Below are 144,179 nucleotides of genomic sequence, written 5' to 3' on the forward strand. Positions count from 1 at the left end.
CTGTTTTTAATATGCACATTTTGTAATTTAATATTTTTTTAGATCTAAGAAGCTTCATAATCAACATCTTGCACATAAATAAAATAATGCCTAAGAGTATTTTCATAAAAACAATAAGTATTAAGAATTTTAAAATACTCCCTCCCCATCTAGAAAGTATATTAGTCAACCATGCCCATTGAGAGCTGTGAGCTTCATTAGTATGAGACAACACTCCAGCTTTTTGTATAATTTCTAAGTGACTATGAGTGACATACCCATTATCAGATATGAAAGAGCTGCACTCTATTTTGAATGAGTTGGCATGTACCCTCCCCTTAGAAGCAAGGGTAAAGTTGAGTGCCATGTTGCTCTGCAGCACTACACTACACTACACATGACAGTCATTTCAATAGTAATCTGATTTACTGACTCAAAACTTGCATTGCTCAGTACTTATAATTTAAGCACTTGTCTCAATTCCCATATTGACTACAGCCCCATAAGCTTGAATAATACCCACTTCTGAGATAATGTCATCACCCTTATCTGACAATCCTTTGAATGCAGTACTTTCTATGTTATGAGGATAAACCTCAGAAGAATATATCATCCTAACTGGATTTTTAATAACCTTTGTCTCTCTCTCTCTCTTTTGTACACATTTCAAATTTTCCATCTTGGTAAAATCTGTGTATGTGGAACGAATGGAATAACATGACCAATGTAACAGCATCTCAGCCAGTCTCCTGGTAATCGGGGTTAAGCTTGGTCTCCACATGTCTAATAAATCTCACACAGCATGGCCATGCTGTGTCCTTTAGCCAAATTATATATGCACCATGTAATATTACAGATATTCTACCCAACAGAAAGTGTCTCAATTTAACATAACAAGTGTGTCCCTTCACAGTCACTGATAATTGAAGGGGAACCCGTCTAAAGGAGGTAACATTATGTGAAGAATTATGTCTCCTGTTGTTATTTTTAGTTACTAAAATTATTCCAAATGTTGCTCCTACTTCTATCTCTTCTGCTGGTGCTGAAAACAATGGAATCTTTCCATTGTGTGCCACTGGAGTATGTGCACACCCCAACAGTTACTGACATTCATTGTCTAGCATAAGTACACAATGCATCAGAAAAAGTATTAAAAAGTATTACATTTAGGATGTCAGTCTGGTGATCTCTGCTCAGTTTTAACCAAATGCAAATTTCTGGTAAAAAATGTTTGTACTTACAGTTCCATGGCTTCTTATGAAGGGAAAAATGCAATAGAAGAATGATGAATTCTAACATAGATGTTCCAATGATAAGTCCATATAAATATCAAGCAGGCTGTGGCTGGAGAGGATTCTCAGAAATTTGTAAATAAGAGAGGTACACTCTCTTTTCATAGATCATGTGGTATCAATTTCCAGACAAACTCCATGCTGGGTCCTGAGTTGGTGGAAGTAAACAGTACCATGAAGGGTACTTTCCATCCTGGCTTGAGGGTGTGTCATCTGGAAGAGGATCTAACAAGTATGAAATCTCACCTTATACCATTGTGGCAGGAGGTGGGATCAGGCTGCTGTTGAGCTGAAATAACTTGTGCATGAATACACTATAAAACAGAAACAAGAGACTTGCAAAAAAAAATAGATTTATTGACATAACTCCAAATGATTGGACAATAGTGTGCTGGAATTCTCATGCATCTTCCCATAAGAATTTCCTGGGGAGAGTATTTTCTAGAGGTACAGAAGTTTCCTGACACAATTTTGCTGTTCTAGTTTTTAAAGTCTGGCTCATTGTCCCATCCGTTCCTCAAGCTTGCAGTCTGTGTTGGCATTGGTATTGCATGTTCACCTTCATTATTTTATACACGTATTGTGCTACCTGACCTTTAAAATGAGTGCCAGTGAACAATAAATCTGATTATGATTTCTTGCAACAATTTCTTGTTGACCATAGTTAAATCATTTCTAGCACAGGGTAGGCTTCAATCTATCCAAAACAACATCTACAATTAAAACATACATTGGTGTAAGTCAATAAAAATCCCTTTGTACACTACAAAAAGGTCTCTATGGCTTTTTTCAAAGACTGTATATGAGCATCTTTTGACACGTTATACTCCACACATATTGTACATGTATTTACAAAGTGCTGAATGACTTCAGAAAAAAGGTGCATACCAGTCAGTCAAAATTTGTATTACTAATGCACTTTTTTCCCATGAGTGGGCAAATAATAACCCTAAACCAACTGAGCTAGAAAAAATCTGGGGCTACTAGCCGTCTGCCCGTATGGCACCATACTGAGTTGAAGATTGACAAGAGCCTTCATGTAGCCACATTACCTTTTCAGAGTTATTGGCTTGATTTTGAGGAGACATCAGTTCCTGTAAAGAACCAGGTGCATTAGTTTCTTGTAGGTGCTGCAAACATGAAGCCTGCACTGGATAAGACAATACAGCTTGTCTAGCCACCATGTCAGCAAAAGTGTTTCCTTTTGAAATGTAAGAATCATCAGTCTTATGAACAACACAGTTGACCCCAGCTATTTCCCTAGGTAACAGAAGTGCATTTAATAGTTCATTAACAAAGACAGGACTTTTACTAAAGAGTTCCTGCTGATGTCATATACTCTCATTCTCTTCAAAGTGTCCCAAAATTATGAACTACTCCATAAGATTAAAGCGAATCTGTGAAAATTGTTACTGTCTTGTCTTTTCTTAATTTACATACTTCAGTAATGGCTGCAAGTTCAGCTTTCTGCACAGCTACATTTCTGTTTACATGCCCAGTCAACAGTACTTGATTTACTGTACATTCGGAAAATACTGCTACAAATGAGCAATCTTCTATTCAAACACAGGATCCACTGACAAATAAAGCAACTCAGAATTTGGTAATGGGACATCTTTTAAGTCTCGTTTAGCAGAAAGCATGTGGCTAACTACAAAACACAATCAAGGGGTTCAACTTCATCCACCGTAAGAATTAAAGAAGTAGGGTTAAGAGGTCAGCACCTAATAACTTGCAAAGAAGGATTGTTAAGCAAAGACATTTCATATTTAGACAATATTGAAGAGACAAATATCGTGCTTTACTTCTTGGTAACAATGCTTCTACGGAATGGGGAACTGTCACATCATTGTTATGCCTGAGAGAGAAGGCAGCCACCATTTCTACTATACGTGCTGTTGCAGCCACCAGCCTAAGACAGTGGAGGAGGGCAGCAGTTGCACAATGGAGATTTTTGCTGAAGTAAGCAACAGATCTAAAGCCTTGTTTACATACTCTGCTAATAATCCTAAGGCTACTTTATTCCTTTTACATCAGAATAGAAAAAAATCTCTTTGAATAATCAGGTAACCCATGTGCCGTTTAGCTGATTATGGAAATGATCAATAATGATATAGTAAACATTCAGACACTGGACCCAACTCAGTTTGGTTTCATCAAGGGCAGGTCATGCCTACTCAACCTGGTGGACTTCTTTGAGAAAATCACCAAAAACAATGGATGAGGGCAAGATGGTTCACAGTGACTACCTTGGCATGGTCAAGACATTTGACACAATACCCCACTCGGGCATTGTTGACAAACTCAAAAGGTTAGGTACAAACCCATATGTCACCCATTGGATAGCCAACTAACTCACAGATACGGCCCAGGAAGTTAAAATTGGGGAGTCTACTTCTAGAAAGAGGCCAGTCACAAGTGGAACACCTCAGGGATCAGTCTTTGGGCTGCTCCTTTTTGGCATTTATTTCTCTAAAGTCAAGTTTAATGTCAGTGATCTCTGGCTGAGTAAATTTGCAGATGATTGCAAATTAGGAGTTGCCACTGAATCTTGCACCGACACAAAGGACTGACACAAACAACTGGTGTCAGATCCATGGACTAAAACTAAATGCCAAGAAATGCATAAAAGTATCCTTTGGGAAGCCATCCACCCCTGGTAACTATCATATTGATAACACACCCCTTAGAGCTAACCCAGAAGTCAGGGACTAAGGGACAGACATAGACAGTAATCTAGCATTTGACCATCACATGTCTATAGTAGTGAGGAAATCATTTCATGTTGTGCAAATTAAGGTATATTATCTAGGACCAAATAAGTCATTGTTCTACTGTATTTAGCATTCATCAGACCTATCATACACTACAATGCCCCATTTGGTATGTATCAGGTGTATCCAACAAATGGAATTTCCACAGTGATTTCTCACTAAAAGAATACTGAGCATAACCAAATGTCCTTTGTAGACTACATCAAGGCCCTATCCCTGTATTCTCTCTCCTACAGGCTGGTGAAGGGGGATCTATACCTAGCATACAGAGCATTGTCAGACTCCACTCTAATGGACCTCCTGCATATCCACAAAACAAACAGCACCTGAATCACCCATTCTAAAGACAAACCTTGCCTGTGATCTAAATTAGAACTGATAGAGAGACAGGTATATATCCCACAGACCACCCCATCTCTGGAACAGGCTCCTCATTCATGCGAAGCAGAGTTCCTCCCTAACCAAATTCAAGTAAAACTTTGACAATTGGATGGTTGCAGAGATATGAATATTTATTTGAAATGTGAGGACATACTTTGATTCCGCGAAAAGGCTTAGGATCCGCCCATTGGAAGATACAGTGCAAATGTCCTGAGTTCCATTGGAGTGAATAAGTTAAGTAAAGGCAGTTAGGTTTTGAAAGGTTCTTCTGAAAGTGAAATTGCCTCCTTGCAGAATTGTATGATATTCAAACTATAAAATCCCCTCATAACACATGCTTTCCTTTGTGTACGTGAAGTAATGATCCAGTACATGCCTGTTTAGTTATTTATTTATTTATTGCCATTTGATTACTGGGATAGTCCACTGACTGGGCCAAAAGAGCCCATTTTCTATGGAGGCCTGGGGAGAAAAGCTCCAAGCACATGTTACAAGCTTGATTGACAGAATATCAAAATATACATTTTATATAGTTAAAAGAAAAAAAACATAAATATGCTTGAACAATTAAGTTAAATTGCACAGATTATCACAGTATACCTACTTATCGGTTCATAGGTGTGTACTAGGCTAATGGCCCTGGAGCCTTTACAAGCCTAGCCCAAAGAAGTGCCCTGGCATCGTGCTGTCCGACATTAGTTCCCAGTGCCTCTATCAAGTAGAGCCACTGCAGAGATCCCCAAGGTGAACTTTCTATTTCCCATCCACTCATCAAGATTTCTCTTGAAGAGGGCCAGTGAGGTGTTCTGCTTGACATGTATGGGAAGTCTATATTAGAGCATGAGCAGTCTTTGTGTTATGAACCTGTCCTTCCAGTATGTTCTGTTGATTGTGGTAATGAAGTTGAGGTCTCTGGAGCATGTTGTGTGGAGGGATTGGGATTTGTTTAGATGTAGCATTTCTAACAGAGCTGGGTCAGACATGGCTTTGTAAGTCAAACAGAGATTGCCTCTTAGTAGATGATATGAGACAGAGAATAGTTGGAGTTTTTTGAGTCTGTCCATGTATGACCTGTTTAAGGCCTAGGATCTGGTTTACTATCGAAATGTTGAAATTCACACGGTCGGCGTTCATAATGTTGAAAGTCATTACACCGAATGTTCAAAATACTGAAAAAAAAAGTCTAAATTTAAATGGTTGAAAAACACCTGCAAACTAACACTAGTGTTTTAGCAGCTGTGCTCCCCACACCCCCTGCTACTTATATATTACAACTCTGAGATTGCACAACAGTGCAGACAGGGGAAAATCCTTGCCTTGTTTGCAATATAATGTTGACTGTAATTTCCATGTGCTTCCTGTCAACCAAATGAACTACTTAATATTCATGTGTCAACCATATGGGTCGATCATATGAACGTTAGACCAAATGAATTTCAACATTTTGATAGTAAGCCCTAGGATCCTTTTCATGAGGTACTTTTGTGGCCTTTGCAGCTGTTGCATGTGTCTAATGAGGTACATGCCAAATGGGGCATTATACTCGATGATTATATAGTTAAAAAGACATAAATGTACATATAAAATCAATTTCAAAAGTATTACATAGATCACTTCATATAAGGTATAATTTGTAGTTATCAAGAACAATTTTGTCAATGTTTCTAAATTACAGGCTGGAGGAATGAGTAGAGTTGGTAAGAGGAGTAGGGGGAGGTCAGGTCTTGAAGGAGGCAGATGTTGAGCAGTTATAGCTCTAGATGCAAGATAGGTAGCTGAATAAAGAAATTAAAAAAATTGCAATATTTGGACTAGATCTGAGAGTTACAGGAAGGGAGTTTCACTTTTTGGCTATAGTATAGGAGTATAAAAGTTGGCCAGGTGGAAGTTTTGGTTTATGAATTTGTAGCAGATGTAAATTTTCAGACCTAAGTGATCTGTTGGGTTGGTAGTTGGTGAAAAGGGAGGAGAGGGCAGGACATTATAATGGTTTGTGTATAATTTTATGTGTTGTATATAGTATTGATAGTGTGGTAACTCTAGACAGTTTAGCAAGTGTAATGCTATATAGTGGTGGGCAGAATAGGCAGAGTTTGTTGCAAATCAAGTAATTTTATTGTAGCAGGTTTCTTTCGGTTAGAAGTTAAGTTTGTGAGTAGTGGGGCACCATAGGTTAGAGAAGGTAGAAGATAGGTGATGCCTATGATCTTTTTTGTAGTACAGGTAAGGAAGTATTTGTGTCTGTATAAAAGGCCCAGCTTTGGTGAGATTTTTTGATGTTCTGGTGAACATTAAGATCAAATTTGAGGTGTTCAACAATTATAACACCTAGTTGTTTAGTATGGTAGATCAGTTCAATTGGTGGTTTGTTGTAGAAGAGTATACTGAGTTGGTCTTTATCTAATGGGGTGTGTGACTTAAGGGTAAAAAACAGTAGCTTGGTTTTATTGGGATTGAGTGACACATGATTTTGGTAAGCCAGTTTTCAATGGATGAGAATGCTAGTTGAGTAATGTGTTGCAGCTTGGGAATAGACTCAGCAGTGCAAAGGATTGTAGAATTATTGGCATATTGAATAAGAGAGCCGTGAGTAAGAGATAAGTGAAGCTTATTAATAAAGATGGTGAAAAGTAGGGGTCCCAGTATAGAACCTTGGGTATCCTTGTAGGATTAGGGAGCTAGGAAGAGAAGAGGAGTTTCATTTAGGAAAATGTTGCCTATTTGATAAATAGCATGAGAACCAATTAAGTGGCAGGGAGGACAGACCTGTTAGTGAGATTTGGCTGAGAAGAAAGGGATGAGAAATGATACTGAAGGCTTTACAGAGGTCTAAGAAGGTGGATGAGACATATTTACCAGAGTCCCTAGCTTTATTGACTGTGTCCATGAAGGAGATTATGGCAGTCATTGTAGTATGACCTGGCCTGAAACAATGCTGAGTAGGAGACAGACTTTGATTGTCAGTGAGGAAATGAAGAAGTTGAGTCTGAATACATTTTTTCAAGAATCTTAGAAAGGGGTAAGAGAATTGTGAGTGGGCTGTAATTGGAGAGATCTGTGGGCTTGCTGTCTTTATGGAGGGGTAGTATAAGTACCAGTTTTCAGATTTTTGGGAAGTAGGATTCAAGGATGGATTTGTTTATGAGAATGCTTATTAGGTAGGCAATAGCATCTGCGGCAAATCTTAGGTAGTCTGTGGGTAAATTATCTGCTGCATTAGACCCAGGTTTAAGTTTGAAGAGTAGGCATTTTACGGTTTTAGAGGGAATGCGTTTTAAGGTGAAGGTGGGTGCGCTGGAATTGGATAAATCAGTAAAGTCATGGTAGGATGGAGGAGGAGGGGTGTGGGAGGGGAGGGGGAATCTGAAGGAGTAGTGGCAGAAGAGCATGCGTCAGTATGGTTTGGGGTAAATTTGGATGTAATATTAGATATATTTTTGACGAAGTGGCTGTTGAAGACAGTGGCTATATTTGAGTTATTTATGTTAGGAAATGGAGTGGATTTGGTGTTAATGCCAAGGTTTAGGAGTGAAGAGATGCCTGTCCAGAATTTTTGGAAATTATTTTTATTATTGTATATGAGTTTTAGGTAGTAGTCTTTTTTCTCTTTGATTATTTGTGTTTTAATGTGGTTGCAGAGTTGCCTATAATTTTGTAGTGTGTTTGGATTTCAATTTTTTATCCAGTGTTTCCATACTTTATCTATGTTTTGCAATAGTTGTTTTGTTGATCTTGTTAGGCACAAGGCTGAATTAAATTGTACCCTATTCAAGCAGGGATGTGTATGTATTTCTAGGGTTTCAAGGAATAGGCTGTTAAAGCTACAGGAATTTTTTTTTAAAGCATTCCAGTTTATGTGTTTTAGTAGGTCAATGAATGTCTGGGGGTCAAAGTTGGCCAAATGCCTGGGGTGTTTGTAGTGGTGTTCTTTTTGAATGGAAGGGGAAGTTCTGAGGATGAAAGCAGGGAGATGATCACTTAGTGTATTTGGGATGCTGCCTGCTGAGGAGATTTTGTTAGGATCACTGACCAGAATCCAATTAGGGATGGAGCCTTCTGAGTGTGAATTGTTAAATCTAGTAGGTGATGTAATTAATTGGGTAAAAATGAACACATTTATATTAGAGGAGGGATGTTTTGAACAGATGTGGGACCAGTTTATGTTTACATCTCCTAAGATGATGGTTTTGTTTTTAACTGTACCGGAGATTCAGGCAAGGATGTTCTCAAGGTTCTCCTACCCTACCCCTAAGTCCCACACACTCCCATTACCCCTAAACTTATATTCCATAGCCACTCCTTCACTTAACAAATCACCAATCACTTACTCATCCATCTTCTCTTCTCACATCCTATCTGATCCTACCTTCTGCCTCCTTCCCCACCCTCCCAAAACCCTCCACTCACTACCACTTCACTAACTATACCATAACACATACCTCTCTCCCTACACCCCTAAAATACATTTGCTATCATTTTAGTTTGATCTCATCACATCCACCCTTTATTATTTCACTATTCCTACACAGATTTTATTAAATCCCCATGAATATCTGTCCATAAAGTGGGCTACTTCACCCATGTACATTTATTACCTGGATTAGGAGAAACAGAGAGCATTATCTTACTGATATTAGCCTGAAAACAGCCTTGGACCATACTATGAGTTGAGCAATACAGTTTGCATGCCATTAGTTTTGCATTCAACAGCTATTAGAGTGTTATACTTGACTGCAGCAACCTTACCATAGACAAGCAATGCATATAACTCTATTGCAATGGTTATGACAACACAATCCTGCTGTACACCATTTTGCCTACTGTTATTTGTATTGTTTATTGTTTATTGTAATACAGCTGATATTGTTAATTTATTACATTACAGCTCAAATTGCTCATTTATTGCACTGCATTTCTACTTGTCTATTTATTGCACTATAGTTTTTAGTGTGAATACTTTATTGCAGTAAATGCTTTCTCTTTCTTACTTATTGCACTACAGTTAGCATAATAAATCCATACTTACTACACTCACAGTGCAACCTGGCCAGGCACCTGACATAAAACTCAACATTGCACGTCCTCTCAGCTGCAGCTGTTGGGAGAGAAGCACACCATTATGAATATCAGTTTTTCAGACATTCAGCTTGCATTTTGGTAAAACTGTGGAAAACATACTTACATATTTGTGCGGCATGCTCAGCTCTTGCCTCTTGGACCCAGGTGTTCAAGGTTCCCCTCTTTCTTCTCTTCAGGTCATCATAATGGTGATGCCATTGCTCACCAGTGTAGGGGGTACCAGTAGCACTGGTAAGTTCCCTGGCCAACCTGTCCCAGGCCTCAGCCTTATATTCTGAGCCCTGGAAACCACACTGCATCAGCCTGGGTTCATAGTTTTTTATCAGGAGCCCAGCAAAGACCCTGGACTCCTGCACACCCCATTTCTGCACCAGGAAGTGTGCACCCTCTCCAACACTGCCTGGCATATCAGCTGATAAGTAGACTTCAAAGAATGGTGGAAAATGTTTGCATATTGTGCCTAATATAGACTGTTTTCCCACCCTTACACATCATTGAGCAACATTCAAAAAAGTAACTAGACACTTAGCAGAATACAAACCAGCTAAGCAGCACAAAAACTTGCATGACTGAGGTTTTGGCAAAGCTTAGCTCCACAGAAACAGTAGTAGTCACTAGCATGTTTAAGCAGTGCACAGCACAGTGCAGCAGTGCCATATTTAACAAATTTGTTTTTAAAATTAAAACATAAATACTAAATTAAATTACAGATATCTTATGAGTGTTACAGACTCGAACCCAGTACCTACTTAGCATTAGGGTATAACTCTACCCATTTAGCTACATGGATATTATGAAAAGTAGTATACCTTTAGATATACTACTGGACTAGCTGTTAGCAGTGATGAGCACTGTACCACACCATGCAAACATGCTTAAACAAACCAAGAAATAAATAATTAATCACATCTGGTTTCTATTTTAGATGTCTGGCAGGTGTCGACTATGTATGTATAAGTGCCACTCGGCTCTGCGGTGCTCCATGCAGCAACATGCAAACGGCAATTAAAAAAATGAATTATGATAATTAATTACATCCGGTTTCTATTTTTAGATGCGTAGCAGGTGTCAGCTGTCTATATGTGAGCACAGCTTGACATTACTGCTCTCCTTGCCATGCAAACATACAGAGAGGGAAAAAAAATCATAAAAATAAAATAGTACACATTTAAAACAATTCACAGCATTTCAACAGTAGCCAGAAGCATTATGGGGAGCCTTACCCTGTACATAACATCTGACCAGGCATCCAGAACTATTGGTACCTTCTACACTTCTCCCTACATGGATTCAATATCACTGTTTCTATGCTCTCCCTTGGCTTCATGCCATCGATAAAATGCATGCTGCACTGCTGAGGGGGAACTGTGGCCATGTACAGAGATACATTCCATGTAGGCTCTACATGGCGCCTACATGGATTTTATTAAATCCTGGGGGTATGAATATTTTTCAGTTTCAGTCTCTCTTTCAAACAATTTGTCATAAATGTGTCCAAAATTTCTTAGCACACTTTTCTTACTATCTTTTTTCATCATGATTTTCTTAACTTGTGGTCAGGGGCACATTTTCATTTCTTACAGATTCATAGATGTGTACTCGGCTAACAGCCCTGGAGCCTATATAAGCCTAGCCCAAGAAGATTCCCTGTTTTTAATATGTACATTTTGTAATTTAATATTTTTTTAGATTCAAGAAGCTTCATAATCAACATCTTGCACATAAATAAAATAATGCCTAAAAGTATTTTCATGAAAACAATAAGTATTAAGAATTTTAAAATACTTCCTCCCCATCTAGAAAGTATATTAGTCAACCATGCCCATTGAGAGCTGTGAGCTTCATTAGTATGAGACAACACTCCAGCTTTTTGTATAATTTCTAAGTGACTATGAGTGGCATACCCATTATCAGATATGAAAGAGCTGCACTCTGTTTGAATGAGTTGGCATGTACCCTCCCCTTAGAAGCAAGGGTAAAGTTGAGTGCCATGTTGCTCTGCAGCACTACACTACACTACACATGACAGTCATTTCAATTGTAATCTGAATTACTGACTCAAAACTTGCATTGCTCAGTACTTATAATTTAAGCACTTGTCTCAATTCCCATATTGACTACGGCACCATAAGCTTGAATAACACCCTTATCTGACAATCCTTTGAATGCAGTCTTTTCTATGTTATGAGGATAAACCCCAGAAGAATCTATCATCCTAACTGGATTTTTAATAACCTTTGTCTCTCTCTTTTTTGTAAACATTTCAAATTTTCCATCTTGGTAAAATCTGTGTATGTTGAATGAATGGAATAACATGACCAATGTAACAGCATCTCAGCCAGTCTCCTGGTAATCGGGGTTAAGCTTGGTCTCCACATGTCTAATAAATCTCACACAGCATGGCCGTGCTGTGTCCTTTAGCCAAATTATATATGCACCATGTAATATTACAGATATTCTACCCAACAGAAAGTGTCCCAATTTAACATAACAAGTGTATCCCTTCACAGTCACTGATAATTGAAGGGGAACCAGTCTAAAGGGGGTAACATTATGTGAAGAATTATGTCTCCTGTTCTTATTTTTAGTTACTAAATTATTCCAAATGTTGCTCCTACTTCTATCTCTTCTGCTGGTGCTGAAAACAATGGAATATTTCCATTGTGTGCCACTGGAGTATGTGCACACCCCAACAGTTACTGACATTCATTGTCTAGGCATAAGTACACAATGCATCAGAAAAAGTATTACATTTAGGATGTCAGTCTGGTGATCTCTGCTCAGTTTTAACCAAATGCAAATTTCTGGTAAAAAATGTTTGTACTTACAGTTCCATGGCTTCTTATGAAGGGAAAAATGCAATAGAAGAATGATAAATTCTAACATAGATGTTCCAATGATAAGTCCATATAAATATCAAGCAGGCTGTGGCTGGAGAGGATTCTCAGAAATTTGTAAATAAGAGAGGTACACTCTCTTTTCATAGATCATGTGGTATCAATTTCCAGACAAACTCCATGCTGGGTCCTGAGCTGGTGGAAGTCCTATGAACAGTGCTTGGATGCCTGACGTATTTCTTCAGTCTGGGTCATTTCCCATTCATTGTCAGTTGTAGATGATATTGCCACATCACTGGGTCTCCTGCATGTTATGGGATGCAATTGGCTCATCACTGATAGTGGGTGGAAAGACATTGTTGGCATCTCATCTCTCACTGAGGAGAACCTTCTTGATGTGCAAAAATGAATCCAAGTAGTTGATCCTTCAATATGAATAGCTGTAGCTGTCTTAAAGAGTACCATGAAGGGTACTTTCCATCCTGGCTTGAGGGTGTGTCATCTGGAAGAGGATCTAACAAGTATGAAATCTCACCTTATACCATTGTGGCAGGAGGTGGGATCAGGCTGCTGTTGAGCTGAAATAACTTGTGCATGAATACACTGTAAAACAGAAACAAGAGACTTGCAAAAAAAAAAAATAGATTTATTGACATAACTCCAAATTACTGGACAATAGTGTGCTGGAATTCTCATGCATCTTCCCATAAGAATTTCCTGGGGAGAGTATTTTCTAGAGGTACTAAGACCAGTTTCCTGACACAATTTTGCTGTTCTAGTTTTTAAAGTCTGGCTCATTGTCCCATCCGTTCCTCAAGCTTGCAGTCTGTGTTGTTAATGATATTGCATGTTCACCTTCATTATTTTATACACGTATTGTGCTACCTGACCTTTAAAATAAGTGCCAGTGAACAATAAATCTGAGTATGATTTCTTGCAACAATTTCTTGGTGACCATAGTTAAATCATTTCTAGCACAGGGTAGGCTTCAACTCATCCAAAACAGCATCTACAATTAAAACATACATTGGTGTAAGTCAATAAAAATCCCTTTGTACACTACAAAAAGGTCTCTATGGCTTTTTCAAAGACTGTATATGAGCATCTTTTGACACATTATACTCTACACATATTGTACATGTATTTACAAAGTGCTGAATGACTTCAGAAAAAAAGGGGCATACCAGTCAGTCAAAATTTGTATTACTAATGCACTTTTTTCCCACGAGTGGGCAAATAATAACCCTAAACCGACTGAGCTAGAAAAAATCTGGGGCTACTAGCCTTCTGCCCATATGGCACCATACTGAGTTGAAGATTGACAAGAGCCTTCATGTAGCCACATTACCTTTTGGAGTTATTGGCTTGATTTTGAGGAGACATCAGTTCCTGTAAAGAAACAGGTGCATTAGTTTATTGTAGGTGCTGCAAACATGAAGCCTGCACTGGATAAGACAATACAGCTTGTCTGGCCACCATGTCAGCAAAAGTGTTTCCTTTTGAAATGTAAGAATCTTCAGTCTTATGAACAACACAATTGACCCCAACTATTTCCCTAGGTAACACAAGTGCATTTAATAGTTCATTAACAAAGACAGGACTTTTACTAAAGAGTTCCTGCTGATGTCATATACTCTCATTCTCTTCAAAGTGTCCCAAAATTATGAACTACTCCATAAGCATAAAGCGAATCTGTGAAAATTGTTACTGTCTTGTCTTTTCTTAATTTACATACTTCAGTAATGGCTGCAAGTTCAGCTTTCTGCACAGCTACATTTCTGTTTACATGTCCAGTCAACAGTACTTGATTTACTGTACACTCAGAAAATACTGCTACAAATGAGCAATCTTCTATTCAAACACAGGATCCATTGACAAATAAAAGCAACTCAGAATTTGGTAATGGGACATCTTTTAAGTCTCGTTTAGCAGAAAGCACGTGGTTAACTACAAAACACAATCATGGGGTTCAACTTCATCCACCGTAAGAATTAAAATCAATCAAGTGGTCTTTTTTGTAGTACAGGTAAGGAAGTATTTGTGTCTGTATAGAAGGCACAGCTTTGGTGAGATTTTTTGATGTTCTAATGAACATTAAGATCAAATTTGAGGTGTTCATCAATTATAACACCTCGTAGTTTAGTATGGTAGATCAATTCAATTGGTGTTTTTTTTTGTAGAAGAGCATACTGAGTTGGTCTTTATCTAATGGGGTGTGTGACTTAAGGGTAAAAAACAGTAGCTTGGTTTTATTGGGATTGAGTGACACATGATTATGGTAAGCCAGTTTTCAATGGATGAGAATGCTAGTTGAGTAATGTGTTGGAGCTTGGGAATAGACTCAGCAGTGCAAAAGATTGTAGAATCATTGGCATATTGAATAAGAGAGCCGTGAGTAAGAGATAAGTGAAGCTTATTAATGAAGATGGTGAAAAGTAGGGGTCCCAGTATAGAACCTTGGGTATCCCTGTAGGATTAGGGAGATAGGAAGAGAGGAGGAGTTTAATTTAGGAAAATGTTGCCTATTTGATAAATAGCTTGAGAACCAATTAAGTGGCAGGGAGGACAGACCTGTTAGTGAGATTTGGCTGAGAAGAAAGGGATGAGAAATGGCACTGAAGGCTTTACAGAGGTCTAAGAAGGTGGATGAGACATACTTACCAGAGTCCCTAGCTTTATCGACTGTGTCCATGAAGGAGATTATGGCAGTCATTGTAGCATGACCTGGCCTGAAACCATGCTGAGTAGGAGACAGACTTTGTCAGTGAGGAAATGAAGAAGTTGAGTCTGAATACATTTTTTCAAGAATCTTAGAAAGGGGAAGAGAATGGTGATTGGGCTGTAGATGGACAGATCTGTGGGCTTGCTGTCTTTATGGAGGGGTAGTATATGTACCAGTTTTCAGATTTTTGGTAAGTAGGATTCGAGGATGGATTTGTTTATGAGAATGCTTATTAGGTAGGCAATAGCATCTGCGGCAAGTCTTAGGTAGTCTGTGGGTAAATTATCTGCTGCATTAGAGCCAGGTTTAAGTTTGAAGAGTAGGCGTTTTACGGTTGCAGTGGGAATGGGTTTTAAGGTGAAGGTGGGTGCGCTGGAATTGGATAAATCAGTAAAGTCATGGGAGGATGGAAGAGGAGGGGTGTGGGAGGGGAGGGTGAATCTGAAGGAGTAGTGGCAGAAGAGCATGAGTCAGTATGGTTTGGGGTAAATTTGGATGTAATGTTAGATATATTTTTGATGAAGTGGCTGTTGAAGACAGTGGCTATATTTGAGTTATTTATGGTAGGAAATGGAGTGGATATGGTGTTAATGCCAGGGTTTAGGAGTGAAGAGATGCCTGTCCAGAATTTTTGGGAATTATCTTTATTATTGTATATGAGTTTTAGGTAGTAGTCTTTTTTCTCTTTGATTATTTGTGTTTTTTATGTGGTTGCAGAGTTGCCTATACTTTTGTAGTATGTTTGGATTTCAATTTTTTTATCCAGTGTTTCCATACTTTATCCATGTTTTGCAATAGTTGTTTTGTTGATCTTGTTAGGCACAGGGCTGAATTAAATTTTACCTTATTCAAGCAGGGATGTGTATTTTTTAGGGTTTCAAGGAATAGGCTGTTAAAGCAGTTGACAGCTTTGTCTACGGGAATTTTTTTAAAGCATTCCAGTTTTTGTGTTTTAGTAGGTCAATGAATGCCTGGGGGTCAAAGTTGGCCAAATGCCTGGGGTGTTTGTAGTGGTGTTCTTTTTGGATGGAAGGGTAAGTTCTGAGGATGAAAGCAGGGAGATGATCACTTAGTGTATTTGGGATGGTGCCTGTTGAGGAGATTTTGTTAGGGTCACTGACCAGAATCTAATTAGGGATGGAGCCTTCTGAGTGAGAATTGTTAAATCTAGTAGGTGATGTAATTAATTGGGTAAAAATGAACACATTTATATTAGAGATGGGATGTTTTGAACAGATGTGGGACCAGTTTATGTTTACATCTCTTAAGATGATGGTTTTGTTTTTAACTGTACCGGAGATTCAGGCAAGGATGTTCTCAAGGATTGGTATATTGTTGCCTGGAGCAATGTAAATAACTGCAATACATATTTTCTTGGAGTTATTTATTTTAGATAGGCAATTAGAATTTCAGCAGTGGTGAATTTTGGGTTGGAATTCATCAAGGAGTTTATGTGGTATGAACTAGGGTAGAACAGGGTGACACCTCCTCCTTTTGTGTGTCTATCTCGCCTGAGAGTATTGAATCCTGGGTGAGGAATTCTGAGTCTTTTATAGCTGGTTTAAGCCAGGTTTTGGGGTTGGCAATGATGTCAGGATGGTAGAGGGAAGTCCAGGCATGGAAGTCTGCAATTGTGTTATGAATGCTTTGAAAATATAGTGTGACTAACTTTAAGGATTTGAAATAGGAGGGTTGAGTGGAGAGTGTGCGTCTGGTGAGTCAAGGATTGGGTTGGATTTCTCCACTGAGAGGAATTGATTAGAAGCTGTATGTATGGACTGGGTACTGAAGTTGTTTTATATGTCTTAATATGTGAGTGTAGGGGGGGAAGTGGATATTTTTATGGGCAGAATAATTAATTTGGGGAAGAGCAGTGGGTGTATAGGAATAAGATTAGAGGATATATTAGAGTAGTTTTTATGTGGAGTGGTAGGAAGAATGTGATCATTGTGGGTTTACAGGCTAGAGGGATAGGGTTAGGATTAGTGGCTGGGTGACTAAGAAAATGAGTAGGAACATGTGAATGCAGACTAATATGCGTGTAAATATTCTGGACGTTTTTGTACAGGGACTGAATTTGATAATAGAGGGTGATATTTGAGAAAAAATAAAGTGTGGATGTGATGAGATCAAACAAAAATGATAGCAAATGTATTTTAGGAGTGTAGGGAGAGAGGTATGTGTTATGGTATAGTTAGTGAAGTAGTAGTGAGTGGAGGGTTTTGGGAGGGTGGGGAAGAAGGCAGAAGGTAGGATCAGATAGGATGGGAGAAGAGAAGATGGATGAGTAAGTGATTGGTGATTTGTTAAGTGAAGGAGTGGCTATGGAATATAAGTTTAGGGGTAATGGGAGTGGGTGGGTTGGACTTAGGGGTAGGGTAGGAGAGTGGAGTGAGCCTAAGCAGAGTGACGGGGAACAGAGTGGGTAGAACCACAAAGAGGAACAGCTAGCAGAATCAGTAAAACCTATCAGCATCCTCACAAAGCATCAGGTCAGTGCCAGCAATTGTATAGAGAAGTAATGTACAAATCTTGCTTGCCACTGCTAGATTGAATATGTAAGCTTAGCAACTGGCCCATAAAATTTCCATTTTTACTTATTGTTTTAATTTTTATAATAGGTTTTTATTATAGGTAACAGAGGAAAAAAATAACTGTTAGGCAATAACCTATCAGTTACATAAAAGAGATTTTGTAGTTGTACATGTCCTTCCAAACCTTTAGCATATTTAGCTGAATGTGTTCAAATAGGAGGGAGAGAATCTACAATAGTTTGAAAACCTACTGCAATCCAAAGCTGAACTACTCTTATAACTGGCTCAGCATCACTGTCCCAGGCACTGCTGCAGGGATAGGTACCACCCTCTAAAGGTGAATTTGAGTGTTAGATGGTATGGTGGTGGCAACAATATCATTATCAGAGGATGGATCAGAAGTTGTTGAGTTTTGCTTGGCAGGTGGCTTCCACCTGTATTTTTGTCTATCAATAATTATTTGAAATTATGCTATTAGCTTTTTAAATGTCTTTGCAGTATTTATCTATTTTGTTATAAGAGTTGTCTTCATAAACAAATTGTTTTAATTTGACTACATGTGTGTGTTTTGGTTAAAATTGTCTACTTTTGTTTGCTATTCTCATTAGCAATTGATCAGACTTTGAAACTGTGCTGCTGTTGCTGGAACCTAGATTTTTTAAACAGAACCTTTAGGGTGGGCTGAAGGAGTGGAAGTGACCTGAGGAGGCACTCAGTTCAAGGTAGGTAGTAGAGTTAAAAGACTATCTTAAAGCTATTCTCCTGCCACTTGCTGTCCTGGAGAGAGGGTGGGAGGGCTCTCTGCTTCATAACAAGCAGAATGGTCACAAGGGGGAGGGGCAGTTTAAGGAAACATAGGGACATTCGTTACCAGAAGAACTGGGTTGAGTGATCTTTAATTCCTCTAATTATTTTAAAGGGTAATGTCCCCTGGTACCATACAGATTATCTCATCCACATTTGTGTAATGTATTGACTATTTTATTAGCTCCCTATAGCTGCAATTTTAATCTAGCAGAATTATATTTTAAAATTCTAACTATGGATTCCTTTTCTATAGTCTTAGATTCTTCTTGACTGTCATTAAAATCTAACCAAAAAGAGGCAGTTACTTTGTTTCCCTTTTTCTCTGAGTTCATTTTTAAGAGTTTCTAAAATAGCCTTATCAAGAGTTCCACCTTCAGGGAACTGCAGTGCACTATAATTTTTAGTATGCTCAGAGCATTTCTCTAAGCAATTAGAGCTGGAATGTCCATATTTATTAAGCATATGTCTAGCTGAAATTCCAGCTCTGGCTCTTTTAATACCCCCACATTCACACCAATTGTAATGTTAATACAATGGAAAAAGTAAAAAGCCACTACTTGCTCTCATACAATATGGTGAATCCCACACTTATATAAGTATGTAATAAAACTCGCTCTCATACACACACACACACACACACACACACACAGACATATATATATATATATATATATATATATATATATATATATATATATGTATATATAAAAACCCACTCTCATGCAATGTGATGAAACCCACTCTTATTCAAGTACGTAATAAAACCTGCTCTCATACATATACACTGAAACCCATTGTCATAGAAATATGTGATAAAACTCACTCTCATATAAATGTATAAGATAACCCACTTTCATACAAATATACAATATAACTCACTCTCATTCAAGTATGTGATGTAACCTACTATCATACAATATGGTGAAACCCAGTTTTATAAACGTACATAAAAAACTTGCGGTCATCTATACATATATATATATATATATATATATATATATATATATATATATATATATATATATTTTTTTTTTATTTATATATATATTGTATCTTTCGACTTTTCCCGGTTAGGGGTCGCCACAGCGGAACTCCGGTCCGCTAATGATTGGCAGTAGAGTTTTATGTGCTGGCTTGCCAGGCCTAATGCACAACCTTCAATGAAGGAACGCCCGTTCACGCATGTCGCCACACAGAAGACGCTCTAACTGAGAATCGAACGAGCAACGTCTAACTGTGAGGCGACAACACTACCGCAGCACCACCACCACAGTTTACACACACACACACACACACACACACACACACACACACACACACACATATATACTGAAACCTGCTCTTAATCAAATGTATAATATAATGCCTTCTCATACAATTATATAATGTAACCTATTCTCATGCAAGCCCCTCTCACGTACATCAAGTACTAAATCACAAAAGAATCATATAAAAAACTTACTTACAGAGATTTCAGAATCTGCTGAAGGTGGGCAAGTACAGCTGTGAGATGAAACACCAGAAATACACCTGACAGAAAACCTGTCAAATATAGGCCCAAAAGATGATTTCTGCTACAGCAACTCAGACGGCTTGAAATTTGAGACTTCATGGCAACAAACTGTTATGGTCATAAAATAACTTCATCAACACAGTTCAGAAGAGTAGAATGTTCTCCTTTATTTTAAGAGAACACACACATATGTGGGAAACTAAATAAACAAGGTCTTGTCTCCTCAAACAAGATGACTGTAATGATTTTTGTACTGTGAAAGCTTCTGAGCAAATGTTTTGCAGACTATAGCCACTGACCAATTAAAACTAAGCACCTCTGTTATTTTGCTGACTAAAGAATTTGCAAATCCTTTATCTGTGCTTTTCCTTATTAGGTACAAGTTCTTATCTTCTACATTGTCAGTATTCATGTTGGCACTATCCATGTTGTCATTTGGAAGTAGAAAAACTCTAGTACAGGCCTAAGCTGTCAGGATCCATACTGAAACAATATGAATTCCACTTTTACAGAAATAGTTTTAAATAAACACTAAACATTTTAAACATTAGGTTTAAGTAGAGAGAGTGAAGTTTTATGTTTATGAAGCAATTGAGGAACTGGGAATAAGCAGTGGTGGATTTAGGCATGGGGTAGGGGTATATGTTGCCCCCTTTTTAAAGTTGTACATCCATGGAAAAGGAAAAGAATATGCACTGCACTGCTTTTTGTTGAAATCAGAAAATGTACCACCAAAATTTTGTTGAAATCAGAAAATGTACCACCAAAATGGTGCATTTTCCATTTCAACTTACAGTTTTTTACCGCTTGAGTAAAAGACGGATCAGAGATGTGATTGGAGGTTGCAGTCAGGTCACCTATATGACGGTCCTCAATTGCTTCTCCAACTGCATCTTCATTATAGCTGAGTTAAGGTGCATTTTGGTGACAGATCATAATGAGGCACAGGTCTCAACCTCTTAAGAGGCCAATGTGGAACACAGACCCTAGCAATGTGTGACAAACCATCAAAATGTGGAACACCCTATTTGCGCACTGCGTAAAATGCAGCATTTCAATGGAGCCTTGACAAATCTGAGCAGAATCATGGACAGATCCAGAATTAATAAGAAACACTTAAAATACGTCTGCTATTACCTTGAGTCATTGACAGAATAAGAGAATATGAATTAATATACATTTTCTGAAATAATCTGGCAGGAACAAAAAATCCAAAGTTATAGCTCCAGCAACAGTCAGCAGCCTAGCAATAGCACTGTCAGTATGGAATGTTCCTTCCACATGTACTGCAGGCAAATAGACACTCCCCAAGTAATATTTTTTTTCTTTATTGCCCTACTGCCTATAAGGTATCAACCTCTCTCTCTCTTGGGCAACTGTTCAACTTGTTGCCCGTCACTGGGGCAGTGCTAACCAAGGGATGCATTCAGTCAGGCAGACACAAGGGATGGTTCTGCTTAGTCCTAACACCTGCACATGCTTGCTCGTGTCCAATTGATTGTCATGCAATGAACCTTTGTGAAGCATGTTGCATTTCTGTGTGACATAATCAGTTGACCATGTTCCCCTGCTTGCAGACAGGTACCTGCAAATGATCCCCAGTCTCCATAAGGGATTCTACAATGGAGAGTGTACCAAGGAGCACACATCTTCCCTATCCCTTACCCAGCATAGATGTAAGCAGGCACAAGCATTATTATTCCTCTCCTGCCCATATCAGCTTTAGCAGGAACCTGAAGTTCTATGTGAACTGGAGTTAACTGGCTGTAATTAGGGTTTTATTCCTCTATGCCAGTACATGTAATACTTACAGTTATACAACCAATATACAGGGGATACATGATCAATGTCACTGCATTTCAAGTTTACATTGGCATGACATACTGTATATACTTACCTGAAATGTGCAATGGCATGGGAAAATTTACAGATTACTGCATATAGCTAATTCAGCATGATTTTGTATTAGCTCTAATGTTACAAGAAACATCATCTTGTAAAAATATATCAAAGCTCTCAACCTCTTAGCACAACAAATCTGCACAAAGCTAAAAATAATTAGGGACAATGCCCCAAAAATATGGACAAATTTTAAATATTGCTCTTATAATCTTAGAAAATTGCTAGAATAAAAGGTCTTATGTTAATCATGAATTTTCCAAAGGATATAAATTCTGAAACTCAATTGTCTGTCATTATTTAGTGACTTTAGTCTTCACTGATTTGCCACAAAAATCCAGAAAATCACAAATTTTGTGCAGAATAAACCAAAAATATGAGGCAAAAATCTGAACATTCTGCAAAAATCTGGACAGTCAAGTGGAATGCTATTTGGGGATTTCTTGTTAATGATTTAATAAACCATAACGCTATCCCACTTGCCTGCACATATGGTTGTGAAGGCCGGTATAATTAAATACATGCTTTATTAAAATCACTTTAGTTTCTTGTTTTCTGATTGTTGTAAGTTATTATTACAATCCTGTAAAATATGTAAGCACACTTTCTGCACTTTAAGAAAATGGGCTGCAGAAGTAATTTATAATTGTTCTGCAAATTTAAATCTGTCCAAAATGCATGCTCCTTCAAAGTGTTAGTACACTGCTGTGACATCCCCACAGGTACATTAAGAAAGACAACTGCTGAATGACACAGATTTGCTAACCTGTAACAGCTCCTCGGTCTCCGCTTCTGCAAAGCATGTGTGCATCTTGTAATATTCCATCTTCACAATGATAATCGCTCTCACTCTGTGTCCTGCAGCACCCATTTTGAAGGTATTGCAATGGCATGCAAACTAGTAGCAGAACGCAATTTTCTTCAGAATTACTTTAACCCATGCCTACTTTGTGATGTCAGATTAACTTCTTTGCTCTGGAGTGAATTCAAAACAATACCATTTCTCAGATTACCACCCACTTTGTACATGTCATAATCAGTCAAACCCTATATGCAAACTTGCAATGCTGTACACTCTGTCCAGTTTTCATTTTTATTCCCCTGGGGATACACAAGGATGTTTTTCATTCCTAGTAATATTCTTTACTACGCTACAGTTTACCTAAAACATATAAATGCACTTTTAACTCTACATATGTAAAGGTGCCATAATCTAGCAACACTACACAAACAGCAGCAAACAAGAAAGGCATTTCATTAATTTTATTTTTGACAACATTAACAGCCATAAATGTAACATTTTGCAAATCAAAGAGCAGTTAGGCCATTTCATTCATATTATTTGTAAACAGGAAATGTTACAGGTGTTAGGAAAGTTAAAGAACAAAATGAATGAAAAGCTGCTAGTAAAGTTTAAAAATTAATAAAGGCTGCTAGTAAAGTTAAAGAACAAAATGAATGGTACAGCTTTTCTAGGTCACTGACAGCTGTCATGTTTTAACAGAAAATGTTACCGCTATTAATGAACTTAAAGAACGAAAAAGCAGTTTTATTCATTTTAATTCTTAAACATCACTGGTAGCTCTGTGTTAAACAGGAAAGGTTAGCGCTATCCATAAGGTTAAAGAATAAAAATAATTAAACTACTTTTTTTGTGTTCAGATTGGAAAGTGACACCTGTAAAAGCATAATAAATCCAAAAGGAAGGCAAGTACTACCATGCTGTATATGAAGCAACTTCACTTTATTAAAACAATAAAAGCAGTGTCATAAGCGCTTTCAGGTAAATCCCTTAATCAGATGATAAAACAGTAGTAGAAACATTTTAGGTGTTACAGTCAGCATACATATTCAAAAGGTAATTCTTGTTGGTCCTGGGGTGTATAAAACAGTCCCCATGTAGAATGTGCTTCCAGGCTTTACAATGTAGGCATGGATAATGCTGTCTATATTGCGAACTGTCAACAGTGCACTGCATATTATGTAGGAAAAACAAATTGCAGACAATGATAGAATTTTTAACCATCTATCAGATATAAGGTTAAGAAAAGCACAGAATGCACTGTACAAGCATATAGAATAGCATAGTGATCATGTATTTGCCTTTATGGTTATATGTGTTGTAAACAGAAGTCAAAGAATGGCTGACTTGTATAATGAAACTGAATATAAAGAGATGCAATGGATTCTTAGACTGGGAGCTGACAAAGCCCCAGGATTAAATGATGTTGTCCCTTTAAAACCAGCTCTAGCAAAAAGGAGGGTAAACTATTGATTTTCATTGGCTGTTTTGTACTATATAACATACTATGTTTTCACTAGTGTTTTATCATCTGATGAAGGGATTTACCTGAAAGCGCTTATGACACTGCTTTTAATGTTTTAATAAAGTGAAGTTGCTTCATACACAGCATGGTAGTACTTGCCTTCCTTTTGGAGTTACTATTAGGATTTTTTGGCAGTACTTTCACTGTAGGGGTCCATTACTTTTTGTTCTTTTTGTACTTCTTGTTCTTTACCTGCAAAAGCCTGGGAACATTTGCAGACACCAAAAGTAGCATGGAGAAGTAATGGGTACATGGGGGAGTCCCAGTCATGAGTTGAGGCACATTGAATACTAACTTCTGAGACAGTAAGCATTAGAACAAGGCAGTGGATGGAAAACATACTTACTCTTTGCACAAATCATAGGTTCATAGATTAACACTATGCTAACTCCCCTTGAAGACCATTTTAAACCTAGCCAATTATGCCATGTGGGAACCAAACCCCACACCTTGTGTCTATAAGATAGACACACTAACCATTATGGCAACCTCCCAACCTCAAAATTGCACACACTTCAGTTTTTCACTGAGGAAAAGCCAGTTAGGGAATCGGAGGAAGCAAAATTACACAGGAAATCTTTACAAATAAATGATGATGTAATATGGGTTGGATGAAAGAATAGTGCAAGAGAAATAAAGAATATGTGGGTACTGGGTGAAAGAATTAAGCCTAAAATGAGTATGAATACCAAAAACAGAATCTTTTAGGTATAAGAAGGAAAGCAGAAAGCCATGTGAAAGAATAATGAAATAAATGTCTGATTTCTTTTCCATGGGACAAAAACTTAACTGAATTATAATGTAAGGGTTCTGAGTTAAAAATTATTAATGAACAGGAGGGTAGAAATGGAATTCATTTCTAAAGCCGGAAAACATCCCGGCTTCAGAAATGAATGCTGATACTACATTTGTGGTTACCGCTGAAGCACCAGTGCATCTTTTTCTGTTTCGTCAACTTTGAGAAGACTTTTTCTTCCGTTTTTCCCATCTTCAAATCAAACATGAATGGAGGTACCAGTTTAGGGATCTGCACAGGGAACCAGATGAGTCATCTACAGTCTTCATCACCATAAATCATTATTACAAGTGCGGCATGCATTTCAAGTCTGAGTTGCTGTATCAGACTTAGTGTCTTATTTCTTCATTTTTAGTTTTTCGTAGTTTTTTGAGCATATAAAGTCTGAATGAGGATAACCACATTTTCAGTGAAGACCTGGGAAGAAAAACTCTCTCTCTCTCTCTCTCTCTCTATATATATATATATATATATATATATATATATATATATTAAAAGAATTATTGCTAGTAGTCAGTTACATCATAGGACAAGTTGTTTAGAAAAAGATCCTTGATTTCTTCTTAGAGTGTCTCACCACTGGTCAATTTCACCCTGTAAACCTAAAGTACATGATAACTGATGGAGCAAGACAGTCCTATATACAAAGGTGGAATATAGATTTAGGGCTATTCCTCTTTCTCCATGATCGTAGCAGGGCATGTGGTAAATTTGTCCTCCACCATGTGAGTAAACTGGGGCTTGTGCCTGGCAAAATAATATATTTCCTGAAAATGTGTTATAGTTAATTTAAAGAAAGGGTAAATTGTAGATCAGCACCCTGATTGGAGAACAAACATTCTCCAGCAGGTTATTAATGTACAAGTAATGCCTGCTGAATGGAACTTGGACTGAGAAAACTCAATGGCCACCATTATTTTATGCTCGCTAAGCAGGGCTTTGGCTGTTTGGCAAGTGAAAAAAAATAAATAAATAAATAAATAAATAAATTTAAAATAAAGCATGTGTGTGTGAAGTGTATGGGTATGAAAGTAAATGAAAGATTAATCGAGTGAAACAGAAAAAAGTGTGTGTGTATGTTTGTTTCTGTTTCTGTCTGCTTGTGTGAGTGAATGTGTGCATGAAAGCAGAAGAGACTGTGTGTGTGTGTGTGTGTGTGTGTGTGTGTGTGTGTGTGTGTGTGTGTGTGTGTGTGTGTGTGTGTGTGTGTATGTCTGTGGGTGTGTCTGTGGGTGTGTGTGTGCATGAAAGACACAGAGAGTAAAGTGTGAAAGTGATCAGGTGATCCCCTGGCAGCAGCAGCAGTTTTGCATACTCCTCGACCTCAGACATAGTTCTCAACCCTTTAGTGCAAGAAATATGGACAAAGCTTGATATAATGGGGGGAACAAATGATAAGAAATATGGACACATTTTAAATATTGCTCTTTCAAACTATGAAAGTTGCTAGAATAACAGGATTTGTGCTAGCATGTATTTTCTGAATCATATGAAATCTGAAACTCAAATACATGTCATTATTTAGCGATTGTAATCTTTAGATCATCCCAGTAGTTTGCCAAAGGCACATTTTTTTATGAAGAACAGACCAAAAATAGGATGCAAAAATCTGGGCATTCTGTAAAAATATGTACAGTTGAGAGGTATGCCTTAGATCAAGGTATATGTATTAGCCTAAAATAAACTGGACAAAGGCTCAAAATAGGAACACATTTTAAATGATTTCTGTTACCATGCATTTTCTGAAGCAGAGGTGTGTGTGTGTGAGTGTGTGTGTGTGTGTGTGTGTGTGTGTGTGTGTGTGTGTGTGTGTGTGCGTGCATGTGTGTGTGTGTGTGTGTGTGTGTGTGTGTGTGTGTGTGTGTGTATTTGTGTGAGAGAGAGTGAGTTAGTGAGCTCTACCACTAGCAGCAGCAGGGATGTTTGTATACCTCTAGACCCTTCAGTTGAAGAAACTAGATAAAGCCTAAAATAAAAAGGGAGGAAAGGCTCACAAATAAGAACAGATTTTAATAGGATCACAGAATCATAAGAACATACTAGGATATTGGCCGTGAGGCCCTTATAAGCCTAGCCAAGAATTTATCCCATGTTTTGACAAGTCATCACCCGATGCCCCTGTCCAGCAGGGATGCAGGTGGAATCTCAGTGGTGTATTTTCTGTTTCCCATCTAGTCATCCAGGTTGCATGTAAAAGGGTTTATGAGATAGTCTGCTTGACGTGGAGACAGAGTCTGTTCTATAGAAGGGGGAGTCTCTGAGACACAAATATGTCCCACCAACAAGTCTTATGGATGTCACAGACCAGGTTGAAGTCGAGTGGGTGGGTTACTCAAGTGGAGCTTGATTTGTGGATATGCAGCTGTCTCATCAAAGTGAGATATGAGATTGCTTTGTATGCCAGACAAAGGTCATCTCTGAAGAGTCTGTATGAGACTAAGTAAAGGGACAGGGCTTTTAGCCTATCTGTGTAGGGCAGATGTTTGAGGCCCTAGATTCACCTGGTGAGGAACCTCTTTGGTCTGTCTAGGTGCTGCATGTGCTTTGTGAGGTACTTGCCAAAATGGGATTTGTACTCAGTAATGGGTCTTATACGGGAAGAATACAGGAATGTTATGACCTCGTTGTCTCTGGATGAGATATTCTTATAAATGAGGTGGGCCATGTTGAAAGCTTTCAGAAAAACGGAGGCAATATGGTGGTCAAAAGTTAGCTTGCTATCAACCTGGGTGCCCAAGTCCCTCACAACTGATTGCATGCTTAGGACCTTGTTATTAATGTGATAATTTGTGAGGACGTCACTTTTCCCAAAGGGGATGACGATGATGCATTTTTTTGACATTCAGTTTGAGGCCAAGTTTCTGGCAGCAGTCATTTGTTTGGGTGTGACCTTCTTGGAGACTGTCCACATCACTTGGAGAAATGATGACAGTGCCAAGCTTGCAGTCATCTGTGAACCTGGTCAGCCATAGCCCACTGGTTTTGGCCTGCACCTCAGAAAAGTATATCCCAAACAACAGAAACCCCAAGACTGATCCTTTGATTACTTATGTTGGTTAATACCAAGTCCAAGATATTATCACCTCTTGTAGGGGTGTTGACCAGCTGGTCCAAGGCATTTGCACTGACAAAATCAATGAATCTCTGGGCATTTGTGTTTTGGCATGAGTATTTCTTCCAGTCTATGGTTGGATAGTTAAAGTCACCCAGGATCAGGGTAAAGGGTTGAATCTTGATAGATTCAAAGAAGTCCAGACAGCTGGAGTGGGTATCTTTAGTCAAAGTTGGGGCCTGTAGCAAGCTATGCTTTGAATAGGGGTCTTGTCAATGGTTAACTGCACCTGGAGTGTCTCCTGTGCATTATACTGTTTTACCAGGCTGGATGTGTGTATGTCTCCAATATATATTGCAACTCCACCTCCTTTTCCTTTGCTGCCCACAGTTTGGGGTCTGAATGTATGACAGGATGAGTAACCTGTTATAGCTGGGGTACTCTCCACAGCTTTGAACCAGGCTTCTGTTACTGCACAAATGTCAGCATCTTCCAGGGTTAAGAATGCTTGCAATGAGTGCAGTTTCATGTTTAGACTCCTAGCACTTAGCAGCATGACCTTTAATTTGCATTTTGATGAAATTTTCATGTTGGTAGTTTTGATCTCATGGCATTGCCTAAAAAAAGGCACTATGGGGAGGCAAGAGCCTTTACCAAAAGCCTGAAGCTCAAGAGAGATAGATGCAAGCTATCTCTGGCAAAGCATCATGGTCTGTCAGTCATGTCTTCCTAGGCTTTCAGGTACTGGTTCCCCTTGGAATGACACCAGAAACTAAGCCAAGTCAATAATTTTCTGTTTGTAATTATTGCTCTTATAAAACTACAGATTTGCTTAAATAAAAGGATTTCTGTTAGCATGAGTTTTCTGAAGGAAATAAAACTCTGAAACTCAAATGTATGCCATTATGTAGTAATTTCTGTCTCCAATGACTGGCAATAAACCAAACATTTTAGGAGTAAGTGACCAAAAAAATAAAGTAAATATCTAAATTTTTTAAAGTGTTATATTTTTGATGTAAAATACTTCATCCAACACCATTAACATATGCTACAGCAAGTATAAAACATTAGGAGGATTTTACCTCAAAAATATATATAAAAAATAATATCATACTTAAAAAAATAAGTAGAACACAACAATTTTACAGAGACCCCATTCTCTAAGCACAATAATGCCATCCAGGCTATGGGCAAATTTATAATTAATGCCCTTCCAGGGGTGTAGAGGCCCTCTGCTTGTGATGTCGGGCCTCATTATATCCTTGAGTGGGTGTTACTTGCACATTAACACACACCCTGTCTGGCATTACTGCTTGCATAAAAACGCAGCAGCTGAGGAGTTGGTTGCTTCATAAACTGCCTTTCGGTTACTTCAGTTACAATTAATTTATGTACTTTAGAATGTTGAAACTTGAGCTACATATCTGCAAATTTGCTACCAAAATAATGGATGAGATCCAGATTATTCAAGAAATATACTGTTATGCAGTGAAACATAAGTAAAAATATCTGTTTATATCTAATATTTTTATAAGATTACACGTATTCAATGTAATAATTAAATTCAAGTCATCAGAATCTATCTTGTTGGAAACTTATGACGACTAATCACACCCCACATTTACACTATATTGTCAATACATATTCCCTACATGGAGTGAACGGTGTCCATGTCTGCAGCTCCCCCTCTGCAGCGCACATTGCATATTAATGAAGGCGAGCTACTGACAGAGACCCGTGTACATGATTAATGAATCAGTGTGAGGGGGGTGTTTTACAGTGCTTGCTCTGAGATGTGTAAGACACCCCCTGCACTATCAAAGTGCTGTACAGCACTAAAAGATTTAAGTGAAGTGTCCATGGACACTTATTTATAATTAGAAGCATGCATTTCACACAGGGGGTGTGTTACATTGTCCACTGTCAAAGTGTAGTACGGCAATTAAAAGATTAATGTAAAGTGTCCGTGGACACTTATTTATAATTATTTAAATTTATTTCACACAGGGGGTGTGTTACAGTGTCTGTAACACGCCCCCTGGACTGTCAAAGTATCATACGACACTAAAATATTAAATTGTAACTGTGTCCCGGAAAGTGTGCAACATAAATATGTAGGGGGTGTTTTACAGTGCCCATAACACACCCCCTGTAATGTCTGAGTGCTGTATGGCAGTGCAATTAAATGTAGAATTGCCATTTTTGTCCCTGTGTATTTTATTTTATATATTTTTTTGTGTTTGCATGATGCGGTGTGGTGCTTAGCAATAAACACATGCCAGATATCTAAAAATAGAAACCGGATAGGTTCATAGGTTCATAGGTAGGTACTAGGCTATTGGCCCTAGGGCCTATACAAGCCTAGCCAAAAAGGTATCCTGGCTTTTGCCACCCAAGAAAATTATTTTTCTGTGCCCCTGTCGAGCAGAGCCACAGAGGTGATCCCCATGGTGAATTTCCTATTTCCCATCCAATCATCAAGATTTTTCTTGAAGAGTGCTAATGAGGAGCTTTGTTTGATATAGATAGGTAGTTTGTTCCAGAGTATGGGAAGTCTCTGAGACAGGAATCTATCCCTCCAGCATGTTCTGTTTATTGTGGTGACAAGGTTTAGGTCCCTAGAGCGTGTAGCTTGGAGGGATTGGGATTTCTTTAAGTGGAGCATGTCCAGCAGCTCTGGGTTTGACATAGCTTTGTATGTTAGGCAGAGATTGCCACTGAGTAGACGATATGCGATGGAGTAAGGCTAACATTTTTTGAGACGGTCTGAGTAGGGCATCTGTTTCAGGCTGGTAATCCTCTTTGTGAGGTATTTCTGTGGCCTTTCCAGTTGTTGTAGATGTCTTGTGAGGTGCATACAAAAAGGGGCGTTGTACTCTATAATGGGTTTAATGAGTGACGAGTAGTGGGGAACAATGACCTCTTTTTTCCTGGATGAGAAACCTTTTATGATGAGGTGTGCCACATAGAAGGATTTCCTGACTACTGTGGCCATGTGATTATCGAAGGAGAGACTACTGTCCACCTGGATCCCAAGGTCTCTCACTACACTTTCAGTGTTAAGTAGACTACCACCTATGTGGTAACTCATGGGTACAGAGTTTTTACCAAAGGGGATGACAATGCACTTTTTGGCATTGAGCTTGAGGCAATGGCTTTGACACCAGGCATCTGTCTCAGTGAGGCCCTTTTGTAGGATGTCCACATTGCTAGGAGTTTCAATTATGACAACTAGTTTTCAGTCATCTGTGAACTTCATTAGATAAAGACCTTCTGTGTTAGCCTGTACCTCAGAAAAGTAGATACCAAACAGGAGAGGACCCAGGACTGAACCCTGCAGTACTCCACTTGTCACTTGTCTGAAGTCGGATTTGGAGTCTGCTACTTTCACATTGTGGGTTCTGTCAGTGAACCAGTTGGTAACTTATCTTGTGACATAGGGATTTATACCTAGTTTAGTGAATTTATCTATAATTTCAGAGTAGGGGATGGTGTCAAAAGCTTTGGCGAGATCTAGATAGGCTGTGTGAATCACCTTACCCTCATCTACGGCTTTGGTGACTGCTTCAAAGAAGTCAATCAGGTTTAGGAGACATGATCTGCCTTTTACAAACCTGAACTTGGTGGGGTCCAGAGTGTGGAGATTACTAATGTCTTAGTTTATAAGTTCCATGATGATACATTCCACTGCCTTGCAGACCAGGCTCACTAGGCTAATGGGGTGATAGTTCCCAGGGTCCATGGTGGCTCCCCCCTTTGTGGAGTGGGATCACCGTTGCTGTGCACCATTCACTGGGCACAAAGCCTGAGGTGAGGCTATGACTGAACATGGTGCTTAGGTGGAGTGCCAGTTCATTTTGTGGTTCATGTACAATGCAGCCTGGGATGTTGTGAGGTCCCATGGATGCTGTGTTCTTGGCTTTGGAGAGTGTGTTTTTTACCTGTACAGCCGTGATTACAGGAACTTTGCATACTTCTGGTATAAAGAGGGGCCCTTTAGGGGATGGGGTAAAGTTAGCACTAAACCTCTCTGCAAGGATGTTGGCAATATCAGTTGGTTCTGTATATTTAGTGCCATTGTGCTGTAACTCAGAGCAGATCTGAGTTTTGCCATTGAGATTCTTGACATAGCTATAGAATGCTTTGTGGTTGCCTCTAGAATCAGTGGTGATTTTGTTTTCATAACTAGCTTTGGAGGATTTTATTAGGGACCTCAGCTTCTTATTGAGGCTGACCAGAGAGTTCTTCCAGTCATGGGATTTTACTCTTTTTTGCAACAGATTCTTTCTTCTGTTGTAGAGTTTGTTTATGACAGGGGACCATCAGATTGGCTTCCTTTTTTTGGAGGATAGCATATTGGTTCTGTTAGGGATAGCATGATCCATGCATTCGTGTAAGTGCTTATAAAGTGCATTTGTGTAGGATTCAGCAGTCGTACCTCTATTGTCTGTCTGCATGGGTGCCATGAAGTTTGCCACTTTTGTCTTAGGAAGCGTGAAGTTGGCTTTGGAGAACTTTTTTATGGTGGTTTCCCTAATGGGGGGGGGGGTGAGGGCAGGATGTGGATGTCTAGGCTGATTAGCTTGTGGTCGGATCTGACCAATTATGCCCAAAAGGTCAAGTTTAAGCATAGATTAGCAGGTTTGTGTGGCACAGCACATTGCTCAGCAATACTTAAATGTAACGGAAAGCTATATAGAAATGTATAGCTGAAATCTTCACATCTGTGTTAGCTGAATGGTTAGAGTCTCAGTCTTGTACGCAGTAGGTGGATGGTTCAAAGGTTTATATATGATAGCAATATTTTATACATTATTTTTTTATTGCTGCATTTAGTGACATTTGTTAACTGGGTTATTCCAGCTGATCCACAAGTCCATTTACAGTGGAGTCCTGTGGAGCAAAGCTCCAGTTATACACAGGTGTCCAATACATTCCCATCACATTCCAAGATAAAGTAATTAAAATACATAAGGTTAGGGGATATAAAGTAAAAGACATACATAATAATAAAAGTATTCTTAATGAAGAACGACTTTCAATATTTTTTTTAATTTGTAAAATATCTAGTTTGCCCATAGCTAAGCTCCGCTAAGCACTACTAAGCCAAGCCAAGCAATGCTTAAACAGGTCTTGTTTTAGCAGTACTTAGCATCATGCAGCCTTGCTTAACTGGTTTGAGCACTGCTAAGTAGTCCCAGTTTAAGCAGTCCTCAGCACAGCTAAGCAGGTTTGCGCACTGCTAAGCAGTCCCTGTCAGCTGAGCTCAGCAGGTTTGCGCGGTGCTATGCATTGTTTAGCATTTTCAAAAATGGACCAATGGCTGCAAAGTGTGGGAAAACAGCCTTATTTAAGCTGAACAGGCAGGAATACAACCAGAACCTGTTGGAGTTTGATCACTGCAAGAGCTATGGCTGGAGTTGATGTGCAGGTGTTCCACAGCAAATATGGCTATGACACCAAGAAGTGACTGAATTCTGGCTGATAAAGAACTGTTATGTTAAAGTGTAGATGTGGAGCTGTACAACTAGATAGCATGCAATTTGATATATGTTCTTCACTAGGATCTGAAACTTGAATAGTAATGTGCAATGTATTATAGTGTGTTCCCTTAGGATTGTCTTGTGTTAACCTTTGCATTTCAGCTATACATATTCCTGAATTTAAGTACACTGATGCAAGTAAGTATGTGACTATAATTGCATGGAGACTGCAAATATACCATGTTCATATGTATATGGGTCAGGTATGCAACCCAACACCCTGATATGGTCTGTACAGATCACACATATTCCCATCCACTAGGGGTTAAATGTGTATACCTGCATTCCAACTATTAATACACACTTCCTTTACTATCTCTGTCATGCATGAATCTCATGCATGTATGTTCAACTGTCACTGCAGTCTTCTGTGACACTCTACCTATATTACCAGGTCAGACTTTGTAACCAAGTAAGCTTTAGGCACAGATCAGTTAACCAGCACACAGCAGTGTCCTAGTGGCTCAGTATGATAAGAAATAGATATGTTGTTCATTTTTGCACACACAGACCATGGTTTGAATCCAGGGACTGGTACTAAGAGGTATTTATAGTAACAAGCAAGTAGTCTTGACTATTTGTAAAAACAGTTGTGTAAACAGATATATTCTCTACAGGGCTTACAGATAAAGAAATGTTTGTAGTAGCTGTATGAAGGGTATACTAATAAACTGTGTCCAGATGTACTAGTGTATGCCTGGTGCATCTGTGAATGTGTGCCAATAGTCCAACCCCATGCCTACAAATGACAGCAGGATAGGTATATACACCTTGCACTCTGCCCGATACATGTCTCTCAAGTGTCACGCTGTCACAGCTAGTGATCACTGTTGCCAATAACCTTGGACACAGATATACATCCACTTGAAGTATGCCAGTAGTACACTCACACATAAGTGCAGGGTACACTCTGTTAGTCATATATGTAACCCTGACATGTATTAGTCCCCTGTAGGTAAGTATCTATAGTTTTTACAACTTGGCCCATACCATTCCAGGTAGACAGCTTAACAGGTAAGTATGTGCTACAGAAGCTATAGGGCACAGGTAAATGTAAAGTAAGGGCAAGCCTGTACAGTATTGAGCAGTACTGTTGTGAAAAATATAGCCTATACAGTTGTTAATGGAATGCTTTTCTCTCCCCCTGCCCCTTATCTGCATCACAAATTATTATTCTTATACTACGGGTATGTTGTTCTCAAAACCTAATGTTGGGCCTTGCTTTGTATTGTTGTTCACATATTTCAATGGTTGCATACTAACATACCTTGTTGAAATTCCACTGTTGTTGGCCTGTTGCTGTAACTGTTACTGGCATGGTGTTACAATAATAACTGTTATTCCATTTATACCTGTGTTCCATATGCTATGCAATTATATTGTTCAGGGTTAATTGGAGCACCCATGCATGCTGTTATAACTAACGTTGAAATTTTTGTGTATGACTAACCAATACACTTTGACAAACCTCAATGCAATAGCATGTTTAGGTAGGCCGATCCCAGCGGATCCACCTGTCCCGCCTCATCTGGCCACCCCAACAGGTCCCAGCATGTCTGGGATCCAACCTGGAGCTACCTCCTCCACTGGTCCTGCACCGCCCTTGGGTGGAACTGCTTCAGGGGATGGGCCCGTCCTCCCAAGGCACAGGTGCAGAGAGGGCCCTGTCACCCAAAACCAATTTCCAGGGTTCGTGTGCAAGGCCATTCAGTGGGATTTGGATGACCAACTGTGCCAGATAGAAGGCAGACTGGTGCACCTCGAGGGGCAGGCTGGTCCTGGCAACCAGCCCCCAGCACAGCCACCTTCAGGGCCGTGAAGGGGCAGTGGTGACTGCCAATGGGTGGGGACCTCAGTCCCATTGCTTTCATCTGGGGGCACTTGGTCTTCTGATTCCCAACCACCATCCCCATCCAAGGTGTTTATCCCTCTCATGTGTCATACACTGCCCCTATCTGCTGTCTTGTCTGTCTCTTCTGCCTAGCTCTCCCACCCAACTTACCTCCCCACATGTACCTATATCCCTTCCCCAACATTCCACTCTCACCTTAAAAAAAGAAAGTTTGGCATCTGTCCCAAAAAACAAAATATATATTTCCCCATACAATGCTATCTATTTCGCACACTTGCCCCCTGGACGAAACTAATTTGGCCCAATTGGCTTCACAACACATTTCTGTTGTCCTCACCCCTCTCGCTGGGGTTTGAGGGTCCAAATACATGTACAAAAGCTGTAAAATTGTACAGCTGTTGCTGCAGAAGAAATGGGGACCTATGGTCCCATCCTACAGCCATCCTGCACATCCCTACCTGCATTTCAGCATGTTTTACCCCCTCATACCCCCATTTCACCACTTTCCTATCACCTCTTTTTATTTATTTTTTTTAAATTAGCGCAGGTTTGAGCAGGAGTAAGTGCCACTTGGCATTGCTTTGCATCGCGCAAACCATGCAAAACCACTTAAAACTGTTTTAATCAGCCTATCTGATTCAGACATTGTTCTGTACACCAATAAAATAATCAGGCCTACCAAGTCTCATACCCAGGATCCTCTGAACTATAGTCAGATCAACAAATTACTAGGCCAACTCAGCTCTGGGGAATTACTGATGCATTTGTAAATATATCATGCACTACAATGATGTAACATTAAGGAAAAAGACACCCCTGCCAAGTACTGAACCTAAGACCTTGTCAACTACAACATAGTGCATTAGACCACTAGGCCAACTCAGCTCTGTAGAATAACTGGTGTTTTTACAAACATATCCTGATTGCCAGTGACACACTACTTCTATATATACTGGGACAAATCACAGCGTACATGGGCCTCTGACACAGACACCAAACCAGTACACAGACAAATAAATGCTGCTGGATGTAAGGGAGGCCTACAATATCGGGTAGAGCTGACAACTGCACAGACTGTTGCTGAATGTCCACAGTTGTGTCCCCTACTTATGGCAGGGTTGCAAACCTATTCTGTGTGCTGATATACTGGCAAGACAGTGCAGATTCGGATTATAAAATTATGACAGACAGCTCAGTGTCACACATCTTACCCATCTGAACACACATATCCATGCCAATCCTGTGTAACACACTGTATGCATGCACATATGTCTTACAAATACACCTACCATAATAATGACATGGTAACTCTGTTACATTGCTAGCATGTGTCACACCTGGACACCCACAGTCCTGGCCCACAGTCCAGTCTGTGGCACAACAACTACACGCATGTCAATACAACATAGGAATAACTGAGCCCTGCAATGTCCAGCAAAACTGGTTGCTCCTACTGCAGTCACTGCCACCTACAGTAGCATGTTAAAGGCCTGCAGGGTGGGACATATGTCATAAATATGAATATGTGTCCTAAATGTTGCCTACCACTGTCTGAATGGCACTAATATGTAACATATGTACCAGAGGCACATACTTCACCTGGACTGTTATGGGTACCCTCAACCAGGCCATGCTGTGACACAACAGTTGACACTGCTCCCTCACTAAGAGTAACAGCTTACTGTTCCCCGATGTTTTCACAATCCCTAGTCTGACACCTGGCCAAAATGCAGCAGCTGTGGGCTGCTACACATGCAGCAGTATGTCCAGTCACCTGCTACAGACCTAACATACCTCCCAAACACCTAGAACAAGGCATCCACACAACAGCCATACATAAAGCGTTGGGGCAATGAATGTTCATGTGAAAGGGACATGTGTCACAGTCTCCTCCTAAAAACATACACTGCTGATAGGCCAGCATCAACTGTACCAGCATGCACATTCAGATAAAAAGGATGTATGACACTCACATCTGCATGTCTCCTTACTGACCCCAACACACATTGTTAAACAGTACATTGCTACAGAATCTGAAAGTCTGTTAACAATGGCAGACATAACATGCAAAACAGTGGACATAACACATCAACCCAAACAGTGGACAGTATTTCTACCTACCCTCTGTGATACTGTAGCTCCCACACCTCAATAATGTCCACCTCACAGGCCAGAAAAAGGGTCAATGCCTACATGAAGGCCTTAATTATAGCACTGTGTTGCCATACTATTGGCTAATGGAAAGACAACCCAGCTGTTCTGGATGCCATTAGCAAGTGGGAGTCACAGATTGGTGCACAGGCAATCACCTGTTCATGAGCATTACCTACAAAAGACAAGCTGCTGCCTATGGTAAACAGGTCTGACACTTTCTTCATGAAGACAGACTGCAATTCTCTAGGATACTACATCTAGATTTCTTCTCACAAAGGAGTACAGCACTATACCAGGTATGTCATAGAATTAAGCATGTAATGGAATGCAGATGGGGGGATGCAGTCATGGGAAATAGGTATTTAAACAGTAGGTCTCAACAACATTTCCTGCACTGACATATTGCTGTTAGTCTGCTATCCAGCACCTACAGCCATCCCTTATGACATTGTCTGCAGTAACATAGATCACAGCTCTGGCCCCTGAGTCATCCCAGCAATGGTCAGCTCACATATAACTGCTAGTGGATTGTCTGTTGTACAATACTGATAGTAAGTACTGGTGGATACAGTTAGCATGTCACATCATGTACTGTCAGTGAGCCCTTCTCAGTCTGTGAATGTCATACTGACTTAGTTCAAAGATTGTCCAGGTGTCTCTGGCCATTCCTAAAGTACTCTGGTTAGATCACTGTGTACTCCATACCTGTATGTCATTGACTGTCACCTATGGCTAGCATACCTGGTGACCCCTGCAGCAGGACAGCAGGTTATAGGTACTAGTAGTGGGAGGACACTGGTTCTGGCTCAGCAGCAGTGCATACATATTGAGAATACAATGTAAGGGAATGGATGCAGTACCAGATATTCATATACCATTACTATGTTCCCAGATGATTCCCCAAACTCTGTGGACAACTATCACATATTGTCCAACTAGTGTCTAGAAATACACATTTGTCTGGCAGGGGGTCTATATCTATCAGGCACATGTACACATTCCATAAACATCTCGGTACTGCAGATGTCAGAAACCTACAAGGAGGATACCCTACACCACATATGCACTGCTCTCAGTTATTGTGTAGCACAGATGTTGCTGGGCTGTCCACACGCACTTGTAGTACCACTCATCTATTTGTTGGATGTAGGCTGGATGACATGGCACTGTAACATTGCTCATAGGGGACACCCAACAGTCAATGGCAGTGATGGGTGTGGACACAACACAGTCTATCACAGCACTCAGGCCATATCTGGTATTCCTGGTACTATATGAGGTTACTAGGCTATGGGCTCGGATCAGCCATATGCCTAGACCAGATGTTATCCCATGTGTATGTAAGGCAGCACCTGATGCCCCCATCCAACAGGGACACAGGTGGTACCCAAGGGTGTATGTACAGTTAATCATCCAGTTATCCAGGTTATGCATGCAAAGGTGGAAACAACTACCCTGCCTGATGTGGACCAGGTGCCCATTCCTCCACAAGAGTGATTGTGTAGGACACACATCTGAGCTGCCAACAAGCCCAGTTCATGTCACACACCAGGTATGAGGGCATATGTGTGTGAGTGCGTGTGTGTGTGTGTGTGTGTGTGTGTGTGTGTGTGTGTGTGTGTGTGTGTGTGTTAACAGAGTGGAGCATGACTTGCACTCATGCAGCAGTCCCAGCAATGTGGAGTCTGTGATTGCCTTGCATGCCACACTGAGTTTACCCCTGAGGAGTATGTATGAAACCGTGTAGAGGGTTGGCCTTATAGCCTATCGGTGTATGGTAGATGTTTGATGCCCTGGTATTCCCTAATAGAGAACCTCTGTGATGTCCCCAGTTGCTGTATGTGCACATGAATGGTCCTCATTGTGGGGAAGACAGGGATTTTATACCCCATGTCCTGTGATGGCATACCCTTATGTATGACATGGGCCATGTAGAAGGTTTACCTTGCAATGGAAGCAGCATTGTGCTGAAATGTCATATTGCCAAAGACCTGTGTCCACAGCACCCTCACAGCTGATTGCATGCCTAGGATGTTGCTTGTACTGGTATAATATGTCAGGACATCACTCTCCATATAGGGATTTACACTGCATGCTCTGGTATGCGTCCTGAGGCCATGTGTCTGGCAACAGTCATGTATCTAAGTGAGATCCTCCTAGGCAGATGTCCACATCACTAGGGAATCCGGTGACAGCACACAGCATGCAGTCATCTGCAGACATGGTCTGACATTGGCTAATGGCTGTTACAGGCACCTCAGATGTGTAAATCACACATAACAGATGCCCAAACATGAAACAAAAGGTTATACACCTAGTTATGGGTCAACCACTTGTGGTGGATTTCCCTATGTAAAATAGATGTGTCGTGTTAGTGCATCGGTGTGCTACCCCTATGGTAACATATGGTGTGATGCATACTTGGGAGTGTTATATCTAAAATGGCCACATGGGTTATACTGTCCCAGAGTTTATTCAGGTCAAGGTACGCAGTGTCCACTGTCACCCCTCGTCCATGGCTTTGGTCACTGTGTCATAGAGGTCAACCGAGTGTAACAGACATGAACCCTTCCCTGACAAAGCCTAAGTGTGCGTAATGGATTGTGGTCAGGTTGCCAATGTCCTTGTTAATGGGGTTCACTATAAACTGTACTATGGGGCCTTGCAGAACAGCCGAGTTAGGCTGCTGGGTCTATTATGTGACTGAATGGGGGATGTCCCACCTTAGTCTAGAGGGGTGACAGTGGTCGTCCATCACACAGATGAGACAAAGGTGGTAGTCAGTCCTCCAATGAATATATTTCCTTATGGTGGTGCAAGGTTATGCTTGTGGTCATGTAGAATGCATCCTGTGATGTGATAGGCTCCCATGGCAGATGTATACCATGACTATCATGTGACAATGGTGACCTGTTCCCTACATATAGGAGACGGGGCAGGTACTGCGGATATCCTGATGTACTGATGGGGAACACAGGGGGTGAAGCCTACACAGACTCTGTCAGGCATCCAGTATGCTATACCAACAGCACTGGTATAGCTGGTGTCCTTGAGAACCACAAGTGAGCAGCTGCAGGTGGTTTCTGTGCTGTTGCAGACATATGTGCAGTACGGGAGATGACTGTCTGTAATTGATGTAGACAATGTAAGCTCTGTGTTTGTTGTGCAGGTTTGCAGAGCTGATCACATTCTCACATACACACTAAGGAGACATTGCTCCAAAATGGACACCTGCCCCTACTTTGTCTCAGACAGCGGTATGTCATCCCTGTTATTTGATAATATGTATTGTACATGTCCACCAGACAGGTGTACATATCCTAGCAGAGGATGATGTAGGCCTGTCGGGTATACCTGACTACATTCATCTACACAAATGCACATATAGCACTTGTGTGTATTTGTGGATATTGGTGCCAGTTGTTAATGATGTGTTGGGGGTTGTGAGGCTGTGTATACCCCCAGGAGGATGTATTCCACATTAGAGTTGTACGTATGGCTGACCCTAGCTAGATGGGTATTGTGGGAGATGGTGACTGCAAACGTAACCGCATGGTTGCTTTGCCATGGAGGATAACACTGTAGGGGTGTTGCAGTGGTAACACGTGTTGTGTAATGTTAACTGCAGTACACCTTCACCTCATGTGGGGGTAGCCCCCGGCCCCACCAAGGTGTTTGTACATTCACTGCTGATGGCTTCCTGGCCATTTGTATGCTAGCATGGGTATGTCTTACAATATATGTTAGGGTCATTCAACTGATCCAGGATCAGGGTACAGACCCGACTCCTAATACATTTGATGAGGTCCATATAGGCAGAATGGGCTTCTTGGTCTCATGTGGTGGCTGGTAGCTAGTTATGATTTGAGTTGGTTTGTGCTGGCAATGGTGAACTGCCTCTGCAGTGTCCCCGGTGCATCTTATTACTTGTACAGCGTGGAGGTATGTATGTGTCTCATATATACAAAAAACCCATGTCCCATGGCATTACTGGCTACACTTTGGCTTCTTTATGTATGATAGGATAGTTGACCATGTAAGGCTGGGATGCTCTCTGCAGCTTTGAATCATGGTCTGTGTGACTGCACAGATGTCTGCAGTTCCCAGGTTTAAGACTGCTTGCAATGAGGGTAAAGTCATATGTACACCTCTAGCATTTAGCAACATGGCCTTCAATGTGTGCTGCACTGACACTTGTATGTTGGTAGTGATAACTTCACCAGTTTTAATAATGGAGTCACTATGGGGCAGCAAGAACCATTGCCAGATGCATGAAGACCAGTGAAGACAGATGGAGGCCATTTCTCGCAGAGCATTGTTGTCTGTTTACCATATCATCCCAGACTCACAGGTACTGGAACCCCTGGAATATCACAGGATAAATCTGCACATATTAAGGGCACTCATTCCCTGATTGTATTGCAGATCTGTCTGAGTGACAGCATAATGCTGCATAAGGATGGGGACATACTTGCCTGGGACACATAATCAGTGTGCTTACTCATGTCTCACTGCATATAGTCTAGGGACGTACATGTCAGGTCAGATCAGGCACACCAACATGTACTGTGACAGACCCATGACACTACCTGTTGGAGAGAGTTATATATGCGGCAATTTTTTTTTTTTTTTTTTTATGGGACACATGCCCCTTTTTTTTTTAAGGAGAGAGTGGAATGTTGGGGAAGGGATATAGTTACATGTGGGGAGGTAAGCTGGGCAGGGGAGGTAGCATTTGCAAACAGACAAGACAGACAAGGCAGCAGACAGGGGTGGTGTATGACATATGAGAGGAATAAACACCTTGGACAGGGATGGTGTTGTGGAATCAGAGAACCATGTTCCCCCAGAGGGTAGCAGTGGGACTGGGCTCCCCACCCATGGGCAGTCACCACAGCTCCTTCACGGCCCCAAAGTTGGGTGTGCTGGGACTGGGCGCCAAGGTCAGCTGCCCCTCCAGGTGGGTCAGTCTGAACTCAATCTGTCTCAGCTGATCATCCAAATCATGCTGGAAAATCCTGAACACCATGCCTTGAAGCTTTTGCCGGGTGACCACTCCCTCTCAGCACCTGTGTCCAAAGGGGGAATGGCCCCATCCCCTGAGGCAGTTCCACCTGTGGGTGGTGCAGGACTAGCAGAGTGGGGCAGCTCTGGGACCCAGCGCCATGGCCAGCTGAGGTGGGGTAGGGGGATCAGCAGGAACCAGCCTACCCAGTCATGCTATGGTGATGAGGTTTTTCAAAGTGCATAAGTTAGTCATGAACAGAACATTTAAACATTAGTTATAACAGCATGCATGGGTGTTCCAATTAACCAAGAACAGTAACATTACATAGCATACAGAACACAACAATAAATGGGATAACAGTCAGTATTGTAACAGCATGCCAGTAACAGTTGGCAAAAGGCCAACAACATTGGTATTTCAAGAAGGTATGTAAGTATGCAGCCATTGTAATATATAACAATAATAAAACACAAAGCCCAACATAAGATTTTAAGAACAACATATGTGATAAGGAAACCATACCTATAGTATAACAATAATAATATTTGTGATGCAGATAAGGGGTGGGGGGAGACATTCCACTAACAACACTATAGGCTATATTGTTTGCAACAGTGCTGCTCTGTAATCTATAGGTCTGCCCTTATTTGTATGTCTACAAGTGCTTTATAACTTCTGCAGCACATACATACCTCTCAAGCTATCCACATGGGACAGTATGGGCCAAGATGTAACACCTACAAGTGCAAAACTACAGAGGACTATTACATGTCAGGGGAACATATATGACTACCAAGGTGTACTGTGCACTGATGTTGTATGAGTGTGCTACTGACATACTTCGACTGGATGTTAAATCTGTGTCCAAAGGTTTTGGCAACAGTGATCACTATCTGTGACAGCATGACACTTGAGAGACATGTATTGTGCATAGTACAGAGAGTTTACACATATCCTGCTGGCATGGGATTAGATTATCAGCAGACATTCACAGATGCACCAGGCATACAGCTGTAACAGCAATAAACAATTTTATTTGTCTTATTAACTTGGAAAAGTAGTGTACTTCTGGATGTTTTATTTAATGAGGTCCTATCACCTTGCTGAGCACTGCTGATTACACACTAGTACATCTGGACACACAAATTAGTATACCATTGAAAATGCTACTACAGATAATTTATTTACCTGTAATTCCTGTGGGGAAAACATCTGTTAACAATATATAACTGTTTCTATACATATTCAATAGTACTTGTCTGTTTCTTCAAATATATAGTAGTACTTGTCCCTGGATTCGAACCCCGATTTTTGTGTGGAAAAATGAACAACATACATATCATTTATCAAACTGAGCTATAGAGCCACTGCTGTGTGTTGATTGACTGATATGAGAGTGTCACAGAAGACTGCAGTGACACTTGAACATACATGCATGAAATTCATGCATGACAGAGATAGTAGGTGAACTGTGTATTACTACTTGGAATGCAGGTGTACACATTTAACCCCTAGTGGATGGGATATGTGTGATGTGTACAAACCATATTGGAGTGTTGGGTTGGCTACCTGACCAATATACAATTGCAGATGGTATATCTGCAGTCTACAGCTATTACAGTTTCATACTTGCCTGCATCAGCATAACTACATTCAGGATTGCATATAGCTGAAATGCAAAGGTTAGCACAAGACAGTCCTGAGGGAAACACACTATAATACCTTAGACATTACTATTCAAGGTTCAGATCTCAGTGCAGCACAAATATCATAATGCAGTATATCTTGTAGTACAGCTCTACATCTACATTTTACCAAAACAGTTCTTTATTAGCCAACATTCAGTCACTTCATGATTTTATACCCACATTTACTTCACACCACTTGTAATACTCAATTTCTTGACCAACAGCCCAAAATACACACATTTGGCACAACCAACCTTTATTGAGGGTGACATAAAATAGTTAACAGTCTTTTTTATTGTTAAACACTTTAAATAATGCAGGCATTGAAACACATATGTTATTCCACACTGTATGCATTACTAATTTTTTTTCCTTAACAATTCTGACTGCAGGTGTACTTTATTTCTGAAAATTATGAATGTAGATGATTTATTCCCTTCACATTAAGAATCCATTTGTACTTTATTACCAGAACATTATTATTAGTACAGTATATACTTGTTATTCATTAACATTATTAATGCAGTAGGAACCTGCTTTCCTGAACATTATCAGGTGTGATGCTTTCATCTATATTGAAGTGTACCTGGCATTACTCACTTATATCAGTCAAGGTCTATTAACACATTCATTGCAGTACACTCAAAACAGAATATATCTACCTGGCATTTACTACTGTACTCTTTCTTAATTATATTACTACATATTACAGGACATATCTGTACTCACCACACTCTCAGCGTAACCTGGCCAGGTGCCCTCTATGGGCCTCCAGGTTGTGAGCTCTGCCCTCTGCATCTGTGGGGAGAGAAAATACACCATTATGCATAGCTGTCTATCAGATATCCATAGTAGAATTTAGTAAAATAATGCTGACACTAGTTACAAACTTGTGGGGCATTGCTGTCCTGAGCATCTTGGATCCACTGGGCCAAGAGATCCCCCTTCCTATGCTTCAGATCATCATAATGGTGATGGACCTGCTCACCTGTGTGGGCAATACCAGTTGCACTGGTGAGGTCACGTGCCAGCATGTCCGAGGCCTCTGATTTATATTCTGACCCGTGGTACTGGCCCTTCAGCAGTCAGATGCCATGGTCTTTCACTAGGAGCCCAACCATGACTCTGAACTCCAAAATGCCCTATTGCTGCACCCAGAAGCGCACACCCTCTCCAACTCCTGCCATAGCTCCTGCATGGGTCAAACTCCAAAGTTTCTGGCTGTATTCCCACCTGTTCAGCTTAAATAAGGCTGTTTTCCCACCCTTTGCTGCTATTGGCCCATTTATAAAAATGCTAAGTGAAGCTTAGCACCTCGCAAACCCACTGAGCTCAGCTGAGCACTACTTAAACTGACAATGCTTAGCAGTGCTTAGCATTGTTCAAACCAGCTTAGCTGAGCTAAGGACTGCTTAAATGTGGATTGCTTAGCCGTGCCCAAATCAGCTAAGTGGAGCTGCCCATTGCTAAGTACTGCTAAAACGGGTCCCGTTTAAGTATAGCTTGGCTTAGCAGTGCCTAGCACAGCTTAGCTACAGGCAAACCAAATATTTAAAAAAAATATTAAAATTAATTGTTCATTAATGATAATTTTATTATTAAGTATGTATTTTACATTGTATCTCCTAACCTTCTGTGTTTTAATTATGTTATCTTGGAGTGTGACTGTAATGTATTGGACACTTGTGTGTTATTTAAGCTTTTCTCCTCGAGTCTCCACTGAAAATGGGCTTCTGGACCAGCTGGGCTAACCGGTTAACAAATGTCAATACATACATCAATAAAAAAAAAATGTATAAAATGTTGCTATCACATATAAAAGCTAAATGGCCTATCTGTGTATTCAAGCCATGCACACAAGGCCGTGATGTTAACTATTCAACTACCATGGATATGATGACTAACTATACATTTCTATATAGCTCTCAGTTACGTTTAAGCACAACTGAGCACTGTGCCATGTCAACATGCTCAGCTAAGCATAAATGTGACCTTTGCCATTAAAAATTAAAAGTATCTGGTTTCTATTTTAGATGTCTGGCACATGTCCATTGCTAAGCACCACACCGTGCAAACACACACAAAAAAAAAAAAAATTAACTTTTATATTTCAGTGTCATCTGGCACTTTGACAATGTAGAGGGTGTGTTACTCATCTCCAGACACACCCCCTACACTGATTCACTAACCATGTTACATGGCTCTCCCTCAGAAGGGTGCCTTTATTAATATGCAAGGAGCTCTGCCAAGGGGTAGCCGCAGATATGGCCACCGTACACTCCATGTAGGCCTTACACTATTCCTACATGGAGTTTATTAAATCTGGAGGAATGTCTTATTTCTATATGTAGTAGATGGAAATGACAGTGGCCACAGTGGTGCAGTGGTTAGCATTGTTGCCTCACAGCAAAAGGTTCTCTGGTTCTATTCTTGACTGCAATGCCTTCTGTGTGGAGTCTGCATGTCCTCCCTGTAGTCGAGTGTGTTTTAAAGACATGCAGGTAGGTGGGTGCATGTGTACCTTCTGTCAAGGTTGAGCACTGGGTTGGCAACTCGACACTATAAAAACTTCGCTGCCAAATGATCTGTGGACTGGTGATCCGCTGTGGTGATCCCTAACTGGGAAAATGCAAAATACATTGTTTTTGCTATAAGATGAAAATAACACATGCTGTGCACCTTTAGCAAGAGCCTCATCAAGATAATCAATAACTTGTGAAGACCAATTTTATGCAAATTTTAAAATCTATAAACATGTACAGAATAAATAAATGATATAGCAGAGTAATATAGCTGGAATGTTTTTTACCTGCACGCAAAGCAGAAGGTGTAGATCACCCTTTGATCCTATCCTTTTACATCATCTAATCTTCAACAGCCTTAAGGTGAGACCTCATAATATTGAAGATGTGGATTATCTAGGGCAATCTCTGCTTTCCAATGAATAATATCTTATATTTTAGTTTTGATCTGGGTCAAAGTACTGAAGAGGTCAGGATGTGGTGTCTTTGGACCTTCTTTCCAAAAGAGCTGACTGATATTGTTCTTGCAATAGCTGCAGCACTTTATTCCATTGCTTTCACAGACTATCTGTCCATGTCCTTAGTTTTGCATGCAGGAAAGCTTTTGAAGAATATATGGCCACGTATCCTTGGGTGGCACCTATCAAAAAGGTGGCAGAGTCTGGACAGCAAGTATAATAGGGATGAATTTTCCAAAACCTAGGGGGTTAGGGTTTCCAAGCAGAGACATTCAGCTTTAACACCTTATGGTCAGAGTAAGGGAAGGGAAGGACTTGCACTGAAGAAGTAGGTCTTAATAAGGAATTGGGTATATACATGTTATCTATTCTGGGTGAAATAACAACATGAGGATGAGTGTGTAGTGTTTTGCTGTTGGATCAAGGTACTGTGCTATATCTGTTAATGGCAAAGCCTCAACCAGTGATTTGATATGTTTTGCCTAGAGAGTCATAAAAAAGGTCACGTGACTGTAGTTAAATTTGGGCAGATGATGCAATTCAAAATCACCTGCTAATATGAGTACTGTCTTTATGTTCTCTAGTGCATACTGTAATGAATGCTTGATATCCTTGGTTCCTGTTAATAGCAAAAACACATATTAAAACTAATGTTAAAACATTGGGCTCCACTTTTGGCATCACTTTCATATCCTCTCCCCCTGACAGTGAAAAACTACTTATTATTTCATTTAAGGGGCAGCTGGTTTAATTAAAATAGCAGTGCCTTTCATTTCTGCAAAAAAGGATGAGTGGAAAAGATTGCTAAATGTAGCCCTATAAGGAAAGCTTATTAGCATCTACAGGATCAGAGAAAAGTGCTTCCTGTAATACTGAATACATATGGGGAACACCTTCTGACCCCTGTACGTAAGTGGGCATGCTTGATGGGGAATGAATCTTATTGAATTTAAGTAACTTCATTAAAAGTGATGAGAAAGACATTCAGATCTCCACTTGCCTGCCCACACAGTTCATATGTTACACTATCAGCAATCCCACACATTCCCTTTCATATTTGTAGAATTTAAGGTGAACAGGATAAGTTTACAGCCTGAAGACCTATGGTTCTCCTGAGTGTTATCTACAGGATGTCTTCACAGAGTCAGTACTCCTCACATAGAAATAAGTTGCCAGTACTCAGTCTCAAAAGTTTTATTTGATAGACTAGTGTTCTTGTCAAAAGACTATTTGGCAATACAACATTTTCACAGTGTTCTATAAGGTTAATTTGAGGGGGTGGGGTCAGTATGTGAGTGACCAGGAGAAATTTGGTTTGTAGGTTATTATGCTCCATCTGAATGTCTTTAGCTGGTCAGTAGGTTAGGTCGAAAATTATTCTCAATTTAAATAAAATTAAATGTCTACAGTGGCCTAGATGTTTGATTAAAAGCATCTTGGCTCTCTGAAAATTAAACTTAAACCACAGAATGTACTATTGAAATGCATTTTACAAAATCAGACCTAAGACCATTCCCTCCCAGATACTTCAGTTCCTTTATGGTTCTATGTCCAATGTGGTTTCCTCCTTCATGATGAGCGTGTTTTTAGAATTTCTGCTGCTCCCAGTTTGATTAGTGATTCTCAGAATATTATATTCTCCATTTTTATTTCCAAACAATTTCTCATTTGTACAAATGTCTTATCTAAACAAAAAAGCCTTTGAAAAAGGAAGACAAGGTAAACTCACTATATTTTCAACTAGTTGGAGGGGTTCAAATTCTAAACATATTTTTCACTAAAGATGGTACATAAGCCTTACAGGAAAGCAAGAAAGATCCATAAAAGTGGGTTATAGATTTGATATATTATACTGTAAACAGCAGTTCTTATTTTCATACTTAATTTGATGGACCTGATGAGGCTTTGCCTCAGCAAAAGCATTTTCTTTTTTATTCTTTATTTTTTAATGACTGATCTGTACTATATACATTTTTAGGTCTCATAAAAGCTGGCGATTGCTACTTGAATGATATGCTCTAGGTGCTTATCTTTAAATATCCAAGCCACAGAAAGGCAAGCAGGGTCTACACATAAAATTAGTAAGAGCTGCTAAGACTGCTTTTATGACAATTTTGCAAGAGGAGAAGAAATGTAGTCAGAAGGGTAAGAAACTGCCCATCCCATTGGCCAGTTAAAAACATTCAGTTTGAGAATAATTTTCTACCCACTTCATTGACCAGTTAAATATATTCAAATTGAGAATAATAATCCACCCACCCCAGTAGACAGCCAAAGACATTCAAATGGAGAAAATAATCCACCAATCAAATTGCTCCTAGCCACATACATACTGACCCCTCCCCTGAAGTTAACCTTATATAACACTAAGAAAATGCTGTACCACCAAATCTTTTGACAAGATCTCTAATCCATCAATAAAACTTTTAAGACTGAGTACTGGTGTCTTAGCTCTCTGAGTAGAGTACTGGCTCTTGACATTCTATAGATAGGTAAAAAACAAGAAAAGTGCAGTTCCATGGCTGATAAAAGACAAAATTCCAAATCCAGTGTAGTCAAAAAGTTTAATGAAAAATATGAGCGCTTTCACAGTTCAAACAATTGCTTGTTCAAATCACAAAAAGACCAAAAAACCACAGGTTTAAGTACTCCATCGATTAACAATAATTAGTCATGTGATATGTAAAACAATAGTGAATGTGCTCAAGAAGAGAGCTATTTAATAAGACAACCACAGTAAAAAACATCCTTCATAAAAAGCATATGTATATACAAAATACATAAAAACTGTTAAAATTTCTACAACACTCTAAATGACCTGAAAATCTAGATATATTTAAATATATTTTATATATGTTTTATAGATATATTTTTTATATATATGTTATGTTAACTAATGTAGTATAAATATTATTTAAAATTACTTTCTCAAACCCCTGTTCTTTAATTCTGGTTTCAGGGGAACTACATCATTTAGACCAGAGGCTTTATGCGCTCTAAGTCTGAGAATCCATCCAGTTTCATTGCGTTCAGTGTTATTAATAATATCACCTAATCTTATATCAGTCCTGGTAACCTCCAATACCTGAAAGGCACATTTATGCTGATCACCTTCCTGTGCTACATGTTTAGCAAGTGTGCTGTACTCTAATCTTTTACTAATACAATATAAATGGTCTCTTATCCATTCACGGAGATGTCTGTTGGTCTTGTCAGCATAAATTTTTTTACATATCATGCACTTACCTAAATATACTAGATTTTTGGTGCTGCAATCTGCTTTAATGTTAAGCATGAACTTATGCCCAGAGTCAGGATGTATAAAGCCCAGATCGTCATTTATACTAGTACAAAAATTACAAGCACCACATCTCTTAGTGCCTGTCAGTATATAGTTCATATCTTGCCCTTCATATTTACAGGAATAAAAAATCTTTAAAAAAAATCTTTAAGAAGACAGTTATGTTACCCTAAATATTTAGGAATTTTGCTATTAGTTTGTCAAGTTTTAGGGAAATGGGTGGAAAAGGTTGCTAAGAAAAAGTAGTAAATGAAGCATGGTCAATGAATGAAATATAGTACATGATGGGTGATATCAACATAGTTGTGGGTATTATTTGTCCTGGGGATTTGGAATTCGAAGGGGATTGTGTAAGTTGAGGTTGGGATGTATAGTTAAGTATGGTAGGAAGTTAAATGGACTGTTACTGTAAGTAATATGAGAAAGGTTGAGTATAAAGTCAGCATGCTGGTTTTGGTATAAAGAATTCTGTGATTTGGGTGATAATGTCTTGATTGTTGAAGCAATTAGTTTAGTTTTGATTGAGTTTGTAATAATTTAAATTACTGCATCTTGGTTAGTGCCTAGAATTAGTAAGGGTTTCCTATTTGACACTATTCTATAGTTAAAGATGGATAATATAATTTTGGAGATAGTGGAAGTAGGAATTGGTAAGCGAATACTTGTGTGGTAATATATTAGGGTGCTGGTGGATTATTTAAGTGTGAGTTTATAGACTTAGTATATTTTAAGGCTGATAATTGCTAGAATAGGATTAGATTATTGATAGCAATTTTTAATTGGAGTGCAGAAGTAGCTGTGTCATTGGAAAATTGAAATGGTGGGAGTGACTAGGTGGCTAGTTCAAGGTAAATGTAGGAATAGCATTGGTGGAAAATAGGAGTAGGGTAGGGGAATGGAGAGGGTAAAGCCAGCCCTCTGGATGCACATCAGATTTGAATAAAAAATATATATCTGCAACTCCGGTCCATAAATAGTGGGTACGATAGTTAACTAAATGCATATTAACAAGCAAAGTGTGAAAAGAATACTATATTTCTTTTTGCACAGCAGTGCTTAAGTGGCATTGATTTTATTCTTAAGTCCAAAATACCTACTTGGAGAAGATAAAGACTACTTTGTAGAGGCTGATCAAATGCTACAAGCAAAATATTAAAAGTAGAAGCATAATTTTACTGTTTAAATACTGTGAAGAAAGTTGCTTTCCTATATTACATCACCATGATTATTTTACTGCCTGGGGATCGCAGCTATGGAAAATGTAATGGAACAAGTATGAAAGAAATTTAAGTTGTTAAGGGAGTGTGGTCTACATAAGTTAGAAGGGGCGAGAATTATGTTAGCCTGCATCCCTTGTGGCATGCTCAACAATTAGTATTATATAACCTAATGTTAGCGGCAAAAACCTAAGACATGTTACCTATATTAACTATTTTGAAGGTGCACTTTTCTTTCTGGCTAACATATAAGATTCCTAATCAGTTATTTGTTCAAAAAAGTATTGCTTTCTTGGAGGTTACTGTTCAGCTAGTTTTCTTATGGGGTAAACTGGAGAAAAACTCAAATTAGGAGCATGGTTAGGAGCTACAGAGCACAGGAGTATGTGAGGTTATAAACCAGCATATCCATTAAGAAACAGTGCTACCATATTCCATATCTGCTAACAGTTAAACAATACTAGAGCAGCAAACTATTTTTGTAGCTTCAATATACCAATACAGGTGCAGCTGTAAAGGTCACTTGTGTTTCCTTAAACAAATATAATAATTCTGATTTCAATTACAAAAAGGCATTGTTTTGAGTGAAGAGTGAAGGTTAAGCAATTTATCATTTACATCTAGCTATGCTCTGCAGTAACAGTAGTGTACAGCACACTATAGAACGAATGTAAGAACCTTAGTCTGTGAAACATTATAAAGCATAAAACCATATACAGTAACTGAATGCTATTACTTGACAACTGAAACAGTGCCTGATGCAACGCTAGCACAATATACAACTCTTTAGAGCAAAATAAGTAATAGGGTAGAGCAATAATACTAAGCTAACCCAGGAACAAATGCTTTCCGGTACATTAGCCACTTAACGGCAATGACTGTTGACAGCAGTGACTATAGACACAAAGCTAGCTGCTTTTATCAAGTAAAATACAGTTTACAACCTTATAATGATAAAAAATATAATTAAATAATTTTTCTTCAATGCAGCCACTTACTTGGTGAGCACGCTATTCCTGCAGGGATGTCCAACAACAGGACAAAACAGGACAGAACAAATTTAAAAAATAGCATTCTCAACTTCAAATACAAATAATATGATGAAACACACTGCCAATGCATGTCTAATAAATTTTCCCACTCCTGAGACCAAGTTGTCATGATGCAGCTACTGCTTATAAGCATTAATGTTGTATAGTTTCAGCCCACACAAAAAGAAATGCCATAACGAAATACTTTGAAAGAATTTAATTATTTTACTACTAACCAACTTGAGAGCAGGGCAACATTTAAATTTCTTTTTTTTAAAACAGGTTTATTGTTTTAACATACAAGAGAAATATCATAACAATTTTATACAAGTAATTAAAAATAGATATGATTATAACATTCAACAAAACAACTAAAGTATTTACAAAGACATCCACTACAATCAGATCAATTAATTAAACTAAAATACCATGCTATTGAAATTAGGATTTTTTTAACAAATTTTGTAAATTATCCCATACAATATAATAAAATGTTTTTCTAGTTGTTCTTGACCTAATTGTGTTTATTTCTATATGGCACACTATAGTCATAACATTTTTAAATTCATTGAACGAAGGAGGTGTATCTGAAATCCAATTTCTGGTTATTATTTTCCTAGCCACTGCTAGAATAGACCATAACAAGGGAAGCTTAACCTTTTTAACACTTTGAGGTACAGGTGTGTTGAATAATACAAGAGATTTAGAAATAATGAAATTATCTGTAAAAAGAGCCTGCAAAAATTCATTAACTGACTTCCAGTATTCTTTCAATTTTATACAGTCATAAAACATATGAGCCCAGTCAGCATTAATTTCTACATTACATCTCTTACATAGATTATCTTTATTATTTATTTTATTCATCATCAAAGGTGTATAAAAAGATCTATGTAAAAATTTCCATGTATAAAGTCTCCAGACAATGGAAGACGTAGTTCTATAGGCAGATTTCAATATATATTGTTTATCTTGTTGATTTGGTGGGTCCCCATTAATAGAAGTGAAATAATTCCAGTATGTATCTACACTGTAAAAAGTTTCTTGTCTGATAATTTTATGTATGTATGAAAGTTTACCTTTATCAGAAACTTTATGTTGTAAATTTAATATCAAGTAATCAGTGTTGGAATAGATTCTTTAACTGTTATAGACATTAGATCTATTCTATCAATGAGATGTTGTCTAAAGGTCTGAACCTCTAACCAGCAAGTTTCTCTTAGATCAAATTCTTGTTTTAAGACATCTAGATTTTTAACTTTATTATCAGATATCAACTGATACCAGTACTTTAGATCATTATCTATAGCTAAATGAGTTCCTTCAGAAGTAGATGACAAAAGCATACCCTGAGTATACATTATAGGGAATATAATAAAATTCCATTCCCTATACTTAGGGTGCATGAATATAAAGTTACGATAGCTAATAATAATATTTAATGGGTAACAAACCATATGTTTAGGTGTAATAGGTGAAGTACAAAATTCCTTTAGTAACCATAACATGGAGTTATTTACAATCATATTTTTATGTGTTAAGGAGATTTTCATGAAGTGCATGCTAATTAGCTCCCAATAATCTTTCCATTTTGCGACATATGACTGATCTATTAATAAAGTAATAACTTTTACAATAGAAGAGATAGTATATAAATTAAAGTCTGGAAAAGAAATACCCCCTTGAGATCAGCTATTAGTATGTTTCTTTAATGCAATCCTAGGTCTATTAGGTGCCCATAGGAAATTTAACATTAGTGTATTCAGTTTCTTGATAATTATTTTTGTAGGTGGAAGTATTATTGATTGTATTAAGTATAAAATCTTGGGGAATATTATCATTTTAATAAATGTAAGTCTCTCCTCCATAGTAAAAAACATATTATTCCAGGTATTAAAAAGATTTTGTATATTAAGAAAACAGGTATTATAATTATTATATATAACAGATTTAATATCTTTAGATAGTATTATACCTAAATAAGTTATCTGGCCTGAATTGGGTACATATTTAGTAAAATCACTAATGAGAATATTTTTTCGTGTATATATAGGTAGTATTTTAGTTTTTTCTTCATTGAATATTAAACCAGAAATACTTTTAAAATTCATCATTTTATCAAATAGAGACTGCATAGAAGAATTAGATCCTGCTGATGTAATTAGAACATCATCTGCAAAAAGTTGAATTTTGGATGTTGTATTTTCATCTATTTCAAAACCCTCTATGTCAGTACTGTTTCTGATCAAATTAGCCCAAGGCTCCATTACTAAAGTGAATAATAGTGGAGGAAGTGGACATCCTTGTTTTGTACCTTTAAGAATGAGTATTTTTTGTGAAACATATGTTCCTACCTTAATATAAGCCAACGTGCCTTTGTATAAATGCTCAATTAGATTAACAAATGCATCTGAGAAGTTTGTGCACTTCAGTAAGGTAAACAGATAGTCCCAACTTACTGAATCAAATGCTGAACTTATATCAAGACTAATAAGTGTTAAATCTTTCTTTTTCCTATTTGCAAAATCAATTAATGTTAAAGTTCTTCTTATATTATCAAAAGTATTTCTATTTACAATGAAGCCTGTCTGATCTATATCTATAATGCCGGGAATGATTGTCTTCAATCTATCAGCAAAAATACTCATAAACATTTTATAATCAACATTAAGTAATGAGATGGGCCGATATGAAGTACATCTAGTTGGATCTTTATTAGGTTTTAAAATTGGTGAAATAAATGTATATTGCCAAGATGGGGGGGTTATTAACTCAGTTTGGGCCAAAATAACAACCTTATGTATTAATGAATATGTACTTTTAGAAAGGATTTTATATATCTCTGGTATAATACCATCATTACCCGGTGCTTTGTTTGATTTAAGCTTATTTATTTGTGTAATAACCTCTGTATATGACATACTTTTGTCCAATAGTTTAATCTGTTGTTTATTAAGCTTTTTATTCATGTTTGTGGTTATAAACTCCTTTATTTTATCTTTAGGTTCCATGTTAATGTTATTATTGTTAATATTGTGAAAGTGATTTCTAAATTCATCTAGTATTTTTGGTAGACTAGAAACATTCTTCTTTTTCCTTAGAGAAAAGATTTCTTAGATATGGTTTTGTTTATTCAACCTTTTTGTTTTATTTTTAAGTCTATGTAAGTATTTGGGGCTTATTGAGTAAGACAAAAACTTGTATTTCTCTAGAGTTATTTTAACTTTGAGTTAAAATTTCTTTGTATTTCTCATTTAGTTTGTTTATTTCTTCAATGACTTTCTTATCCATAATATTTTCTTTATTATTATGTTTATAAGAGTCTAATTTACTTTGAATATCTAACAATTCCTTATCCCAAGGTTTCCTTTTATTATTATACCATCTTATACTTTGTCCATATAGATATGATTTTAAGGCATCCCAAACATAGACAATGGAGACTTCAGGAGTATTATTTATGTCTAGAAAATGTTGTACTTCTGAAAATATATATTCTTTATAGTCTTTTAATTGAGTTAAGTATGCTGGTATCCTTTTGATCTGAACATTATGAGTATTTTTTTATCATGAATTCAAAAACAATTGAATTATGATCAGATATAGGACATGAAATGATTTTGGAATTAATTAAATCTGTTACCATCTGGTTAGAAATAAAGACCCTATCTATTTTTGAATAAGTTTTGTATCTGTTAGAAAAAAAGTTGTATGGTAATGATTTTGAATCTATCTGATTATTAATATCATTCAAATGATAAGAATTAGCAAAATCATTTAAATGTTTTGCATTAGATGTAATTCTTCTTTTCCTATAGTGGTAGTATCACTTTCATGTAGTATACAATTAAAGTCACCAGCTAAAATAATATCTCCTATAGAGAATGATATGATCTTATCAAGATGATGTTTCACTGTATTAATACCAATTCCAGGTATCCAATATACATTAATTAAAGTGTAAGTCTTCCCATTAATTTGTATTGTAACCATACAAAACATTCCTTTGTCATCCTGATAAGACTTAATGGTTTTAGGAATGCGATACTTTTATTCCATAAAATAGCCACTCCTCTTTTTTCTGAGTGTGCTCTGAACTAACCAATACTGTATATTTGTTTGTGGCTAGTTTATCAATATCTTTTTCAAGAGATGGGTTTCTTGCAGGAAGACTAAGTTGGCCTTATGTAAATTAATGTATCTTATTAGGCTTGCCCTTTTACACGGATTATTCAATCCATTAATGTTTAAAGAAATTCCTTTTAAAGATGTCATTTGGCATTTTTAAAACTTAAGAATCTTATGATCAAAATAACAAATAACAACATAAGTAATGTTACATCTCCTCCTTTAGGTGTACCTTTAAATATAGCTGTATTTATTGAATCTCTTATGGGATTTTGTATAGGATTCAATTTTGTTTGTAGTGACAATGAGTGTACAAAATATATTGTGGATGTCAAAACTATATACATATAACAATGAACAAGTGAAAATAATGTAAGGATTAAACCTTGCATCCAGCCTGGAGTTAAAACTCCAACTTAGAGTAGTATTTACCACTCAAGTTAACCCCCTACCCTAAGCAGCAGTACCTCAGCTACCACCTTATCAATTTAATACTGGTTATATTTAACTTAAATTAACAGCTTTCAATTCAATTATCTAGCAAGACAAGACTACACATTTGATAAAACAGCATCATATAAACTAAAATAAACTTTTTTAAAAACTATTCATACTACTATATACATCTATGTAATATAATACACTTGTATTCAAATAGCATTCAAATAAACTTGATATTAGGAACCAAGAGGAGAGAGAGAAATAAAAGACGTGAAAGAGGGAGAGAGAGTGAAAGAAAGAGAGGAAAAAAAAAAGGAAGGCATATTTACATATTAATTTATTCAAAGTATGTAAAAATAAGTTCTAACATTCATTTAAATCAAAAACTTTGGCTAATATGGTTCAGACATTACATATATTAAGATGCATCTATTTTCTGTCATGTAAATGCAGTCAACAGCTTCCAGAAATAAAACCTTGAATTGCTTGTATATGAGCATTTTACTCATACTCATTATTGTCAATAGAATAAAATATTATATTTATAGAAGTTATGTATGTAGAAAACTGCAAGGAACCACCACGATGGAGAAAAAACGATTTATTTTAACAGAAAAAACAAGCGCTTTCACGCACCACCATGGCGCGCTTCATCAGGTTATGTTAATAAGTTAAAACTCAGTGCTTAAATACATAAAGCATTCCCAATTATTCAATCTAAAACATCAATTAAAATATCAATTAGAATAATTAACTGACACATTTAAAGAAACAGCACCAAAAAGCATCAAATTATAAGTCAAAAGACATCATGGCAGCTAAACAAAGCGAAACAATATGTTCTGCTCGTACAGACAGTCATCATATTCAAATAATAACTCATATTAAATATTTTAAATATTCTAATGTTTTGAATGTTCTAAAGTATTTGCATCAATTTCATGTCTCAGATATCAAATCCGATAGTTTACCTGGTTCTTATAAGATCGAACATTAGATAAATATAGACAGCTTAATAAATAAATATGTAGGTATAGTAATAAACACCTATATATGAGTGTATATAGAATGTTATTATTAAAACAAAATAACACTCATAATATAATATGTTAAGCTATATATTCCCATTGATTTCCATTAAGTTACAATACTATGAATTTAAACCTAAAATAAAGCCAACCAAAAATAAGCATGATATGAATTTATACTTATTATTATAATTGACATCATATTTTCAAACTTAATAAAATAAATATAACACCAATTCATTATTATATGAACTACCATGAATTTCAAATACTAAAATAAAAATATATGAAATAAAAATAAAAATAAAACAAATTAACATAACTATTTGCACTATGTTAAATGAAATGAAACTAAGCCAATTTATATATATGGGAAAAATTCACCCATCTCCTAGTAGAGCTGGACGGATACTAACTGCTGAATTCAGACCAGGTTCAACATGAGATCTAAAATTTAGGATCCACTTCAATTCATGAAGTTCAAGGGCACCTATAACATTCCCTTCCCTTTTATTTTTCTGCACCACCTGAATAACCCTAAACCTAAAGAGATGTTGAGGAAACTGTTGGCAATGCTTAGCCAAAGCATTGTTGATATTCCCCTTCCTTATTTCATAAACATGGTTATACATGCGATCTTTAAGCCTCCTTGAGGTCATACCTACATAATATGCATCGCATGATTCACAGGTAGCTAAATAGATAACATTGCTCGAGTTACATGTGGCATAGAACGTGGGTGTAAAAGTTGTATTTATGCCTGGTATTTCAAATGTCTGAGTCTTTGATAAATACTTGCACATGCTACATTTGGTACATGGATATGTTCCCTTCTTATAACATGCCCTGATATCCACCTGCTTAATGTTCATTTTATCATTGCAAAGCAACCTCTTAAGATTGAGGCTGTTATTAAACCTAAAAACAGGTCTTTCACCCACTAGCCGTGCCAGGGTTGAATCAAGAAGGAGAATTTTCCAATTATTTTGTACAATACCCATAATGTGTTGTATGTCATTCGTATACTTAATGCTAAAAGGCACCCTTGCTTCATCCCTCTTAGAATAACAGCTAGAGCCCACTTTTCTACCATGTGTAGGCATCTCAAGCGTAGACGAGGTTAAACCCTCCACTAAAACTGCAGGATATCCTCTACTACTAAAGCAACTCTTTTGGTAGTCAATCAGCGTATGTAAATCCTCTTGCTTACTACAAAGTCTAGAAATTCTTGTTATCTGCCCTTTTATTACATTTCAGAAGACATACCGAGGGTGCATGCTATCGAAATGGAGAATCCCATTTCTCCAGCATGGCTTCCTATATAGAGTTGTAATGATATCATTATCATCATCCTTAGTGAGGGTAATATCCAGAAAGTTAACACATTCTAATGAATATTCAAAAGTGAATTTTAAGAAAGAAGTTGTGGATTCCATGTAGGCAACAAATTCATGTAATGAATCCGTATCATTGTTCCAAAATAAAAGAATGTCATCCACAAACCGCCTATATAAAACTACATTCTCAAACCTCACATTATTAAAGATGAACCTTCTTTCCCATTGGTAAATGACCAGATTTGCATACGCATTCGCACAGGGAGTGCCCATGGCCACTCCCCATGTTTGTGCATAGATCTGGTCTCGAAAAAGAAAGATGTTGTTATTTAGTACAACATCTAATAGACTACAAACTAGCATCTGGTCAGCATTATCCAAAGTTCCATGTACATGTAGGCATTCCCTAATGGCCTCTAGGCCAAAATCATTCGGAATGCTTGTAAATAGATTTCTAATGTCCAATGTTACCATTAGAGTACCCTTCTGTATATTATTACATAATAGATCTTGTTTTAAATCATGTAGCAATCCATAGGAATCCTTCAGGATTGTGGGTATTGACTTAACCAGAGGGCCAAGCTTGGTCTGTATAAAAATTGAAGCATTTTCAGTCACCCAGTGCCTGCCTGAAACTATAGGGCATAAAGGAGGTGGATACAAGCCTTTATGTATTTTTGGGAGACCCTTAATTATTGGTATTAATGGGGAATCTACAAACAAAAAGTCATACAAACTTTTATCTATACATCGACACATCAAAAGATCATAAATTGATACATGTACATCTCTTATTATCGAATCAACTGTTGATTTGTTTATCATTTTATAAGCGGAATCATTATTTAACATATCATGCATCAACTCAACATAAAATGAGGTATCCATGGCAACCACCCCTCCTCCTTTATCTGCAGATATTTATAGAAGTTGTTATAAATCATACTGCATAGTTATGCAAATTCTCAGAAACACTTGCATTATTGTAAAAAAAAAAAAAAAAAAATCTGTATTTTGTATGTCTATACTACTGCTTTAAAATATATCACAAGACAATTTCTACCAGAATAGAGTTATAAAGTTATTTATGCTTGTCAATCAGATGAATTAAATGAGTTATAGTAATGTATATGTTTGGAACATAAGTTTTGAACACAGATTAGTATGCTGCAGTCAAGTAGATTTTCAAAAACACTTGAATAAATGTTTCATTTTCTATGCCTTCTAAAATAAGACATTTACTTACTACAAGAAACTGAATCATTTAAAATCATTATAACTGACATATTTTATGAATTATAACATAGATATTTAAGTAATTATATAAAATAACTCACATTTAAATGTCAAAGAGTTCATTTTCCTTCACATAGTCGCATTTGCATCAGTTCTACTTCCTGGTAGAGTGTTCTTCCTGAATCTGTGATGTGTCAGTGTGATATCTGGGTCAAAGGTCAGATTAACTGCTTTCAGCTTCTCTGTGAGAATTCTGAGAGTTGAAGCTTTTGAAACAGCACGAGGACACTGTTCATGAAGTAGCCCACATCCCAGATTGTCTCCCTTAACATTTTGGCGGGAAACTTGTTAAAAACTAGTGACAAACATTCATTTAGCAGTGTAAATGCATCTAAACGTGACAAAACCTTTGCAATGTATTTTACAGGTTATTACAGCCTCTATGTAAGTGAAATTAAGCCCAAAGTTATTAATAGGTAATAAAACTCAATATTATTGTCCCAACTCAATTTTTATGCAAATCTTATTATTTAATGTGTCTATATGATCAAAAGCATTTCTATATATTAATATGAGAAAAAAATAAAGAGAAAGAATAAAGAAAAGAAAAGAGAGTAGAAAATAAAAGAGTGTAAGGCAGAAATAAAAAAAATGTAAGAGAAAGCTATAAGAAGTATATACAATGGAATATTACTTACTGTTTATATTAATAGAGTTAAAAATAAAACATATTATTTACTATTATTTAGTTCTAATTATTATTAGTTAAAGCATGACATATTATTTACAAACAAGCATAAGCAGTATAATCAAGAAAGTATAATTAGGAATAGCATTTGAAGAACATATAAACTTTTTACAATGAATAAATATGTTATTATTCTATTTATCATATTTTCATTACTCTTCTCTCCCTGCCCTCCCCACCCTTTATCCACTACATAATCTAAATAGAATGTCATTGTTTAAACAAAGAAAAGAAGAAAAGGAGAAAAAAAAGAAAAAAAATGTATCAAATTACTGACCTTACTTCTCTTTTTCAGAAAGAGAAACAAATTGAATAATGGCTTGTTATTAGTTCCTCAGATATTTGACTGGTTATGAAACAAAACATTTCTTTGCACACAGAGAATAACTTTGATTAAATCTTTTTCAGAACATTTGTGGCTTTCTGGAAATGCAGGAACTATATTCAAAAAGATTAATAATGAAGTAAAATGATGAGAGAAAAAAAGAAAAAAACATAGAACAAATCATTTGTTCTTTAGTCTCTTCTTCTTCTCAGAAGTCTTCCATGAAGTTTCAGTTGCCAGTCTCTTTAATGAAGGACTAGCCCATTCCATTTCCTCTATTTTATCCAAAATCTTATTTTTTTGATAAACAGTAAAGCAGAGTCTAAGTCATCAAAAATTTTAGGACCATCAGGAAGGAAGATTTTTAGCTTGGCAGGAAACAGAAGGTATGTTTTAAACTGTGCTTTTTTAATCTCCCTTATTAGTGGCAGAAGAACTTTTCTTTTAGCTATTACCAAGGGAGAATAGTCATTGTCAAAATGCACAGTTGTCTCATTAAACTTAACAGGAGCTTTAGCCCAAGCAGATTTAAGAACCATCTCTTTATCAAAAGATGATAGAAATCTAACTATAACTGATCTAGGATAGTTTTTGTTAGAGTTAGTATTAGCTATAGATCTATGTGCTCTTTCAATACCAAAAGAGAATGCTTCTGATAAGTCTAAAGTTTTAGGGAGCCATGTTGTTAAAAAAGAAGTAATATTGTTACCTTCAATATTTTCTGGCAGTCCAAAAATCCTAATGTTATTGCGCCTAGATCTATTTTCCAAGTCATCCAGCTTTGTTTGTAAATGAGTATTTTGTTTCAGCAGAAACTCAATGTTGATTTCCTCTTCTTGGATTCTATTTTCCATGTCATTCACAGCTTCTTCTATGCCTGTCATCTGGATCTTCTGTTGTTGCAGGTCTATATGTAACAAGTCTATTTGTTTTGTAGTTTTTTCTATGAAGGTATCAATTTTAGTATCCATTTTATCCATCTTAGCAGTAAGTTGCTGGATTATAGTTATCAGAGGCTGAAGGTCTTTCTTGATGCTGGAGTCTTGAGAATTTGTCTTACTGGAACTCATTTCAGACTGATAAACTGACAGGAAAATTTCCAGTGTGATTTCTGACAGGAATATTGTTAACATTTCCTTTCTTTTTTAGATATAGTTCAAGAACTATATAAAACAAACATATTTAGAAAGAAAATTACTTCAAAAATAACTTTTTTAAGTAATTAATTCCTGTCAGTGTAATGAAATTGGTGGAGCTGAAGAAATCTGCTGCTATCCTGTGTTCATCCTTGGCCACGCCCTCGATGTTCAAGTCTATAACAACATTTAAATTTCTCAGCACAACAGAACTACATTTTACATTGAGTGGTCTATGAGTTTACAATGGATGGACTAGGATTTGATTTGCTTGTTACTACCATGTATATGCCACCTGTAAGTTGTATTATAATACAAAATGTTACATTATATATACATACTCAGCATGGATTCCGACCAAACCATAGCACCACCACTGCCTTACTCTCCTTTACTAACACTATCCTTCAGCATAAAAACAATGGCTATCTCTCCTCTGCTACTTTCCTAGACCTATCTAAAGCATTTGGCATGGTCCCACACTAACAACTCATCTCTGTCCTCAATAACCTATCCTTCTCTCAATCAGTCACCAACTGATTTCAAAGTTACCTGTCTGACCGCCAACAATCCGTTGTATGGCAGAATGACATATCTCCCCAACTACCTGTCTCCATAGGGGTTCCCCAAGGATTCATCCTTGGACCCCTACTCTTCTCTGTTTTCGCCAATAATCTAGCCTCTGCCACCAAACATGGTACACTCATAAAATACGTGGATGACTCAACCATCATCTGCTCAGCCCAGTCCCTACCCAAACTGCAAAAAGTCACACAGGAAGCCTTTTGCTCTGTTGAAACTTGGTTATCCGATGCCCAGTTAGTACTCAACCCAAACAAAACCCACCAAACATACTCAAAACAACTCTCACTTTAACATCACAGCAAAAGACAACACCACTATATACGAAACTGAACACACCAAATTGCTAGGAGTGGAAATAGACAATAAACTAAAACTTGACATTCACATATCCATGACCATAAAAAAAGTCCACAAAAAACTAGGAGCATTATACAGAAATAAGCAACTTCTCACCAAAGCAGCAAAGATTTCAATAGCAAATTCCCACCTTATCTCCACCCTACTTTATGCCTCTCCAATATATACCAACCTATGGCAATGCAATCTAAACAAGCTAGACACCTGCTACAACAAAATCGCCAAATTCGCCACAGGGGCATACTACCGTAGTCACCACTGCCTCTCACTTGCTGAACTGGGCTGGCTTGAACTCCCTCACCTCCTTCAATGGTATCAACTATCCCTTGCCCACAAACTAGTAAACCATCCACTAAATGTCCCATCCCTCCAAAATCTACTCCAACCCTATTGCACCACCAAACCACTAAGATCCAGCAACAAAAATCACTTGCAGATCACTAAAGCCAATAACTCTGCTGGTGAAGCACTATTCTCTTGCACCACAGCCAAATTATGGAGCTCCCTCCCACCCACAATTACCTCTGTACCATCATGCACCCACTTCAAAACTTTACTAAAAGCAGACCTAAAAACATGCTGGCTATGCCCTTGCAACTCCCACTCTAATATCACCCACCCCATCCAACCACTACCTTTCTTTCCACCCCACTAACTACCTTGATTATAGCAAGCTCTGATGCTCATAAGCCTAGTACTTATTATATAGCAGGAACTTCTTAATGTAACATTTGTTAATGTCTGTTATGTACTTCGCAGATAAAAATTCTAGTGTCTACTGATGTACTATGTTCTTCATCTGTAAATATGTCTGTAATTAATTGCCATGTTAAATTGTTAATTGCTATGTAATCCAATGTAACTACTGTCTATTTTAACTGTGGAGCTTTTCTCCCCGGGCCTCCACTGAAAATGGACCTACATCCAGTCGGACACTCCTGGTCAACAAATGTAAATAAAATAAATAAATAAACATATATAAATGGAAATGGCTTATAATATGAATAATACACTCATAGCCTTTTGTTAGGGAGAATCAACCTTTTAACAGAATAAAATGTTACTTTTGCAATTTCCTCCATTCTGGGTCTTTCTTCTCTCTGATTGGGTCTTTCCTTAATTATCTCATAGTATTTTAAATGGTAATTTTCTCTTTGTGCTTGTCATGAGGATTCTGTCAGTGATTCTCTGATCTGTAACTAGAGAATTCATCTGTTTTAATTATTCCAAAGCATCAGAGCATGGAGATAATTATTATAACATTATAGCTTCTAAGGGAAAAAAAATTCAGTTCAAGTAATCTTTTGGCACTGGACCACCATTCTTATTTGAAAAGAATGTGCATTCTGTGCAGCATGCGATTAAACACTATTGTTTTATGTGAAATAAAGCTCCAAGCTTATGTAAAAGACATATAAGCTCATATTGTAAACAGCATGATGTTGTATGAGTAAATGTCTTGACTGGTTATTTTATTTAGTAATGCTGCTGTCTGACTAACCTTTCTGTATGATCATATGGGGTCAGCAAATAAGCTTTGCCAAATAGTCAGTCTCTTCAGATTCACATGACATCTTTAGGTCTAAATTACAAGCAGTCCCTACAAATGTTCTTTTAATTTTATTGTTTTCTGTATTAGGCAAATCTCATACCATCTGATACCATTAAAGTTCCTGATTAGTAGGAGATTATGACAAAATTAGTCCTGTTTTTTACAACTTTAAACTATGCTTAAGAAAGAAGGGACATATGTTTTGTTAGAAGATGGTGCCATTTATTAAATATATTCCTCCCAATCTGCTATACTGTATTTGAATGATTTTTATTCATGTTAGCTCCCAATATGCAGTTGTTTTTATTCAAATTAGTTTTTATTTTATACCAGTCACTGCTTAGTAATCTTCTCTGTTTACTTCATTTTTTTCATCATTGGAATATTTAATAAAATAAATGTTTCTATGATTACTGCTGGTGCAATGTATAGTTATGACAAGAACTCGCCATTACAGTAAATGTACGACTCCATTTCCTTGTTTGGGAATTTGAAACATATAGCTTATGCACTGAAGAGGAGACAGCAATCTAATCTCAAACCTCAGTAGACATGGTCCATATCTCCCAGGCTAGGATTTATGGGAATAACCCAGGCTACTGCAGAAGTAAGGAATGTATTTATTTATTTATTGAGAATGGGTCCAAGCACTATTGATTATACTTTGTACGCATGCTAGAAAATCATACAGCCCTCCTTTTTCAATAAGTGCTACCATTCCGAAAGTAGTAAAGCATAGAAGAAATACTCCTCTTATGATTATAGCGACAGTACATAACAGTGGTTGGACGTATGTAAGAATTTACTTCTGAATCGTGAGGTTTGATCCCAGTGATAAATACCAAGCCATCAGATGTATGTGCCAAGCCAGAAGAAATCCTGCAAGACTACCAACCCTGGAAGGTATTATAGTAATTATATCATTCAAAATATTTAGGTTTTATATGCTGTTAGTTCCACTGTTTCACTATTCGAGTACTAAGCATGCATGACTGCATATAACACAAATTTATAGGGATTTATGTTTACAGGAAAACTTGCCTTACGGTAGGAAGATAAAAAAGACATGATAATTAGGAATGCTGAAGCATTAAACAAATCTCAAATCATATGCAAAAACAACTTTATACAGAATTTTGCACATTTGGGATTACATTCTGGTCAGCACAGTGGTACAGCAGTTAGCATTGTCTCCTCCCAACAAGGGGCTCTGTGGTTTGATTCTCAGCTGGGGTGCCTTCTGTGTGGAGTCTGCATGCCCTCCCTGTGTTCACATGGGTTTCCCCTGGGTGCTCTGGTTTCCTCCCACACTCCAAAGACATGCAGAAGATGTATTGGGCACTCTAAACTGGCCCTAGGTATGAGTGTGTGTGTGAGGTATGGTGTGCCCAAACCCATGTGTATACATGGGGGAGGGTTGGACGCTGGGCTATCAACCTGATCTCATAAAAACTGTAACTACTATGGAAACAATGAGTGCTGGAGAGTTCTTATTGCACAGTGTGCTGAATAGCATAGGAATGGATGCATGAATGGATGGGATTAAATTCTAAGTTGATGAGAAATGTGATAATAACATGTATACAACTAAATACAGATGTTCATAAAAAAATGACTGAACAAAATTGTGGCTTAGCTCCCAAGGCACAAGAATAAAAGAGAACATGTTTCTCAAGTGTCAACAATAATAGAAATGCAGTCACATCAAAAAGAGGTCAATATTTATGTGATCCCATCTTAAGAATATTGCAGGAGTTGTGTAATCTTAAGGTCATGGTCAGCCATGATTTCAGAGTACTTTAATAGATGCTTAGTTCCTTGTAACACTTGACATGATTGTCATTCATTTGGTAGAAAATGCATTTGTGAGACTCACAAATGATGACTGCACATTTGTAAGAATCCCATTTGGTTGAATTCATTTTTTTTTAGCAGAGACCCAGGGAGAAAATCTCCAGTTATACAGTTTACAGTTACAGAAACTAATAATACTAAACATACAAACAACAATGGCAGAAAATACTGCTAGTGAAATTAATATTACTACAATGCTAAGAGTATTGGCAAAAAAATAATTGTGTTTGATCCATAGTAACAGCGTAATTAAACTGGCAATATTAATTTCTGTCAAAGACAAATATAGCAGCAGGTAAAAGAATGCATGGGTATACAGTGATTTAGGAGACCATATTGTATACAGGACATATAACAGTGGTAGATGTAGTTACAAATATAAGATCAGTAAGATTGTCTAGGGCCTCTGTCTAAATTTAACTGCTGACAGAAAACTGAAGAATTTAGCTAGTTGGTAAGAATAGAAGTATGTAAGAATATGCAGAAAAAGGAATGGTTGATGGAAAATGTGGTGGATTTGAAAGTGTGCAAGTCCATATTATAGAAGGTAGCATGTATGTGTGAGTGTTTGCTGGTTAGGGTTAGCTATTTTTGGCTGGTGTACCTTATTTGCATCATCTGCATGTCCTTCATGTGTTCACATGGGATTCCTCCAGGTGATCTGGTTTTCTCCCACATTCCAAAGACAAACAGTAGGTAGATTGGACAGTCTAAATTGGCCATAAGTGTGAATGTGTGATATGAAAGAACTACTGTGGAAGGCAGCCACCCAGTGGGGTAAAACCTGGAACTCTAGAGGATTGTTACTGTTAAAGTGACAGCCCAACCCTGTATGCAAAAATAGGAAAAGGGGATTGTGGCTAGATGGACAGATTTAGTGTTGTGCATGATTGCTGTTGTGTATTTTCCGTGTCCTTTTGTCTTAATTAATGGTACTGTTAGGGAAAATTTAGCAATGTAAGGTTAGGTTTAGGGGTAGTGTAAGGTTATGGTTAAATAGGTTAACACTAGCAGACATGATGAGTAAGCTGGTATAGGGGTAATGCATGCTAACCCTAACACTAACCCTACCCCATCCCTAACCCTTGAGCAATCTGCTTTTTAGCTCTTGTACAATACAGCATGTTATTTTAAAGCTCTCAAGCAGTGAGTGCATATGGGGAAAACCTATTTGTTTCCATGAGTGTGAATGTGTGCAAAAAAATGTGTCTATACCCCCATACCCAATTCCGAAGCAGACACAAATTATGCCATTGTCTGGGCTGGCATTAGGTGAATGGGCTCCACACAGAATCCATGCAGAGCTATGTAGGGCCACATGGCACCCTCCTGATGCCCACTACCCCCCTCACCCTCAAGATCATCTCGTTGGGCTTCCATGGTCCCCCTCATCTTTGGCTAACTACACCATACAATTTACTTTTTGCTTCCCTTCCTCATGGATACCTCAGTCTTCATATTTTTCTTGCATTCATTCATTCATTCATTCATTCATTCATTCATTCATTCATTCATACATTCATTCATTCATTCATTCATATAGTCATTCATTCATTCATTCATTCATTCATTCATCCATTTATTCACTCATTCATTTATTCACTCATTCATTCATTCATTCAACATATTACCTACCTAAGAAAAACCACCGTCTGATATCTGTTGAGGAAATATGTGCATTAAGCTAGAGGTGCAGGAGGCTTCTAGGTTCACAGAAAACATGGGGGCTCTAGATACTCTGAGATGCATTTTAGAGTTATTAAACATTTCCATTTACTGATGGCCTGAAGAAAAAGCATGACTAAAGAAACAAATTCAGTCTTACTCTTCAACTTTAAATACTTTCAGCACACCCTAAGTGCCCAAGATGGTACTGTAGTAACTGTGGAACAAATAAGTGTATTAAGCTGGGAAGCCATGACGATCAATTTTTTTAAACAGCCTTTTCCATATAATGATAGCCAGAACAAGAAACATGATTAAGGAAAGAAATTCCGAGTTATTTTTTAGCTTTGTTTTTTCTGCATCCTTTCAACACACCTTAATTAACCAAGACTAAAGTAACTGTGGAGAAAATAACTGCAGTAAGTCAAGAGTGTGGGGAGGCTAGTTCCCAGAAGCCACAGGCATTCTACATTCTCTGAGGTACGTACATTTTTATCCAATGATGGCCTGAAATCATGACCTAGGAAAGAAATCAAGTTGTAATTTTTTTTATTTAAAGGAAAAAGCAAGTTGTGTCAATGCTGACAAAGTAACAGTTTATAATAAACTGAGAAGAGTGATGCCTGTGAGGACATAAATCACATCTGGGAACAGTACCTGCCATCACACTCCCTATTAAAAATAAGAGATAGTCACCTTCTATATGTTTCCATCTGCTGTTACATCAGGATTAGAATTAAGACACAAATAGCCACAATCATATATTGCAACTAGTTGCTGTCATACATATGTACCACATGCCTCCGCATCCCTTCCCAAAGTCAGCCACCATCTGTATATCCTGTGATGTCAGGCTTAGACAAAATGGGAAAAAACAAATATATTTCAGCCTGTTACTGTCAGAGATACATAATCAACATGCTTCCTTATCTGCTCCAAAATCTAGCCTCCTATATAAGCATATTATGTTTGATTGTAAAGCAAGTGAAAAAAATAATGACTACAGTGATATTTCTAGCTTGTTACTCCCAGACAGTACACTGCTCATATATGAGCTGTATTGACCCTCTGTACCGACCCTTGAAGTTTATGAGGAAAGGTAAAGAACTATTGACCACACTGTCCTCAGGCCATCACAAGATATAGTGACTTATGCACACCCCTGGAGTTGGGTAGCAGAATTAAAGAAATAATGATATTGTCCCCATCTCAGTCCACACATGAGCTTCAGTGACCTTCTGTGTGCACCTCTGAGCAGGGGCTTTTTTAGACTAGGCAGGGTTTGAAACAGAGTCACTATTAAGCCTGTGTCCAAATCTACTTATACAGCCTTGGGGTGAGGGAGCGACCAGGTCCCCAAAAGCTCTGAAGGACTGGATGTTCTGTGGTGCATTTTGTGTCTTATTTTTTGAGAAATTACTGTTTAAACTGAATAAATGACAACAAGGTCAGTTACTTTCAGTCAGAACCCCCTACTAAGCAGTTATAGTCATTTCTGAGTACAGTTCAAAGCCTGATTGTGATGAAGCAGGATGGCCATGTAATGAATGCATTTCACCTTTGCTCCACACAGACAGATGCCACACATTAAAGTATTCCACATTGTTTTACACAAAGGAAAACGCCATAATAATGAACAAACAGTAGTTAGTAATTTTCTTCCATTGACAGCCCCAGCAATTATAGCTAGTTTATGCAGAACTCAGATGATCAGTGACATTTTATACTTAATTATATCATTTTCACAATGTCTATCAACTTACCCTGATCTTGCCTCATAGTTTTGTCACGGTGTCCCATTTTCACGTACATCACTAAGATTACGGTCAACAATAATGCAGAGTCAAACATTAAAGTTTCATACTTCTGATTGTTCAGAAAATGCACAGTGATGTGTGTGCAAAACCTGCTGTTCTATTAACCAGTAATATTTTAAATGTATTCCTAACTTTGGTCTGTGTTTTCCTTCCCCTCCCAGCATTACACATCATTATTTTATTTATTTATTTTTATTTCTCCTTAATTTCATCAAAGTGTGCTAGCCAAAGCATCAAGTTGATGCAGACACTGAAAATAGATACAAAGTCTCTTGAAAATATAAACTTATATATGTATAAACTTTAAGGAAATAAAAGTAATTATTCTTGATGCCCTAGATATACAACTAATTGTCTTTTGAAGAGATATTTTTCTTTGTTAGATATATCTCAGCTGGTATAGTTAAATTAATTTCTCTGTCATTGCTTTGTACCATCCATGTAATTTTGCTTATTTATTGTCATATGAGACCCCCCCACACACACACACGCACACGCACACACGCACACACACACACACACACACACACGCACTGCAGTTAGCAAGCATCCTTTTTAAACACAAACCCTAAAACAAACTGTTATATCTTACTCAATGGAAACACAAGAGCTTATTCCATAGAACTACTTTGTTTAATCCAATAGCTAGATATTTGTCATGCATGAAATAAAGGAAACAGAACACATACAGTTAACAGCCATTCTAGTATATGAAGATGTTTCAGAATCTGGACAGTCATTCCTTTGTATCATCTAATTTTATCTTCTCTGCATCATACTGTGAACTGCCTTGAGCTCTGGTCTCACTTTAAATAATCTTTCTGAAGCATTGTGTGTTGTAAGCTGCTACGATACCCTGTTCCCCCTGTATGACAAAATACCAAGCCCAAGTTCTCAGTGAATGAAAACAATCACTGTGAGGAAATAGATGAAACTCAGTTCCATTTTGTGTATTGTTAACGAGCTTGTGCTGCATTCTTTTATGACTAGTTGTTTTTCTGTATTTAATAAGCAGTGTTCCCGTGTGTAACTGGCACAATTTTAAGCAAGCATAGATACAGTAGTTTGTAACTGTCTACTCGTTGATGAAAGAAATGCTGACAACATAGATACAAGAAATGATTGCTTGTAGAGTGCAGCAAGTAGGAAAATTAGGGTAAATCCTGTTAAACTGAGACTCAAACTCTTAGACTTGCTCCAAAAGGGCAAGCATGGCTGATCATTCTCACAGGAAACTCTCTGACTGTATCTTGCATAGTAAGCTGCCCTGGGCCCGTTCCCCTGATTCAGAATCAGAAGTTCAAATAAAGATCGATGTACTTTGCTTCTGACTTGCTCCAGTGAAAATTTAATAGTCACACTAGACTCTGTTAGAATATATTGGCCATCGTCTTATTGGAATGCTGTATGCTCCGGGCCTAACTAACTCTCTCAGTTTAACCCTTACCTAGCTAACAAAGATGTAACTGCCATGTGACAGCTAAACCATAGTTCATTGGTGGCTTGTTTACCTATCTCTTGTAACTGCAGTTGCTCAGCTGGTGGGCAACTGTCTTTTGATGGGTTCAGTAAGAATGACATAAGATTTCAATGGCTTGCCTTATCTGTAGGTGAAAGATCATACTTTTACTGACATAAAGAAGATACAGCCTATTGCTGAAAGACAAGATTTGAAATGTAATAGCTTGCATTGATTTTAAAAGCTTTCTTTGCTGTTTTTGTTTTGTTCTTGCTTTTGTCTCAGTGACAGCCCTTCAGTGTTTCCTTTTTCTTATCCCATGATCTAGAGAGCTCGCTCCTCCATTCATATCACATAGCATGGTGGCAATGCACACAGAAAAAAAAGCTTCAAGCAAATCTAGGATGGAGTGGGGACATCTTTTAATACTGTTAAGGGGGTGAAGCAAGTGTGAAAATTGAAACATACTAGTAAAAGTGGTACCACTGAGAGATATTCTGTCACCATCTAAAAACTAACTAACAAAATAAAGAAATACTTAACATGCATTACTACTGATGGAATCCTCATAATCTTCACACTGCGCAAACTCCAAGAACCTTAATCCATTGACATTACACTTCACCATTGCAAGCTTTATGCAATGTTCATGTGTAAAGTTATGAATAGCCATGTCAAATACAGCACTTCCCCTAGAGCACCCACAGTGCTATGACATTTTCTTTAAACAGGGGTTCTTACAGTTATTTAACATTTCATTTACTTATTTTTAGAGCTAATAAATGCAGTGTTTTATTGCTGTGAAAAATAAAAATAAATAAATAAATGCAGCGCACCGTGCTTAGAAGAATTGTGCCCTAGGTGGTCATCTAGTTGGCCCATGCTTAAGGCCAGCCCTGGCTATTGTGAACAGTTTATTAAATTTTTACAAGCATGTGAAAATTGTAGAACAATAACTGCTTGAAGTTAACATCAATAATAAGACAATTAATTAAAAATAACATAATCTAATAATAACTTAATTCTGACTACACCCACCTTCCTGTATTTCTTCCTTTGACAATCTCTCTATCAATCTCCCTGACTGCTTCACCTTCTTATCCTTGTCTACCCACTGCACTTAAACTAAATCCATAACTGCCCCCCCCCATGCAGGAGTATATGGCACATATAGATAGAAATAGAGATAGAGATATAGAAGATAAATAGGGACAAAACGTGTTGGTATATTAATATTCATAAAAAGTAAACACCCCTCAAGAATGATCAAACAAAATGACACTCTTAAGCTACTCCATGTCAGGTAACCTTAAGTATAGTCCCATGCCTTATTAGCTATAGGTCCCTGTCTATGACCCATGATAAACAAAGCACATACTTGAATATACTGGAGCCACTCACAATTCAACCTAACACCATATTCATGGGTGATTTCAATTGTCTCACCATAAACTGGGATGCACACACAATCACTAACATGCAGGCTCAAATATTTCTTGATTTTGTCAATGCAAACACATTGGAACAACTAGTCTGCACACCTACTAGGGATGCAGATATCCTGGATCTGGTACTCACAAATATGAGGGAATGTTGCAGACCCCCCCTTGGGTGGTGTCCTCACTAGTCAGATCGGATCACAAAGCAGTCACTCTTGAAATAAATGTGAAGTCTGAACAACCAGCAAGCCACAGTCCCTTTAAGAACTTTTCAAAGCTAACTACCTCCTATTAACCAATGGCATAGTTAAATTCCATGCCCCCCAAACTCAGAGAACACTGTGATATGTGGAAGTGTTTACCAAAACCCTTTACAAACATGTAAATAACTGCATAGAAACAGCAGTACCAAACTAAAATAAACTTAGGACAAACTCCAAAAGCAAGCCTCTTTGGTTGACCTCACCCCATTAAGAAAGGAAGAAAGAAGAAAGAAAGAGAGAAAGACAGAAAGAAAGAGAGAGAAAGAAAGAAAGAAAGAAAAAAATCCTGTCCAAAAATAAGAAAGGCAATGCCCAAAAGACAAAAACATCTCCCTCATCAGACTCAACAATCAACTCAGGGAACACATCAAGTTCACCAAAACCAACTTTAAGGCAAAAATAGCCTCCCAGGCTAAGGATAACCCTAAGGCATTTTCCAGTGATATATGCAATCTTAAAGGGAACACACAACAGTGCACTGAACTAAGAATAAATGGAACTTATGGAGGATATAGCAAATTTGTTGACCAGTACCTTTAGTTCCGGTTTCACCCCTCATCACCCCCAGTTACCTACCAGGAAATACCTTCTAACATTTCTCCCCCAAACTATCACTGAAGAACAGGTCCTTATTGCACTCTCCAGAGCTAAAAACACTGCATCAGTGGGTCCTGATAGTATCCAGGATGCCTCCTAAATAGCTTGATATACAACCTGTCAGGTCCACTAGAATCTCTGTTCAACCACAGCCTTCAGACAGGCTTTGTTCCTAGAGAATGAATGACTGCAATAGTCATCCCTCTACACAAAGATGGACCCTCAACAGACCCAGGGAACTACAAGCCTATAAGTCTGACTTTCCTTATATGCAAAGCCATGGAAAGAATTATTGTGGAACTGATAAACAAAGAGATTGGAAATCTTCAAACACTGGTCCCACCCCAGCTTGGTTTCACCAAGGGAAGTCCTACTTACTAAACCTGGTGGACTTCTTTCAGAAAGTCACTAGAGCCATGGACAAGGGCAAAATGGTGCATACTGCCTATATCTACCTGGCAAAGCATTTGACACAATACCTCACTTAGGTGTCATAGAAAATCTCACAAATTTAGGCATAAATCCCTACATCACCCAATGGATAGTCAAATGGCTCATGGATAGAGCATATGAAGTTAGGGTGGGGGTATCCACCTCCCTCAAGAGGCTTGTTACAAGTGGTATCCCATAGGGCTCAGTACTGGGATCTCTCCTGTTTGGAATATACTTCTCTGAAGTCATGGCAAATGTAGCAGGCCTTTGGCAGACCAAATTTGCTGACAACTGCATGGTGGTTGTATTCACTGAATTCTCCCCACAGAAAAATAACTGGTGACAGAACAATTACCTAAAGCTCAATGCAAAAAAACATAATGACGATAATAATAATAATAATAATAATAATAGTAATAATAATAATAATAATAATAATAATAATAATAATAATAATAATAATACCCATTCAGGAAGACAACCTCTCCTGCAAATTACAACATTGATAACACTCCACTAAGAGCTGAGCCAGTGGTAAGGGACTTGGGAAACAGTAATCTGAACTTTCATCCCCATTTATCCATGGTGGTGAGAATATCTTTCTATATGGTGCAAGTTATAAGCAAGGACAAGGCATCCAGATCTAAAGAGATCAAAGTCCCACTATACTCAGTCCTAATTAGACCAATAATTCAGTACAATGCACCCTTTGGCATATACCTGAGCAAGCATTTGCAACAGTTGAAGCAGTCCCAGAGGTTCCTCACTAAAATAATTCAGGGTTTAAATAACGTCTTATACAGAGCACCTCAAAGCCATGTCCCTTTACTCAGTCTTGTACAGACTACTGAGGGGCGATCTAAGCTATAAGGCATTCTCTGGTCAATCCATGATGGAGCTGCTACACATTCACAAAACAAACAGTACTAGTATTACCTAATCTAAGGATCTAAAGCTCATCTGTGACATAAACAAAACATGCTGGAGAGACAGGTATGTGTCTCAGAGATTACTCTGTGGAACCAACTCCTAAGTCATGTGAAACAGAGCTCTTCGCTAAGCCGATTCAAATCCAACTTGGACCATTTTATGGGACATTACAAATTCATCCCTGGCTTGTTGCCTGTGACCTTTTATGGCCAAAGGCAGCTTGTTGAGGCCCTAAGGTACAGGTATATGCCAAAGTTGTTTTGCCCATGGGCATTGACATTTGGGAAAATTTGGGCTTGACTGGCTAGGCTTAGAAAGGCTCTAGGGCTGTTAGCTTAGTAATGTTCTATGATCCTATATATACAAGCATTGCTTATGCAGTAATGTTGAGCTATACCTTTATAAAAAGCAATACCATTAGTGTTAACAAGTAGTAACATAAAGAATGTATTTGTAGTTTCTATATATAATAGATTTCATATTATTATTGCTTTGGAGTTAAATCTCTTGGGATCTTAATAGCATATATTTTGCCATATTGCAGACATTTAGCTTTATTTATTACATAATGTTCATGATACAAAGGAAATATTCATACAAACAGGCCCGAATGATTGCTGAAGATGTGACACACCAGTGTTCGCTTTACTATTTTGAATATTTCAGAGCTGATTAAACAGAGCAGTGAAAGTGCTGGAAGCAGAGAATGGAGTCAGTACTGTCAACACACATGTCACAAGGATTACCATATTCTGACATCGTACCCATTGCTATGAGGCAGTTGTCACAAGAAAAAAAGAAAATGTTCTTCTGCAAAGGGCTGTGGCACAATCTAATCTGACACCAAGTTATCTGGCATTAAGAAGCATAAGAATTCTACTATTAACCATTTTCCTCCCAAATATTATTAAAATACCTCAATATTAATTCTGAAAACATTTTATTAGATGTATACTTGCTGTAACATACAACCGATTATATAAGATGGCTGCAGCCATGAGAAAAGTAACATTTCCCCTACAGTATATGGAAGTGCTCTTGCTGTAACATAACAACTGATTATATAAACGGGCTGCAGCCATGAGAAAAGTAACATTTCCCCTACAGTATATGCTGGAATCATGATATAGAAAATAGCATGAAGATAACAGAATGCAGCTCGGCTGTAATTATACCGTTGCATATTAATTTATTTTTCCATGCTTTTTTGAGTGAAGTTTAAGCATCATTTACAGATTGCTATTAGAAAACTGCCTCTGACATACCTGATCTGTTTTTCTGTGAAATGTATCATTTTGAAGAATTGTTTCTGCTTTTACAATATGCAGCGTATGGATCATGGGATAATAAATTCCAGCAATGTAAGCAAAATGTTTTTATTCCTTTTGTGATTATTGGTGTTTATCTGTTTGCTAAAAGTAGCATGAGACATTTTGGGATGTAAATTGTTCCATTTTTTTTTTTTGTGATGCTGGCATTATTTTATTTCCAACTCAGTCACATGCTGCCTTCCTTGAAATTGCTAAACTTAGATGTGTGGAATGTGCCTTGTACTGAAAAGGATTTCATAAACTATAAAATAGCAGCATGCCTGTAGAATTATTTGTTGTGAGAACAATACTAAAGAATGCTTGTGCAGCAAATGTACTAACTTCAGTAAGATGCACAATCTTTTGCTCATTTTATACTAACACTTTTACCTCTTTGGACTAAAAAATATCATGCAGATTCATTCCTGGTAACCTTCATAGTAAACTTTTATAAGTTCTTTTGCATTACCATCTGATATTAAGTGTTTATCTTCACATCTCCTGTATCCTTGTAAAAACAGTTGAAGGAATACACACTTACCAAGCTATTCATAAATGTGGTAATTAGATACGGGTCTATATTAGAACATTAAAGTTTCACAACTTCGAATGTTCTTATATTGCCCCCTATTCAGCGAACGCTGAAAATAGTGAAGCTGCAGAACACCGAATTTCTTCCTAGGGAAGGAATTTGGTTGGCTGTTCCTGTGGCTTTGCTATGTTCAGCACAGTGGTGGAAAGTTACGGGTCGGGATCAGGTAAGTGTGCGATTGTGTGGACGTGAGGATTAGGGTGGGGTAGGTGAGTTAGGGTTAGGGCACTGGTGAGGTGAGTGTGCAATAGTGATGGACCTTAGGTTTAGGGTTTGGGTTAAGGTAAGTGGATAGCTAGTAGTGTGTGTACAGTTTAGTGTAGAGTTTGATGTAAGATTTTAGGTGTGTGGATTGCTGTTTGTTTGGTGTGTTTGTGTTGTGTGTATGTGTGTCGGAACAGCTGTTCTGCATGTTCGATATTGTCAGCATTCGTTGAATAGGGGTCGATATTAGAACATTCAACGTTTTAAAAAGTCGATGTCCTAAATAAACCCAATTAGATACACAACTGTATTCTCTGCACTCTGTTTAATATGCCAAATGTCATTACAATGATTCCTACATGTGAATCAAGGTAATGAGAGAAGGAATATAAAGAATGTCCTTGAAGGGTGTACTGGTGCTGAAAGTTTTTTAGTGGTTTACTACGCATATGCATGCTACAGACACAAGGTAGCACAATCCAGCAGGGAATAGCTTGTTAGTATGGCAGGAGATATCTGCTGTACCTTACTAAGTACTTCTTCTCTGACCCAGTGATAATTCAACAATTTTCATTTACTGGACATGATGGTACAGCCATGGTCACTGCTATAATGTGGTAATGATGGGACCTGGTGCTTTGTGAGCTTCCACAGTCAAGAACTCTGGTGCATTATTATGTGAGGGAAAGAACAAACATGGTTATGGTTCAGGACTCCATGATCAGTAGGATATTTAATACTGTGAAAAATAGTGCTTTAACTATTTTATTACTATTATTGGGTTGAATTTGGTGTTCATCTCTAAAAACTGTACAACACCTATTGATGGAGTCTGATGTTCTGGAATTAAAATATATGCAGCTGGGAACCAGCCTGTATGCTAGTGTTTCTGAACCATGCACATTTCTGGAGTGGGGATCAATTGTGCAGTGATGAGTGTCATACTGTAGCTACTTAATGAAGTAAGACCACATACACAGTCTTATTCCATTGTACAGAAGTCTTTATGAATTGTATGGGCCTTTGATACATCATTCTATCATATTCCAGATCTACACCATGAAGTACAGACTTCATGATCCCTGCCCACTATTTTCAATTCCATTTTATGGATGAAATACGGAGAGATACTACATTCTGGATGCAGATAGCATGTAGCAAAATACAAAAAAAGATGAACTTTTGATTCAGAGACAAATGCCCAATAGGAATGTAGAAAAGGTATGTAGATGTGCAATAAGAAGGCATTTGTAACACTGCATATGTAAATTATATCCTGGTTCAGAGCTGCTATAGTGCAAGACCTGACCTTAGTAATGCTTAGAGGGGTGCATAACAGTTGGTAAGCAGCCCTCTAAGTGCTTTTAAGGTTGGGTCTACCCTAAAGCAGAGAGCTCTGACCATAAAACAGCAGCAAGACATGAAAAAGATTCATTTCCACTCCCTTTTTTGCCTAAAGTTTGCTAAAGTGCACAAAGTTTTTTGAATTAAAATGTTCTCATTAGACAGGTAATACATACAGATGTCAGCCATACCCCACTGCTTTACTGACCTATCAAAGCAAGAACATCACGTTTTTTTAATCTTTATTTTGATTCATTTGTAGTACATTGAAAAAATAAATCGCTATACACTACAAAAAATTATGAGCTGATTAGCAGATCAGAACCCCACTTTATTAGGCATTCTTAATGTGAAGGCAAAGATTTACTTCAAGAGCAAACTCGAGAGGTGGATTTCTTGTTGTCCATGTCTCAAACCCATTATAAAGCAGTTACAATCACTGACCCACTCATAATCCTGTATATGATACACAGTGCTATTAAGGCTGCTACTGCAATTTGGAGGAAGTCCAAGTGTATACCAAGAGTTACTGCAGTGATAGTTACAATGTAATTATAAAGGTATGTTGCCATATCTGTTTGCTTAGTATCCACTTGCTTCCACACAGTAAAGCCATGAGTGGATACAAACACTGTACATGCTCAGGTTCACCTATGGGTGATGTCATGTCTTCAGACTGTACCATGCAGGCAGACAGTGTCACAGTGTCATCTGACTGTGACTCTTATATTTGTGTCTTGTCAGCATCATTAGCCTTTGCATGAATGTCAACATGTGTCTGTTGTCCTGGTCCATCCTCTAAAGATGCCACCATAAGAGTGATCTGCCACATGAATATACATAATAAATACACCAGAGTGTGAATGGATATCTGATATTATTCTGGCCATGTGGCATACATGCTAATGGTCCCTTCTGTACTGATGCTGTACCCAGGAATTGTGATGGTGATGAGGCTGGTAGTGCCGTTATGGAAGGGGTGTTGATGTGTAACAGCTTCTCATAAACAGGTAGTGTGAAATTATTACCCAAGGTGGCCTAGCTACAGTTGGAGCAGATGATGGAAGTTGCAGTGGAGAAAGCATGGGCAGGTATATGGCTGGATGGAAGGCCACCTGCAACAGATTGCAGTTTTCCTTACCTGCCCATTTCTGCCCATTAGAACTGCAGATGAGGGTGTGGCCTATACCATTAGTGACCCTGATCCATCACAAGTGACGAATCATAGAAATGTCCCTCTGAGCCAGATTGGCAGATGGATATTTTCACCTTCCTGTCCTCAGTCTGGTGTACCTGTGTTACTCCTGGGTCATATCCATACCATGTGCATTGTTCATCCATTCCCATCATCACTAATCTTTTCTCTGTCTGTATCCATCGCATGTCTGCTACAGCCTAGTCTTGGCACATCTCTGTGTTTGTCTCTGAGTTGTGTATAGTATGTGCCTACCCCTACACAATGACCTATCCCCTTTCCTCTGCTTCCTTTTACCTTTCCCCGTTTCCCTTTCATCTATATATGTGTGTGTACATGTATGCATGTGTGAGCATGTTCACTTTTGTGTGTGTATGTCTACGTCTGCCTGTGTGCATGCATGTGTGTGTATGTTTGATGGAGGATGCCAATGCTACTGCATAGCATGAGCTGGTAGGGAGAAAGCTAATGCTGCCACATTTGACAGGACAGTGTTCGATTCAGAGACATGATGATGTTGTGTTAATACGATGCTCATCTATGCAGCTTTATAGTGCCTCTGAAGTGGAAATTCTCTCTGTTGTGCTAATTTACCAACCCATGTTGGCCAGTTACTGTGGGCAGGCAGAATCATTTTCAGTAATCCCCTAAGTAAAATCAGTTGTCATAATATCTTGTCAAAGCATTCGCTCTGTGATAATATCTGTGTGTGTGTGTGTGTGTGTGTGTGTGTGTGTGTGTGTGTGTGTGTGTGTGTGTGTGTGTGTGTGTGTGTGTGTGTGTGTCTGTGTGTGTGTGTGTGTATGTGAATCCCACAAATATCCTATATTGATTTGGATTTGCTAGCATTTATTTAAAACAATTTAATTGCTTGCAATCTAACCCCTGTAAGAATATGCCTCTTCAGGCTATGTAGGAATCTTTATCTAATCTATCTATATGTCTATCTATCTATATGTCTATCTATCTATCTATCTATCTATCTATCTATCTATCTATCTATCTATCTGTCATCTTTCATAGAATGGTGGCTTTTGCCAGTTTCAGAAGTATATGGAAAACAAAATGTTCCAAATATGGATAGCGATTGAAACTGTGTTTATCTGCAGAGGGAATTTTGTAAAATGTCTGTAAGAACTGCTATCTTGAGCCATTGTGCTATTCTGTTAAAAAGAATATTTTTTCTTTTATTGAAGTGCATGTTCATTTCGGGTAAAAAACAATCTTTTGTACTAAATAGTACAGATTTGCTGAGTGAAGGAATTATGAATTGATAAAAAGAGAGCTGAGTAAAACCCAAAAGAGACTGTTTGTCTTTTGTGATGGAAGCTTGATGACCAGAACAGTGACTCTGGGACAAAGCATCATCTGTAGTGAAAGAAGACCAGACAGCTAAGGCTTAACTTTGCTCTGCCTGAAAGTTCCAGAAGGATCTTTGTTTCCAGAGACTGTTACCAGCATCTTACATTGTATTTAAGGTGCATACTGCTGTGTTTTGAGATGAACTTTAAGATTTTTATATTTGGTTGGAAGAACCTACATTAGAGTTTGCTTGTAAATAATATCTGTACTGTTTTTAAGGGTGGTGGACCAGCTGCATTAATTTTCCATAATGGTGTATCCTAACTACTGTGAAAGCTTTTTTAATCCTGAAATAGAGAGCATTATGCCATGAAACCATGTCCAATTTTGACCAGTTTGCACCTATAGTAAAACCTATGTTGAATGTTGGAAACAGTCAAAAGCAATAACTATAGATATATTCTGTCTGAAATGTAAGAAGTGGGGTTTAATAGAGTTAGCACTTGGCATAGTAACACTGCTAAACATGTGAAAACTATAACCTTATTATGCCTCTAGAATGCGATAAACATATGTTTTAGAATTGTGGGAACTGCATTTTTTTTACTTAAATAATTTTATTATTTTCCATCAATATAATATTGAGCATATACAAATCCAGAAAGAATAAATTTATAATAAACTATTTACAATATATACAAATGGCCTATAATAAGGAAACAATCTGTTGTCAGAATTTAGTTACACCAAGTTAGAAAAAGTGTTGTATTCTCATTGCTTAAACAGTTAGGTTTATATCTGAATTAGGAGTCTTATTAGTAAAAGTACTTTTGCCCAAGGGCTCTTAGTCCAGTTCTTAGGAAATAATCTTAGTTCTTTAGTTTTTATTTACAGTAGTGCAGTTTCTTTCAGCAGAGTTAGAAAGTCTTCTACAGTCAGGGTAGAGGAGGATTTCCACTTCTTTGTGATGCATTTCCTAGCTACTGCTAGCATGGCCCAAAGAAGATAAAGATCTTTATTGCTCATTAGAATATTTTCATTTACATTCAACTGAATTAATGACTTTGATAAACTAAATGAATCTGTATAAATGGTTTGAAGAAATTTACTAATCTCTTCCCAAAATTTCTTAATGTAAATACAATCAAAAAAGATGCGTGACCAATCAGCTTTACAACTTAATGAACATCTCCAACATATTACATCTTTGGAAGAGTTAAATTTAGCAATTTTATTAGGAGTGTAAAAAGCTCTATGCAGAAATTTCCAATGAAAATTTTCCAAATCTGTAGATTACAGGTTAATTTAATAGAATACAAGAGATTTGTTTTATTTTCAACTGATAAATTTAAAGAAAGCTCTCTACTGATAAAGTTCCAATATTTTTTAATTGGGATTAGCTTTATAGTTAATTATGATTTTATATAATTTTGAAGTTAAATTTGTCCAATCAAATCCATTATATAAAACCTCATACATGAAAAATATGAGTTTAGGAATAGATTTAAAGGAGGAATTATCAATCATTTTGCATAGATCTTGAGCATAGGGTTGTAAGCTGTTAAGAACTAGCCAATCAGAGCTTGATAGATCATATAAACATTTTAACTGTTGTATGTCCAAAACCAACAAATTATTTATACAGTGGTACCAACATGTAAAGTTTTTAGTTTCCCAAGTGTTAAGTGTATTTATATGAATTTTATTTTAAAAGTTTTAGTCGATCTGAAGGGGAATAATAATTCTAGCCATAATTTTATATCAGTATTATTATTAATAAAACTTCTAAATATATTGTAAATATAATTTGTATATTTTAGATTAGTAGGTTTAGAGGAATTATATTGTATGTTGACACAAAGTATATGCCAAAGTTTATTATTTTGTTCATTTAGTTGCAGACTTTTAGTTAATTTATTTTCATTTAAGAAAATAATAGTGTGTAAAGACTTCAGTTCAGAAGTGAATTTTGGGTCGATCCAATTTATGATTGTTTTAGAAATGGCTGCTTTCATGTAAATTAAATACCACCTAATTCCTAAGGTCTTCTGTGATTTAAAAAGGCTATTCTATTTGTTTTTGGGAACCAAAGAAAATGTATAAGAATGTTATTTATTTATTTTAGAAATTTTTTATTGGGAATCATAGGAATAGCTTGCGCAATATAATTTATTTTTGGGAGAAGAACCATCTTAATTAGTTTCAATCTATCTTCAAATTATAAGTTTAATTTATTCCATTTTTCAATATGTGTTTTTAAAGTTTTCACAGTATTGTTATAGTTAATTTTTAATGTTAAATCCATATTTTCACATAGTACTATCCCCAAATAATTTATAGAGACAGCATGTTTTCCAATTAATTGATTTATGTTTAAGTGAGTATCATCTTTTTTATTTAATAACATGAAATTGGACTTTGTTTTGCTAACACATAAACCTGAAATATGATAAAAGATATCAACTTGTAAGTCTAACTCTTGTAAAGATTCATCCAAATTAATTAGAGGAAGGAGAATCCTATCAGCAAAGAGCATTATTTTAGAATTAAATTGACCATAAATGTCAATGTCTTTAATTTTAGTGTTATGATGAATTATTGAAGAAAAAAATTATATTGCTAGTGTGAATAAGATTGGTGACATAGGGCAACCCTGCTTTGTACCTTTAGTAATTTCAATGACTTCTGAGGTAAATGGACCCAGTTCTACATAGGCAAGATTATTTTTATAAATATGTTTTATTAATGTAATGAATTGTGTAGAAAAATTATAGATTTCTAAAACTTTAAAAAGATAATCCCATTTTAGTGAGTCCAAGTTTTTTTCAATGTCATGACAACTATAAGGGCTTCTTGATTGTCTCTATTTAGAATGTAAATAATAGTTAATATTCTTTGGATGCTATCATGAGGATGCCTGGTTGATCATCACTAATTACATATATTAGAAATGTTTTAATTCTATTAACCAAAATAGACATGACAATGTTCTAATCATTATTAAGTAGTGAAATTGGCCTATATGAACTACATCATTTAAGATCTTTATTTTCTTTTATGATAGGGGTGATGCATGAATATCTCCATGAAGGTGGAATTGTACTTTGCATATGAATTTCATTTAGAACTTTATGTAATATTGAAATTGCAGAGATGGGAAATAATTTATATAGTTCAATAATAATTCTATCAATTCCAGGAGCTTTATTATTTTTGCTTTTTTTAATTTTTTCAGTAAGTTCTTTAAGAGAGATTTGTTTTTGGATATCTATAATTAGTTTTTCTGGATTTTTTTTTTTATTTTAGATAAATCCAGTTCTAAATTTGGAATATTATGAAATGAATCATTATTTCTAAAATGTTCTGCAAAATGAAATTTAAAGGCACTTATCTCTGATCCTTTTTTATTATTTTTTCCCTTCATGTATAACGTTTATAATATTATTTTCAGTGTATTGTCTTTTTATTCTCATTACTAGGTTATACAAATGTTTTGGTGACACAGAAAACATAATTCTTCTAGAGCCATATTAGCCTTGTGGGTTAAAATTTAATTGTATTTTTTATTTAGTTCCCCAGTTTCTTCTTTTTCTTAGTACTTGAGTCCATTAAGTCATTAGTATTAATTTTTATAATTTGCTTTTGGATATTTGTTAACTCAGATTCCCATTCATTTGTTTTATTATTAAACCATTTTATAATTTTGTCATATAAGTATTCCTTTAGAGAATCCCATAGAATAACTATATTTATATCTTCTGTATAGTTAGTATCTAAAAATATTGTATTTCTGAATCTAACCATGGTTTAAATTGTTTCAATTTGGTAATGTAAACTGGGATTTTTTTGTGAAAGTTAATCTCTTAAATTCTATATGAAGTTTTAGAGTAAGTGAACTGTGATCAGACAGTGGACAAGAAATTATGGAACAATTGTATATTTTCATTCTCAAATCTAGAGATACAAAGAGTTTATCATTTTTGGATTAAACTTGTCACCTTGAAGTTAAGTTATCTAACTTATCTGCCATTCTGAGTCAGTGGTTCTATTGAAAAAAGAATCTCTATATATGGTCTTTTTTTGTTTGTAAGTGGATGTGGATTTCCAGTGAAGTTAGTTTATGATCAGATCTCACCAATGAGGATATACTTCTGGTGTGGAGCATTTGTCCCCATGTTTGTGACAATGAGATCTAGTATATTTTCTCCTCTCGTAGGAACAGTGACTAGCTGTTCCATGGCATTTGAATTTATGAACTCCAGGAACCATTGGGCTAGAAAGTTAGGGCTTGAGTAATGTTCCCAGTCTATATTCGGGTAGTTGAAGTCACCCAATATGATGGTGTTTGGAGATACATTTATACCCTCCAGTGTCTTCAGGAAGGCTGTGGGGTTCCTGAGTTTGAGAGGGTGGCCTGTAGCATGCTACAATTTGTAGAGCAGTTTTGCCTATGGTTAGTTGCACCTGGATGGTTTCCAAGCTTTGTGCGTTGCCACCAACCTGGAGGTGTGGGTATCCTTTATGGATGTGCATACACCCCTTCCTTTTGTGGTGTGCTCTGGCTGTGTGACCAGAACGCATGATATGAGGTAAAACCTAATATTGCCGGGTGCTCTCAGGAGCCTTGAACCAGGTTTCAGTTACAGCACAGACATCGATGTTCTCCATACTGAGAGAAGAGCCTCGAAGTGCATTTTGAGATTTAGACTTCTGGCATTGAGCAGCATTACCCTCAGTTTCTTCCCATTTTTGTTTTCTAGGGTGGTAGGTTTAGAATTTGAGCCTTGCCTAAAAAGGCACTATGGGGGTGGCAAGAGCCTTAGCCAATATCCGGAATCCCAGGGTGACAGGTGCAAGCCCCTTGTGAAGCAGCGTGGCTTGTCAAGCATGCCATCCCAGGCAGACAGACACTGATCCCCTTTGAATGACACCAGACATTAAGCCAATTGTTAAAGCTGATCATCTTGTCTCTATATTGTGGCATCATTCTTGGTGAAGGAAGGATACTGCTCAGGGTTAGGGTCATACCTGCCTGGGCTACATAATCAGAGAGCTCCTCTATGTCTCTTTTCATGTAGTCCAGGGAGGTACGCCTCAGGTCGTTCACACCAGCATGGACAATGACTGTGTCATATTTGTACTTGGCCGTGGAGTGACCCGAGTGCTTGTGTTATGTATGGATTCTAGCACCCGATAGGCAGCTTACTGTGACCCTCTCCTTGTTCAGCCTGGTGAGTGGGACGTCAGTGTGTCTGACTATGGAGTCACCTATGACAAGTATGTTTGGTGTTGTATTTGGCCTTAAGGGCTGTGACTGCTTTGCACACTGCTTTTGTGGTTTATGTGTTGCTTGTGGGATGTCTTGAGGTAGCAGTTGTTTGGGTGTCTGCTTTGGAGGCCTCTGCTGTTTAGGTAAATTTTTACTCAGAGCCTCTGAGTATGTCTTTGTGTGTTACATTGTATTTAAGGTGCATACTGCTGTGTTTTGAGTTGAACTTTAAGATTTTTATATTTGGTTGGAAGAACCTACATTAGAGTTTGCTTGTAAATAATAACTGTACTGTTTTTAAGGGTGGTGGACCAGCTGCATTAATTTTCCATAATGGTGTATCCTAACTACTGTGAAAGCTTTTTTAATCCTGAAATAGAGAGCATTATGCCATGAAACCATGTCCAATTTTGACCAGTTTGCACCTATAGTAAAACCTATGTTGAATGTTGGAAACAGTCAAAAGCAATAACTATAGATATATTCTGTCTGAAATGTAAGAAGTGGGGTTTAATAGAGTTAGCACTTGGCATAGTAACACTGCTAAACATGTGAAAACTATAACCTTATTATGCCTCTAGAATGGGATAAACATATGTTCTAGAATTGTGGGAACTGCATTTTTTTTTTACTTAAATAATTTTATTATTTTCCATCAATATAATATTGAGCATATACAAATCCAGAAAGAATACATTTATAATAAACTATTTACAATATATACAAATGGTCTATAATAAGGAAACAATCTGTTGTCAGAATTTAGTTACACCAAGTTAGAAAAAGTATTGTATTCTCATTGCTTAAACAGTTAGGTTTATAACTGAATTAGGAGTCTTATTAGTAAAAGTACTTTTGCCCAAGGGCTGTTAGTCCAGTTCTTAGGAAATATTCTTAGTTCTTTATTTTTTTATTTACAGTAGTGCAGTTTCTTTCAGCAGAGTTAGAAAGTCTTCTACAGCCAGGGTAGAGGAGGATTTCCACTTCTTTGTGATGCATTTCCTAGCTACTGCTAGCATGGCCCAAAGAAGATAAAGATCTTTATTGCTCATTAGAATATTTTCATTTACATTGAACTGAATTAATGACTTTGATAAACTAAATGAATCTGTATAAATGGTTTGAAGAAATTTAATAATCTCTTCCCAAAATTTCTTAATGTAAATGCAATCAAAAAAGATACATGACCAATCAGCTTTACAACTTAATGAACATCTCCAACATATTACATCTTTGGAAGAGTTACATTTAGCAATTTTGTTAGGAGTGTAAAAAGCTCTATGCAGAAATTTCCAATGAAAATTTTCCAAATTTGTAGATTACAGGTTAATTGAGTAGAATACAAGAGATTTGTTTTATTTTCAACTGATAAATTTAAGGAAAGCTCTCTACTGATAAAGTTCCAATATTTTTTAATTGGGGTTAGCTTTATAGTTAATTATGATTTTATATAATTTTGAAGTTAAATTTGTCCAATCAAATCCATTATATAAAACCTCATACATGAAAAATATGAGTTTAGGAATAGATTTAAAAGAGGAATTATCAATCATTTTGCATAGATCTTGAGCATAGGGTTGTAAGCTGTTAAGAACTAGCCAATCAGAGCTTGATAGATCATATAAACATTTTAACTGTTGTATGTCCAAAACCAACAAATTATTTATACAGTGGTACCAACATGTAAAGTTTTTAGTTTCCCAAGTGTTAAGTGTATTTATATGAATTTTATTTTAAAAGTTTTAGTCGATCTGAAGGGGAATATTAATTCTAGCCATAATTTTATATCAGTATTATTATTAATAAAACTTCTAAATATATTGTAAATATAATTTGTATATTTTAGATTAGTAGGTTTAGAGGAATTATATTGTATATTGACACAAAGTATATGCCAAAGTTTATTATTTTGTTCATTTAGTTGCAGATTTTTAGTTAATTTATTTTCATTTAAGAAAATAATAGTGTGTAAAGACTTCAGTTCAAAAGTGAATTTTGGGTCGATCCAATTTATGATTGTTTTCAAAATGGATGCTTTAATGTAAATTAAATACCACCTAATTCCCAAGGTCTTCTGTGATTTAAAAAGGCTATTCTATTTGTTTTTGGGAACCAAAGAAAATGTATAAGAATTTTATTTATTTATTTTAGAAATTTTTTATTGGGAATCAAAGGAATAGCTTGCACAGTATAATTTATTTTTGGGAGAAGAACCATCTTAATTAGTTTCAATCTATCTTCAAATTATAAGTATAATTTATTCCATTTTTCAATATGTGTTTTTAAAGTTTTCACAGTATTGTTATAGTTTATTTTTAATGTTAAATCCATATTTTCACATAGTACTATCCCCAAATAATTTATAGAGAGAGCCTGTTTTCCAATTAATTGAGTTATGTTTAAGTGAGTATCATCTTTTTTATTTAATAACATGAAATTGGACTTTGTTTTGCTAACACGTAAACCTGAAATATGATAAAATATATCAACTTGTAAGTCTAACTCTTGTAAAGATTCATCCAAATTAATTAGAGGAAGGAGAATCCTATCAGCAAAGAGCATTATTTTAGAATTAAATTGACCATAAATGTCAATGTCTTTAATTTTAGTGTTATGATGAATTATTGAAGAAAAAAAGTATATTGCTAGTGTGAATAAGATTGGTGACATAGAGCAACCCTGCTTTGTACCTTTAGTAATTTCAATGACTTCTGAGGTAAATGGACCCAGTTCTACATTAGGCAAGATTATTTTTATAAATATGTTTTATTAATGTAATGAATTGTGTAGAAAATGTATAGATTTCTAAAACTTTAAAAAGATAATCCCATTTTAGTGTGTCCAAGGTTTTTTCAATGTCATGACAACTATAAGGGCTTCTTGATTGTCTCTATTTAGAATTTCAATAATAGTTAATATTCTTTGGATGCTATCATGAGGATGCCTGTTTGATCATCACTAATTACATGTATTAGAAATGTTTTAATTCTATTAACCAAAATAGACATGACAATGTTGTAATCATTATTAAGTAGTGAAATTGGCCTATATGAACTACATCATTTAAGATCTTTATTTTCTTTTATGATAGGGGTGATGCATGAATATCTCCATGAAGGTGGAATTGTACTTTGCATATGAATTTCATTTAGAACTTTATGTAATATTGAAATTGCAGAGATTGGAAATAATTTATATAGTTCAATAATAATTCTATCAATTCCAGGAGCTTTATTATTTTTGCTTTCTTTAATTTTTTCAGTAAGTTCTTTAAGAGAGATTTGTTTTTGGATATATATATAATTAGTTTTTCTGGATTTTTTTTTATTTTAGATAAATCCAGTACTAAATTTGGAATATTATGAAATGAATCATTATTTCTAAAATGTTCTGCAAAATGAAATTTAAAGGCACTTATTTCTGATCCTTTTTTATTATTTTTTCCCTTCATGAATAATGTTTATAATATTATTTTCAGTGTATTGTCTTTTTATTCTCATTACTAGGTTATACAAATGTTTTGGTGAAACAGAAAACATGTTTAGCTTTAATTTTTCTAGAGCCATATTAGCCTTGTGGGTTAAAATTTAATTGTATTTTTTATTTAGTTCCCCAGTTTCTTCTTTTTTTAGTACTTGAGTCCATTAAGTCATTAGTATTAATTTTTATAATTTGCTTTTGGATATTTGTTAACTCAGATTCCCATTCATTTGTTTTATTATTAAACCATTTTATAATTTTGTCATATAAGTATTCCTTTAGAGAATCCCATAAAATAACTATATTTATATCTTCTGTATAGTTAGTATCTAAAAATATTGTATTTCTGAATCTAACCATGGTTTAAATTGTTTCAATTTGGTAATATAAACTGGGATTTTTTTGTGAAAGTTAATCTCTTAAATTCTATATGAAGTTTTAGAGTAAGTGAACTGTGATCAGACAGTGGACAAGAAATTATGGAACAATTGTATATTTTCATTCTCAAATCTAGAGATACAAAGAGTTTATCAGTTCTTGTTTGGGTATTAAATCTGTGATCACTATGAGATAATAATAAAGAATTGTTCTCTCAGAATCTAAACTTATCAATTCAATTTAAATTGTCAGCCCATTTCTTAAGATATTTCCCTATGGGGTAGAATGAACAAGTCTTTTATTAGTGGTCTCTGAATTGTCCAAAATACAATTAAAGTCTCCTCCTATTATCAAGTTGCCTTTGGATACTCTATTAATATGGTCTATGTGTTGTTTGATTGTTCCCACTCCAATGCCAGGAAATCAATATAAGTTTACTAGTGTCTACGTTCTATTACCAAATCTTAATATTACAATTGCTATAAATCCATCTTTGTCTTTGTAATTATAGATAATTTGAGGGTTAGTAACATATTTCTTCCATAAGACTCCACTGTTTTTTTTTTTTTTATAAGAGGAATTCGATAGATAGTTTTAAATATTAATTTGGATTCTATACACAGGTATCATTTATTTTAAAGTGAGTTTCTTGTAGGAATACCACTTGTGCTTTATTTAGTTTTAGATATCTTAGTAGATTAGATCTTTTCCTTGGATTATTTAATCCATTAATGTTTAGAGAGAGTAGAGTTAGTTCCATCTTATTTATTTAATTTTGTAAGGTATTTGTAGTAGACAAGGGTGTAAAGTACTTATGTCACTCAAAATCTGTGTAACATTCTTACAAGATTTATATCGTAAAGTCAGATTGATGTTTCCTGTTAGAAAACACAAATTTAAGAAATATTGAGGCCAAAAAGTAGAAAAAATGTGTGTAAAGTGAAATATTGCATGAAAATATGTAAACAGTGACTCTTTAAGTCCCTGTAACAAACATGGAGTGATATACACTCCTAATCTGGTAAAACAAAGCTGTTCAACCAGATTAACCTTTATATCTAAAAGAAAGTTAAATAAAAGTGGATGTTGCGGAGCTCCAATTTATAAACTCTGGAGATTTGTTACTACCAAGTAGATAAAAGAAAAACAACTATCAGTCAAACTAATAAAATAGTTATGAGTCTAGTGTGAGAGAAAAATAGTTACTATTATTTAAAGAGAAAGATATTGATTACAAAATAAATTGTTCAATTTATAAAATAGTATGTAGCAAATAGATCTTTTGTCAAGTGCTATTAAACTATACTTTGAAAATGAAACATTTCCACTAAATTAAAACTACTATAGAGTATTAAGTAGTATAACTCTTTCTCCATTAATACATCATCTAAATTTCATTACATTGGTATTGAAATTTGGGAACTAATATAACAGCAAACCAGAAGTTGATTTTTTCTAATAACATCTAAAGTAATGAAAAAGTTAAAAGAATTCACTAATGAATAAATTGTAACAATACTGTTGTATGAATAAAATTTGAAGAAGTGAATAGTATGAACTATTAAACCACTACAATAACTTCAAAACCTATAGGAAAGTTTCAGTCAAATGAAATAACTTTATGAAAGTATCAAGTTCTCCGGATAGAGTATTTAACATCTAGTAGTAGTAAGGAGGACGTTTACTGGAACACCAGTTTTGCCTCAGTTTTGAACACAAAATGAATAGAAGTGAGATGAAAGTTCTAACTGGGAATATCTGTTTGTTTTACAGTTCTACGATAAATTTTCTGTTGTTCGTCTGGAGCCTGACAACTTCTTTTGGATTCAAGTCTTCAAATTCCCCAAACCTAAATTATATTGACAAACTAATATTTAAAATGTAAAGAACAGAGTTATTATTTGCAAAATTTGTTATTGTATATAAACTAAACTCATGAAAAATGTAAAATGAGAAGCATAAATACGTATGATATGTAGTTTCAATAAAGAGTACTATTTATTGCTTGGTTCAAAAACAACTGAGTCAGTTCTGCATTGCGTGGTTCATAATAAGTGAATCAGTTCTACAACACCAAGCATTTCCAACATATCTTACTTTTTCTCTATACATTCATAAAGGTACGTAGATTGACATACTGCATTAGATATTTAATACCTCGCACTGCTTCCCAGAGTCAATGATTTGTAACATCATAATGTACATATGTATGTATGCTATCCCAGAGATTAAGAGAAAGAAAATAATTAACAAGTCAAACCAAAACATCTCGTTGTTTTATCCATTCCTTTTAGATATCTGATATTATTTTTTATATATTTAATGTAAATATTAAGTCACATGACTAACTTCTTATATTAATGTTTTTTAAAAGCCTTTTTAAATACAGATCAGTATTTTTTTTAATTAAAAATTTATTAGACATTAAAAAGTATTTTCAGAATGTAACTGCTAAGTAATTGATGACTTTATTTAGTGTGACAAGTAAATCTATGCACAGGCATTCACTAGTCACCCACAAGCTTTCTAGCTGATTAGGACTCATTTGTTTCCGAACAATGAATGAGTTCTCAAATATAATAAATCGTCTTCTGCTAAAATGTGGGAATGCATATAATAGGGTATTTAGATGCAGACATATGCCTCTATTAGATTATACTAGCCAGAGCAAGATAGGATTCAGACACAGTATTCACTCCATCCATTGCACCTCCCCCAATACTCTAACAAAATACTGTAACCTGTGTTCAACAGTGTTTTCACTTTTCCACTGAACAAACTCTAGCTACGGAATGCTGTGGCACTTTGCTGTAAATAATAAAACAATTGTCAAGTGTACAGAGTTTGAATAATCCCTGTCTTCACAAATCAGAGTCCAAGACAGGGAAAAAAGGAAACAGAAAGATGAACGCATATGAACAGACAACATAGACCTAGACATCTGCGAGCAAGTTTAATTATGAATAGCAGACAAGGACTTGTGGTGTGTGCAGACTGTCAGGTTGTAAGAATGATTTCTTAAAACATTTGTTGTATATTACCAATGGCCATCAAAAGTAAAATATAACTGTAACTCCGCATTGTATTCATGCATGTAAAAGACTATGCTATAAGAAACCAGCAATGTTAGCTACTAATGCTGAAGCATATGAAATACGCAAAAGGGTGCTACAATTAATGATCAAGTGGTTTCAGAGACTTCCAAGTGTTTAATATACTTCTCTTTTTCTTTTATGTTTATTTCCTTTGCCTTTAGGCTCAAAGAATAGCTACAAAATCTACAGAAGACACCGGCAAGTCAGTATATGAAAAACTTTGGGTTCTAAGAGAAGGAATCATATTACTTATTTTATTTACGTAACTTGGAACAGACAAGATATGAGAAAGTCACTGGTGTTGTATTACACTTGAGCAGAGGCAAATTTCAAACTATGAGGTGAAACAACATTTGTATTGCTCAAGACTATATTCAAAACAAGAAGTGACATTAAACTGTCAGATAAGAATATTAAGGTGCTAGATCAATGAAAATTGACTAACCAAAGCTAAACTATAATGCTTTGTACTGTACACTTTAAAATAACAGTAATGTAATTTAAAATCAATTAATAACAAGCTGTACCAAGTAAATAAATAAAGGCTATGTTGACATCTTACTAAGGGGAAAACATTCTTCAAATTATTAACACTTAAGCTAACTATAGTAAATATAAAAAATATATAGGAGGCACCAGACCAAGGTAGGTACAAATAAAATTTAATCCGCAAACAAGATAGAGACAATGGTGAGCACTTTCGTAGCCAGAGCTACTTCATCAGACAGTTGAAAATCATTACTCATTCATATTTAAAAGTTACCAGCAACTAATCAGAATCAAATTTCAATTAAAACAATACAAAGTTGTTAATTAAAACAATATACTAATCATGCTTAAAATAACAAATATAATCTATAGTTCCAGAATAAACCTATAAAATGTACTTAAAATCACATTTAAAATTTATCTGCGTAGTGGTTTATGAATAAGTACAGGTTTAATAGAAACTTTGTCATTTAGGTCTCAGCCTATATTATATAGAACTATATATATTTTATATATATATATATATATATATATATATATATATATATATATATATATATATATATATATATATATATATATATAAAAAACTATAGTGAATTCTTAGTAAACAGAATTATTAAAAATCAAAAAGCACCTGAATTACATTACATAATAAACCATAAAAGGTTCAAACAGTGAGTGGAAGAAACACTCTGACCGAAACAACATGATTAATAAATACATACTTTTTGGATGCTTAGATATGAAATCAAGTCTTAGTTGATGCTTTTAGATAATTAGTGACCCCTGCATTTTTAAGATCAGTTTTCAGTTTCTTCTTTCTCACATCAGTTATTTTTCTCAGAGGATCTTTTTAATGTAGTGGAAGATGACCAGTCCATGTGTTCTGGAATTGAAATTATGTTGTTATTTTTGATGAATGTAGAAGCTTCCTCAACATTGTTGAAAGTTCTCATATCATTTGAATGAAAGATTCTGATTTTTGCAGGAAAAGAAGTTGTTCTTTAATTTTTTTTTGTTTGAGTAATCTCACAAGTGGCTAGGCTTTCTTTCTTAACGCTAAGACTCTTGAAGAATAATCGTTGCCAAATCTTATTCATCTCTTATTACATGTCAAGGGGCTTTTTCTCCAGGCAGATTTGAGAATATGTTCTTTATCTAAATAAGATATAAATTTTACAACAATGGATCTTGGAAGCATGTTAGCAGAAGAAGGAATAGGTTTTCCTATTGCTCTATGTGCTCTTTCTATACCATTTGACAGACCTTCCTTTAGATATAATATGTCTTGAAGCCAGGAGTCTAGAAATAAAATGATGTATTCACCTTCAGCCTTTTCTGGAAGTCCAAATATTCTTATATTTGTTCTCCTGTTCTACAGCTCATCTATTTTACTGATTAACCAGTTATTCTGTTGTAGAAGAAATTCACACCGAGACTCATCTTCCTTAAATCTCCCATCTATGTCATTTAGTGAAGTTTCAATGTCGAAGATTTTAGATTATTGCTGCTTTAATAATTCTTTAAGGCCATCAGTCTGTTTTTGACAATTGTCGTTTAAGTTTTCTAGATTATCTGTAAATCTGTCCATTTTAAGAGATAGTTCATGTAGAGTGGCAGACATCAACTGAATTTCCTTTTTCAGTGAAGTTTCAGAGTGAGAAGACTTTGAGTTGCTTATCTCCACACACAAGAAGTAATCTTCAGATTTTTTTGACAGGAAAATTTCAATGAAAATACACTAAAGTTGATAATCTTGTAGATTTAAGGTTCCTTAATAAGAATTTTCCACTTTTGCTAAAAAAAAAAAAAATAGATTATTTTCCTGAATTCTAGTGCTAGATTGTGGAGCTCATAAATCTTGCTGCTACCAGTTAGCCATCTAGGCTCAGCCCCCTCGATTCTAACTGCATAATGTTACTGTGCAAGTTGCAGCTTAATTAATTTATATGTTATTTGAATTGACAGCAGAGAAATTCAAGGAATATTTGACTTTGACTTTAAGGTAACACTGCCAAAAGAGCAGTATGCCTATAAGAACATTGCTACTAATCACAATTCTCTTTTGAATTGGTGTTATCACACAGCTTTGTCAAATAGTTTTTGCAGTTCTTACCATCAAGAAACAGGATCCCCTTACTCAGATAGAAGGACAAATTGGGTGTGAAAGAATACATTTAGTTACAGACATTCCAAACTGAACACATAGCATGATAATAGGGAGAGATTTCCCCCTCTTTAAACAGTTATGGAGACATTGGGAAGGTTTTTATTTTGCTAGACTATTTTATCAGTATAGGGAAGGGAACAAATAACTGAATAAGCCTACAACTGTACATCTGCCTTACCCAGAAAAAAGAGGATGGAGGAACAACCACTAGGCGCATTCATTAGAGTGCATGATTTAAAATATACATATATATCAGTGCATACTGTTTGAAAGCAATAAAGGTAGAAAATCGTAGCTAGGAATACAAACAGGGGAATGCTCTAACCCAATTAAAGAGACATATCAGAATACACTTTTAACAGAACCAGATGAAAGATGAGCCTTACACACTAAAATAGTGCATATTTGAAGCCTTATAAGAAGGAGGGTGGATGTGCCAGGCAGCTAAAATATGCTGTGAAACAGGGAGTTGAAGTGACAAGTTCAAACAAAGAGATGGGAAAACACAACAAAAGCCTACATTCTAAGTAAAGGAATTCAGAAAGTATGGAAAATGCACCACCTGAGCTGAATTCTAAACTTTATATTAAGCTAAAACAGAAAGCTTCACAACATAATTCTAAGCTGCATATGGGTATTGAGAAGGAGAAATGTAGCAATAACTAAATTCTCACCAATGTAGTTAAAGAGAGAGAGAAACAATGCCTGACTTAAGTTCTAAAAGCATTTCCATAAGTACAAAACAAAACAGATAACTTGTACCACAGACACAGTATAAACCTCAATGCCATAAAATGTATAATGGTACCTGTGACGTAGGGAAATATTGCCAGCCCAGCTATGTGGAATATTGTAAATAATTCTATGTCATTTGGGAGTAGTAATATGATTTACAAAAAGAACTGTATGTTATGCACTGAGCTAAAATGTAACCACAGCATGCCCTGCTGACTTAGAACAGAAATACATATAAACTATATACCAGTGCAAATGTATGTTTTAACAGTAAAAACTAGAATATAAAAGGGTTAACTTGCAAAACTTCAAGAAAATAAGTTGAAATTAAACTGCTTTAAAATTGTGCTATAAATGTTTTCTCTCACTTTCAGTGTAACAGACACAATGTCTAGAGCTAGACATTGTTGTATTGTTTTGAAAGAGGAGTAATTAGTTTAAAATGTAAAGATGTTTTATTGTTTTATGACTTCCAAGATCTGCAAACATCTGAGAGATATGTATTTTTCACACAGAGATGTAAAATTCTTTTTGTTTCTGTTTCAGCCTGGGAACTGAAGCCAGGTGACAAAAAGTGACGTAATCCAAGCTAACCCAGCAGTAATATTTGATATTTGTTTAAGAACTCTCTCAGAGAGAAACTGAGCATTTTGTATTTTGTCTTGGATCTAGCAAGAACATCCACTCATCATCACCATCATCTGCATTTGCCTTGCTGTAAGTAAGATTTAGGGCATAGTAGCTCTTTTAGATATAGATAGGAGTATAGTAAAGATTAGTTTAGATGTTTTCTGTATTTGAGACTGTCTTCCAATGTTGTTTTAAATATTTCCTGTGATTTTGAAGTCTGACGTTACTGTGCTGATTTACTGAGCATTATTTGGTTCTTTTATTATTTATTATTAAATATATTTAAACCTATCTGTGTGGCTGCTATTTGTGAGACATGTTTAAGCTCTTAGAGTACTGGCATATCTATTTGCTGACACTTTGCAGGCCACTCCTAAATAGCCTTACAAGTCCTGGTCAGAATTCCATATGGATAATAGTAACATTAAACAGTAGGATTGCACACCTGTTGTTAATGGCCTTAAAAGTACCTATTAAGGGGTTCTGGTGGCAGTGATAACTACCTTATAGTCTGGGCAGAAGGGGGCATAGCTACTATACCCATGCCAGTCTTTCCTAGGTGTGTGTTTCTGTAGAAATCACATTTCAAAGTGTGTGTCTGTGTGTGTCAGCTACTTGGGCAGGGACAGGAAGCACTGGTTGGACAGAGAGAGTGTTGGGAGGACTTGGCTTGGAACCCTGGCCAAAGACTCAACTCTATACCTGTGCCAGTGGGTATTCTTATTGGCAATCTGGTGAAAGAGGGCAACACCAGCTCCAGACTGACTGTGATCTCTGTGTGCTCTTAACGGAAATTGCACTTTATTGTGTATGTACTTGTAATCCTCCCAGTGTGTACTTCCCCCACTGTTGCAAGTGGTGAGGATTGAGACTCCTTGATTACTGGGCCAGTGCAGGGGCATCACATATTAACTGGTTGGCAGTAGTGGGATAGCTACATCACATATTAATTGGCTTGTAGTGGTCTGGATATTGAATTTCTGTAGCCTGTGTACAGTGGTCACTGAAGGTGTGTGCACTCTCAATTAGCCATGCAGTGAACATTCAGAGTTTTCAGAGTTTCACATCACAATTGTTTTATTTATTTATTTATTTGTTAGCTTAGTTAGTCAGGGAGAGTAGGCAAACCTGTCAGCAGAGGATAATGGCAAGCTGAACTAGAGCCAGTTGCCTGAGAAGTGCCAGGCTAAAGGACTGGTGCATGCCAACCTGACTAAAGCAGAAATTATTGTAGTTTGGGCACAGCTGCATTGCAGACCAGTGATCAGGAGGACAACCAGGCTAGCCTTGGAGATGTACAACTCTCAGAAAATGGACAGCTCAACCTTTTCACAGAGGACTTAAAAATCCATCTGGAGTTAGAGATTTAAGCTGGAGGGAGAAACAATGGAAATAGAAGTAGCAGAGAGACTGAGATGTCTAGATGATGAGGACAATGAGAAACAGAGATGTCTTGAGTCTGAGGAAAATGAGAAACTGAGACATCTGGAGGCTGAGGAAAGTGAGAAACTGTGATGTCTTGAGGCTGAGGAGAAGGAGAGGAAGAGGTAACATGAAAAGGAGATGCTGACTCTTCAGCAGAGTCATGAAGGTAATGGGGAAGGAAGTAACGGAACCCCAGAAGCAACAAAGATCAGTAAATTCCTTCCACAATTTACAGAGAGATAATTTTGATACTTTCATTCATATGTTTGAGAGGGTATGTAAACAGTATGATGTTGACCAAGGGTTCTGGGTACGGTTCCTGACCCTCTTACTCCATGGCAAATCTGTGATTGCTATTTCTAAATTGTTTGATATCGATTGCTTAAATTATAATAAAGTGAAAACTTGTCTTTTAGAATGCTTTAAGTTAACATCTGAAGCTTATAGGAAAATGTTTCGTGAGTATAGACGCAAGGCAGATGAAAGTGTGTGTGAATATGTTGCTGAACTAGGCACTTATTTTCATAGGTGAGTGAGCGGATGTCAGGTGACCATTTTGAAAGGCTGGCAGACTTTTTGATGAGGGAACAAGCCATTAGCACTTTGCCTGAGGACATGAGAATCTGGTTAGCTGATAGACAATGCAATACTGTGGATGAGTTGGGGAAGAAAGAAGACCTTTACCTAGCAAGCAGGGCATCAGTGTACAGGAAAGGGACACCTAGTGCTGCTCATGGGTCTAAGGGATCCCATGGTGGGCAGCCCAGACTGTCCCAGCAGAGTTTGCCAATAGCAGGGGAAGCCACAAGTCCAGGTACATGTCCAAGAACAAAGGTTAAATGTTTTAAATGCAACAGTGAGGCCATATAGCATATAGATGTCCATGGAGGCAAGGTGGGGAACAAAATGTGGGAGAGCCAGTAAGTGGAAATGAAAGAATGCCAGCAGTAAGTTACTTTGAGACAACAACGGTACCCAACTACAACAAGAAGTTATATCCTATCTTAGTGGATGGGAAAGAGGCCACTGCTAAGAGAGAGAGCGACAGCCTCGAACCTAACCATTGTAAAGCCTGGAATGGATACAGAGGAGCACTACTTGATTGGGCAGTCTACTCCAGTCAGAGGTTTAGGAGGGACCCCATTCCATACCTTTGGCTAGAGTTCACCTTGACTGGGATGGTGGAAAAGGAAGCCAGCAAGTAGGTGTGTTTGAGGATATCCCTGCAGATGACGTGATAGGGAATGATTTTGACAATGCAGTACTGTGTGTGCATGCAGTTACATGCAGTCAGGCTTGGAGACAAGCATGTGGATCTGGTAGCTAGGGGAGACCCAGACAGACTGCACACTTGCAGCCAGGACTGGTGAGGTGGTTACTTCAGGGAGGGAGCTACCCTATAGCAGTGAGACTGAAGGTGAGCCACAGCTGCTTGTGGGTACTGATGTTCCCTTGGGCAGAGTGACTTCAAGGGCAGAGGTGAGTAGTAGTACCTGAGCTGACATTGAGGCACCGCTGTTAGAGAATACCAGACTTCCTGTGGAAGGGGAGCTGGGAACAGTTACAAAGAGAGAGTTGAGACAAGCTCAGCTCTCAGACCCTACATTATAATGTCGGAATGAGGTAGCTAGTAAGGCACCTGATTCTCAAGGAAAGGGAGAATCTGTATACTGTGACAAAGGGTTACTGTATAGAGAGTGAACCCCTGAGGGAGGGCTAGAGGGTGAGGAGCAAATACAGCAGTTGGTAGTGCCCAGAGCCTACCATCTGGTACTTCTAGCCATAGCCCATGATATTCCCTTTGCATGTCATATGGGCATAAAATGCACAAAGAGATGTATTATGCAGAACTTTTATTGGCCTGGGAGATGTAACAGGGTACTTCAGGACCTGTGAGCAGTGACAAAAGGTAGGCAAGGCAGGAGAAAGGTGAAAGTTCCTTTGATTCCTTGGCTTGTGACTGAGGAGCCATTTCAGAGGCTAGCTATGGATAATGTGGGGCCTCTGAATACTTCAAGTTCCATAGGGAAAAAGTATATCCTAGTGGCAGTAGATTATGCTACTAGATACCCTGAAGCAGTAGTTCTGCCCTTCATTGAGCTAGAAAAGGTGGCAAATGCTTTGTTAGAGATTTTCAGCAGGGTAGGTTTCCCAAATGAAATATTGACTGACAGAGGTGCCAATTTCACTTCAGAAATTCTGGCTTGCCTGTGGAAGTACTGTGGGGTGAAGCACGTAAAGACCACCCCTACCATCCCTAGACTAATGGTCATGTTGAGATGTTAAACTCTACCCTCAAGCCAGTGTTACGGGCATTTGCAGACAAGTTCAACAGGGAGTGGGACAAATATTTGCCTCATCTGCTGTTTGCTTACAGAGAGGTGCCCCAGTAATCCATAGGTTTTTTACCCTTTGAGTTGTATGGGCATAGAGTGAGGGACTTCTAGATTTGATTCGATATGAGTTGGAGGGTGAGTGTGAATCTCACAAGGACTCTGTTGTGGCATATTTCATAAACCTCAGGACAAGGCTCAGGGAACACATGGGCATGGTCCAGGAGAACCTGGCAGAAGCATAAGAGCAGTAAAAGATCTTGTATGACAGAAATGCTCAAGCGAGAGAGTATGCTGTAGGGCAACAAGTAATGGTTTTCATTCCTGTAAGATACAACAAGCTGCAGGCAGCCTGGGACGGACACTACAAGGTGGTAAGGAGGGTCAGTGAAGTTAACTACATGGTAGGATGTCTAGGCAGGAGGCAGTGGCACAAACTGTACCATGTTAACATGGTGAAACCTCACCATGATAGGGAGGCCCTTGTGCTGAGTATTTGCAGTAGATGGCAGGAGTAGTCTGAGTGGGATCTGGTGATGGATCTTCTCAGTGAGACTCAAACTGACACCTCAGTGGAAGGGGTAGCAATGTCCTAGCAGTTATTCCCTACCTAGGTTTGAGAAATCTGAACAGTGTTACAGGAGTTTGGGGACATGTTCACTGGGAAAACAGGGTGCACCCACCTGGTGCAGCAGCATGTGGATACAAGGCCCCAAAGGCCTATTAAGCAGGCCCCTTACAGGGTGCCTGAGAGAGCCAAACAGACTCTGAGGGAGGAAATACAGGAAATGTTGGAACTATGGGTAATTCAGGAGTTAAGCAGTCACTGGGCCTCCCCATTAGTTCTAGTACCAAAAAAGGATGGTAGCACCAGGTTCTGTGTGGACTACAGGAAATTAAATAGTCACACAGAGTCAGATGCTTACCCCATAACTAGAACAGGTTAAGCCCTAGAGCAGCTGGGTGTGGTTAAGTATCTTACCACTATTGATCTTACCAAGGGTTACTGACAGGTGCCCTTGAGTCCCAGTGCTAGGGAGAGGTCAGCCTTTGTGACTCTGCTTGGTTTATATGAGTTCTCGAAGATGCCCTTTGGGATGAAAAATACCCCAGTGACTTTCCAGGGGCTGGTAGATCATATCCTAGCCTGAGAAGGAGATTTTGCCCTTGTTTGCCTAGATGATATTGCTATCTACAGACATTCCTGGCAAGAGCATCTTCAGCATGTCTGGGTGGTGCTGGGCCTACTACAGAGGGTAGGATTGACCGTTAAGCCCAGCAAATGTCAGCTGGGTATGGTAGAGGTCTCCTACCTAGGACATAGAGTGGGAAGTGGTAAGATCAGGCCAGAACCTGCCAAAGTGAAAGCCATTCAGGCATGGCCTGCCACATTACCAAAAAGCAGGTGATGGCATTCTTAGGCACAGCAGGGTACTACAGAAAGATTATCCCCAAATATAGTACCATAGCTGCTCCCCTCACAAACCGGACAAGGAAAAACAAGCCACATAAAGTAGTGTGGACCCCAGCATTTTAGCCAGATTTCCAGAAGCTTAAAGGGACTTTGGGAGGACCAGTTTGGATTACACCAAAGAATTTGTTGTGCAGGTGGATGTGTCAAACCATGGGATGGGGGCTGTACTTAGACAGGTTTCCTCAGAGGGTGAAAAGCACCCAGTGGTATATCTCAGTCGTAGGCTCCAACCCAGGGAGAAATGCTATGCAGCTGTAGAAAAGGAATGCCTAGCCATAGTGTGGGCACTGCAGAAACTTCAACCTTATCTCTATGGAAGGAAACTCACTGTAGTTACAGACCACAATCCCTTAACATGGCTACATTGAGACAGCCAGGAAAATTCCAAGTTACTAAGGTGGAGCCTAGGGTTGCAAGCATATGACATGACAATGCCAATGCAGATGGGCTCTCAAGACAAGGAATGGGGTAAGGTATTCCAAGATAGGCTCAACCCTCTCAAGCAACATTTCTCAAGGGTCACTTGAAAAACTAGCTTGAGTTTGTTTTTTGGGGGGGGGGGTTGTGATATAGGGAAATATTGTCAGCCCAGCTATCTGGAATTTTGTAAATAATTCTGTGTCATTTGGGAATATTGATATGATTTATACAGAACTGTATGTTATGTACTGAACTACAATGTAACCACAGCATGCCCTGCTGACTTAGAACAAAAATGCATGTAAACTATATACCTCTGCAAATGTATGTTTTAACAGTAGAAACTAGAACATAAAAGGGTTAACTTGCAAAACTTCAAGAAAATAAGTTGAAATTAAACTGCTTTATGATTGTTCTATAAAAGTTCTCTCTCAGTTTCAGTGTTGCAGACACAATGACTAAAGCTAGAAGTGTTTGTATTGTCTTGAAAGAGAAGTAACTATTAGGTTTAAAATATAAAAGTATTTTATTGTTTTACGACTTCCAAGATCTGCAAACATCTGAGAGATATGCATTTTTCACACAGAGATATCACATTCTATTAGTTTCTGTTTTAATCTGGGAACTGAAGTCAGGTGACAAAAAGTGATGTCATGCAAGCTAATCCAGAAGAAATATTTGATATTAATTTAAGAACTCTGTCAGAGAAAGACTGTGCATTTTGTATTTTGTCTTGGACCTAGCAAGAACATCCACTCATTATCACCACCATCATCTGCACATGCCTTGCTGTAAGTAAGATTTAGGGCATAGTATATCTTTTAGATATAGATAGAAATATAGTAAAGACTAGTTTAGATGTTTTCTGTATTTATTTGAGACTGTCATGCAATGTTGTTTTAAAATATTTCCTGTGATTTTGAACTCTGAAGTTATTGTGTTGATTTACTGAGTATTGTCTTGTTCTTTTATTATTTATTATTAAATATATTTAAACCTATCTTTGTGGCTGATATTTGTAAGACATATTTAAGCTTTTAAGAGTACTGGCATATCTATTTGGTGACACTGTACAGGCCACTCCTAAATAGCCTTATAAGTCTTGGTCAGATTACTATTTGGATAATTATAACATTACCCAGTAGGATTGGACACTCTTTGTTAGGGGCCTTAAAAGTAGCTGATAAGGGATTCTGGTGGCAGTGATCACTACCTTATAGTCTGGGCAGAAGGGAGCATAGCTAGTAAACCTATCCCAATCTTTCCCAGGTGTGTGTTTGTGCAGAAATCAAATCTCAAAGTGTGTGTGTGTGTGTGTGTGTGTGTGTGTGTGTGTGTGTGTGTGTGTGTGTGTGTGTGTGTGTGTGTGTGTGTTTGTGTGTGTGTGTGTCAGCTACTTGGGCAGGGACACAAAGCACAGGTTGGACAGAGAGAGTGTTGGGAGTTCTTGTCTTGGAACCTTGGCCAAGGACTCAACTCTATAGCTGTGCCAGTGGGGGACTTATTTGGGATCTGGAGAAAGAGCAAGGAATCAGCCCCACACTGACTGTGATCTCTGTGTGCTCTTAAGGGAAATTGCATTTTACTGTGAGTGTAATCCCCCCAGTGTGTAGGCTCCTTGATTACTGGGTCAATGCAGGGGCATCACAGTACCCTTTGGAAAGACAGGTATCCAGGAAACTACCTCATTAATAACAACCCCTAAGAGTAGAACCAATAGTCAGGGGTTTGGGGATGTATGTAGTCAGTAATCTGGCCTTCGAGCAACATATGTCTAAGGTAGTAAGGAAATTATTCTATGTTGATCAACTTATAAGCAAGGTTATGGAATCTATTTCCAAAGAAGCCGTTGTTCCACTGTTACTCAGCCCTCATCTGCTTCAATACCGAGTAAAATGCCCTCTTTAGTATGTATCTGTCAAGGTACATGCAACAAATGGAATGCCCATAGAGGTTCCTCACGAAAAGAATACAGAGTGTAAACGACACATTGTGAATCACTTCAAAGCCCTATCCCTATACTCTTTCCTCTACTGACTGTTGAGGGGTGATCATTGTTTGGCATAAGATGCATCCCAGGATCCTGCTCTGATATATGTCTTGCATATCTGCAAAACAATTAGCATCAGAACTACCTAATCCAGGAACTTAAACTTTGCTTATGACATAAAAAGAACATGTTGAAAAGACAGGTATGTGTCTCAGAGAGTTCCCCTTCTCTGAACAGGCTTCCTAGCCATGTGAAGCAGCATTCTTTCCTGACTCTATTCAAGCATAACCTGGGCCAGTGGATGGGAAATCATAACTTCACTCCTGGCATGTCACCTTTGTCTCTAATGAATTTGGCAACCTGTAAATGTTTGACCATGCATAACTTAGCTTAAACATACTCCAAAAATAGCCTCTAGGGCACCAAACATGTTGGATACATTTGGAATGCATGGCCAGGTTTAAAAATGCCCTTGTAATTGTCAGCATAGTGTATACCTATGAACCTATAAATCTATAAGGGAAGCAACCCAGTGAAGAAAAGTTTAAAAATGCCCTTGTAATTGTCAGCATAGTGTATACCTATGAACCTATAAATCTATAAGGGAAGCAACCCAGTGAAGAAAAAGGACACTGAGATGTCAGTGTTAATTCACTCTGCAGCAGAAAGAGGGTGGCATAGAAAAAACAAAAAGGAAAAGATGAAATATACTAGAGGACAAACTAACCCTTGAGCAGAACCCTGGTTATATTTCTAATGAACCAAAACTGCATGAATTCTAAGCAAAAGAAAGGGGATTGTAGGCATTAAGTTCATAAAGTAAGGGTGCAAAAACTTCAGCTAAGCAAGACTTAAGCCCATCATGTCATGATCCAGAAGCCACAAACTCCTCAGCTATCAATATGGCCACTCTGATATCAGTGTCAGACTCTTCTCCCAAAAAAGGCAACTCTTAACAGGTATTATTTATTGCTAGTTGCTGCCTCTGCCTTATTTATTATTCTACCTTTTGTAGTCCCTATCTTTGCCTTAACTGCTAGCAGCATAATCACATATAGCCAAGTCTGTCTTCTCTTTTGCATTTTTTTGTATTTGTCTTCTTCCTTAGGGACGTGTTATGTAAGGGTTGTATTACTTTAAATTCTGGGATTTTGAAAAGTCACATGACTGATAAAGAGTTAATTTAGATGGCTTGGTAACAAATTTACATTGCATCTGATGAAGTTTTAAGAGTTTTAAAATGAAAGCGCTTATACGCTTATTGGATTTATTTAGAGTCTTTTTAACAGATTGGTCACAAACTGTTTTTGCTTCCAGCTATTGAGCATTTTATTCCTTTTATGTATTGGGGGGGGATGATATGCTACATCTCTTCACCATGCTGCCCTTTTCTACGCCTTAACTATCAGGGCACTTAACATGAGTTCTGCCTTCTTCATTGTTCTAGTCTTACCTTGGTGCATTTCACTGAATTTCAATTCACCCTTGACACATCGCTGAAAGCTCAAATCACTGAAAACTCATTTCACCGAATCACATTTCACTGAATGTAACTACTGTTGGGCAAATAAAACATATATGCTCTTTTCCCCATTGTAGTGCAATCCTGGAGTTAGTATATATAGTTAGGGAGGCACCCCCCCCTCACTGAGGGTGTGGGTGGCGTAACCCCCCCACCTAGTTAGCTTTTATATTTATGAATCTAATTGCACTGAAAGCTAACAATATAAAACTAAAAGTAGGTGGTGGATCTAAACCCCCCACACCCCCCAATGTGGGGGGCTGTGCTCCGCCCAACTATATATACTAACTCCAAGATCCCACTACAGTGGGGAAAAGGGCGTATACATTTTATTTGCCCAACAGTACTTACATTCAGTATAATGTGATTCGGTGAAATGAGTTTTCCGTGGTATGAGTGATTAGAAATTCAGTGAAATGTGTTTTCAGTGAATAAAAGTAGACCTATATATATATATATATATATATATATATATATATATATATATATATATATATATTAAAGCAGTAAAGGTAGAGGCCCAGGAACCACACAAACCAAAGTCCAAACCACAAATCCAATTTATTGACAGCAAAGACAGACGAAATGCAGTCAAGCGCTTTCGTCTTTAGCAAAGACCTCTTCAGAACTGCTTGACATGGTTATCTCCAACCTTAAATAATCCTTTTTTCATGCAATTTTAATTGATATTCACAACAATTCTTGTTGAAGTTTTATAATCAATGCGTTTACTAAATTAGAGTTGAGTCATGTGAATGTTTTGATCACATGATCACATGCTGTATTAGGATTATTTAAGGTGGTAGATAACCATGTCAAGCAGTTCTGAAGAAGTTGTTGCTTAAGACGAAAGCGCTTGACTGGATTTGGTCTGTTTTTGCTGTCAATAAGATTTGTGGTTTGGACTTTGGTTTGTGTGGTTCCTGGGCCTCTACCTTCACTACTTGTGGTTCTTTTTTTTCTTTTGGACTTATATTTTTATATATATATATATATATATATATATATATATATATATATATATATATATATATATATAAAAATATAAATATATATATATATATATATATATATATATATATATATATATATATATATATATATATATATATATATATATATATATATATATATATATATATATATATATATATATATATATATATATATATATAGAAGAAAATACTGAAGTGATAGTGAACAAATAACGCCAAGTCAATGCTGGTACTTTTACTCGTATTTACTCGTTAGCGCTTTCATGCACGCCCATGCATGCACTTCTTCAGACAAGTTAGAATGTAAAAGTATACAAGTATTTATACTCATTTTAATTAAACAATTAATCAATAAATCAATTATAATCAATGATAAACCAACTCAAAAAAAGGGGGGGTAGACTATCAAATAGGTCTAACCAATTCATAAATGCTTGTTACAAAATATTTCAATTTCATTTAAAACACTTACTTTTAAAAAAACAACATTTGTTAAAAAATATATATGTTATGTATATATGTATGTTTATAACAACCTTAGTAACAGCAACAACAGCTATATTCATTAAAAACAGCAACCTATTTCTAAAAAATCTGATGTAAATGTAGGAAATAATTAAAAATAAATACTCATGACAGAAAATTTATATATATTTTTTCCTTTTCCCCATTGTTTTTCGAATTAAAAACATATATATGTTTTTTATATATATAAATAAGTGAATTTGGATACAACACAAATTAACACGTTTTTAATGTGTTATATAAGGGGTAAAAGTCTTTTATCATCTATTTAGAGCTTTTAACTTCAATAGACATTTAATCGAACACATATCATTAATGCCAGGATGTGAATAGGCATTGGTTTTGAATTGCCATAACAATTCACGTTCCTGTAATAGTAAATGCCAAGGTCCACCCCTAGGGTTTTTATGTACAATTTCAACGACATTAAATGCAAAACTATGACTTGGGTTCTCAAATACATGTTTAGCAAGGGCATTGGTGGTGTTTTGTTTCCCAATAGCATATAAATGCTCGTAAATGCGTTGTTTTAAATATCGTTCCGTTTTACCAAGATAAAACACGGAACAAATTTTACATGTTGCTAAATAGACAACACCTTGGCTTTCACAATTGCATTTGTCATTAATATAATATTTAACATCCCGAATAAAAAATGTTGCTCCAACTTGAATATGTTTACAATAGTGGCAACGGCCACATTTAAACATGCCTTTGTTGTTCTTATAAGAAGGCACAGGAGCTTCTAAAAGGTTTTTTAATGATGGTGCTTTTTTGTATACAATACAAGGTTTATCACCTAAAATAGTGTCAAAATGATTACCATGTAACACAAATTCCCAATTGTTGTATAATACTTGTCTGATCTGTGTTGCTTGTTGATTAAATTGGGTGAGAAAACGAATTTTAAAATCTGTACATTTACGATTTATGTTATCATGACTTGTGTTGTTAATTGAGGCTTCTAAACCTTCCATGGAGTTGTGGTCATAACCGGTCTTGAAAATTGGGCCGAAATGACCACTTTGTCTTTTACGTTTGACCTCCCACATAACTGTATAAATGAGTTTAGTGGGATATCCTCTATTTTGGAACATTTCACTAAGCTTAGAGCATTCTTCTTCAAAAGTGTCATCATCAGAACACATACGGGAAGCTCGTACGAGCTGTCCCTTAACTACTCCTTTCTTTTGAAAGAAGGGGTGGCAGCTTGTAAAGTGTAAAAATGAGTTACTGTATAGAGGTTTTCTGTAAATTTTTGTATTAAACCTACTATATCGGTTATTTTTCTGAATTACGATATCTAAATAATTAATAGAAGAAATCCCTAGTTCATATGTGAAATGTAAAAAAGAAGTTGATAAATTCATCTCTTTTATTAAATCCATAACTTCTTTTTCTGTGCCATTTATAATCATAAGTATGTCGTCTTGGTAACGCGTATACCACACGACTATCTTATTATATAAAGCATGATTGAAAAGAAAATGGTGCTCCCAAAATGCCATTACTGAGTTAGCAAAAGACCCACCACATGGAGAGCCCATGGCTATACCAGCTTGTTGTAAATAGATATTCTTTTTAAACATAAAGAAGTTATTGTTCAAGACTAACTCAAGCAAATTAATTATTAAGTCTATTTCTTGTCCTAGACATTGTTTCCTTAATAAAAATTCACGAACCCATTCTAAACCTGTATTTTGTGGGATTACTGTATACAAATCTGTAATGTCTGCTGTCACAAATTTATAATTATCTTTAAATGGGATATCATTAAGCTGTTGTAAAACATGCCACGAATCCCTACAGATTTGTGGTTCTGTTTTTAAATGTTCTTTCAACTTATTGTCAACCCACTTTGCGCTGGAATACGTGATTGAATTACGTCCATCAATGATTGGCCTGAATGGGGGGTCATGGACATTTTTATGAAGTTTGGGAACACCAAACATAACTGGCAAAAGGGGAGCTGCCATAACTAAATAATGGTACAGATCCGAAGAGATACTGCCTTCAATAAACAAGTCACTTAACGTATTCTTAACTCTTTGATATGCTTGATTAAGCTCATTAATAGACACTTTCTTATAACTGGAAGTTAATAATAATGCATCCATCTTAGTTATATAATCATGTTCATACATCAAAATAGCTCCCCCACCCTTATCGGGTTTCATTACCCGTATTTCGTGTAATTTTGACCATTTTATTAGATCAAGTTCTTCTACTGTATTTTGTTTAGAAGTTCTAACATTCTTATTTAGGCATCTAAATTGTGCTTCAGGAATTCCATCTAAAAGTGACAGGGAAGCTAACTAACCATGTGACTGAATGCTTAAGCATCTTGATTGGGCAGTCTACTCCAGTCAGAGGTTTAGGAGGGACCCCATTCCATACCTTTGGCTAGAGTTCACCTTGACTGGGATGGTGGAAAAGGAAGCCAGCAAGTAGGTGTGTTTGAGGATATCCCTGCAGATGACGTGTTAGGGAATGATTTTGATAATGCAGTACTGTGTGTGCATGCAGTTACATGCAGTCAGGCTTGGAGACAAGCATGTGGATCTGGTAGCTAGGGGAGACCCAGACAGACTGCACACTTGCAGCCAGGACTGGTGAGGTGGTTACTTCAGGGAGGGAGCTACCCTGTAGCAGTGAGACTGAAGGTGAGCCACAGCTGCTTGTGGGTACTGATGCTCCCTTGGACAGAGTGACTGCAAGGGCAGAGGTGAGTAGTAGTACCTGAGCTGACATTGAGGCACCGCTGTTAGAGAATACCAGACTTCCTGTGGAAGGGGAGCTGGGAACAGTTACAAAGAGAGAGTTGAGACAGGCTCAGCTCTCAGACCCTACATTACAATGCCGGAATGAGGTAGCTAGTAAGGCACCTGATTCTCAAGGAAAGGGAGAATCTGTATACTGTGACAAAGGGTTACTGTATAGAGAGTGGACCCCTAAGGGAGGGCTAGAGGGTGAGCAAATACAGCAGTTGGTAGTGCCCAGAGTCTACCATCTGGTACTTCTAGCCATAGCCCATGATATTCCCTTTGCATATCATATGGGCATAAAACGCACAAAGAGATGTATTATGCAGAACTTTTATTGGCCTGGAAGATGTAACAGGGTACTTCAGGACCTGTGAGCAGTGACAAAAGGTAGGCAAGGCAGGAGACAAGGTGAAAGTTCTTTGATGCCTTGGCTTGTGACTGAGGAGCCATTTCAGAGGCTAGCTATGGATAATGTGTGGCCTCTGAATACTTCAAGTTCCATAGGGAAAAAATATATCCTAGTGGCAGTAGATTATGCTACTAGATACCCTGAAGCGGTAGTTCTGCCCTTCATTGAGCTAGAAAAGGTGGCAAATGCTTTGTTAGAGATTTTCAGCAGGGTAGGTTTCCCAAATGAAATATTGACTGACAGAGGTGCCAATTTCACTTCAGAACTTCTGGCTTGCCTGTGGAAGTACTGTGGGGTGAAGCACTTAAAGACCACCCCTACCATCCCTAGACTAATGGTCATGTTGAGATGTTAAACTCTACCCTCAAGCCAGTGCTACGGGCATTTGCAGACAAGTTCAACAGGGAGTGGGACAAATATTTGCCTCATCTGCTATTTGCTTACAGAGAGGTGCCCCAGGAATCCATAGGTTTTTTACCCTTTGAGTTGTATGGGCATAGAGTGAGGGGACTTCTAGATTTGATTCGAGATGAGTTGGAGGGTGAGTGTGAATCTCACAAGGACTCTGTTGTGGCATATGTCATAAACCTCAGGACAAGGCTCAGGGAACACATGGGCATAGTCCAGGAGAACCTGGCAGAAGCCTAAGAGCAGTAAAAGATCTTGTATGACAGAAATGCTCAAGCTAGAGAGTATGCTGTAGGGCAACAAGTAATGGTTTTCATTCCTGTGAGATACAACAAGCTGCAGGCAGCCTGGGACGGATGCTACAAGGTGGTAAGGAGGGTCAGTGAAGTTAACTACATGGTAGGACGTCTAGGCAGGAGGCAGTGGCACAACCTGTACCATGTTAACATGGTGAAACCTCACCATGATAGGGAGGCCCTTGTGCTGTGTATTTGCAGTAGATGGCAGGAGTAGTCTGAGTGGGATCTGGTGATGGATCTTCTCAGTGAGACTCAAACTGACACCTCAGTGGAAGGGGTAGCAATGTCCTAGGAGTTTTTCCCTACCTAGGTTTGAGAAATCTGAACAGTGTTACAGGAGTTTGGGGACATGTTCACTGGGAAAACAGGGTGCACCCACCTGGTGCAGCAGCATGTGGATACAAGGCCCCAAAGGTCTATTAAGCAGGCCCCTTATAGGGTGCCTGAGAGAGCCAAACAGACTCTGAGGGAGGAAATACAGGAAATGTTGGAACTAGGGGTAATTCAGGAGTTAAGCAGTCACTGGGCCTCCCCATTAGTTCTAGTACCAAAAAAGGATGGTAGCACCAGGTTCTGCGTTGGACTACAGGAAATTAAATAGTCACACAGAGTCAGATGCTTACCCCATAACTAGAACAGGTTAAGCCCTAGAGCAGCTGGGTGTGGTTAAGTATTTTACCACTATTGATCTTACCAAGGGTTACTGGCAAGTGCCCTTGAGTCCCAGTGCTAGGGAGAGGTCAGCCTTTGTGACTCTGTTTGGTTTGTATGAGTTCTCAAAGATGCCCTTTGGGATGAAAAATACCCCAGCGACTTTCCAGAGGCTGGTAGATCATATCCTAGCCTGAGCAGGAGATTTTGCCCTTGTTTGCCTAGATGATATTGCTATCTACAGACATTCCTGGCAAGAGCACCTTCAGCATGTCTGGGAGGTGCTGGGCCTACTACAGAGGGCAGGATTGACCATTAAGCCCAGCAAATGTCAGCTGGGTATGGTAGAGGTCTCCTGCCTAGGACATAGAGTGGGAAGTGGTAAGATCAGGCCAGAACCTGCCGAAGTGGAAGCCATTCAGGCATGGCCTGCCACGTTACCAAAAAGCAGGTGAGGGCATTCTTAGGCACAGCAGGGTACTACAGAAAGATTATCCCCAAATATAGTACCATAGCTGCTCCCCTAACAGACCGGACAAGGAAAAACAAGCCACATAAAGCAGTGTGGACCCCAGCATTTTAGACAGATTTCCAGAAGCTTAAAGGGACTTTGGGAGGACCAGTTTGGATTACACCAAAGAATTTGTTGTGCAGGTGGATGTGTCAAACCATGGGATGGGGGCTGTACTTAGACAGGTTTCCTCAGAGGGAGAAAAACACCCAGTGGTATATCTCAGTCGTAGGCTCCAACCCAGGGAAAAATGCTATGCAGCTGTAGAAAAGGAATGCCTAACCATAGTGTGGGCACTGCAGAAACTTCAACCTTATCTCTATGGAAGGAAACTCACTGTAGTTACAGACCACAATCCCTTAACATGGCTACATCGAGACAGCCAGGAAAATTCCAAGTTACTAAGGTGGAGCCTAGGGTTGCAAGCACATGACATGACAATGCCAATGCAGATGGGCTCTCAAGACAAGGAATGGGGTAAGGTATTCCAAGATAGGCTCAACTCTCTCAAGCAACATTTCTCAAGGGTCACTTGAAAAACTAGCTTGAGTTTGTTTTGGGGGGGGGGGATGTGATATAGGGAAATATTGTCAGCCCAGCTATCTGGAATTTTGTAAATAATTATGTGTCATTTGGGAATATTGATATGATTTATACAGAGCTGTATGTTATGTACTGAACTAAAATGTAACCACAGCATGCCCTGCTGACTTAGAACAAAAATGCATATAAACTATATACCTCTGCAAATGTATGTTTTAACAGTAGAAACTAGAACATAAAAGGGTTAACTTGCAAAACTTCAAGAAAATAAGTTGAAATTAAACTGCTTTATGATTGTTCTATAAAAGTTCTCTCTCAGTTTCAGTGTTGCAGACACAATGACTAACGCTAGAAGTGTTTGTATTGTCTTGAAAGAGAAGTAACTATTAGGTTTAAAATATAAAAGTATTTTATTGTTTTACGACTTCCAAGATCTGCAAACATCTGAGAGATATGCATTTTTCACACACAGATATTACATTCTGTTAGTTTCTGTTTTAATCTGGGAACTGAAGTCAGGTGACAAAAAGTGATGTCATCCAAGCTAATCCAGCAGAAATATTTGATATTAATTTAAGAACTCTGTCAGAAAAAGACTGTGCATTTTGTATTTTGTCTTGGACCTAGCAAGAACATCCACTCATTATCACCACCATCATCTGCACATGCCTTGCTGTAAGTAAGATTTAGGGCATAGTATATCTTTTAGATATAGATAGAAATATAGTAAAGACTAGTTTAGATGTTTTCTGTATTTATTTGAGACTGTCATGCAATATTGTTTTAAAATATTTCCTGTGATTTTGAACTCTGAAGTTATTGTGTTGATTTACTGAGTATTGTCTTGTTCTTTTATGATTTATTATTAAATATATTTAAACCTATCTTTGTGGCTGATATTTGTAAGACATATTTAAGCTTTTAAGAGTACTGGCATATCTATTTGGTGACACTGTACAGGCCACTCCTAAATAGCCTTACAAGTCTTGGTTAGATTACTATTTGGATAATTATAACATTACCCAGTAGGATTGGACACTCTTTGTTAGGGGCCTTAAAAGTAGCTGATAAGGGATTCTGGTGGCAGTGATCACTACCTTATAGTCTGGGCAGAAGGGAGCATAGCTAGTAAATCTATCCCAACCTTTCCCAGGTGTGTGTTTGTGCAGAAATCAAATCTCAAAGTGTGTGTGTGTGTGTGTGTGTGTGTGTGTGTGTGTGTGTGTGTGTGTGTGTGTGTGTGTGTGTGTGTGTGTCAGCTACTTGGGCAGGGACACAAAGCACAGGTTGGACAGAGAGAGTGTTGGGAGTTCTTGCCTTGGAACCTTGGCCAAGGACTCAACTCTATAGCTGTGCCAGTAGGGGACTTATTTGGGATCTGGAGAAAGAGCAAGGAATCAGCCCCACACTGACTGTGGTCTCTGTGTGCTCTTAAGGGAAATTGCATTTTACTGTGAGTGTAATCCTCCCAGTGTGTAGGCTCCTTGATTACTGGGTCAATGCAGGGGCATCACAGTACCCTTTGGAAAGACAGGTATCCAGGAAACTACCTCATTAATAACAACCCCTAAGAGTAGAACCAATAGTCAGGGGTTTGGGGATGTATGTAGTCAGTAATCTGGCCTTCGAGCAACATATGTCTAAGGTAGTAAGAAAATTATTCTATGTTGATCAACTTATAAGCAAGGTTATGGAATCTATTTCCAAAGAAGCCGTTGTTCCACTGTTACTCAGCCCTCATCTGCTTCAGTACTGAGTAAAATGCCCTCTTTAGTATCTATCTGTCAAGGTACATGCAACAAATGGAATGCCCATAGAGGTTCCTCACAAAAAGAATACAGAGTGTAAATGACACATTGTGAATCACTTCAAAGCCCTATCCCTATACTCTTTCCTCTACTGACTGTTGAGGGGTGATCATTGTTTGGCATAAGATGCATCCCAGGATCCTGCTCTGATATATGTCTTGCATATCTGCAAAACAATTAGCATCAGAACTACCTGATCCAGGGACTTAAACTTTGCTTATGACATAAAAAGGACATGTTGAAAAGACAGGTATGTGTCTCAGAGAGTTCCCCTTCTCTGAACAGGCTTCCTAGCCATGTGAAGCAGCATTCTTTCCTGACTCTATTCAAGCATAACCTGGGCCAGTAGATGGGAAATCATAAATTCACTCCTGGCATGTCATCTTTGTCTCGAATGAATTTGGCAACCTGTAAATGTTTGACCATGCATAACTTAGCTTAAACATACCCCAGAAAATAGCCTCTAGGGCACCAAACTTGTTGGATACATTTGGAATGCATGGCCAGGTTTAAATATTCCCTTGTAATTGTCAGCATAGTGTATACATATGAACCTATAAATCTATAAGGGAAGCAACCCAGTGAAGAAAAAGGACACTGAGATGTCAGTGTTAATTCACTCTGCAGCAGAAAGAGGGTGACATAGAAAAAACAAAAAGGAAAAGATAAAATATACTAGAGGACAAACTAACCCTTGAGCAGAACCCTGGTTATATTTCTAATGAACCAAAACTGCATGAATTCTAAGCAAAAGAAAGGGGATTGTAGGCATTAAGTTCATAAAGTAAGGGTGCAAAAACTTCAGCTAAGCAAGACTTAAGCCCATCATGTCATGATGCAGAAGCCACAAACTCCTCACCTATCAATATGGCCACTCTGATATCAGTGTCAGACTCTTCTCCCAAAAAGGCAACTCTTAACAGGTATTATTTATTGCTAGTTGCTGCCTCTGCCTTATTTATTATTGTACCTTTTGTAGGCCCTATCTTTGCCTTAATTGCTAGCAGCATAATCATATATAGCCAAGTCTGTCTTCTCTTTTGCATTTTTTTGTATTTGTCTTCTTCCTTAGGGACGTGTTATGTAAGGGTTGTATTACTTTAAATTTTGGGATTTTAAAAAGTCACATGACTGATAGAGTTTATTTAAATAGCTTGGTGATAAATTTACATTGTATATGATGAAGTTTTAAGAGTTTTAAAATGAAAGTGCTTATACGCTTATTGGATTTATTTAGAGTCTTTTTAACAGATTGGTCACAAACTGTTTTTGCTTCCAGCTATTGAGCGTTTTATTCCTTTTATGTATTGGGGGGGATGATATGCTACATCTCTCCACCACGCTGCCCTTTTCTACACCTTAACTATCAGGGCACTTAACATGAGTTCTGCCTTCTTCATTGTTCTAGTCTTACCTTGGTGCATTTCACTGAATTTCAATTCACCCTCAACAAATCGCTGAAAGCTCAAATCACTGAAAACTCATTTCACCGAATCACATTTCACTGAATGTAAGTACTGTTGGGCAAATAAAACATATATGCTCTTTTCCCCACTCTAGTGCAATCCTGGAGTTAGTATATATAGTTAGGGAGGCACACCCCCCTCACTGAGGGTGTGGGTGGCGTAGCCCCCCCACCTAGTTAGCTTTTATATTTATGAATCTAATTGCACTGAAAGCTAACAATATAAAACTAAAAGTAGGTGGTGGATCTAAACCCCCCACACCCCCCAATGTGGGGGGCTGTGCTCCGCCCAACTATATATACTAACTCCAAGATCCCACTACAGTGGGGAAAAGGGCGTATACATTTTATTTGCCCAACAGTACTTACATTCAGTATAATGTGATTCGGTGAAATGAGTTTTCCATGGTATGAGTGATTAGAAATTCAGTGAAATGTGTTTTCAGTGAATAAAAGTAGACCTATATATACATATATATATATATATATATATATATATATATATATATATATATATATAAATATATATATATATATATATAAAAGCAGTAAAGGTAGAGGCCCAGGAACCACACAAACCAAAGTCCAAACCACAAATCCAATTTATTGACAGCAAAGACAGACCAAATCAGTCAAGCGCTTTCGTCTTTAGCAAAGACCTCTTCAGAACTGCTTGACATGGTTATCTCCAACCTTAAATAATCCTTTTTTCATGCAATTTTAATTGATATTCACAACAATTCTTGTTGAAGTTTTATAATCAATGCGTTTACTAAATTAGAGTTGAGTCATATGAATGTTTTGATCACATGATCACATGCTGTATTAGGATTATTTAAGGTTGTAGATAATCATGTCAAGCAGTTCTGAAGAAGTTGTTGCTTAAGACGAAAGCACTTGACTGGATTTGGTCTGTTTTTGCTGTCAATAAGATTTGTGGTTTGGACTTTGGTTTGTGTGGTTCCTGGGCCTCTACCTTCACTACTTGCGGTTCTTTTTTTTTCTTTTGGACTTATAATTTTATATATCTACATATATATATATATATATATATATATATATATATATATATATATAAAAACAGGCACTGAGAAAGTATGCATGATAACCACAAAATTGGGGATAAACACTAAGATTCTCAGATTTAATAAAGTCACAAAACATGCAATAAAACAAAACTAACTGTCTCACCACGTTTTTTGTTCATACATAGAACATCCTCAGACATGCACCTTCCTCAGATGTGCATGCCTGAGGAAGTTCTATGTATGAATGAAAAATGTGGTGAGACAGTTAAGAGTTTTGTTTTATTACATTTTTTGTGAGCTTTATTAAACCTGAGCATGTATCCCCAATTTCATGGTTATCGTGTATACTCTCTCAGTGCCTGTTTTCATGAAGTTATTGGTGTGGAACTTTGCTCTTCTTTGGCACTGTAGCCTTTTGGATTAATATATATATCATCATCCATGGCTTTGGTGACTGTCTCAAAAATGTCGAGCAAATTTAACAGACATGACCTCCCCTTGATGAAGCCAAACTGTATGGGATCGAGTGTTTGGAGGTTGCCAATGTCCTTGTTAATGAGGTCTATGATAATCCATTCCATGACCTTGCAGATCAGGCTAGTTATGCTGATGGGTCTATAATTTTCTGGATTAGTGGATGCTCCACCTTAGTGTAAAGGTATGACAGTGGCTGGCCTCCACTCAGCTGGGACAAAAACGGTACTCAGGCTTTGGTTGAATAGGATATCTAATGGTGCTGCATGTTCCTTCCTGAGTTCATGTAGGATACAGCCTGAGATGTTATCAGGTCCCATGAAGGCTACATTTTTTGCCTTTGAGAGAGCAGTGATGATCTGATCCCTAGATATAAGGGGAAGGGGGCAGGTACTGGGAATGTTCTGATTTACTGATGCAGGGGACAGGGGATGAAATTTTTGCTGAATCTGTCAGCCAGCAAGTTTGCTATATCTATGGCATTTATATATGTGGTGTCCTTGACCATCAGTTCTGAACATATCTGGGTTATACCATTGAGACTACGGACATATGTGAAGAAGGCCTTATGATTGTCTCTACTAGATGTGGCCAATTTGGAGTTGAAGTTTTCTTTGGAGGATTTCACAAGTGCTCTTATTTACTTGTTTAGGCTAAGGAGAGATTGCTTCCAATTGGGCACCTGCTCCTTCTTGGTCCTGGACAGCAATTTTTTTCTTTTGTTATAGAGTTTATTTATTGTAGATGTCCATAGACAGGTTTACTTTTCCTTGTGAAGGATAATTTAGTCCTGTCAGGTATTCCTGATTCCATGCTTCTATATAAATGTTCATATAGTAATTTAGTATAGTTTTGGATGCTGGTGCCAGTTCCTAGAGAGAGGTAGGGGGCTGTGAAGCTGTTTATACCATCACTCAGGAGGCTGTAATCAGCTTTGGTGAAGTGTTTTTTTGATTGACCCTAGCTAGAGGGGGGTCGGGGGACATGATGACTTCGAACATGACCGCTTTATGGTCGGATTTTACAAGGGAGGATGATACTGCAAGGATGCTGCAGTGGTTACCCATGTTGGTTAATATGAAGTCCAATATATTATTACCTCTTGTAGGGGTATCGACTAGCTGTTCCAAAGCATTTGCATTGAGAAAATCGAGGAATATCTGGGCATTTGTTTTCTGGCAAGAGTAGTTCTTCCAGTCTATGTTAGGGTAGTTAAAGTCACCCAGAATCAGGGTAAAGGGTTGAATCTAGATAGATTCAAAGAGGTCTAGATAGGCAGTTTGGGCATCTTGGGTCAGATTTGGGGGCCAGTAGCTAGCTATGATTTGTATAAGGGTCTTGTCAGTAGTTAACTGCACCTGGAGTGTCTCCTTTGCATCATACTGTTTGACCAGCCTGGAGGTGTGCCTGTCTTTAATATATATTGAAATCCACCTCCTTTGGCTTTACTACCCACAGTTTGGGGTCTGAATGTATGATAGGATGAGTAACCAGGTAAGGCTGGTGTGCTCTCCATAGCTTTCATCCAGGTTTCTGTGACTGTGCAGATGTCAGCATTTTCCAGGGTTAGGAATGCTTGCAATGAGTGCAGTTTCATGTTTAGACTCCTAGCGTTTAGCAGCATGACCTTTAATTTGTGTTTTGTTGACACTTTTATGTTGGTAGTTTTAACCTCATCACTTTTCCTAAAAAAGGCACTATATGGGAGGCAAGAGCCTTTGCAAGAATCCTAAAGCCCAAGTGAAACAGATGCAGGCTATGTCTGGCAAAGCATCATGGTCTGTCGATCATAACTTCCCAGGCTGTCAGGTACTGGATCCCCATAGAATGACACCAGAAACTAAGCCAACTGTTAAAGTCAATCATTTTCTGTTTGTATTCAGGCATCATTCTGGGTGATGGTAGAATGCTGCTTAAGGCTAGGGACATACCCGCCTGGGACACATATTCAGCTAATTCAATCATGTCTCTCTTCATATAGTCCAGGGAGGTACGTCTCAAGTCATTCACACCAACATGGACTATGACAGAGTCATAACAGTACCTGTTGTTGAGAGACTTGAGTGCGTGTGTGATATGGCAGATTCTGGCCCCTGACAGACAACTAACCGTGTCTTTCTCCTTATCCAGCCTGGTGAGAAGCACATCTGTGGGTCTCACAATGGAGTCACCTATGACTAATATGTTGGGTTTATGGTTAAGTCTTAGTGGTTGGGAGACACAGGTGTGTGAACTATGCATGGTATGTGGTGTGGAGGGCTGTGGAGATCTCATGTGTTTTTGCCTCTGAGGTTTTTGTCTCGGAGGTCTCCTTTATTTGGGTATGTTTTTGCTGAGGACCTCCACATATGTGGGTGTGTGTTGTGTAGGTGCAGGTGGTGTTTGAAGCGTAGTAATTGTGTTGACATCATTCTCAGTGTCAGATATACTGGCTTTTGAGGGAGAGAGCTTGGACTCTCTCTAAAATTGTGTTCCTAGGTGGTAGTAGTAGGTGGTTGTCTGTGTACATAAGGCAGTTGCTACACTGTCTCAGGATGCCCATATCAACCAGACTTGCAGAAGAAACTGTAAGAAATTGTCCATCCATATTTTTCAGAATCTGAGAGAAAAGGCCAGGGAGAGATAAGGGGTTAGCCTAAAGTCCAAGTGCTTAAACCAAAACCAAGAAGCTTAGAATAACAATTTAAACAGGCTATAAACAGACAGTAACAATTGCAACAGAAAAGATGCAATTGAACACTTTAGAGAACAAGCTGCAGCAAGTAGCAGAAAAAGCAGGATGAAGTAATGGAGCAGGAGGAGGAAACACAAATACAGTAAAAGAAGCTGAATAAGTGTTTTTTTTGTTAGCAAAGTGGAAAGGGAGAGATGAGGAACAGAAGAACATTCAAGGTTAAGGAACTAAGGGGTTTGACCTTCCCAAATTATCTCTGTATTAGGTAGAATGAGCTAATGAGATGGGGCTGGGAGGAGTGTCCCTTATCAAATTTACAGTAGGGATGAGCAACAGCAAAAGCCACAAACCATAAGAGCACAACAGCAAATGGATGGGAGGGTGGAGAAAACAAAAATTCAACCACAGATCAGCAATTATATAAATGGAGACACAGGAAAGTTAATAATTCAAACAAATAAATAAAAACAGTGCAGTAAACTAGTGCAGAACTGTGACACAAATAAATAAAAACAATGTAGTACTGATAAGCAAATAAATACAACCATTGCAGTGCTGATAAGAAACACTGAACAATTAGATAAAGTGCAAAAAATATACTTATGTAGCTCTGTAATACAGATTGTTTAAGAAGTACTCTGGCAGGCACAAATGGAGCTCAGCAAGATAAGCAGGGATTCTACTCAAATGTAATATTTTTATACCAGCAGATAAAAGACCCTTCCAAAGTCACACCCTGAGACAAAGAGTTAACACAGAAGCTGTTTTACCTCTCTGGACTGAGTACACCACAAATTCCCATTAGGGGCAGGCAACAGCAAAATCCACAAACCATACAAAAATTCAACCACAGATCAGCAATTATATAAATGGAGACACGGAAAAGTAAACAATTCAGTGAAACAACTGGGGGTGTTGAGGGGCTTAGTCCTTCACCTACTCAGCTTTTATATTTATGAATTTCACTTCACTGAAAGCTAACAATATAAAACCAAAAGTAGGTGGGGGGCTGCACCCCCCCAATGTGGGGCGCTGTGCCCCCTACACCCCCCAACTATATATACTAACTCCAGGATCACAGTACAGTAGGAAGAAGGGCATATAAGTTTTACTTGCTCAACAGTACTTACATTTACTAAAATGTGATTCAGTGAAATTAGTTTTCTGTGATTTGAGCTTTCAGTGATTTTTTGAGGGTGAATTGAAATTCAGTGAAATGAGTTTTCAGTGAATGAAAGTAGACCCATATATATAAATATATATATATATATATATAGTTTACTAGTAAAAAAGGAATGTTGGAGGATGAGTTGCAGTGAGAGGATTAGGTGATGTCCTCTTTAGAGACAAGGGGCATTCAGCCTGTTGTTAAAGGTTGAGAATTAGATTCTTTCCAAATGAAAACAAACTGAAGTTGTCCTAGATGGGCTGAGGTAGCAACTGATATAGAAAGTGAACAACTATAAAGGAGCCATATCTGGTTTATTGGAGAAAGTATCTAGGAGTGGTGCGAGATGGAACAATTTATGAGAGGTTGGGAAGTTTGTGTAGAGGTTTTAAGTGAAGTTTGTAATGCCAATCAGTACTGTGATGAAATAAATGACAATGAGTAGTTGCCAAGGACAGAGCCCTGGGGTGCACCAGCAATGACAGGTATTTTGGAGGAGATGGAGCTGCCCCCCTCCACACACACACACACACACACACACACACACACACACACACACACACACACACACACACACACACACACACACACACACACAAACACACACACACACACACTATTATGGGTTTTATTTGTGAGCCAGATTGCTATCCATCAGGTTACAAAGAGATTGACATTTAGTTGGGACAGTTTATTAACAATACCTGAGTATGGAATGATGCTGAACATCTTAGCAAGATCTAGGTATGTGGTGTGTACTGATTTTTTTCCTCATGCATCACTTCAGTAACATTCTCAAAGAAGTGAATAGGCAGGATCTTCCCCTGACAAAACAAAAACATCTTGAGTCAAGGGTGTCTATGTTGCTTATTTCCTTGCTCATTAATTCCATAATGAACCTTTCTATAGCCTTACAGATGAGGCTTGTCTGGGATTATAATTAACGCAGTCAGTTGACACCCAACCATTGTGCATGGGGATGACTGTTGCTGTCCATCATTTGCCTGGCATATAGTCCGTAGGTATCCTGGTATGTTATCTGGCCTTTGGGAGCTTTGGAGGGGTGTAGATGCAGGTAATCCAGGTTATGTTGGCGGGGGGGGGGGTGAAGCTTGAGCTAAATATATCTGTTTGTAGATTAGTCTATGTCCTCTGGGTCTGAGTAAGTTCCATCATTTACTGTTGACTCTTTGCAGTACTGGGCATTGTTTTTGAGGTGTCTAACATAGTTAAGAAAGGCTTTGTGGTTGTCATTAGCCTGTGTGGTTACTTTTACCACATATGTGGCTTTGGTTGATTTGATCTTGGACTGGAATTTAGCAACAGCATATTTGGCATGCTAGGACGTATATTTATTTTTATGTGCAATGAGTTTTTCCTGTTGTACAGCCTGTTTATATTTGTGCTCTGCTATAGGAGAGGTTATTTTTAAATTTGGCATTGTATTTACTTCAGAGAAAGACAGTTGCCTCTATGCAGCTATTTACATTAGGGTAGAATTAGACAGCAAAGAATGCAACATATGCAATGGGGTCATCAGGTTCTGAGGGGATATTTAATTTAGCCAAATGATCACTCAGTTGAAATAGATTAGCCTTAACATAATCTCTGAATACTACTTAATTGGAAGGTAATTTTGGTGTCAGTCTTATAGTGAATGTGACTGATGTATTGTCATATTTGACTAGTTAGGGAGTTAAAAGTGGTACAGAATATAGTTGTTCCATTTTGGTAAAAACAAATCCAGGATTTTGTCATTCCTAGTTCGGCTGTGAATTAAATGGACCAGAGAGTTTGTATTAATGAATTCTAGATATCTCTGGGTATACATATTAGGGAATGCATCATTTTTATAATTTATAGACAGGCAGTTGAAACCCATAGGAGAATGCTGTTTAGCTTGATGCATAGGGACTCCATACTTGTCAGGTAGGGGGTATGGGCCAGCTGGGACAAAGAGGAGGTCCTATAGTTGGCTATGATGTGATACAGGGTTTTATTAATGATATGTTGGATGTGAGGGAGTTCCAGATTATTATCATGTTTCACAAGTCTGGAAGTGGAACATTGTTTAGCAATGTCCCAGAGATTCCTCACTAAAAGAATACAGGGCTTAAGTAAAATGTCCTATGCAGACTGTCTTAAGACTCTATCCCTGTATTCTGTCTCCTACAGGCTTTTGAGGGGAGATCTATGCCTGATATAAGGGCATTGTCAGACCCCACTCTGATGGACCTCTTACACATCTGCAAAACAAAGAGCACCAGAATTACCCATTCTAAAGACTTAAACCTTATCTGTGATATAAATAGGACCTGCTGGAGAGACAGGTATGTATCCCAGAGATTACTCTGGAACAGGCTCCCCATCCATGTGATGTGATTCAGTTCCTCCCCCTCCCAATCCCAATTCAAGTGCAACCTGGGGAATTGGAAAGGGAACAGGGTTTGGCACCTATGTCTCTAATGAACACAGGCAGCCTGTAAATGGCTCATCTCCCAGGCCTTAGCGTGTAAATGTTTCCTCTCCCAAGCCCCTGCTTCACTTATCAAGGGTATCAGAACTTGTCAGAGATTTCGGATGCATGTCTAGGCTTAAAAAGGCCCTTGTGGTCATTAGCCTAGTAAACACCTATGAACCTAGGAACCTATGAAATACCAAGACAACCCCACCTTAAGTGCCCTCCTGTACTTGAGTGGACTCCAATGTGTGTTAAGCATTGAAGCTTTGCAGTCATGGAATGCTGTTTATGGACTTGTACAAAGTCTTAAGAGAATGCATATATTGACACATTCCAGGGTAAGGAGTGTCTGTAGGGAGTTAAGTTTTTTTGTTAAGGCTCTTAGTGTTGAGCAGCAAAACCTTTATGTTACCCAGATCAACATCAGATAACATTAGATAACATTAGATAATGTAAGTCATGAATCAACATTATCTATATAAAGGAGGAGAGAAAAGTAGGAGAGGTCACATGGCAACTTGTTGATGAAGACAGAGAACAAGAGGGGTAGAGAACAGACCCCTGGCAGATTCCATTTGAGGACTTGGGCTATGTCAGAGAAGGTTAAACCTGCTTTTAAATGTTTTTGTTTTTAAATTTGCTTTCTAGAAACTGCTTGAACCAGGGTAGGGAGTGATTGCTAATCCCGATTTCTGTAAGAGATTTATGAGTAGTGCATGATCAACCATATCAAAAGCTTTGCTAAGTGATGCTGCCTTTATTAGTTTATAACATATGGTTATCTGTGAGTGTCCAGAAGGCTATTGTAGAACTGCAGCCAGGCCAGAAGCCATGCTCTTTTTGGGTGAGGCAGTGGTACTGATGGATATTTTAGGTGAATTCAGAGTACATCAGTTTTTAGAGACTATTTCCTAGGGATAGTAAGATGGATATGGGTTGAAAGTCAGAACTGTGAGAAGGGTTTTACTGTTTTTGGAAAGGCTTAATGTGGACTATATAGATGGGTGACATGGTTTTTTTTGAGACACAGGTTGTAGATATGTGCAGGAGGAAGCTAGATGCACTCTACTGTGGAATGTGAACCAGGGAAGGAGGCCATCTGATCATGGTGGAGAGTCAGCTGGAATGTTGTTAAGAAGAATTTCTATCTCTTTAAGTTTTAGATGTTTGAAGCAGAAGGAAGGTTAAAGGATGGGTGGGAGAGGGGGGTTAACAAATATGAGGTGTGATTCTAGTATAAACAACTCAGATATGTGAGTTTCACACTGTAAGTAATCTAGATTGTTTCTATCTACTAGTCAAGAGCTATAAAATACAGTACAGGAAGCAAACAAATGCAATAAAGCATGCCAATGTTAAATTAAATTCATATCAAAGAGGTCTAAAGCCTATTATTAATCCCACCTTCAGATATTAGTTATTGCCTTGTTTTCATATACTTAAATCCATTTTCTACTCCCCTGAAGTGATTTTTAATATCTCTTTTTATTATTGTATTAAACTATGTTAGTGCAACAAGATCAAAGCACAAAACCTATTTAAAAAATAATCAACTTAAGAAGAAGCTGAAATAAGCAATGCCGGTTTCAGATAATTTACACCTGTTTGGTAAAGCTATGTCTGATTAAATATTTTCAAAATATTCATACAGATTTATTTCCAGTTTAAAGTTTACATTTTAAATATTAACTTTAAAACAGCCACATGTCATTTTGTTGAATAAGAGAATGTGAGGTAGTAATTATTTTTAGAGCTAGCAGAAATGTTGATTCATTATTTTTAACCATAGTAGATAAATCACTACACTAGAGCTTTTGATATCTAGCCAAAATATTGATACATAATATTTAACCAGAGTAGATAAGATCACTACTCTAGATTTGAACTTCACTGTAAATTTTTATTCATAAATAGCCAATACAAACTGAATCCATTAAAAATGGAACTATGTATACTCAGAAATGCACCGATTATCAAACAAAAGCTTCAAGAGCAGAGTGACATATTTGTCAAACCAAAATACTTTGCAGGATATCGGCATCCATGGACCCATATACTATATTATTTACACTGAACTTCAGAAAAATGTAGCCAGCTTGGAAGATGTAACATTACCATTATGACATATCATAAAATGGTTGCAAAAATAATTTGAAAAATGAATGAGTTTACAGATTGGATCAGTACAAAATCCCAATCTATATTAACTTTTGCACTCATATTCCTGCAGAAAATAATAACAATAAATTATCTTATCTTTAATATTTAAATACAATTTGTATGTATCAGGGACTGGATGATTTCCCAGTAAAGGTTTAATTGTATTACGGATTCATAATCAAAATCATCATCTGTCTCCTTTTTCAAAATTTTCTACATAGGATGTTGTCATGTTAACTGTCTCAGCCTTTTTTGATTCACTGCCATTCGCCTAACTCTGACAGTTGTGGCTGACTCTTACAGGTCTCCTCTCATGGAATCCATCCATGGTTTAACTGAATGTCTTCATTTACTTATTTTTTTACTGCCTGTCCCCAATCTGCTCCCCCAAATCTTCTGTTTTCTAGCACATATGCCTAAACCATTGTAATCTCTTCTCTTTGACCTTATTTGCAATTGGAACTACATTGGATTCAACTCTGATGTCATATTTTCTTCATCTGTCCTACAGTGTGAATCCTACCACCCGTCAAGAATTTCATCTTCCTCAGCTTTAGCTTCCTCAACTCCTCTGCATTCACTGCCCACATTTCTGTACCATACAGAAATACTGGTTGCACAGCTCTTTTGTACATCTTATGTTTAGCTTGTTTGGCTTTCTTCTATCACACATACTGCCCCTGACATTCTGTGCCAGTTGGCTGCAGTGCCAATGATTCTAGATCTGACCACCTCATTCAGACTTTCTTTCTCCTTAACAACCCTGTCTCACTATTTTCCTATCAGCGTTTTCTGTTTTCCCACATTTGTCACCATGACAACTGTCTTCTTACTGAATTTCATTTTATGTGTCTTCACTTTGGCATTCCAGTCCCATATAATTTATGAAGGTCCTGTTCAATGTCTGCTACATATAACAGCTTTGTTGATCTGTCCCTCTTGACCCATTTACTAATGAAGTTTGTCACCAATATGAATATCAGAAGGCTCATAGCTGAACCCTGATGCTCACTCACTCTCACTGGAACCTCTCTTTGAGTCTAAATAATGTCTGTGCCTGTGTCTGTGGGTCTTTATTGATAGCTTACATGAATTTTACCAATGTTTAAGGACTTTGAGCCATTGCTGGATTGTACAAATGAGTTTTCTTGGGATATTGTCGTATATTTTCTCCAAGTTTAGTAATGCCCACTTGGACACTTTCCTCATTTCCAGCTTCTCCTCATTATCTGTCTTACTGTAAGTATCACATTGGTTGTAACACAACAAACTCTCCTCAACAACATGAACTGTTAACCAAGCCAAGGGAGAAGAAAGTCCAGTAAAATGCTTTATTCCAAACCAACAGCAACAGTACAGTTAAACGCTTTCATCCATTAGGACATTATCAGACCTGAAAGCTCAGCCCAATCAACAATTTAAATAATGGTTAAAAACAGTCACATTACTCAAACAATCAATTAAAAAACTCTTTAAGAAATGTGGTTGCATGTTTAGAAAATAAAATACATCAGTAATAAATCCTACAAATAAATAAATATTTAATTTAAACTGAATTAGCATTCCAAACTTTTCAAATGCAAAATAGATGAAATGGAGCAAGTATCATTTAGCCAAGGCTCCACTAAGGAATTAAGCAGAAATTGCCATTTTAACTCCCTAACTAACAAATGTTCCTCCACAATTCTCCCTCTGTCATCCCTCTTCTTGTTGAATCCTGCATTTGGTCTCGCCCTTTGTCACTGGTAAAACATCCTCAGAATAAAATTAGTTGGTAGAATTATTCTCTCTCTGGGTCTGGATATAATACGAATGCCTTACTCCAGCCCTTCCTCCTTCACCCACCACTTCTTTGGAAGAATGATTACAATCAAACGACCCATCACAAGCTCCCATTGGTTGGAATGGAGGCTCATCACTCGTAACGTCACTAGAACCAATGGGGTCAGGCTACACACGCCCACTTGCGTGTGCTTTAGCATCCCCTTGAAGTTTTTTCTTTTTCCTTTCCATGTTCTTTCTGCAATCATTGTCAGCCTTACAAAACACATCATTATAACTGTTTTTGTATTGAAAAAATAATAGATCACTCGTGATACTAGTATCAAAGCTGTCCAATTCACTTGATAAAGCCTCGATACGCTGGTCATTGAATTTAATTAGCTGATCAACCAGTTCACAGCCAGCTCTATTAAATATGTCAATAAGAGATTTATGACACTCTGAACCTTTGAATCACCGTTAGGGAATCTCCAAAACCGTAAACCTTTAGGGACCCAACGATTTCCCAAACATTCACATAGGTACACATTGTCCAAATGTAATATTGTAAACTGTCCCATTTTATTTTCAAACAGATGCAATTGTTGTTGTAAAGTGCCAAAACCAGCCACTGGGTCCCCATTTGATGCTGCCACAACACTTTTGATATCAAATTTATTAGCTTTCCATGCCTGAAAGTTAAAATCAATGTTAATGTTCATTGTCACAGTCAAAGCATTACCAGATGCAATGCTCAGGGTTAACTGGGTTAGAAGAAGCCCCAAACTGTCAGCATTCTCATCAGAACTGCTAGACCCCGTGGTAGGCAAAATATTCTTGTTCATACCTCCAGTGGACCCGTTCGGTACACTTAATTGTTGACTGAGTTGTAAAAGTAAGTTGGCCAAATTCCCAATAGAGGCATTGAGACCTCCAATAAGAACAGCAAGTTCACTGCCATTTCCGACTCCAGAAGCCATAACACAACAAACTCTCTTCACCAACATGAACTGTTAACCAAGCCAATGGAGAAGAAAGTCCTGTAAAATGTTTTATTCCAAACCAACAGCAACAGCACAGTTAAGTGCTTTCTTCCATTAGGACATCATCAGAACTGAAAGCTCATCCCAATCAACAAATTAAGTAATGGTTAAAAGCAGTCACATGACTCATAAACAATCAATTAAAAAACTCTTTAAGAAAAGTAGTTGTATGTTTAGAAAATAAAATACATCAGTATTAAATCCTAAAAATAAATAAATATTTTATTTTAAGCTGAATTAGCATTTCAAACTTTTCAAATGCAAAATAGATGAAATGGAGCAAGTATCATTTAGCCCAGGTTCCACTAGGGAATTAAGCCTAAATTGCAATTTTAACTCCCTATCAAACAAATGTTCCTCCACAATTCTCACCCATCATCCCTCTTAAGTTGCCCAATAACAAAATACCCAAATTTGTAACAAGGGTTTATTTCAACATCCTTGAACAGTGCATTTGTGTCTTTCTTATTAACAATTTCTCTTTCATGTTTGTAAATCCTATCTCTGACACATCTGATAGTTTTACCTATGTAATAGGCAGAACAGTGTAAGCAACTGACAACATAAAAAGTCCATTTTGTATTACAATTTTATTTCTCCTTAACCAAAACCTTTTCTCTATTTAGAAAAAAATGGCAACCTACCAGTATACAGGGAGATATTTTACAATACTCGCACTTAGACATACCTTGTGAACCAAAGGAACTATATCTACTTCCACTAGTCTGCTTTTTTTTTCTCTAGCAACTGTTTAATTCTAGAATCGTTCCTCTAGACCACTACCAGTTTATCACCCAGTATTCTACCCTGTTGGGAATTAATAGAAATCAATAGCCAATTATGTTTTAATGCCTGGACTATATCTGGACTATCCAAAGAATAAGTACAAATAAAGGAACTATTGCAATTATTGCCATTGACCTTCTGTATTTCCAATCCTCCAGGGGGTATATTAGAGACCAAACCACCAGCCTCAAAATATCTATCTTGTAACCCCTTACTGCTGGAATGTAACAAAGGAAGGCAAAAGCCACTTTTTCTCTTAATAGCTACTTCATCAAATGTGGGTCTTAGAAAATTAATAAGATACTGACGCTTGATGAACATATCCAAAAGGACCCGACATTTCTCATCAAAGTAATTATTTTCAGAAATCATCCTGGTTAGTCTAACCAATTGGCTTTTTACCACTGATTTTTCTGATAATATGGGTGGTAGCTCTCAAAATATAAATAACTATTGTAAAAAGTGCTCTTTTGAAAAATATTAGATACAAAACACTTTTTTTCATAATCCTTGGTAATAATCACATCCAAAAAAGAAATACTCACTTCACTATGAACATGTACAAATCTCAAAAATGACATAGTGGAATGTATGTATTGAAAAAAGCTATTAAGCTTATCCCCACTATCTTTCCAGACAATAAAAATATCGTCCGGAAAGTGGGTATAGAAGGCAAATCCAGAACTGAATGGGGAATCAAAAACAAGATATTTTTCCCAAAAACTCATAAATAAATTTGCAAACTGGGGGCACACGCTGCCTCCATTGCTACACCCTTAATTTGTTTAAACAAGTGTTATTCAAAAAACAAAAAGTTGTTAACCAGGACCATTTCCATAAGGGCACTAATAGTATTAATATGGTCTTGGGACAAAATTCCAATTTCCCCCAAAATATCCTCAAACCATCTGAGCCCCGTGTCATGGAGAATAACCAAATATAAGTCACAGACATCAATAGTAACTAAAATATAGTCATTCTGAAAAGGGATATTCCTTAATTTCATTAAAAAAATCCCATGAGTCTTTGCAAATCTGAGAAATAGACCCCACAAAAACTTTTAACCAATGATCTATGAACTTAGCAAATAATATGTTTTACACCTGTTGCCATCCACAATGCGTGTAAGGGGAGGGTTTTGTATATCCTTATGGATTTTTGGGATCCCGAATATACCTGCTACCATGGGCCACTTGTACAAAAAATCATACGCATCCAGATCAAGCTGTCCCTCAAATAACATGTCCAATAACTGGACATCAATTTTTGCATAGGCATTATTAAGTTTGTTTCTTGAAATGTCATGATAAGTATCAGATAGTAGCAGTTCATTCATTCTATTGTTGCAATCGACTAGGTCCATGATAACAACCTCTCCACTTTTATTGGGATTCATGATATGAAGAGATTTATCATGTGTAAATTCAAATAACAAATGCCTCTCTATATCACTCAAAATAGTATAACCCTTCCTTGGTTGTTTAATGATATTCCTAAAATCATTAGCACAAACGTGTTCATATGACAGTAAAGCACCATGAACAATGGGGTTAAACTTACTAGATATCTTTAAAACATTGCAAGAAGCAACATTAGTATCATTAGTTGAATTTCCACAAAACAAAACAGCTAAATTAAGCTTACAAATGAAAAGTTTCAAGTCAATCTGAGTTTAGTCTATTCTTGCTCTACTAGCAGGAATAAACACAATCCCTTTAGCCAACAAGTCAGCATGTTAAACTGAAAAGTCCTTGTGTGAAAAGTTAAAAATGGTAAAGTCATTATTGGAATTCAGTACCTTTTTTACAATATTATTGGCAGCAATTTTGGCAAAATTGCCAATCAACAGCTCTAACATTTTCATCTCAGGCCATTCTTCTTGTTGAATCCTACCTTCAGTCTCGCCCCTTGTCGCTGGTAAAAAATCCTCAGAATAAAATGAGTTGTTAGAATTATTCACTCTCTGGGTCTGGATACGATCCGAACACCTTACTCCAGCCGTTCCTCCATCACCCACCACTTCTCTGGAAGAATGATTACAATCAAACAACCCATCACAAGCTCCCATTGGTTGGAATGAAGGCTCATCACTCGTAACATCACTAGAACCAATGGGGTCAGGCTACACACGCCCACTTGCGTATGCTTCAGCATCCCTTTGAAGTTTTTTTTCTTTTTCCTTTCCATGTTTTTTCTGCAATCATTGTCAGCCTTACAAAACACATCATTATAACTGTTTTTGTATTGAAAAAATAATAGATCACTCGTTATACTAGTATCAAGGCTGTTTGTTGTGTTATGGCTTCTGGAGTCGGAAATGGTGGTGAACTTGCTGGTCTTATTGGAGGTCTCAATGCCTCTACTGGGAATTTGACCAACTTACTTTTACAGCTCAATCAACAATTAGGTGTGCCGAACGGGTCCACTGGAGGTATGAACACCAATATTTTGCCTATGATGGGGGTCTAACAGTTTTGAAGAGAATGCTGACAGTTTGGGACTTCCTCTAACCCAGTTAACTCCGAGCGTTACATCTGGTAATGCTTTACAGTAACACTGATTTTAACTTTCAAGCATAAAAAGCTAATAAATGTGATATCAAAAGTGTTGTGGGAGCATCAAATGGGGATCTGGGGGCTGATTTTGGCACCTTACAACAACAATTGCATCTGTCTGAAAATAAAATGGGACAGTTTAAAAGATTACAGTTGGACAATGTGTGAATGTTTGGGAAATCATTGGGTCCCTAAATGTTTGCGGTTTTGGAGATTCCTTAATGTTGTTTCAAAGGGTTCAGAGTTTCATAAAACTCTTATTGACATGTTTAATAGACCTGGCTGTGAACTGGTTGATCAGCTAATTAAATTCAATAACCAGCGTATCGAGGCTTTATCAAGTGAATTGGACAGCTTTGATGCTAGTATCACGAGTGATCTATTATTTTTTCAATACAAAAACAGTTATAATGATGTGTTTTGTAAGACTGACAATGATTACAGAAAGAATATGGAAAGGAAAAAGAAAAAAACTTCAAAGGGATGCTGAAGCATACACAAGTGGGCGTGTGTAGCCTGACCCCATTGGTTCTAGAGAGGTTACGAGTGATGAGCCTCCATTCCAACCAATGGGAGCTTGTGATGGGTCGTTTGATTGTACTAATTCTTCCAGAGAAGTGGTTGTTGATGGAGGAATGGCTGCAGTAAGATGTTTGGAGTGTATCCAGGCCCAGATGGTGAATAATTCTAACATTTCATTTTATTCTGAGGATTTTTACCAGCGACAAGGGGCGAGACCGAAGGCAGGATTCAACAAGAAGAACGGTCCGAGGCAGAAATAGTAGAGCTGTTGAGTGGCAGTTTTGCAGAAATTGATGACAATAATATTGTGAAAAAGGTACTGAATTGCAATAATGACTTTACCATTTTTAACTTTTCACACAAGGACTTTTCAGATGAACATGCTGACTTGTTGGTTAAAGGGTTTGGGTTTATTCCTGCTAGTAGAGCAAGAACAGACCAAACTTTGATTGATTTGAAACTTTCCTAAGCTTAATTAGCTGTTTTGTTTTGTGGAAATTCAACTAATGATATTAATGTTGTTTCTAGCAATGTTTTAAAGAGATCTAGTAAGTTCAAACCCCGTGTTCATGGTGCTTTACTGTTATATGAACAACTTTGTGCTAATGATTTTAGGAATATAATTAAACAATCAGGGAAAGGTTATACTTATTTGAGTGATATTGAGAAGAATTTATTGTTTGAATTTATGCATGATAAATCTCTTTGTATTATGAAACCCAATAAAGGTGGAGGGGTTGTTATCATGGACCTAGTTGATTACAACAGTAGAATGAATGAACTGCTTCTGTCTGATACTTATCAAGAAATTTCAAGAAATGAACTTAATATTGCCAATGCAAAAATTGATATCCAGTTATTGGACATGTTATTTCAGGGACAGATTGATCTAGATGAGTATGATTTTTTGTACAACAAGTGGCCTGTGGTAGCAGGTATATTCGGGATCCGAAAAATCCATAAGGATATACATTACCCTCACCTTAGACCTATTGTGGATGGCAACAGGTGTAAAACGTATTACTTTGCTAAGTTCATAGACCATTGGTTAAAAGCTTCGGTGAGGGCTATTTCGCAGATTTGTAAAGACTCATGGGATTTTTTAACGAAATTAGGGAATGTTCCTTTTCAGAATGACTATATTTTAGTTACTATTGATGTCTGTGACTTATATTCGGTTATTCCCCTTGATACGGGGCTCAGATGGTTTGTGGATATTTTGGGGGAAATTGGAATTTTGTCCCAAGACCGTATTAATACTATTAGTGCCCTTATGGAAATGGTCCTGGTTAACAACTTTTTGTTTTTTGATGAACAATTGTTTAAACAAATTAAGGGTATTGCAATGGGGGCAGGGTGTGGCCCCAGTTTTGCAAATTTAGTTATGAGTTTTTGGGAAAAACATTTTGTTTTTTGATTCCCCGTTTATTTCTGGATTTGCCTTCTATACCTGCTTTCTGGATGATATTTTTTATTGTCTGGAAAGATAGTGGGGATAGGCTTAACAGCTTTTTTCAATATATAAATTCCACTATGTCAATTTTGAGATGTGTACATGTTCGTAGTGAAGTGAGTATTTTGTTTTTGGATGTGACTTTTACCAGGGATTATGAAAAAAAAATGTTTTGTATCTAATATTTTTTGAAAGAGCACTTTTTACGATAGTTATTTACATTTTGAGATCTATCACCCATACTATCAGAAAAAATCAGTGGTAAAAGGCCAATTGCTAGATTGGCCAGGATGATTTTTGAGAATGATTACTTTGATGAGGAATTTCGAGTCCTTTTGGATATGTTCATCAAGCGTCAGTATCCTATGGATTTTCTAAGACCCACATTTGATGAAGTGGCTATTAAGAGAAAAAGCGGCTGTTACCTTCCTTTGTTACATTCCAACAGTAAGGGGTTACAAGATAGATGTTTTGAGACTGGTGGTGTGTTCTCTAATGTACCTCCTGAAGGACTGGAAATACAGAAGGTCAATGTAATAATTACAATAGTTCCTTTATATGTACTTATTCCTTGGATACTCCAGATATAGTCCAGGCATTAAGACGCAATTGGTTATTGATTTCTACTAATTCCCAACTGGGTAGAATACTGGCTGATAGACTGGTAGTGGTCTATAGGAAATATTCTAGTATTAAACAGTTGCTAGAGAAAAAAACAGCAGACTAGTGGTAGTAGATGTAGTTCCTTTGGTTCACAAGGTATGTCTAAGTGCGGGTGTTGTAAAATATGTCCCTGTATACTGGTAGGTTGCCATTTTTTTCTAAATGGACAAAAGGTTTTATTTAAGAAGAAATGTAATTGTAATACAAAATGGGCTATTTATGTTGCCAGTTGCTTACACTGTTCTGCCTATTATATAGGTAAAACTATCAGATGGTTCAGAGATAGGATTTACAAACATGAAAGATATGTTATTAATAAGAAAGACACAAATGCACTGTTCAAGCATATTGAAAAAAACCCTGGTCACAAATTTGGGTATTTTGTTATTGAACAACTTAAGAGGGATGACAGGGGGAGAATTGTTGAGGAACATTTGTTAGGGAGTTAAAATGGCAATTTAGGCTTAATTCCCTAGTGGAATCTGGGCTACATCATACTTGCTCCAATTCATCTATTTTGCATTGAAAAGTTTGGAATGCCAATTCAGTTTAAATGAAATATTTATTTATTTCTAGGATTTAATACTGATGTATTTTATTTTCTAAACATACAACTACTTTTCTTAAAGAGTTTTTTAATTGATTAAGTGTTTATGAGTCATGTGACTGTTTTTAACCATTATTTTAGTTGTTGATTGGGCTGAGCTTTCAGTTCTGATGATGGATGAAAGCGCTTAACTGTACTGTTGCTGTTGGTTTGAAATAGAGCATTTTACTGGACTCTCGTCTCCCTTGGTTTTGTTATTACATTGGTTGTGTTGCAATCTGATATGAATCCAAACTGGTCATCTCCCATGTTATTGTCCACTACCTTGAATATTCATTTATCAATCACCCTGTCCAGCACTTTCATGCAGTGTGATAGGAGCTGATACCTCTGTACTGTCCACAGCTGTGAATGTCCCCTTTGTTCTTGTAGAACAACATTAGAATGCTTACTTTCCACTCATCTGAGATAGGCATTTCTTTCCCTAAAGCTATGAGTACCCTCAGGAGCCATTTCTTCTTCTTCTGTCTTGCTGGCATTCCCTATGCTTGGTTTTGGATAACTATCTTCTTTATCCTTCTGTCTTTTCTTTACAAAATGATTTTTTTTGTGCCCTCTGCTGAGGCACTAACAGAAGTAGGGATAAAGTCCCTGATCCTTTGTTCTTTGCTATTGTGACTGATCTCTTAGTGTCCTTGTTAGCCACCAACTACTCCATCTTTGGTACATCTGTGTTTTCTATCTCTTGCTTTTTTCTGCATTCCTTCTTTCTTTTGATAACTTCCTAAACTTCTTTATTCCACCATCAGATTTACTTATATATGCATGTTATTTCAGTGTGTGGCTGGGCTGTGTATCTTTTATCTAGTCTTCCGACATGCTGTTTGAAATGCAGCCATTCTTGTTTGACTTCACTGATTTCCTCTTCTTCCCGAGGTGCTGGAATTCTTGAGTATTTCTTTACACCCTTGTGGCTTCACTCCAGTTAACTTTCAGGTCTTCAACCTAGTCTCTGTTGACCTTAAAGCCTCTCTAACCACTGCCTGTGCTAATTGTGGTCACCTGTGGGTCAGTATGATCAAATAACATAAAGCCACTCTTCACACCATTGAGTGATTAACTCTGATATGGTGTACAGCCTGTAATTCATGATCTCCATCCTGGGGATACTGTGCACCATTCTGAGTCTATGCTGCTGCTGCACATCTTCATTCAATTTTGGGTGCGCTCTGTTGGCATACCTCTTATGTCTGTGGTGGAAACATCTAGTACGTTTTTGTGAGGAACCCCACATAGACATGAGGGGATCATACAAATTCCACACAGTTATTGCCTGTTGGTCAATATCAAATGCTGTACCTTATGCTTGAAATATGAAGGCCTTAGTCATTCAGGCAACCACATTTAACCCTGACCTACTAAGTCATGCAGTTCAATTCTCATTAAAAAATGCAATATTAGAGATTTAGAGAGCTGCCAAAATAATATTTATAATTAGTTTCCTTTTCCACACATTTAAATGAAAAATAATTCTACATTGTAAAATTAAGCATATTTAAATTCCTCATAGGTGGATAAAATGAACTAATTCCTTTGCATTTGATCAGAATATTAGGATTTTCATTAAGTGGTTGACATACTCTGAAGTTATCCTTCAGGTTTGCACTCACTACTAGATTATAAAAAAGCAACAGAGTCTTTATTAATATCATTAATGTCAAGTTATTTAAGGATTTTAGTACTTCTAAGGTAAAGCTTGTACATTTATATTTTCACCATTAGGAAAGTTCACCTATGTTTTAATTCATATGGGATCAAAGACGTTTCTTCAACAGAGTGACTTATAATTTAGTTAAGTTTATTATTTGTTATAATTAACTAAATAATAATGGCATAATTATTATCATACAAATTAACAGTTAAATAGAGCAATTAACATACCAGTTATAAATCCTGCATTACTCACAGAATGCAGTTCTGTAGCTATGATGAAATGAAGATTTTTGCAGTTTTCTGAACCTGCAAAAATTACAGCTGCCTTTCTCTCCATCATGATAACTTCTTCAAAACATTTTCTGAAATGGAAGGAAATGTACCTGTACAAGAGCTTGTTGTCAAATATAAATGGGAAGAGAAAATAGTAGCAACAGCAATCAGACTTAACATGTTGTGCAAGTTTCATCACATTCAAGAAAATCTTCATGCAGTACATCTTAATCTGCCCTGCAGAAACCTGAAGTAGGGGAAGCTTCTGGAAGCAATATTAGTTCCATTATCTTTTAATTCAGAAGAGTGTTTTAAAAAGGATATCACATTGCACTCCAAATGATACATGCAGGCATCTTTCTAGAATCATCTTAGTAATGCCTGTATATGTGTAATATTACCTGCTCAAATGTATATTAATAATTGCAAAACAACACAACATACCAGCTACTGAAATGTTTCATCTTAGGGTTTACATGATGAGCAGCATGGCTGCACTGATACTTGACCTCTTCTGAAAGTAGCCCAAGAGACATTAAATGATGTTTATGTACTATCTATTTATATTGTCACAGTTTTCATAGTTCTCTAAATATTTAAATCACAGACAGACTGCTGAACTTCACATAAAAGAATGCAACTGTAAATATTAGACTGTGCTGAACAAATTGTCATGCACAGTTCTTTTGCAGTATATATAGTTGCAGAGGTATGGTTATTTGTCTATACAGTGAAGATACAACTTCATTTTGTCAAACATTCAGAATGCAGCAATGGGAAGTTGGAACACAAACTCCCAGAACCCCACTGGAGGGAGTGAGTTTTAAATATTTTCATTTCAGACTAGCAATATGTCATGCTTAGGTGTGGATAAAGGTTGGTTTACTCGTGGCTAGCTTTGTCTGAACACTGAGACTTCACTGTTATGACCAAAGCACATCAGCAACAGGTAAATCCTACTTTATCAACACCCTCATGTGATATATTGCTTACAAACATATATAAAATCTTGGGATTTTAAGACCTCCAAATATTCCAGTAAGAATTAGTTTAGCATATGTTGTATATTTGTCATGGGGAAACACATAAACTTTTTTTTATTTTCATGTTCATGACCAAGATATATTTCTCTTGGAATGAACTATAAGGATGTCATCAGTTGATGGAATATGTTACAACAATTAAATATGAAATCTTAGAGATAAAAAGAGACCAAAATAGAATACTTATCAGTCACATTCATTAAATTCCATTTTTTATTTTAAAATTTTAAAGTATATTTTTTGCCAATAAAATAATTATTATTCCGAGCAAAGATGAATGTTTAATATTTAATATGCCAGATATTTTATAGACTACACATCTAAATAATTCTAAACAGCAAGGTTGTTAACTTGTGAAAGAAAACAAAATATGTTTATCCAAATGTAATAGTCTGCTACATAAAAAACATATTTATTACTTCTAAAATTAATGGAATGTTAAGATTTGGAAAAGAAGCATGAACCATAAAACTGTCTACAAATGTCACTGCATATGCAGTTTTGTAATAGATTTCAGAAAAAAATGAATTGTGTTCTATAAAACATAGAACAAGTGCTCAGTACAAACTGAAAATATAATGGGGAAAGGACATCTTTTTGTTATATAGGTTCATAGAGTCATAGGTGTGTACTAGTCTAATGGCCCTGGAGCCTTTACAAGCCTAACCCATAGAAGTGCCCTGGCATCATGCCACCCGACATTAGTTCCCAGTGCCTCTATCAAGTAGAGCCACTGGAGTGATCCCCGGGGTGAACTTTCTATTTCCCATCCACTCATCGAGATTTCTCTTAAAGAGGGCCAGTGAGGTGCTTGACATATATGGGAAATCTATTCAAGAGCATGGGCAGTCTCTGGGTTATGAACCTGTCCCTCCAGCATGTTCTATTGATTGTGGTAATGAGGCTGAGGTCTCTGGAGCATGTGGTGTGGAGTGACTGGGATTTCTTTAGATGTAGCATTTTTAACAGGGCTGAGTCAGACATGGCTTTGTAAGTCAAGTAGAGATCGCCTCTTAGTAGACGATATGAGACAAAGAATAACTTGAGTTTTTTTGAGTCTGTCCATGTACAACATGTGTTTAAGGCCAAGGATCCTCTTGATGAGGTACTTTTGTGACCTTTACAGCTGTTGCATGTATCTAGTGAGGTACATGCCAAATGGGACATTATATTTGATGATCGCCCTAGTAAGGGAAGAGTAAATAAAGACGATGACCTCTTTCTTCTTGAATGCAAAACCCTTGGTAATGAGATGTGGCACACAGAAGGACTTTCTGACCACAGTGGCAATGTGGTGGTCGAAGGAGAGGTTGCTGTCAACCTGTGTTCCCAGATCTCTTATAAGGCCTTCAGTGTTCAGTGAGCTCCCATCGATGTGGTAATTAGTGTTCAGTGAGCTCCCATCCATGTGGTAATTAGTGTTCAGTGAGCTCCCATCCATGTGGTAATTAGTGTTCAGTGAGCTCCCATCCATGTGGTAATTAGTGTTCAGTGAGCTCCCATCGATGTGGTGATTAGTGTTCAGTGAGCTCCCATCAATGTGGTGATTAGTGTTCAGTGAGCTCCCATCGATGTGGTGATTAGTGTTCAGTGAGCTCCCATCGATGTGGTAATTAGTGTTCAGTGAGCTCCCATCGATGTGGTGTATAGTGTTCAGTGAGCTCCCATCGATGTGGTAATTAGTGTTCAGTGAGCTCCCATCGATGTGGTAATTAGTGTTCAGTGAGCTCCCATCGATGTGGTAATTAGTGTTCAGTGAGCTCCCATCGATGTGGTAATTAGTGTTCAGTGAGCTCCCATCGATGTGGTAATTAGTGTTCAGTGAGCTCCCATGGATGTGGTAATTAGTGTTCGGTGAGCTCCCATCGATGTGGTAATTAGTGTTCAGTGAGCTCCCATCGATGTGGTAATTAGTGTTCAGTGAGCTCCCATCGATGTGGTAATTAGTGTTCAGTGAGCTCCCATCGATGTGGTAATTAGTGTTCAGTGAGCTCCCATCAATGTGGTAATTAGTGGGAACTGAGGTTTTTCCCAAAGAGGATGATGATGCATTTTTTGGCATTAAGCTTAAGGCCATGGTTTCGACACTAGTCATTGGTCTCAGTGAGGCCTTTCTGTAGGATGTCTACATCACTTGGAGAGTTAATAATGGCTTCCAGCTTGCAGTTGTCTGCGAACTTGGTCAGCAACAGTCCCTCCATGTTGCCTGGACTTCTGAGAAGTAGATGGAAAACAGGAGAGGATCCAGGACTGATCCCTGTGGGACTCCACTCCTTACTGATCAGCAGTCTGACTTGGAGTCTGCTACTTTCACACTCTGGGTTCTATCTGTGAGCCAATTTGCAATCCACCTAGTGATATAGGGGTTGATGCCTAGTTTGTTGAGTTTATCAATAATTCCTGAGTGGGGAATGGTGTCAAAGGCTTTGGCCAAATTGCGGTAGGCTGTATGAACTGCTTTTCAGTCATCCACAGCTCTGGTGACTTACTCAAAGAAGTCAACCAGGTTGAGCAGGCATGATCTACCTTTCACAAAACCAGATTGCATGGGATCTAGAGTTTGGAGATTCCCTATATCCTTGTTAATTAGGTCCATGATGATGCACTTCATAGCCTTACATATCAGACTTGTCAAGCTAATGGGGTGATAATTCCCAGGGTCTGTAGTCACTTCCCCTTTATGGAGAGGGATGACTGTAGCAGTGTGCCATTTGGTAGGAACAACGCCTGAGGTGAGGCTGTGATTGAATAGGGCTCACAGATATGGTGCCAGTTCACTTTGTAGTTCATGTAAAACACATCCAGGGATATTGTTGGGTCCCTTGGAAGCTGTATTATTGGCCTTGGACAATGCAGCTTTAACCTGTGCTGCAGTAATGCTGGGTGCCTAGCATTCTTTTGGTATTGTGATTGGTCCTTTAGAGGGGAATAGAGGGGTAAAGTTGGCACTGAATCTGTCGGCTTGTTGGCAATATCAGTTGGCTCAGTATAGGAGGTTCCATTGTGCAGTAGCTCAGAGCAAACCTGGGTATTGCAGTGGAGATTTTTGATATAACTATAGAAGGCTTTGTGGTTGTTTTTAGTGTCTGCTGCAATTCTGCCTTCATAGTTGGCTTTTAGAGGTTTTGATGAGGGATTTCAACTTTTTGTTGAGGGTTATAAGGGAGTTTTCCAGTCTTGGGACTTCCACTTTTTCTGCAACAGTTTCTTCCTTCCATTGTAGAGTTTATTAATGGCAGGGGACCAACAGATTGGCTTCCTTTTTTTTTAAGGAGAGCATTCTGGTTCTGTTGGGTATGCCTAGTTCCATGCATTTATGTACATGTTCGTACAGTGCTTTGGTGCATGATTCAGCAGTCATGCATCTATTTTCCATTGACATGGGTGCAGTGAAGTTAGTCACCTCTGTTTTTAGGAGCCCAAAGTCAGCTTTGGAGAAGTTTTTCATGGTGGTTACCTTTGTGGGGGGTGTGGATGAGATGTGGATTTCCAGGGTGATTCGGTTTTTGGTCGGATCTAACCAGGGAGGAATTGACTATTGGTGTAGAGCAATGGTTGCCCATGTTAGTAATAACCAGGTCAAGGATATTGCTTCTTTTAGTGGGGTTAAGGATGAGCTGGTCCAGGACATTGGAACTGATGAACTGATGAATTCCAGGAAGCATTGGGCCAGTGTATTGGTGCATGAGTAATTTTCCCAGTTGATGGAGGGGTAGTTGAAGTCACATAGTATGAGAGTGTTGGGTTGGACACTAATAGCTTCCAGGGTGCTTAGGAACATGGACTGAGAGTCTTGGGACATGATTAGGAACCTATAGCAGGCTATGACCTGAATCTCCATCTTACTCAGTGTTAGTTGTACCCGACGTATCTCAGATGCGTTATGCTGGGCTACTAGTCTGGAGGTGTGTATCTCCTTTATGAATATGGAGACACCACCTACTTTGGAGCTTTGGTCCATGTTCTGGGGGCGAAAGGTGTGGAATGATTTATAGTCTGGTAGCACAGGTGTGCTTTCTGA

Source organism: Protopterus annectens, chromosome 15.part0, assembly GCF_019279795.1.
Source record: "Protopterus annectens isolate FY-2018-M chromosome 15.part0, PAN1.0, whole genome shotgun sequence".
NCBI classification, from domain to species: Eukaryota; Metazoa; Chordata; order Ceratodontiformes; family Protopteridae; genus Protopterus; species Protopterus annectens.